The following is a 144,179-nucleotide window of genomic DNA, read 5'->3' as shown; positions in this document are numbered from 1 at the left end:
ACTGGGCTGGCTCGTACCATAAGTGTCGGACAGTGTGATCAGCTTGTGAGCAGCATTTGGCTTTAGATGCTTCTAAACACTTGTTTTTTCCAAAGTTACAGAGAAACGGAGCATAAACGTCCTGTTGTTTCGCGTGTCTCACTGTGCATGGGCTCCTGCGAAGACGGGGTGTGAGACTGTGGAATGACCAGAGGAGACTGCAAAGGAAAGTGGCGAGCTATCAGTAGCTATCATACATCTCACTCTTCATCCCACCATTCTTATTTGACTCCAGCTGTCCTTCCCTCCCTCCTTCGCTCTCCTCCCGCCTGGCTCCACTATAAATAAATCTGGCTTAGATGTTTGATCAGAAATGAATTTATCTTCTTGATGTGCGCCCCCTGTGACAATTTCAGGGCAATATGTAAGTGTTTGAAGTTGGAGGCGGCGAGAGGTGGGGGATAACCCAATCTTATCAAACCAGAGGGGGCTGGCTGCAGTGCCCCCTCCCCACCCCGCCTGCCTGCTGGATATGACTCACTCTTCATCACCGTGCCAGAAACACTGAGGAGAGCATGTTTCTGTAACTGTCTCTGCCGCTCCTCACGTGCATTTTTGCACTCTCGGCTCGCTCAGCAGCCCCCGCCCCTCTCCACTTCCCCCCACCGTCCGCTGCGTTTGATCCTTGACAGAATTGGACCGAACATATAGAATCACAGGAACACAGAGTGCCCGTCAACCTCCTCCAGCCACACGCTCCGACACACAGGCTGGACTGGTCCCAGCGCCTGCCATCTGCGTGTGTTTGTGTGTTGGCCTATTGTACCAGGGAATGTGTGATAGTAATGTGTGAAAGTGAATGAATGGGTGTTGAAGTGACTGCTTTGATCTTTGGAAAGTACAGAAGGTCAGGCTGTTACAAGCCATGGAGGCTGACGCCGAGCCTCTGCAGAAAGTTGGGACTGAAGTTGGAAAGGAGAGAGCAACCCTGATGACATTACTTCGGAAGCCGAGTTGTGTTTGTGTGAGCCGCGCTGAATTGGATTTCAAGCCAGGACTTTGACTGCTGTAATTCTATTTTGTTGTTGTTACTCACAACAGTGGCTGTCGGACACTCTGACGAAAGGATGGAGTTACAAGTAAACTAACTAAACTAACTTCCAACACACGTACAGTACATTCAGTGTTCAGGACCGAGGTCATCTGTCAGAGACTCGCAGTAGAGCCTCCAAGCTGCTGCCTGTTGTTTGAGGTCATTCCCTTGCTGCAAGCTGCCACTAGAATTTTGAGGTGGACTCTCTTGTTAAACTAACCCATGAGTCATGAATCTTCTCCTTGTTACATTGTATGTTTGCAGAACCACTGTCAGATGACCTCCAGGCTACGATCACCACAACAGGAAGTGAAGACATGGTCGAATGAAAGACAAAGGTTCCAGTTGGTGTGAGCTCATGAGTGGACACATTGATTGAAATAACATTTGAAATAGCACAAAAAGATCCACAAAATCCAGTGTCTCTTGTGTCCAGAGACACATTTTGAAGACCTGCATTTTCATGGCTATTTTTTCCTCAGGTACATATCAGTCTTTCATATGGGGCTGGAGGCTCCTTCTGCGCCCCCTAGTTGGGACTACAGGCTGTGATCACGTCTTGCAAAATGTTCAAGGCCCAGGAACCCAGGCCAGTCTCAAGAAAAAACATGGCGAACCTGAGGCCCCAACGAGAATTGAACTCGTGACCCCTGGTTTACAAGACCAGTGCTCTAACCACTGAGCTATGAGGCCATGTGCTATGTGGCCACTGCTGAAACAAGTAACTCAGCGTGTGGTGAACCAGCTTGACACTGGCTAGCCACACATGGCTGAAGCTCCGAAGCACACTGGTCAGACCTGTTTGACCTGCATGCAACGCCCGGTTGTTGCAGTGGACTATGGAGCCTTGTCATAACCAGGACATGGAGTCACACATGAAACACACCCAGGTAAGAGTACACTGCAACGCAGCAGGCTCCATAGCTCAGTGGTTAGAGCACTGGTCTTGTAAACCAGGGGTCACGAGTTCAATTCTCGTTGGGGCCTACTCATCCTTTTTAACCTGCTTCTAAAGGATGATGATGCAAACTGCTGGCTTGGCTCTTTCAAAGGCGTCGACGGTTGCAGTGCATTTTGAGAGTTGGAGTTAATTGTAAGTGCAACCTTGCCCTTATTCAGATGCTACAGGAAGCAATAAAGGCTCTGTGACTCTGTGAAAGAAATCACAAAGTCACAGAGAAATGGAGTCATTGTGGAACTTGTTTTCACATAAGCACAAGCGTGTCCCACACTGGTCACAGCCTGTCCCAGCTCCCTGGGGTGAGGGGCTGGAGACTACCTGGACAGCTTACCAGCCTCCTTCACCTCTGTATATTTTTGGACTGAGGGAGGAAACTGGAGTTCCCTGAGGAAACCCAAACAGAGTGAGAAAAATGAGAGGGGAAAGAAAAACAATAAAATAAGGCGACTGACCAAAATCCCAGGGAACAGCCGCTACACTTTCATTAAAACGGCTTCCAGACGTCCGCGATGACAGAGACAGTCTCTCTCTCTCTCTCTCTCTCTCACACACACACACACACACACACTCAGCTTATTTGATGTTATTATGGGATATTAGTTTGGCTGGGGGAATGACAGGGCTTTGCACGGATGCTGCCGTTGCTCGGCAACCAAGGTAATTTTCAGCTTGCTGATATAGCTTCATTTGAGGCGATGGAAGTGAGTGTGGTTTAATAACACAGCGAAGGAAAGAACATTTTTGGGAAACGGTAAAGAGCTTAGATGAACAACAAGGCAGCGTGAAATTAACTGAATGAACCCGAGCGTTTGTCCAAAGCTGCTTCCTGTCACTTTCCCTGACGACACACAAAGGTCGCCACTAAGAATGAATGATTCCACAAATTGGGCTGTGGATTTTGTCGACGCTGTTTAGTTAACATTTAGCGAGCCCTCGCACGTCGCAAATAAAAAACAGAAATAAAAAAAAAAAAACAAGAGGAATTAGCTCAGGAAATGTCATACATGATCTCCGGCATCTGCCTCTTGGACGGAGGGCGATAGAGGAGGGTGAGAGGAGGCCGCACAACACTGCTGTCGGAGCTGATAAGTGTTTTTCTGGTGGGCCAGATTAAAAGACTACAATTTCCCGATGAATATATTAACATTTTATGAGGCAAATCGGGGCCCGGCAATCTCTCCCCTTGCATAAATAATGAGGTGGTTTAATATGACTGCCTGGTTGGGAGTCTCCCTTGACGTGTGTGAAATGGAATGGGTGTGCGTGTGTGTGTGTGTGTGTGTGTGTTCTCAGGACAAGGGAGCAGGCGTTTCTAAGGAGGTATCAAGAGGGCGTCTGGGGAAATCTCCTCACATGTGAGTCCACACTAGGACGCATTTCAAAGTTCGGGAGTGAAGATGTGTGTAGCTTTGGTGCTAATGAAGCTCGCTTTTATCATCCCAAACTTAAATAGCTTAAAAAAAACAAACTGCAAAGAAGCAACTTTTGTTGACTAATCCCTCAGGGGAAACTACTTGGTAATGTTTTGTCGAAATAACGCACAGATTTGCTCCAGAAAAGCGAGTGCTTCTCAAATCTACATACAGTTTTCAATAGCTCGCTATGCTAGGCTTTGTGTGAAACTGGAACATGACCTGGTGACTGACTTTAGTCAGGACTCGCTACTAATCAACACTCCAACATTTCCCATGATGCACTGCAACAGTTGAAGTTTAGCTTCAGTTCAAGTGTTTAGTGAGTGCAGGCAGTGTCAAAAATGACGTGACGGAGTAAGAAAGTTTCCCCCGCAGCATGAGATGTCGGCACAAGAGTAGAGAAGGGTTTGGCTCGACTCTCGACCCTGGAGTCGGTGAAACAGACATATAGTGATGAGCTCTGCTCGACACCACCTTCAATTTTTAAACAGATCCGATCATGGCATCAATGTGAGTGAACATTGCCACTGTGTGCAGCTATAGATTTACACAGTCTCATCGACGAGTGTTTATTGGCATTGAATCGGTCACACAAGCTCTTTCATCTGAGCAACACAACAACACAACACATGTACAAAACGCGCCTTTCATCGGCCTCCAGAGAAGAGTGTCTGAGTTCAGGGACAGCAGCCGCCAGATGTTCCTCAGGTTACACCAGAGAATGGCAGAGTGGAGGGTAAGAATCGTGAATAGCACAGTTCACTGCAACGTGTGGAAAAGGAGCCACAGCTTCAATATAATAAACTGTTTGCTGAAGAACAAGAGGTGAAGTCATCATCAGAAGGAAAGGAACTCAATACATCCCTCCTTTGATTTGCTTTCGGAAGAAATCTGTTCACCTTTATCTGCTATAGAAGCTCTGTGGTGTTCCTCAGGGTTCTATCTTAGGCCCTCTTTCATTCAGCACTGGAGCTAGCATTGCATGAACCTGAATTAGACTGGCATTGTTGACAATAACCAAAGAACCACCCACTGAATCCCAGGCACCTTTTGCTATCGATTTTCACCTGATTTCACGTTCGCGTCTGAACTTGTTCTGTCAGCACTTTTACAGGAAAAGAAACGTGGATGTGGCCATCAGTTTGACAACAGTATGTAAGCTGTGGTTAGCAATTCCTTATTGCTGGTAACTAGAAGTAGACCTGAATATGCTGAGGCAGCACTAGGCGTTTTACTTTGCTGGAGGATGAGAGGTCAGATCATGTTTGTTCAAATAGTGTGAAAGTCTGTTTGTACAGTGAGTGTTTTACATTGTGTGCAGTGTACACAAAGAGTTGGAGCAGGAATACAAAGAGGCTCCAATCTGCCTTAATCCCACCGAATGAAAGCGAACATGTGTCGGCTTTTTGTACGGTTCTTTGAAGGTTTCTGCTTGGGTGTTTCCAGCACAGATGCTGCACTTCACTGCAGCTAAACTAGTCCTTGAACACATATACAGTCTGGAGACCAAAGATGACCTCACATCGACCTGAACCACTTCCTGAAAATGTTGGTGAAAAAAGTTGTTTTTTTCTGAATAGTCTGGGATCGAAGAGATGACCTTTAACCTGGGAGACTGAGAAGAAGTGGAGGTGGCCTCCTCATTTCAGCTGCTTCCCTCATGATCCTATCGATGCTGTGTTGAACACACGTATGAAATGCTTCAATCATTCTGCATTTTGTTCTGAGGAGCTGTGAAAAATGAGGCCATAAAAGTTGCATAGAAGAGGGACTAGGTGGCCTTGAAATCATTTTAATTGCACACCTGCGAGGATGAAAAGGGCTGATGAAAGATAGCCGAGCCCTTTCGCAGCCCGGCCATCTCTCATTCCCTTTACTCACCGTGTTGCTTTAGCCCTGAGCTCCAAGAGTCCATCACGGCTCCATGTTTTGACGCCAGCTTCCCGAGAGAGTGGCAGATTAGCGGCGGAGGGTCAAGCCCAGTGCAGCGGTAAAGGCCAGCATGGGGGGTAAAGGAGGAAATTAGGAGAGTAACATCAAGGAAACTGGAGCAGACCAGGGGAGAAAAGTTGGAAATGAGCAGAGGGGATCTTTCACCTCACTTCACCATGATGAAATATCCAGAGACATTACTCACTGATCCAGTATAAAGGTTAGGCTATTATTAGGGAGAGAGAGTGTGTGTGTGTGTGTGTGTTCAGAAGCCCACTCTGTGGTTTAACTTCTCACCTTGACAGTCACACTAAGGTGAAAGCCAGTTGAAGTCAGGAGGGCTCAGGCTCTCTGGCCCTCGGTGATGAAGCGTAGACGCCCACGGAGAAGAGCAGAAGGTCCGTAAGGATAGAGACCGAGGTCAGCTGGTGACCACGTGACCACGGGAAGGCTGTTTGTCATTCGTGCTCTCCGGTGTCATCGTAACAAGTACTCACAGCCTCTTATTTAACATCACATTATTTGCCTTGTTAAGCTCATTCACTTCTAAAATGGTCACACTGGATGGGGAGCGATTGATATTTAAGTGTTGTCTATTTAGCTACCTCCTCAGCTACGCTAACCAAGTTAAGCTAAACAAAACAGGAGTTGTCGAGAATTGAGAATGGCTTCGGGCAGTGAAATGAAGGGGCTTTGTTTGCTCACACCCTTTGGTCTGAACAACTTTACAGCGACACACATATGTACAAGCAATTTAGCATTAGCATACTAGCTTCAGCTTCGTCTCCAGGTACTGCTTCCATCCCGACTGGCTCGCCAGGCTGGGACGGGTTGTTCAAGAAGAAGGCGACTGGAATGATGGGGTTGGAGCAGGAAGCGTTCGGGAAACAAGTTGTTGAAGCTATTGCTGTGTTGGTTCTTTCGCGAAAATGTTTTGGCCATTGTTAGGCTCCAGAGGCGGGAAGGTGCTGCGAACTCAAGTCCGGAAATTTCCAACCAGACTTTGAGGAACAGGTATTCCTCCTTGTTTTTAATGGCAAGTGGTCTTTGCAAACATGTAGACAGGCTTTTAGAGCCGAAGTGTGTGTGTGTGTGTGTGCGTCTCCACCCTCTGCCTGTCGGCCGTCTGTGTGCGCGCGCGTCTCCACCCTCTGCCTGTCGGCCGTGTGTGTGTGTGTGTGTGTGTGTGTGTGTGTGCGCGTCTCCACCCTCTGCCTGTCGGCCGTGTGTGTGTGTGTGTGTGTGTGTGCGCGTCTCCACCCTCTGCCTGTCGGCCGTGTGTGTGTGTGTGTGTGTGTGTGTGCGCGTCTCCACCCTCTGCCTGTCGGCCGTGTGTGTGTGTGTGTGTGCGTGTGTGTGTGTGTGTGTGTGTGTGTGTGTGTGCGCGTCTCCACCCTCTGCATGTCGGCCGTGTGTGTGCCTGTGTGTTAACGCTCCCATGAGCACGCTGTCCAGTGTCAAAAGGAATTCCCAGGGTGCCGTTTGGTCTGCTGACTGAGAGAGAAGTCTGGGGAATAAAGGTGGGTGGTGCCATTGTGAGTGTGCGTTGGAATAAATTGGACCTCCCTGGAAACAGATGGTCTTGTTTCCCCGCTGAGCTGCTGAGGTAAAACTCTCAAGCCTGCTAGGATTCGAACAAATACAATGATGTGCTGAATATTGAGTGTCAACCTGCAGCTATCCACCGGACTGCACCAAGCTGGAGTTGTTGTTAGCATAAAGGGACAAGTACACAGTCACAGACACGAGGCTCCTCCACACGATCCTTGTATCAACAAGCAAACAATCTGCTGCGGCTGCTGCGCCCATTGATTCCTCCATCCATCATCCAGCAGCGCTCTGGTCTTGTTTATTACCATACTTGACGAGGCATATCTGTGTGGCTGCGCTCGCCCTCGCTGCTGGATCCTGAGCTCCTCAGGTGAATATAGCTGCAGAGCTATATTCACCTGAGGAGCAGCAGGGGAGCAGTGAGAGGGTAGCAGGTGCGATTCCTGCTCGAGGCAAGACTGGCCCTTTTAAGTCTGTCTAGGCTCCCTGCTTTCCTCCCAAAATCTAAAAGCTCAGAGCCTCAAAAAAAAGAAGTTTGAGCGGCTGTCTTCGTCTGGTCTCCATGACACCCTCCGCAGGCCTGTCTGCTTCGTGTCCTGCGAGGTCGTGTGCGTGCGGACGATGGCCGGCACCTGGGCGTGTGTGAGCGTATTCCCCACACAGCTCCTGTCCGTCGTCAGTGTCAAAGCCAGTCCGCTGGGCCTTCCAGTGCACAGGTGGCGATAGACCGGCCCCTAATGAGTCCATATGGGACTGTCTGGAGGAGGTGTGTAGTTGTGTGTGCTTTTGTCAGAGTGTGTTTGGCCCTGAGACTCTATGTATTGATTTGCGAGCCAGTGTAGTTTAGGAGGTAAACTCACCTTGGAGTTGATGCTGGAACTCTGAGGATGAACTCTGTGAACCTGCCTCGCTGCTGCGCATGAGCTGTTTGTTACTTTGTATTACTGTGTTATTACAGTGTGCACCTGTTCGGATCGCTTCTCACCCTGCCTCCGTGAGTCATGATTTCACTGCAGCCCTGTGCAATTTGCCCACTTAGCTGCACGTGCTGTTTTTGCCTCACGAATCTACTGTTGTCCAGAGGGCGGAAAATAAGTCCCAGGGCCAACACGTCCCCTAATGGGCCCTCGGACCTCCAGTTAGAAGGGTTGTCGTACAGCTTTACAGCTACCACAGTAGGAGAACACCTGATCACTTGCGCTGTGCAATCTTTTCCCTCCATCTCTTCCTTTAACGGCGTGTCAGCAAAAACCATGCACACACGTAAACATGCGCAGCGGTTGGTTCAGTTCAACTGAAATTCACTTATTTGTTCAACACTGTTTAAAAGTGTGTACACACCAGAGTGAACTTGTGTGGCGTCTCCTTTTTCCAGTTGAGTTGGGTCGGGTTATCTCTGCCACTGTTGACACAACACAGCTCCTCAGTTGAGTCAGTGTGTTGAGAGCAGGTTTGTCCCGTCATGTCATGTCATGTGAAGACGCTCTGCAGAGGAGAGAACATCCAGCAGGGAAACAAGACGCTGGAGCGCACCAGCCACTTCAACCTTCAGCTGTCCTTTTTAAATGTTGTTTCTCTGAAGCTCATTTCCAGTCAACATGTGGCGCTGCATGCTAGCGCTAAGAAGCAAAAGTACAGTGTTTGTACAAGAGAGTACAGTGAACTGGTAAACTGAATCTTTACAATTATTATTATTATAAAATACTGACAAAAGTTCTGCTCCGGAATGGTCACCAAAAATTCACTTGGAACAATACAGTAACTACACAGTAACTACAAACTCATTTCACAACTCTTGCGTCATTACGTGAATAAAACTGACTGAAACCAACGTGGCATTTCCTTCCGTCACTACGGTGGTAAAACTCCAGTCACCAGGTTGTGATTAGGAGAAATCATGACACGTTTTTAATGCGCCGTCAGCAGTGGCATCAGAGCCAGAGTGACATTTGTCCCCCAGTGGAACGACACGGTGGGACTTTAAATGTGGCGAATCGGTATATACATGAGCAGGACGTGCCACTGACCAAGGAAATGTGATGCATTAGAAGCAGATTAAACAAGGCGCAGGACAACAGCAGAAGAGTTCAAACATCTGTGTTGCAAGGATGACAGGGGCTGGAACACAGGAAGAGATGGAATGGAGTGATCCAGTGGCGCACGCTAGCAAGCGGATTTCATCGTCCTGTGGCTGGAGTGAGTCGCTCATGAGTTGCTCAAAAGCCAAAAAAATACCAACCTTAATTGAAATAGTTACACACCAAGAGAACAGCTGTTGGCTACATTACAGCATTATTAGCCAAGCTGCATGAAAGATGTAGCCAGATAGCAAGTGGTTTAGCTACAGCCATGCTAGCTGTGTAGCAGTTGGCTAAAGGTAGGATTATTTCATATGACATGGCTGTTGATTAAACTTCATGCACCTGTTTTATTTGCAGAAAACAAACAAATAAGATAAAGAAAACATATAAACTCAACATAAACTAAAAAGATAATAGAAAACAAAATACACACAGACAAAAAGAATACACAATAGTTATTGAATAAATATGGAAATATATTTGACAATAGAATTACATCCAAATAAATACGTGTTTAAATGCATGAATTAAAAAGAAAACCATCACAAAAAAATATATCATTTAAAAGAGGATAATACATGCGTTTATACAGAGCAACATCAATAAATCAATAAATAATTATGATGATCTTAATCATTAAATAAATATGAACGGTAAAATGAGGGAATTAGAAATTAGAATTAGAGGAATAAATGAAGATGTAATTCAAAATGATTTAGTCCAAACACACACTCCACGACTCTGGAGGACAGTCGACTGCTGCAGACAGTGATATCGACCAGCTGAGATCTTTGTTCATCCATACACAAACATGCGTTACACGACTGCTGATGTCCGTTTGACTGCAGTCAGGCAAGATTGTGTTCACTGGGTTGCGAGGAATGTAGATGCCTATAGATCCATTGTGAACTGACAGATGTGAGACAGTGAACGCATCATCTTTGTGATTCACTGTAAGTGGCTTAAAGCCAGAGATGTTTCCGTGTAGTTGCCATTTACACATAATGGACCTGTCATGTGATGTGAGCGGGAGACAGTGTGGGGTGGGCGGAAGGTGGGGGGCTGCGCTTCATCGGATGCATGTTTATGTAAAGGTCAAGCTTATTATGTTGATATTGAAAGAGCACAGTGCCTAAACAAGCTTGTCGGCGGAGCGGCAGATGGGTGGAACGAGGCAGAGCCGCGGGAGACCACAGCCGCATCAAACAAACTTCATTTATTAGAAATGTTTTGAAGCTGACACCCAGCAAGTTCGTGTGTCGCTCCATCAGACGGTAAAGTATTCACATTGAAATACAGCATATAGATGAATTATTGAACTTCCTTCTGTTGCAAATGACATCCAAATTTCCCTGAAATCACAGTGAAATGTGTAAAATAGGTCGTGTTTGAAGGGTGAACACTCAAGGACGCAGATAGCTTTGTCTGAAAAACCTTGACTAGGAACAGAAATGAAAGTCTGAACAATATGTGACTGTTGCCTCCCACATTCAGGATGTGGGAGGAAGCCCCGGGGCAAACCCAGACATGCTGCTGAAATCACGCCTCCCGTTGCAGGCGCAGGGTTCGGGGCAGAGGCAAGGAGCTGCCGCCCTGGTGGCCGTTTCCCATGATGCTCCGACTCCCACCAGAGTCAGAGTGGTAAAAGAACCACAGCTAGAGTTGGATGGATTCCATCTGGAAGCTTTTCACTTTCCAGTTTTACTGCCTCTGCAGTTTCAAATGTGGCCCTAACCTTCCCACAATCTATAGCTGAACTCTTTCTTCCTTGTAAAAAGGTGGTCAACAATGTTTGCATGAAGAGTCCATTAATGGCCGCTCTTGTGTTGATAACCTCTTCCCTTAAGTTGCATTTGGAACAGATGCCAAATGTGGCAGTAATTTGCCACTCATAACTCCAGAGATTCAAATGTTATTGACAGCCAGTATTTTGTTTGACTTACTCTCCGCGTTATGGCGTGTTCAACACTGACAGCTCTGTCTTCATATTCGACTGTTTATTACAGGAGAACTAGCGTCGCAGCAAAGACTTTTCAGGACCATCAGCAGCTCAAAGCTACAAAATAGGTGAATAATAATCACAGCGCTGGTGACGGCAGACGCGGAGTGACGTGCACAAGAAAGAGAGAAAATGGAGTTTAAGAGAAATTCTGATTAAGCTCATTCAATGTGGTGAAAGCGGAATAATGTCTTTCCATCGATGAATAATTCATTTCCGTCCCCTCGGCTCTCCTGATTCTCCCTGACAGGTGCCGGTGTGTCCTCTTCCATTAGCCATGTCATTTCCTCTTCTTCAACTGCAATCCCCTCTCATGTCCTTAACACGGATCCCAGAGGACCCACATGCAAGTGGGAGCAAAGGATGAAGTGTGGCATGGAGAAGCCGGGTGGAATCGGGTAAAAGGTTTGTCCAGCGCTATGAAAACAGGAGTTAGTGGATGTCGGCGAGTGGATGGAGCTCAGAAATGCTATTGACAGAGCAGCGTTTCCCGGAGAGTGGCGCACGAGACAGAGGACACCAACGCGTGGATCAACACATCAAAGGGAATAGATTTCAAGATTAGCACAGGAGGAACATCACATTTCTTCGTCTCATATAAGCAGCTCCAAAATCAAAGAGTCACAGTTAATCCACTTTCACGTCGCGCATTCCGCTCATGCTATTTGGGATCTGATAGAGACGTGGTCACGCTGCGCCCGCGCCTCCAAACATCTTCCTAAAGTGGCGGGGTTTCATCTGAAGGGTTTTAGTGAACGCCGTTTATTGAGCGAAAAATGATGCTCCATTATGACCGCCCCTCAAGTGAGCAGTGAATTCTTCATTCACCGTTTCAATGGTTAGCAAAAGTAGACAACAGTGCTGAGACTCGATCAACGTCTTCAGTTCTTCATTTCAATTTAGTTGTTTCCATCCGAGTGGTTAAGTTACGATCTCTCCTGAGTAGCTGGGCAAGATTTTCCAAAAACAGTAGTGTTGTCACAACTCATTTTGTATTCAACTTTTTTTTTTTACAAATATTTCTGATCATTGTTTTTTTTGTCAGGATTAGTGTTGTGTCTCTGGAGACACAAATATTATTAAATCTCTTGCTGAGAAGAAACGGCGGGTTTGCATTTATGTAAAAGCATAATTGGTAAGAGAAAGATTCTGACTTTGGTTGATATTTATCGGGATCTTACGCTGATCAACAAAAAGGCAACAAATCACAGATCAATAAGACGCTCTGGTCAGACTGGTGCTGATTGGTTGTTTCATTGGAAGAAACACCTGCAGCTCATTTGTGGATCAGATCGAGACGCCTCACCGATACTGTCCAGGCTGGATGTCTTGGTCTCGGTGGGTTTGCTGTTGATCGCCATGTTAAATCGCTAAAACAATGTTGGCATTTGCGTTCAGAATTTCATGTCCCCTGCCTCTCGCCCTGTGTAGCTAGGATGGAGGAGTAAAAATGAAGCAACGAACGAGATTGCAGATACTGTATGATCTATGTCCAAACTATCTTGGACTGGTCCAACATGGCGCCAATGTAAAATCAATAAATGAGCACAGCTGCTGCATACCAAAGTTGTAGTTCATGATTCCAACAGTTATTTCAACGTTTTCAGAATAGCAAAGCTTTGAATATAATGTCACTACCGTCAATGCAGCTAACAAAAATGAATTACGTCTGTGTCAGATGGTGAGGTCCCCTTGGAAGGCCAGAGGTTTGGACACGTGGAGAGGAGAGAAGGTGTTGGAGATGAAGAAGAGGAGGAGAACTCATGAGGTCCAGGTGTGACAAGAGGATGATGCAATGAAAAACACTTTCAGTTTCATCATCCAAGCACAGCTCATTCTTCACAGTCCACCCCTGACCGGGCTCCAAATGCAAGAATATTTTTGTCACGTCACTGAAAATGCATCTAACCGGGACAAGGACGCTGAACCCGCAGCACATCGATGCAGTCGGGGAGAAGAGGAGAGAAAGAGATAAACGTTCACCCAGCTGCGTGTTTAAACTCCAGCTTCTCAATCCCAAAAAAGAAATGTGATAGAGGATGAGCTCCATCCAGACAGAGCCAGTGCTGCTGCCGCTTTCCCTCCAGTGACGCGAGATAACGGCGAGACAAAGTAATCCTCCATAAAAATACTGTTACAGCTTCCCCAAGATAGATGACAAGAGATGGAGGGAGGAATGAAGGGGGAGACAAATGTTGGGGGCGAGGAGATAAGACGCTGTTGGACGTAGAGGGATGGATAGAATGGAATGCAGGGAAGGGGAGAGAGATGATGGAGATAAAAGGGTCTGAAGATGATGAAAAGAGGATGGTTTGTTCAGCACAGGCTGGTGTGGGGAATTCCTCTCGATGGATTCTCCGTGCACCTTTGTTTCTGAGTCGGACTGCTTTCTTTCCCTCTCTCCCTCCCTCCCTCTGTCTGTGACTCCACGCAGTGTTAAATGTAGGTCAGTCTGTCTGGAAGCTCCTCTCTGCCTTCACGATCCTCCACCGCTCTGGCTCCTTCCAGCCGGGAGCCGCTTGCAGGACACACCGCTGATCACAATTCCAGTTAGCGGATGTATTTGCCAGCAAACTAGAGGGGACGATTGGGAAGGAGGCCCCGCCGCAGCGACATCCCGGGGTGAGATCAGGACATCCTGCGGCTTGGACGCCAGCAGTGCACGGGCGAGGGCTGACCGTCGCCAGGAGGTCAGGTGCCGCGAGCAGGTCCCAACATGGACTCCAAATTCCCAAATCCACCGTGTAGATCCAAATCTCTTCCTTTTGCTGTCTGACTTTTTTGTGTCTGGCTGGTCGACTGGCTTGAGTATATTCCATTTGCACCTGTGATACTCCAACTTTCAGTAGCAGGAAGGAAAGCCCAGAAAAAAAGTCCGCTGCGGTTAAAAATTGGGAAGAACATTCCGCGCATCTTGCTTTCGCTCCTTCCTCATCTCTTCCTTTTCCAAAAAATCTGGGAGTGGAGCAGAGAAGAGTGTGTTTGTATGTGTGTGTGTGTGAGTGTGTGTGAGTGTGTGTGTGAGTGTGTGAGTCTGCTTCCCCAGCCTGCCGCAGTGCAGAGCGACTGGCTTGGAGAAGTGAGGGAGGCGAAACGCAGACTGTTGCTAACTCTGAGCTGGCAGACTGGCATCAAGTGTGTGTGTGTGGGGGTGAGCGACTGCAGAGTTGTTGCTTCACCATCGGCTGTCAATCCGCTGTCAGTCACTGTCAGGATGTCTGGGATGCAGAGCGAGCTTTGAACATTCAGTCAAACGCCGTTCACACATATCCACCACCACTCAAAATCACCACCCGTCGCATGAACAGTGGTGATGGTCTGAGCTTTTGGCTTCCCTAGTTTGACCTCTGTGAGCCTACATTCCACAAGACTTTGGTCTTTCACACAGGAGGAGCAAGGAGAGGAAGGTCGAGAAGATCTCACGAGGACAGGATTGTGCAGTGGGTGTGTGTCTTAAAATAACCTGCAGTAGAAAGGAAAGTAAGATTTACCTCAGCAGGAACATCCCGTACCCTGGTGGTCTTCACATCCATCTTCTCAATTTCTCAGACCTGCAGACCTGAGTTCAATGAGGTCCACATTTCCCGCCAAACCTTTGACCCATCCCAGCAGCCGTTCACAGCACTGGTCTTATCTCATGAACGTTTCCATCTGTGCTCCAATCAGAGCAGGAGAGGCTCTCCTCACTTGAAGACCCATCTCTTGTAGCTCGCCTCTGCGAGCACTTCTCGCCGTCTCTCACCTCGAGTGCGCTCCACACTGAAAGTGACTCAACCGACGATTCTCTGTGAAGGTTGATTGCAGATGTGTAGACCTCGGAGGAGGGGGACGCCCCTGAAGCCCCGAATCTGAACGAACCTTGAATCAAGTGGAACTCTCACTCCAGTACATCTGGACACTTGAAGACACATTTCTTCAAGAGAAAACAACTCTGTGCAATTCAGTGTAAATTACCGGGGAAGTGCCCTTGTCTGTCGGTGAACGTCGTCTATAGAGAGGTGCTGTATATGGCGAGCCACGTGGTGAGGAACTAGTACTCTACTCATCCTGAAACCTGAAGGAGCTTCACTCCGCCACAGGAAACACTCCAGCCTGGTGACGGCAGACCTTAAGAGGAGTTCTGCAAGCATTTGTCAGAGAAAAGCGACAGAAAGCAAGAGCTAATGCTACATTTACATCGCATCACACGGGGAGAATACCTATCTCAGCAGGGTCGCGAAGCCTGGTCCTTTAAAGGAAGAGCTTGCAGAGCTGGTAAGCACAGGCCTAATGTAGTAGAGGAAGCAAATCTTTGTACCTCCGTCAATCAGCTGTCCTTGGTGCAAGACCATGACAAAGTCTAAAGCCCTCACTTCACACCACAAAGGTCGGAGTCCCTGTCTGGCTACTTCAGCTATTTAAATGTCCTGTGGTCCACAGAAGATCATATGGCGGCCCTGATTCGGTCCTTGGGCCAAGAGTTTGACATGATGTTTAAGAGATCATTTGATGAAAAATCACTCAAGGTGCGTACTAGTTCCTTCCCTCCTCATGGTTCACCATCATGCTGATGGCCAAAGGTCCTTCACTCCAACATACAGAGACATTTTCCCTCTCTGCTCTTCAAGCCAATCGACTTGGCCTCCATCAGCTGAAGACCACTTTCCTTTACTCTTCAGAAAAGGCATTTTCCTGGTGCCTCTCTTCAACAGTGACTCACCTCTAAGAAGCTCTCAGCCGGATTCGCTGGAGTAAAAGACTTGCCTATTCCTCGACTGAAGAGGCGTCCATTCGTCAGCAGGAAGCAGTTCTTTTAGCCACTGTTCTATGATCAAAAAGGATTCCTCTCATACACTGGTGCGGATGGTGGGTTACTTGTTTGTGCTGGATGTTTTCACTGATATACATTTGGTTCCACACGACCAAAGCTCTTTCTGCCAACGGCTGACCCAGCGATGCCGCAAAGCCTTTCATCCAAAGTATTTACTTGATTTCCTCGCCTCAAAAGCTTTTATCGTCAGACTGTTAACTTCACTGAAAAGATTTGGATTCATTTTACCGAGGCTACGACTTCACTCACTCATTCATATTCCACCACTGGTTCAGGCGGGTCACAGGGGCAGCAGCTGAAGTAAAGAGGGCCAAGCCTCCAGCAGCTTACCGGCGGATGATAAACACTTCAATGTAACCAGAACAGAAGATTTCAGAAGAGACCCAGAGTGCAGGTCATGTAGAACAAGAAAAGTATATTCAAGTATGTGGACATTCAAAGAGAGCAGCAGTGAAGCTCAGCAACGTCAACGTTCCTTCTGCATCTCCATGTTTATCTCGCCTTCTTCAGAATCAGCTTCATTGCTAAGGTCAGTGGGGATCCCACCAACTAGGAATTAAAATAAAAGAAAACAAAACAAAAGGCCCCTGGGCCCTGAGTTCGACCCTGGTTTTGTCTGAGCGTTCTGGGAGAGGTTGATGTCTGTCTGACATGCATCAGTGATGCTTCAGCTGAGCTGAGAGCATGAAAGAAACTCTGCTCCACTACATGCCACAATATCTCAGCAAACACTCCTCATTTCAATACTTGGAGATGTTGTTTTTTTTGGGGAAAAAAAAAGTAACGTTGTTCAAGGAGAGTAAAAATCAGCAGCACTTGTGTGTCATTCATGAGATGGAAACAGAAGATTTGTAAACACATGTGACAGCCTCTTTAAAACTTCTCCCTCCCATTAAATCACACACACACACACACAGACGTGCGCGCTGCCAGCCCTGTCCTGTGCCTGCCAGGTGTGAAGAGGGAGATGGCAGTCGGTAATTGGTGAGAAAGCACTTTGTCACTTCGCTGGATGGAGGATAGATTACGCTCAATATGTTCTTCAGACAGAGAATAACAATCATATCAATCCTTGTTAGGGTCCCCACAGAGGAAATAAGAAGGAGCACGTGCCCAGACCTGTCATTTTCACACACTGTTGAAGCCTGCTGCGTCAGAAAACGGCAGAGCTCGTCTTTAACCTCCAACAAATGCACCCTGATGACTGAAGAAAAGCCACCTCCACGTGAGTCCAGCCCTTCCTCTCTTCCTCAGCGCCCGCCCTCTGACCCTGACCCTCATATCGACCATCAACGCTCTGTGAGGAACAGGACCGGACTTTTGTCATGTGTCGGCGGCGGTGACCCCGGAGAGACGTGACACACACGCCACCTCGGCACCTGAGGATCACCCCTCCCCATGTCAGCCATGTTGTCTTGCTGATGTCAAGAGGGGTATGAGTGACACACACTCACACACCTGGACGCCTGAGGGATAAAGGCTGGAGGTGACAAGGTGACACTGTGTCTGTCTGAGTCCGGCTTTCTCCCATGATATCTGACAAGTGGTCACCTCTGAGCACACACACCGTAGTATGCATATTTAGCAGGCTTGTGACACACATGCACAAGGCACACATGCACACACACACACACACACACACGCGCACACACATACACGCGCGCACACACACACTCACACACGCGCACACACATACACGCGCGCACACACACACACACACACACACACGTGCACACACACACGCGCACACACACACACACACCCTTTTTTCCTGACTGGTTATAACCCGACCACTTTTCATTCTTCATCGGTGGAGCGTCTGATTTGTCCTAAAATAGGAGTGAAGGACACAATTGACAGTGGAGATAAAGATCTGTGTCGAGGAGAAGAGCTTTTAAGCCTTTTATAAGGGCATCAGATAAGGACGGTCCTGTCTTCACCACCCAAGGCACGTCAGTACTTTCAGCATCACTCTGTCTCCTGAGGAAGTGAGTCTCATTCCATCTCTGAATGAATCTTTATGCTATAACATTTATCTCTTTATGATCGGAGTCCTGGCCATTTCTCCTTTCCTGCGCCACATCAGCCCCTCCCACTCTCCCACCCTCAGGCCGTCGCCTCTGGATTGTTCCCAGGTGAGAACAGGAGCATATGGAGAAGCCTCTTCGGCTCACTGTGGCCCACACCCCAGGAGCCCCAGGAGCCCCAGGAGCTGAGGCTGCAGAGAGAACATGCATCTTTCTTCCTTCATGTATTGGTCTGAGCTCCGCCCACAGGTGCAGTATAAATCAAGTTTTGTTCATAATGATCAGCCAATAGGTGCAGCCAACTGCAAACCTCCACCAATCAGACGACTGCATGTCCAGGCTTGAGAGGAGGAGGTTGGATGATGTGACAAGGCGCATGAAAGACCTGATTCATTTCTGCTATATGAATCGTGGAACTTGAAGTAAATACATCCATTTTTTTGTAGTTACAGTGACTAGAAGATTTCAGTCATCAGTCAGGGTCGCCACTCAATCTGGATGTGTTCAGAGGAATCCAACATGTGACCTCGGCGCCACGAACCACGAGACCACTGAGCTGCCAAACCCACGACAGAATCACACAGATGAGGAGAGAAAACACTGGGAGATTTGTCACGTTTTCCCTCCTGTGTGCGCATGTTCCAATTAGACTCTGCGTTTGCTATTTTATCGCTGCATGTATTTGCTCTCACCTCCAGGAACAACCTTGAAATGCGACAGATGTTCCAACTCACCCTGCTGAACTTCACAAATCAAAGCCCGACCACTAATAATGAGCTCTTGTCAGTTGAGAAAGAGGAGAGATTGTGGGGTTTAAACACACACACACACACACACACACAGACACGAACTCGCACACAATCATTAACAGCTCATAGTCTGCAGCTGCTCTCTCTGGATAAGATAAGACACTGCTGAGACTAAGTGTGTGTGTGTGCATGTGTGTGTGTGTTCGTGTGGAGGTGTGTGCATGTGAGTCTCTTCTCTGCTGTGAATTTATGTCAGCATTTGTATCTGAGTCTGAAAACACCTGTTCAAACAAAGCTTTAGCAACACAACTGAATAAATACATTTCACATATACAGTAACCAGCCATCTGTCAGCTGAGAGTTGTAAAAGACACTTTGATGACAGGAATCATGTGACTCTTGATCGTACATGTTTGAGTGTTGTTGCGCTAGAGAGCACCTTAATCACGCACGTCACCCGCGGCACAGGATGTCCAGCTGCTGCAGAGGTGCCAGTCATTGAGGCACCAAGTCCAAGCACTGACTTACTTTCTGTAGGACGTGAGTGGACTTGAAGTGGCCCACTAGCCTTAGGTTGGACACGGGGCCATCTGTGTGCACATCAAAGGCAGGTGTATCAAAGGTAATGCTCGTTGTGTTGCTCTGCTGTGGAACATCATGGAAGAGGACGACCAGCCCTCTACCCAGGCACACGGCCCACTACCCAGGCACACGCCTGACTGTCATGGCGGCAGTTATTAATGGAAATATGAGTCACACCTGAGCTTCACACCAGTGAATAGAGAAACATCCCACTCACTCCCTCACACTTGTTGGTTTGAAAGTAACAACTGGCACAGTGGAGCAGCTTCAGCGTCTGTCCCATGAACGCCGACGCCCTCTCTGGTGGGACCTCTCACCTGAAGCACCAAGCCTTCACATGCACACTGGCTCTCTTCTCTCTGATGAAATCCCTTCACGGCCGCCAAGGGACGCCAGTCTCCGTTATCCCAACTGTGAAGCCGGGCTGCATGTGTTCACTCAACTCCCAAATCTGCGAGGAAAAATAGAAATCTTGTGTTTTCTTAATCACGACTCAGATCTATTCCTGTTTCCCAACATCTGAAGCCACTTAAGTTTTCCTGGGTCTGTGGAGGGACGCTCCTCTCTCACGGACCAACTTGTTCTTCGAGAGCCCAAACTTCAGTGGGTGTTTGAGCAGATTAGATTAAAGTGATGGACAGAACCTGCCTCTTCTCGTGTCACCTGCTCATTTCTTATTCAAAGAGTTGATGCTTGAAAAAGAGAAAATAGCAGTTACTGAACTGGAGGTGACCTCCGTTCTGTGAGAGCTGGAAACTGTTGAGCAGGAGGAGGATGTCAATCATGTGATGATCTGCAGAGAGCTGAAATGAAATAGAATTAAAAAAAGATATTATTGACTAAATATATGAATAATTAATTGATATTTTTTCACGTGTGAGAAGAAATAAACTCGGAATTCTGAGGAAATGAAGCATAGAGTTGAGAGAAAATAAAGAGAGAAAAGATTTACAGTTTTTTTATTAAATAAAAAATATATATGTTATTTTACATTTGGGACTTGAAGATGTGGGGACATTAAATTACTTTAAATATTTTTTCACATGTGAGAAGAAGGAAATGAAGCATAAAGAGTCATCCGTTTACCGTTTTTTTATTAAATAAAAAAATGTAATTTACATTTGAGGAGGTGAGGAGAAATCAAATTATTTCATATATTTTTTCAATATTTTTTCATTTTTTATAATAAAATGCCTAAAAGGTACAATCAATTACGACAAATGCATTTATTAAAAAAAAAAAAAAAAACACAACAAAAAAGTTTCAATCATTGAAGATAAATTATGACTTATATAAACAGGCAAAATAATGAGATGATTCTTTTAGGACCCAATCCTGACTACAGCAGAGAGTATATGAAGCGGAATAACTTTCAGCTCCTCAACTTTCTCTGTGTGGAAGTGGAGCCAGAGTTGAGTCAGGAGGGTTTCAGCCCGACTCGGAGCAGAGCTCAACAGCCGGCCGATACGGATCACCATCAATGTTTCACATGGGAGGAGAAGTTTTCATGGACTGGACTCAAGTGGGTGGCTGACCATATGGTGTTGGTGTTCTGAATAACACATGACCTCAGATCAGATTGATCTAGCGCGAGAGCAGGACAGGAGTGCGCTCTGGCTAAACTTCATCCAACATTTATGCCAACAAAACCGAGTCAGCGAGTCCAAACACAGGACGAGTAGAGCAGCCAGCAGGAGTCAGGAGGTGCCGAACATGAAGGCGACACAACCTCCGCCACAATCGACACAAGAATCTGACGCTGACTCCAGGCGAGTAACGTAGAAGAGTCAGACACTTCTGTGTGAGTCAAAGCAGTGAGAGGCGGAGCCACAGTGAGAGAGAACAAACAAAAAGTGGACGAGTCTGCGGGCGGGAGGGGGGAGTGAACACCTGTTGAGATTAGAGTTGGCACGCGACCCACTTCAGCTCGCGTGGCAGCTGCCCCTCGCTGGAACAATGGCAGGGCAAGCAACACAGCAGCCAAGTTTCAATGCACTACTTATCCTTTCAGGCCATGCGTGCTCCTGTGCTCATGAACAACGGGCACAGACGTTTTGGCAGGCTGGGGATGAGGAAGACTGGAGCGGCCGGTCCGGGCCAAATGAGGTGAAAGGTCCTATTTGTCTTTGAGCTGCGGCGGAGAATAGAGTGAAGCGAAGACACCTGCTCAAGGTGTTTGCCTGGAAAGGCCGCCAGCTGTCAGTCCAGGTGCAGTGTGGAGGAGCGACAGCGTCCACCGCCTGTATCTCCGCAACACAAACCACTGCTGGATGTCAGGACAGAGGTGGTTCCCAACTCCACTGCAGTTTGGAATCTTTCCATTACTTCTTTACTGTTCGGCTGAACTTTCATTTTTCATTGGACGTATTTTAATGATTTTTCCCTAACAATAACACAGTAAAATTTCTTATTAATTTTTTTTTCTTTTTTGCGCCATTTATTAATTTTTTTTTATTGTCTTCTGCAAATTTTACACTTGTAAAGAGCTTTCTTTTAATGCTCTTTAATGTTTACCTTCACCTCTTTTCAAAGAAACAACTTTTCTTTTTCCAATTCTATTTGTTTTTTTCCTTGTCTTGATGACTGGACTTTTGATGTTAGAGGTTTGCAGTACCTGCTTCCTTGCCAGTATTTGCATCTCCCCTCAAAAGGCAGTTGTATGCAAGTCTCTTCCTCTTCGTCTGCACTGGTGTGGTGTAGCGGACGTTTCCCTCCCTCTGCCTGGTGTCATGCTGTTTACACCCCAACATGTGTAATGAGTGGCGTTCTAGCAGCAGAACCGCCTCGTGACTCGCACAGCTGCTGAAACTGCCTGTTACTCACTGGCTTCTGCTCCGTCTCGTCCAACGGTTCTGTTTCCCTGCGCTGTCTCACAGCAGTGTGGATTTGCGCCTTGCATTCTTATTTCCGTTGCAGTTCTGCTCCATGAACACACAAATTGGAGCCCAATTACCCACGGCTTTACTCGGATGCTCTGCAGATATGAGGCCATATTGAGTATAATTGTACCCAGTGAAATGCATCCAGAAGCGCTGGTGACTATACTTTCATACTAATTTCCCAGTGGTGATCGAAGTCACCTCCGACTCTCCTTTCATTGAGCTGCAGAACATGTGACCTGCTCTGCCTCCCTGTCGATCCTGATGTGCGCTCCCTCTCTTTCTTTTTCATTTGGTATTCACTCTATATTTTGATAGCGTTTTCATCTGATGAAACAGACTACAGAAGCGGCGGTGGCGGTTTGCAAACGGCTATTCTGATCATCTCTGAAGTGCTTTAATTGGCGTGCCAGCTCGACCCCCCTTCCCTCACGAAGGCGCAGGCGTGATTCTACTGTGATGAGGACCTCGGTGATGCCACAGAACCAAGCACCTGGAGGTTTGTTGGACATCGGCTGAAACACTGGCACACAACACAGCAAACACAGATGCTAAGATGTAGCCAAACATGCTACACATGAACTAGCCATAGAAACGTCTGCTTGAAAAAGAACAATTCCTGTTACCCAGCAAAAGAAAAACTGGCATAAACATCAGCACCACGTCACAATGAATGGAGGTTTTTTAAGGATTGTTCACAGAATGAGTGTAGGATTGTATGGAGAAACCGAGGAGTTTGATGCAGTTTCACACATGAAGTCAGACCTTCCCTGCACCACAAACACAAACCGTTCTGCTTTAAAATGATGCCAGTTTCACACCTCGCCCTGTAACGTGGACCTCAAAATACTCGCTTTTCCAATCGTGTTCCATCCCTACAGTGGAGCAGAGCTCCGCCGGCAGCTACATCCTCTTCTGAAGGTCAGTACTTTTTTCCAGAAGACGTTTTTCTTGTTATTGAAGTGAAAGCTTTGAGTGACAGCCCTGCACTGACGCTGCACTTGAAGGTGTGTGTCCTCTGTCGCAGTCAGGAGACTGAAAGAAGTTATGACGTCACTCATTCAGAATAACTGGGTCATTATAACTGGGTTTCAGTTTGGTTCAGAGTCCTGGTTACGGTTCGCCATGTGTTCTGGATGGTTAGGTGTAGGGGGGAGGGGGGTGGCGGGGTGGGGGGGAGGCTGGGAAAGGGGTTATGCCAGTGATAGGTCCTCATAAGGACAGAGATATAAACGCGCACGTGTGTGTGTGTGTGAGAGAGAAACTAAAGGCTTGACTGTGTTTGAGATGACGCCACTGACACCAGACTTCTGCGCTCCCGTGCATGATCATGTTGTAACCACACTCCTCTGTGTGTCTCCTCGTATACCGTCTTGTTAAAGGATGCACTTTTAGAAGTCGTGTGCGAGGTGTTTTTTCTCACACCACAGACTCGCTGCCTTTGAGGGTAAACAGCGGTGCTGACAGGAAATGCACCTCAGCTGCACCTGTGAAGTTCGCCGGTGCGCAAGTGCGCCCCGATCTTTTGACAGCACCTCCTCACGTAGGCAGAGAGCGAGCGTTCATTTGCCTCAGCATCCTAAAATGAGATTACGTAACCCACGCGGGTAACAGCTCTGCATGACTGAGCTCTTACCCTTCCCAAATTCTCTGCAGCGCCGCACAGAGGTCCTTTTTAGCCCAGCGACGCCATCTAGTGGCAGACCAACACACTGTGCCGTTGACTCCACTGCGCACTGACATTAGTAGGTTTAAATACTTGGAGTCAGATTTATTCCGCCTGCATGTGTATCTTTAGATTCAAGTGAGATTTGTGAAGGAATATGTGCGTGCGAACACGCGCCTCGTTGGTGCGCTATTACGCGCCTGGTGCGTAAAAGCGCACCAACGCGCGTCTCCAGACTTTCAGGACGTGTTTGTTGGTGTCTCTTCATTAGGAAAACTTTGACTGGTGGCAGCTCAGATTGTGAGCGCGGGTGTAAATGCGTGCAGCCGCCACACATCCTCCTTGCCTCCCTCTCTCCTCTGTCTGGTGACTTCGAGAGGGGTTGGTCCGATGCGCGTAATTTGACAAAAGACCGCCCAGCTCCGCCTCATAGAGGAGAGCGAGGGAGAGGGGAAGAGAAGCAGTCGGCGGGTTGGAGACTTTCTCACACACAAAACAGTCGTGAGGAGCGCGAGAGGTTGGTTTACAAGTCAGCATGTCACACTTGTATTGATGAACTTAAACATGCTGCGCCTTCACCCACTGATATGAATGAATTATTGGAATAAAACATTTGGTTTTGGGGGGACTGTAGAATAGACGGGTGCGCTCAGCTCTCCGGCTGTGTTAATGGCACACACACACGCACACACACACAGAGAAAGGGGGGGGTATGATACAAGCCAGTGTCTCTTTAAAAAAAATCCAACTTTCTGGTTGTATTCTGGAATGAGGTCAGGCACGAGGCTCCTCATTGCACACGCTGATTATTATTAGATTCCATATTGGGCCTATCAGGGGCGAGCTGGGCGCGGCCTTGGCGCCGGGGCAGGCTAGCGACAGCCTCCCATTGGTGGATTTTTTATCGCCGTTGTATCTCGGGAAGGGATAAATGCAAGCAAGGGGGCCGAGACTGGAGGGCTGCGTGAAACTGGGCTGCAGGTCTCCTGATGGAGGGCGGACCGTGCGACTGGCTGTAGCTTTCTGTTTCCCCTCCTCAGCATGCGCTTGTTTCTAGAGGAGAAGGCTGGTGCGGAGAGAAAAGCGCTCGGGAGCACTCGGTAAATATCAGTGTGCGCTCTGCGGCGGCGGCGGCGGCGGGGAGCGGGAAGGCGACGCTTGGAAATTAAACTTTTTCTCTGCGCGCAGTGGACTGATCAAAGTTTTGAGAAGAAAAAGCACATCACAGGAGTGAGTTATTTCTGTGCTTTTTTTTTTGTTTTGTTTTGGTGACTGGAAAGTGAACTGAGAGCGGCTGTCCCGTGGAAGTGGGGCAGCATGGTGCAGAAGATGAGCCACACTGAAAGCACCGCGGAGGCGCTGTCATTCTTCGCCGGGGACTCGAGCTCCGGCGCCGGCATGGACCTGGACCCGGCCGCCTCGCCGCTGTCCCCCGGTGCCTCCGGAGACAACCCGGCCTGGTGTAAAACCCCCAGCGGCCACATCAAGAGACCCATGAACGCCTTCATGGTGTGGTCCCAGATCGAGAGGAGGAAGATCATGGAGCAGTCTCCGGACATGCACAACGCGGAGATCTCCAAGCGTCTGGGGAAGCGGTGGAAGCTGCTGAGAGACGGCGACAAGATCCCCTTCATCCGGGAGGCGGAGCGGCTCAGACTCAAGCACATGGCGGACTATCCCGACTACAAGTACCGGCCCAGGAAGAAGGTGAAATCCAGCGCCTCCAAGCCTGGCGGGGACAAGGCAGACAAGGTCAGCAGCAGCACCAGCAGCAGCAGCAAGTCCTCCTCAAGTTCGAGGAAGAGCGGAGCCAAATCACCCAGCAGCGGCAGCAGCAGCAGCGGCGGCGGCAGCCGAGTCCACAAATCACTTTTCGGGAGCACCACCAAAGCGTCACCCTGTGCCTCCGAGCACTCGCCAGAGCACCACAACTCGCTCTACAAGTCCAAGTCCACAGCCAAGCAGATCCCGGAGGTGAAGAAGCCCAAGCGGGTCTACGTGTTCCCCAGCCCCGCGTCCTCGGTGGCGGTGCCCGCCAGCCCCACGCTCAGCAGCTCGGCGGACTCCAGCGACCCGCTCAGCCTGTACGAGGACGGCGGCGAGTCCCCGGGCAGCAGCAGCAGCAGCGGCAGCGGCGGCGGCGGCGGCGGCAGCAGCCTCGGCGGCGGCCACCTGTACGGCAGCCGGCGGGCTCCCTCCCCGTCCCCCTCCGGCTCCCACTCCTCCTTCGCCTCCTCTTCATCCTCCTCGTCCTCCTCCTCCTCCTCGTCGGAGGACGACGAGGAATTCGAGGACGACCTGCTCGACATCAACCCGAGCCCCAGCTTCGACAGCATGTCCCTGGGCAGCTTCGGCTCTGCGCCGCTGGACAGAGATTTGGATATCAGCTTCGAGTCCGGGTCCGGGGGCTCGCACTTTGACTTCCCCGACTACTGCACGCCTGAGGTCAGCGAGATGATCTCGGGGGACTGGCTGGAGTCCACCATCTCCAACCTGGTCTTCACCTACTGAGAGCCACCGCAGGTCCCGAGTCCTGCGAGCGCAGACGCAGGTTTGCCGGCTCAGATTGTGTTTGGCCGAGAGCTCGACTGACAGACAGTACGCGGCGTTTTGCCCCGCTCCTCTCTGGGTCCGCGGGCCGGGTGGGACCCGCGCCCGTCCGCCGCCAGGTGCGGAGCAGAGAAGGAGGGCTCCTGCTCCCAGTCTGGGCCTGGTTCTGATACTTAACTGTGATTGATTTGCACGTAACGCGGTCCGCCGTTCACTTAATCAATGTGGTCGCTGTTTTGAAAACAAAACAAAAAGGGACATTTCACAACTTTTTAACCAGTTGCCAAGTGAATTTCACCACTGAAGGTACAGAGACCGGACATTTTCTACAGTGGTGGATTTTTTTACATGCTGAAGCCCAGCTGTGGTGTTGTTTTCTAACGTGGGGATCTTTTCTCCAGAGCAAAAAACGGACTTGTCCAGCATGATGGCTTCCTTCGTGTCCAGTGCTGAGATCTTCTGTCAGGCTGTTTTCCAGACTAGTGTTAGGGTTATTTATAGGTGGCGTCTGCTTCGGTTCTTTTCCAAACAAAAATGAAATAATCACCAGCTGTTGTAATGTTTTCAAACTTCAGGATTCAACTTCAAGCCTGTGCTGAACTTTATATATCTTCTCTTCGATTCAGGACCAAAACTCCTTAACGTTTCTGTCAGATACTAGCGATACTAGCGAGACCCACTTTTTTCACCCTCTGAGTTTTCCTACCTGTCTCCAGATGCCATTTTATATGGAGTGTGCTGTTTCTATACTGGGCCAAGCTTCTTTTCCTTATTTTGGTTTTGGTTTCTTTCTCCACAATCTAGTCCTGTTGTTTTGTTTGTCAGTATGTCTGTCACATTTTCTTCTCAGGCGAAGGGCTAGAGTTTTAAGAACACACAAGTTGGGTTTGTTTTTTATATTTAAATGTACACACTTTTTTGAACACTTACAAGAGAGGAAACAGTTTGATTATTTTCTCAGTGTATTTTTGTACAAATCTATATAGAAAATTGGGAAATCAACAATCGGTTTGTGTAGCCTACTAATACAACTGTATTGCGTTTCCTAATTTAAAAAAAAAAAAAAAAAACCTCGGCTGGCTGGTTTTCATGCTGCCTTCAGGTGCTCACGGTGAGCTCGTATTTATTAGTTTCAACCAGCGAAAACGGACCATGTGACACTGTGGTGGTCTTCTTTTATTTTTTGTTTTAAAGAAAGAGTTGAAAAGCACCAAAACTACTGTTCAGTGAATTGAGCTAACCCGAGTCAGGTGTGTAATTGATGTGTAATTTGTCCAAATGACACGATTTCTATGAAGATTAAATTAGTCTGATTGTGTTAGACTTCCACCAGCAGAAACTGACAAAGTCTTCTTTAGTGTTCACTTCGTGAACGTTTCCAGTTGTCAGTTTAGGCGTGGGATCCTCCACCATCCAGGCTTCTGGATGCGATAGCGACTTTTCCCAGCAGCACTTGAACGCAGCACCAGTCTCTGCACCACAGCCTCTGTTTACAGTGCCACTCCGCGGGCTCCTTCAAGACACAGGACCACCTGAGGACCAGGGGTCACTCCTGTGGAGCCTGTGGGTCTCCAACAGCTTGCTCTCGAAAGCGACCACTCCTTTTAACACATTTCACGTCTGATCTTTTGCCTATGACAACAAACGATGAGATTGTAGCTTTAAAAATTGGACGTGTTTATTGATGTTTTTTTTTTTTTTTTTCCACCAACTGATGTCAAAATCCAACAGGCTTATCAATACGGAGGACGAGAACATCGAGCATATTCAAATTCCTGACTTGAGTTCCGCAAACACATACTTGTACTGCGTTTCTCATTGTATTTGAATATTATACTCTTTTCTACTTCGTCGGCTGACTATTAGATGATAATTGTTTTAGTATCTTTATGGCATGGTGAATAGCATTTGTATTTCCGATTCAGGTTATTAGCTGTTGTGTTTTTCCAGGAAAAAAAAAAAAAGAAAAATGGAGGAGTCATGATGAACTTTGTATATTTGACTGTATCATAAAGCAAAAAGATTGTGTGTTTATGTACGTTGTTGCTCTCGAGGACAGGCACTGTCTAGAACTGCTATCTTTTACACATCCTTACTTACATTTAAGGTGGTCAGTTCTGGACTCTTTTTTATAATATATATATATGAAAGCATTTTTAAATATATTAACTTTATTTTTCATCCATCCTGTGCAATATGCTGTGTAGAATTATCATTTATTTGTCTCTAATCATGCCATACACAAAGGAAAACCGCCTTTTTTGAGACTCAGCGAAAGGGGGGAGATTTCATGCCAGCTAAATTGTGTCCATTCACTGCCTGTCAGATTGTTGATATAAACTTGTGTACAGAACTTTTTCAAGGAAGGAAATAAATATCAGCTGGAACTGAAACTCTACACTTCTTGTTTCTTGATTCCCTGCGATTCTGGGTCAGCGCTAAGCGGCTAACAGCGTTACATAACAACATGCTAATAAGCGAGATAGCAACAGAAAACAGAGTAAATACGCCGCATAAATCATCAAAATTGCCTCTAAATAAGCCGTAAAGTGGGGTGGAGAAATCCATCTTAATTCGATTGCACTCCAGACTGCCCCCTCTCTGAACTCTCGGGCGTCTAAAGCCGCCGCCAAGCTTTCCGCTGCGCCTCTAAATTGATACCCCCATTAATGCAGAGTCAGAAAGTGCAAATCGATATCTATTGTCATAGGCTCCATCTATGATATTGCACTTTAAGCCCCCTGAAGGCAGAGGGCCACAACATGCATTGCAAATGCGCCGTAGCGGATTGATATGAGGCCGGAGTCTTACATTGATACACTGGTGTGGCATGACCCGGCTCAGGACGACACACTCCTCCTCCCATCAGGATCAAGTGTTTGCATCTTCGTCACTGAGCGGCTCTGTCTTCGCCGGACTGCACAGAGGAGCGTCTGTTCTGGACCAGCAGGTGAAGAAGTCACTCAGGCCGCGTGTCCAATCACGGCCAAGCCACACATCACACGCATAATGAGGTGGTGAAGGTGGGCGCTTTTTCACCCACGCCTGACGAAAAGCAATATTTCACGACTAATGCGTCCTCGGTGGCCAGTTAAGCAGCTCAGGTTGGTCTTCCTGGCTGCAGCTTCTGGCTGTGCGTCATTAAAAGGCTGGCTGATGACGATTGTGTTCGCTTCTGTCGGAGCCTCCTGCTGTCTGCTGTACAGACAGTCATGCTTCGCCCTCCCCCTCTCCCAGACTGATCTTTCATGTGGGGGGGAAGGGCTGCTTCAGCAGCAGTCAGCCAAGGGCCCTCCAGCATGCTGACAAGCATGTCTGTCTGCGAGCAGCCTGCATGTCTGTGTGCGGCTGTTTGTTTGCTCGAATCCAGCGCATCAAATGCCTCACATGACGCGGGTGTCCCCGCACCGTGCGGCCAGACAGTGTGTGTGTGTGTGTTTGTCTGGCCGCGTGTCCTTCTTTAAAAGTGACGCCAGCTTCGTGGTACTTGTACACGAGTGGGGAAGCGATGCAGCTGGGGATGCATCAAATCACAGCCATTCTGACTCCTTCATTGATGCTGCTAAAGGAGTCGCTTCCTCCAAGATTCTCTCGTCGACTCTCAACAGGAAAACAAAGGGAGAGAAACAGGTCAATAATTATCAATAGATTTTGGTTTCAGATCTCAGCCATTCCATTTATGATTCTACTGACTCAAAACTGGCCGTTTTTTTCAAGAGTCTCATCAGGTTAACTAGCACCAAAATACATTTTGAAAGGTCTTGAAGGGTGTTCCAGGAGGGTGACACCCACTGGGGGCCCCTCCTGGAACAGCTTGGTGAGCCCTGCTTCAGAGGGTTGCACATGTGAGAAGGAAAACTGCAGTACTGCCGTGTAGTGTTCTCAGAGTTCCAGTGTACTTGGCATGAGTGAGACAGGCATGAGTGGTGTGTGGTTGAGGAGCAACATCAGAGGTCAAACCTCCAGCTCTGAACGGGGACATGCATTAACCCCGTCCACAGAGAGCTCTCCATCCTTGTCCATTTCAAAACATCACTGTACATATACGCATCTCATTTCATATATTTAAAAGACAGTATAAACATGACATAAAAATGAATCTCTTACAACAACAACAACAACAACAACATCCAGCACCGTGTCAGCGACATGCTAGTGGTTAGCTTCAGGGTGTCGGGCGTCACAGGTCAAACACGGAACACTTGAATATGTATATGGTGTTGGTTGGTTGGTTATCAACTTTGCAAAGTAGGAAACGGTTTGCGATGCCCTCCCACAAATGCTACACAGCTCATTTACGAATGGAACAATTTATAGAGCTTATTCAGCTACGGGAGGTAAGAAGTGGGAGACACCCTGGAGCAGTGAAGCACAACTTCTGCTGCTGTTACTGAAGCTCATGGCCAGAAGAGGAAAAACACAGATTTACAGATGATAATGAACTTTAGATTCGGAGAAAAGCTGTTGATAAACTCATTGTAATTGCAACATTTACAGTTCAATATTTGCTGAGCTGCGGCTCTAACAGGGACAGACCTAATACAGCGAATGGTAATGACAATGTTGTTATGTGATGACACACAAGTCAGTGGAAATGCTTCAATAAAAACAAAAGGTATTCTTGAATTCAGGCCACAGATATGTGGTGATGAATCAGAGTGTTTAGAGTTAGCACTGTAGCCATTAGCTCTGTTGTCAGTTACATTACAAGGGAATCCTCAAAAAACCTTTTTTTTCCCATAAGCGATGGCAGCAGTAGAAAGCTTTGTGACCAATTAGATTTCATTGAACTTTCAGTTTGCACTTTGCGTCTACAGCCACGTCTTCTAAAAGTGACCTCACTGTTGTCAATGTGTTACTGCAGTGGGCAAGGAAACCATTAGAAGAAGTGAGCAATGATTTCATTTTATTCGAGTGAAAATTCATGATTGCTAAATAATCAATAAAAATAACATCTGAAACAAACATTCATCTGAGTATGTAAACACGTACCTTTGGAGTTTCAACCCAATAAATGTGGGATGTCAGAAATGGAGCTGAAAAACACATGATATAAAGAATAATATTTGATTTTATTAAATGATTTCAATCAAATGGAAATCAATCAGAAACTGAAGTGCCAAAATTAGCTGTGAATATGAAGCTTGTTTGGCTTCTAACTGTTTTGAATGGAGAACAAATAGACCATAATATGAATGTAAAGAAACTCAAAAGGACAGCTGACTGTTTCACCTTGGTCAACAATGAAAAAAACAACCATTGTTGGAAATACCGCTCCCGTGTACCATCATGTGACCTAAATACTTGGTGGATAAAAGAGCGAAGAGCGACCTCCCTGTGCTTCCCAGAGAGCTGCTGGAGCCAAGTCTCATGCAGAATTGTTGGAAATACCGCTCCCGTGTGCCTCCGCGCGTCTGTTTACTCGTGAGAATGCCTACCAAGAATCCAACAAGTTATAGCCAAGAAACCTATTCCCTGACAGAGAAGTCACCAGCAGAATTCTGGGTCAGCAACTACGCTTGACTTGGCCTCAGCAGTAGCCCTGTAGAGTGACAAAAAAACTGTCACTTAAGGGTCTTGACCCTTTATACTCAAAAGTTTCTCCACGTGGGCTCCGTCCTCATCTGATTGGTCCTCAGCCGTTGACGGCAGTGCCGCTCTCCTCCTCCGCCCGCACCCAGGTGGCACTTATCAGGACCAGCTCCTTCCACCTCTGGAGAAGATGGTACTTCCCAGCCTCCTCCGTCTGACCTTGGACCCTCTAATGAGTTACAGTGTCTGCTCAGGCCTCCAGTGTGCTTCACTCCCACCATTCAACATCTTGATACCGGATAATAAATGCACTATTTCCATCACCATTCACTCTCACTACTCCACCAAGCTGTCGAGCAGCTGTTTGGCAGCAGTCGAGCCCGGGTGAACACGTCAGATCAGCGCGACCCTCAGGCCGTAAAGAGAAGACGCGTCGCCCACTGCGTGCTGTCGGGACGGAGATCTGGGCCGGGGCGAGGACGAGGACATCACGCGAGGCAGAGCCTGGCATTGGCGCGACGCACTGAGGTGTGCTCCACACACGGAGTGGCTCGTGGCGCAGCGCGGCGCGCGCCAGTGCATTAATCCACGAGTGCTGGATCTGAGCTGCAGCGCTATTACAGCAGTGTGCAGATATTTTATCACAAGGTAATTGGCTGCGAGCGACTCTGGACTGCAGTGAATAAAAGCCTGCTTCCATTCATCCCCACGTGGCGCGGTTGTTAGGCGCGGTGTGTGTTACTTTATGGCTTAACACCCTGATGATAAACATGCACGCAGATGATATCTCCACTCTGCGCTATAATGCTGCGTGTGCGCTGAGCCGCTCTGAGCAGTGTGGAGCCTGTTCAGTGTGCAGGCTCCTGCCCGGCTCAGCTGACTCCACAGTGGGAGGCGAGCCCCGCTGCTGGAGTCGGTGGTCCAGTCACACCACAGCGGGGGGGATCAGAGCTCAGCCGGGGGGCGGGGAGGGGTGGGGGAGCGCTGTGACTGCGTCCTTCTCAGTGGCTCGCCTCTGGTTTCAGGAGCTGGTCTCACCTCTTCAGACAAGTGAGTGCCAACAAGTGCTCTGTCTGAGTGTCTGTCGTTACAGACGGAACCTCCCGGACTGCTCAGGCAGGAGGTAATGACTGTCTCCGAGTTTCACTTGATCCAACATCTGACCTTCACTGGGCCGAGCTCTGCTTGCACACACGCTGAATCGCACAACAGTGCTGCCTCATCGTCACTCACTCAGAGTTTATCCACTCAGAGTTCAAATAAAGGTTGAAAGACAGTGAGCAAGGTGCGGTCCGGGGGCCACGTACGGCCCTCTAACTGCTGCTTTGCAGCCAGACAATCAATCATTTGTTTTCCATCACACTTTCAGAACAAAGTTCGAAAATGCTCTCCATTTTCTGAAATGTCACTTTTTATTTTGGCACGCTACTGCCCCCGCTGTCCTGCCCCGCTGTCCCACTGATATTATCCAGACAAAATAAATGTAGGTCAATAATAGTGGATAAAAAAAAATAAAAAAATGAGGGTCTGGGTGGAAAAGAGCAGCTGGGCGGAGGTCTGCGCTCGCTGAGTGTTTACATGTACATGGCATTTTCAAGACGCGTCATTGCTTTGATGAGACAGTTTCTGCAATTCATTATTTAATTCACCAAAAACGGTTGGTTTTCTCGGATCAGAAAAGTGAGATTTATTGTTGTTTATTGTTGAAAAAGAGGTGCAAACGTCTTCAGGCACAACACTTCATTTTCAGAGTAATGTTAGGCTCTTTGTAGCAGACGTTTCTTCCTCATTTGATACAAGAATATATTCATTTCCATTTCCAAACAGGGCTTCAAGTTTATTTGAACAACATCAGTTAAAAAGCACAAATCTGAGTTCTTACTGCTCTATGGAATGCTGACATATAATCCATATAGAGGCTTCATCTCATTATCAAGCCTTTATTTTTCACCAAACAGCAGAAAATAGTTTCATTTTTTTTTTCTGTCTAAAGATTGATAGTGTTTCGCAATATATTTGGAGCCAAATAGAAAACAGTTGAAGAAATCTCCCTGAAATGGGTTTGAAAATAAAATAAAGTACTGCTTTGATCATTGGTTTTGAATGTAAATACCATAATCATCAGCAGACTGAAATGGAAATATGTCTTATGCAGCTATTCTGAATTTCTGTCAGGTGGAATTGTGTTACATTAGCTCAGTGGAAACAAGGATTTCCTGCAGATCATGAAGCCTTCGTTCCTGACTGCAGGCGCTTGAATGAGGCCAGCAACAGAAGTGTGAAAGAAAGCCATCAGGTTCGGTCAGTGAATGAACTCCGAGTCTAGCTGACTGTCAACTCAATGAGCTGCTGTGGTGACTTCATTTATATCTCCGAGCACGTTGAACATCCACATCCTGCTCTTCTTTTGTCTTCTTTTGTTCCCCTGCTGCTGCTGCTGCTGCTGCTGCTGCTGCTGCTGTCCAGACACAAAGGTAGTCTGCAGCCAGCAAAGTTCAGGTCAGCCCCACCTCTGCAGGCGGATCCTTCCATCGATATCGCCTCAGATTTACTGACCACTGAGGACCAACTGATCACTGGGACGGAAAAGTGCCATTTGACTATTAAAATGATGTTTTACTCAACTAGACTGAGAGGTTTAAGTGAATGTGGTTTGGAAAGAAGAAAACATTTCGGATGCTTCTGGAGCGAGGGACCGGCACGTTCATTGTTGTCTTGGTAGTAGTTTGACTTGGAGAGGGCGGGACTCTGTGGAGAGCAGCGAAGTGAACTAGGCGCGGCCACAAGGAGCCCCATCCATCTATCACACGTGTAGACAAAGGGGGACTCACAACACGGGGCTGGATGTGCCCTCTCAAACTTTTGACACTCGGCGGCAGGAGCAGCGACTGGTCCAGGTGAGTGCGCTCACACCACAGACGTCTGCTGCAGGCTTTCTCCGCCGCCTGTTTGCGCGCAGTTGCAAGTTGCCGCGGTAGTTTTGGTGCGCCAGGCGCGCAAAGTTCAGCACAAAGCGGAGAGGCTGAGGGACACTGAGAGGCAGGGGAGGGAGCGAGAGGAGCCCGGTTCCCTTTGTCTAGATGCTGAGGCATCCCCACCACTCAATCAGAATCGAAACTCGGCTCCAAGTGCGATGCGCTTTGTGTCTTTTCCGTCTGGATGTTGTGACGCGCGGGACAAAAGCTCGAGCGAAGTTTGCGAGAGTTCTGGAAAATTATCCGGAAAAACTGCCTCAAATACCCGACTTTTTTTTTTTTTCATCGGTCCGAGCTTTAGTCGTTGACACCAGTGCTGTTTTCGTTCTCGATGTTTGGCGGAGTTGCCAGCTCTCCACGGGGATTCCGACCATCAGGTGTAAAGTCGCTTGGACACAAAGGCCAGGAGACCAAAGCCAGTGGAAAGATGCGGTCCAACAACGAAGCCCAAAAGGACGCGGATGGCGAAAAAGTGGGATCGAAAGAGTCGCCAGTAACTTGTGAGGAGTTGATAGGAGCGAGAGCAACAGGTATTCAGCGCCGCAGCCGCTTTGTTACAGTCAGGCTCCTTTGTTCTCACTTCTGAGGAAGAAGAGCTGACGCCAGAAACCAACTTTTACAGCCTCAGTCAACTTTTACATGCGTGCAACGGAATTATCGCAGCCTTTTACTGAGACGGGATTAAGCCCTTTGTTTTAGTTTAAACCACAAAACACAGGATTTTTATCTTTGATTTAATTTAATGTCATTCTTCCCTGAACCCTCACAAGTTCCAGCTCATCAGCCGTTTCATGTAAAGACTTCAAGCAACTTGAGTTTGAACGTCTTTGTTTTTGCCTTGGTGCAAAATATAAAGGAGGTAAATGTCTACGGGCCTCAGATCGTTCATAAAGCAAGAAGAAACCAACACTATTCCTGTGAAAGGAACAACATAGTATTTTTAAATATCAAGAAACAACAAGGTTTTGCTTTTATTTGAAAATTGTGGCGCAAAGTTTTACACGTGGTTTTCCATTTCTTCCTTTTCATTCGACTTTTTTTATTTCCTTAAAAAACAACAGGAGTTTTTTTCCTGATTATTTCACATTTGATTTATTTTTGTAATGCCGGTGATAGATTTTACTTAATTCACTGTCGAAGACTTTTATCCCAATATATTTCTTAGATTCTTTAAATGAATTCAAATAGAAATAATAAATAAAAGAAGTGATACATGTAGTTTAGATTCAAATGTGTGAATCCGAAGTTAGCAGCTGACCGAAGCTCCAGAATGGTTGATCCATTGTCTGTTTCTGATTCCAGGCCCAAGCGTTGCTGGAGAGTGAGTCTTTTGGAGGAGAGACAGCGCCGCAGTGGATTTGAGGATTAAAAGACACTTTTCATTTGGAGTCGGCGGAGACTTGTTCCAGAAGGATTTCAACTTCTGCCGCAGCGGTGCCAGGAGGGATGCGTTTTTCGGCTGACTTGGAAACGGTACAGTCGCGGAGAGATTTTTGAGGATTATCAACCGGAGGAGTCGTGGTGAGGCGCCTCAGCAGAAGCAGGCATGCTGGTGTTGAAGCGACTGGGATGACAGCAAGGCGTGTTTTGGATCGCCTAAAATGGGTATGAGTCCACTTGTACTGTGTGCACTTGTTGCTCCTCAGGAATCTGCAGCCTCCATGGCGGCGCTAGTTTCACTCCTGATGTTGCCGAGCTCGGCGCTATTGTCTGACCGCCACACCCAACATTTGATTCCTTTCCAGCGACTTGAGCCACACTGCACTGACTCACTGCAATGTCTTTGATTCCGTGAATCCTGAGAGCCGGTTTGATTCCTTATTGGCAGTGAGTCAAACCGAGTCATGTGGCTGCAAACGATTCAGAACGATTCCTTGCCAGCGACTTGGGTCATTACAACTCGCTGATTCCTCAGGTCAGATATGACAAAGGCGAGCAACAAGCACTTACTTAGATGTCAGTGACTCCAGGGGTCGGATTTGATTCATTGTTTGCAACTTGAGTCACACACATTCAAATGGATGTTTGTCATTCAGTTTTTAGATTTGACTCGAGTCATAAGAGCCATTTCAGATGCCTATGATTCAGTGACTCGCTAGGACCGCGTCGTTTCCTGTTGCTCACTGACCCAGGATGCAGAACTTCCCTGAATCCGACTCACTTCCTGTGCAGTTTGGTGCGTCTGAAACAAAGTGCCGTTTCCTGTTGTTGTTTCCATTGAAGTGATGGAGTTTGTTTTGAGCTCGTGTCAGCTCAGCATTAAGCTGTCCTTTCATCAGCTTTTTTGGATCGAGTTCTGTTTACTAGTCAAAATTCTGCGTCCTATTTAAATCGGAATCCTGCACTCACTATGACCTCTTGCACTACTACTAATGCTGCTGCTGCTGCTATACGTCTGCCTCATTCCTCATGTCAAATGTTTCATCATAGTTTAATCACATGATTCTCTTTTAAAATATTGACAATGAGTGCAGCTTGAATGCTACACATTAGCGCAGTAACAATAATTAGCAGCAGAGTGGTGAAAAAAAACAAAACAAAACACTGCAATATATCGGGATATCAGTCCGATATTTCACCTGTTAATATCAATTAAAAATGTTTGTCATTTCAGGCAAAATAGTTTAATTTGTTTTCATTTATGTCTGAATTAATGGCGTGAATATGCATATTACCAAGTGTCAATATGTCGTCATCTTTGGGACGTAGCTACTGGCAGGGCAATGCTAACATGCTAATTATAGTATTAGCGCAATAGATGTTTTCATTCGCAGAACGGCTATCCGTTCCACTGACATATTTTGGAAGAAATGAATCTTGCTTGAATGTAGCCATTAGCTCGACCATGACTTGCGTTGGATTTGTTATGAGCTGTGCTACAGTGTTAATGTAGCCACTAGTGTGACCACCGTGTGACCACTAGTGCACCGTGAGCCTAGCGTCTGGGTGGAGGAAAGCGTCGCAGCTCTCTAAAGCTCAGGTCTCACTGTCTCACTTCATCAGCTAAACAGCGCTGGAGGAAAGCAGAGCTTAGCTTTCAGGTGGCGTGAGTTGATAAAGTGGCGGCATGCGGCAGGAGTAAATGCTTTTGTTTTGGTCAGCTGCAGAGCCCAGGAGCGCCCCAGCCTTTCAACCAAAGGAGGGAATTCAAATGAATCCCTTTTGCATGAACCGCGTCCAAGCAGTTAATATAGAAGGGCCTGTTAAATCTTGGAAAAGGTCACGAGTGCAGGCGGCGTTCGTGTGAAGGACAGAAAGTGTCTGACTCCTTTCATTCCCACAACGCTCCACTATCAGTGATGTCATTGGAAGCCAATGGGAATTTGCAGTCGGGGCCCAAGCACCGCCCACTGGAGTGCTTTCCATGGGCGACCACGTGGTCCTGCAGCATCACATCTGAACCATGCCTGCCGCGCGGAGAGGCGGGGTTACAGATGCTTTTGGCTGCAAATGAGATCCAGCGTGTTGATTCAGAAAACTGCTGCTTCCAATGAGCACAGATGGTGTTTCGTTGTAAACAGCGATTGTGTTCCTCCGTGCCAGCGCACTGCAGGCTGAGGAGCGCTGAAGACGAGCGGCACCTTCTCACGTCGACTGTAAGAAGCAAATCTGTGACAGAGCGTGGAGGAGGCGCTGATGTCATGGGCCTCAGCGATTGATTTAAGAGAGGCTTTACGCTGCGGCGATGAGCGCCTCCTGCTGAGAGAGTGGATCTGGCTGCAGGTCAGCGCCGGGATGAGTGGATCAGCAGAATGTGGGTCACGCTGCCGCTGTGACACACAGGTGGGACAGATATAGGTCAGCGCTGGTGCATGAGTGCTGGTGAGTCATGTCAGCCAGGTGAGTCAGGACAGGCCTCAGGAGTGTGTGTGAGAGTCGCTGATATAACAGTCTGCTTGTGTCCTTGGCCTTGAAAAGCCACAGAGGTTACGAGGCCTGTTCTCACGCATGCAAACGTTTGCTTTTCTGTCTCTCTGTTTCATGTCACTAGTGTCCCGCACTTGATTCACACGGGATGTTTAACATCAAGTCGCTGGCACAACTAACTCTTTCTGGGTGAATCATCCAGTCATTCAGTTCACTGGGCCCAACCCCGAGTCGCTGAAAAGGCTACTGCCAGAAACGGAATGAAGATGCTGGTAAAATTCTCTCACTTGCCACCCACTCTATGTCAGATCATAGTTCCTCCCATTCCTACGTACGTCAGAGTATACATCGAGTACTTCATTGTTACCGAATCACTAGAATACTGTTGACTTTCTGCCATTATTAGTGCTGCTCTGTCAATAGCAAATGGTAGAAGGCTGAGAGAGTCTTCTCTGGAATTCATTACTATCCTGGGGACTCACTTGGGTGCGTGGGACTCCAGAATTCAGGATGGACAGAGACTAGTTTCCTGCTCACCAGCTACAATCCCTGGGTGTGATGAGAAGCACTCACCATACACTTGGGTTGTTGTGTCACTGCTATGTGGAGCAGGAGCCCCCTGGTGGATGGAACCACCACTGTTTGTAAAACTTAATAACAGACATTGAATCATCCTGGCTCCAAAAACAATATTTTTATTTGGCCATTTGAAAAACACATGTGGTTGACAATAAATGAGTACATAGAGAAAGAAAACCCCTTTAAACCACTAGGACTGATGGTCATGATCAAACCATTCATGTCACGTAACCTAAGTGTGGCCTTTTACTGGAGGAGAAAGAGACTGACAGCCCGAACATGAATTCATGAGTGAGAAGTGTTCATTTCTATCAAGTAAGATGGACGTTTCAAGCTGACCTCAGAAAAATGTCTGTGATATTTTCTCTTTCCCAGACATTTCAAGGCTCTGCACATTTATACACCACACGTTTAGCATGAAAGCTATTCAAGCTACATCATTTGACCTTTCACAGGGGCTGCCAGTTCCCATTCATCCCTGCCTGAATGTAAAACAGAGATAACAGCAGACTGGGAGAGATCCAAATGAAACCCCTTGAATTTTTACTTTGAGAGGAAGAATGTTTTCGTCGGAGCTCTTGAGGAAAATGGAGGCGCGGCTGTGTGATACCGACCAAAAGGTGTTGAGAGGGAATCCTCAATGTTAATGTCTTGTTTTGTGTTCGGCTTTTATGCCTCCTGCATGGAACAGAACGCTGCGGCGAATCAGAAAAAGCACATAAAGGTAAGCAACCGAATCAAAATTCACCGGATGAGAGCTCACAGGGAGCGTCGCGCAGCAGGGCCAACAGCCTCTGAAGATATTGCTTTCTACTCCTCATTGGTCCCAGTGCAGGTACAGAGGGAGTGAGACAATTTTCAATAACAACTTGAGCCAGCTGTCTGTCTGTCTATTACAGGTCAACTTATTACCTCCATAAATGCACAGCATGTTGCTGTCTGGGGACGGACTGATAATCCCTCTAAAGACTGGGATTTTATCAAAGCTAAATCTGCCACACACACACCCACACACACGTATCAGGAGTGAACGCTCACATGGGAGCGGACGATCACGGTGATTCTTGCATATGTGGATGGACTTCTCGGTCGACTTGTAAATACTGGGATTTTATCACAGACAAATCTGTTATTGTCTGGTAGTTAGGAGATTACAAACTGATTTATCAACACAAACACAAGCCAGCACCATTAACGGATACACACAGCAGCTCAGTGACATCATCTGTGAGGGCTGCAGCGTGTACAGCCTTGGAATGGAACCCTTCACTCTCCTGGCTCTCAAACAAGCACATGCTTCTAGTGGCTGACAACAGCGAGCATTTTTTCAACGACGCCGACCCACATTCGGCTGTGTTTCAGCAGCGTCACGCCACATTGTGTGCACGGTAACCTGAGGCTAAGGTTGGTGCGCTGAAACCTGAAATGTGGCTTCGTCACCTGATTGGTCAAATGTGTCACATGACACTCTTCAGAAAGGCCTCAACTTTCCAAACTGCTTCTCAGAAACTCATTGAAGTGAAACTTTAACTGAAACAAGTTCATGTGGGGGTCCTTTTGGACGGAGGCTCTCCTCTTCTGGGTCCTCACACTGGAGTCACATCTTACTGACCCTGGGTCCTTCACATCAGGGGTCTCAAACAGGTCCTCAAAGGGGCTGCAGGCGGTTTTTGTAGTGCTTGTTTCAGCGGACACCTGACTGGTGAAACAGTGTGTCCTTGTTGGGTTAGAACAGAAAGCTGCACCCCCTGTGTGGATCCGTTTCAGACCCCTGCTCAACGTTTAGTGTCTCCTGAAGTTCACCTGTCGGGTATTTGATTTTCATGTTTCACAACATGAGCAGGAGCACGTGTTTACCTCATGTTTATGTTGATCTCTGTGCTGACTCAGGTTTGCTGTGACGGCGGAGCTGTTGGAGCTTAGCTGGGTATGATGAAGAGGATTAGCTCCTCCATGGCTGAACAAAGGCATTAGTCCTGATAATGATGCTCAACACTATTTGTGTTGGACAAAGATCGTCCAGTGTGGCGTAAATGTCATAAGAAGCTAACTGGTGGGTCAGTGACGCTGTGTCAGTGCTAAAGTCCCCGGGTTAATGAGTGTGTTGTTCTCCGCGGACGTGGATGTGGACAGCATGGGCCCGTCAGGCGGGTCTGCCTCCTGACTCGAGCACATGTGCCGTGGTCTGGCCGCTGTGATGTGACTCATTTGCTGAAAGCCTCTAATTGAAACTTGGCCCCGTTTGACCTTTGGTAATGGCCTACCCTTGCAGTGCGTTCTGTTTGGAACAACCGTGGTTTCAAAACCACCCAAGAAAACATGGCTGCTGTTGTCGTTGACACTGGAGTCTGAGGCCGGGCTGCCACAGGGTCTCGCCAGCCATTGTTGTCACTAGTGAGATGTGGAGCCAGACGAAGCTCACCACCACCACCACGATGGGGATGCATGTTCTGCAAAATAAAAATGAATTCTGGAAGCAGAAATCTGTTGAAATCTTGTTTTTTAAGATGATTCAAATTAAATTAGAAAAGCTATTGAACATACCTTCATCAAGAATTGTGTATCATGGAAACAGCAGAGCTGCAGCTCCAGTAAACACTCACTCATAAACAGAGCTTCCTCTTCTGACTTCTGCTTGCTAACCCACTTCTTCACGCAGCCAGAGGAGTTTGAACAAGACTCATGTTGTGCGCCACTTGTGACCTTGGAACTAAGTTGAATGTGTGTTCTCACCCCCCTCACCTTCAAATAGATCAGCTCGATCACACAGATTCTGTCGGATGATTTCCTGCCACCGCTGTAACCTCATCTCCCCAGCAGCGTTTAATCTGATCTCATTTTTAATGCTCTCAGCCTGATCTAATGATCTCCTCTGTTATTGCCTTGTGATGAATTATTAAAGGTCTTTCACATCGTGGCTGGGAAGTTACGCGCTCTGTATGTTACAGCATCCTGGAAGCCAGTTCAGCAGGTGACTGCCGATGACGCCCCTGGAAACACACTCATGGAGCCAAACGTGGCAGAACATGAGCTGTGCAGCGTGGATTTCTCTTTGGAGATGAATCAAGTATTTGCCTATCACTATGTTCTATCCATCCATCCAGAGCAAAACATCAATGTCCACAGTCACTGCTTCACCTGTTGCAGTGCATCATGGGACTTTTATCAGCTGCTCCTTAGCAAATGCCAGAGAATTGACTAGTATGTATTATAATTCTGTTTGCTAAAAAAGTAGCTGTTTTTTTTCGCTCTGGAGTATGATCAAATTAGACACCATGTGTTGGTCTTATCTTCATGCATTTAGAAACCCTCCTGATAGCAACCCTGCGGTCACACGTGAGTTTGAAGTGAACAGCTTGATGCCACTCCGCAGAGCCGATCAGGGGCCGGGGCATTGAACCCTTGGAAATCCAACTGGAAAGCCAGAGAATCAAGCCATATTGGGAATATTCCATTCCCTATATGGCTCAGTGTCATCATTTTACTTGTGCTGGCAAGAGAGGATGACTTCTAGCTGACTTTATCAGCTGCCACTTCCTGAACAGCATTGTTCTTGTTTACTATTGTGCGCTGGGAGAATATTTGAGCAGTTAATGGGAAGATTATGGGACACTTATTTATTTGGTTTGTTCTTCCCAACAATCCTCTCTTTTTAAATCCCGACCGCATCATCTGTCACATCCCGGAAAAGATGCCCACCGTGGTATTTTTAGCCCTGTGCTGCTGGTTGATGTAAAAGAAAAAAAAATTCCCGGAGGCAGATTATGCTCAGACTATGAAAGCCTTCCCGCAAGTGAATCTGCATTGACACGATTTTCCAGTCTAGTGCGGCGCATAATCTGAGTGCCTGGAAATGGTGTGTACGAGCTGGAGTGGATGTCCGGCTCTCGCGCCACACCTTGTTCAGATCGTGCAGTAATTGTTTTCATTGACATGGTTTGAAAATCGGTGGAGGCACCTCCTGTCATGAGGTCATCTCCCTGCCACGTATCTGCTTCAGCTGCCCACCGCAGTGGCCAGTGTTGGCCCACCGGGTCACACGCTGAATCAGCTCTCGCTGCCAGCGTGAGCTGCTTTCTGAGTGGCGCTCAGATTGGCGCACAACCTGTGGCAGCGTTGACAACACCTGAGCATTGATGACATCGCCCTGGGTGCTGAAACACAAATGCCTCGGCTGACAAGGTCGAGGCTTCATCATCAGCCAGGAAATGAGCTGAGTCAGCCTGAGTCATGCTTTCAATTATGCATGAGCCTCCGCGCGCTGACAGACAAGCTGTGTCAGATTGCTGTCAGAGGATTGAGTTATGAACGACCCGGTAATCCTCCTTTCCCTGGGACCCCCAAACAAGTGGGGGCCAACCGTCTGGATGCCCGGGTGCAGGGCCGAACACACGCTGTGTCAGGGACACCTGCAGGTCACATCAGTCTCAGCCAAAATTCCAGTTGACATCCACAGTATGGTTTTGGAAAGCAGTGCTTTTAAAGCTTCTCCCCCTCCATGTGGGCACTCTGGTTTCCTCCCATGAGAGCAAGATGGACTGATGACCTGTAACGGGCGTCCCCCTCTCATTCCAGCCATAAACTGGGCGGGATTACTGGAGAGTGAGGTGTCATCTGCTGCTGCTGCTGCTCATGAAGCCGTGTCACCGTGAGAGGAAGCTTTACTCCAAGACTCAAGTGCATGACTCAGCTTCTCTTGTCATCTCTGGAGAAAATACCAGCTCAGCCAACACAACCTACTTCACTGACTCGGAGCAGCCTTTATGAAAGCAGCTGAAGTCAAACAGGTCCCCAGCGAACAAGACAACTTTGTCACTCACTCATTTCTGAACCGCTTCTCCTAAAATCCCTTCAGATGGTCTCATGCAATTCAGCTGCGCACGTGCGTGCCGTTTCTATGCAAGCTTTCTTCACGCCTTTTTATCGTCCACGACTCTGACGGCTGTTTATGTGTGTGCGTCTTGGCTGTCGCCGGTGTGAATGAACCATTCAACAGCTGCTCCGGCATCCAGATGTTCTCAGCCACTTCATCGAGTTCATTGTTTGTTCCTTCCTGTTTACGCATCACTTTTGAAATGTATATCAGCGTTAAAGGAGGAAATGATCACTCTGAATTCAGACGCACACTGCTGCTGGCAGCTCATCCCTCTGTGTCAAACTCATGGCAGAGGGGCCAAATCCAGTCCGTCCCATCATTGTATGTGGCCCGTAAAAGTTTTAGTTGCAACTGGTGCAAAACTTAAGTATCGGTAGACAAGAGATGGGAATGCAGAAGTATCATGTTAAAGGTTAAAATTTCGCTCAAAAGTGAAAACACTGTGTCTCGACAAGGGAATCTGAAGTGTTCCCGTGCCAGTGTGAAAAACTATCTTTACATTTTGTCTTTAAAATGGAGGTTGTAGACCTGAAACGGACCATGAGAAATGCTTTTGTCTGGGTGAAGCACGCCGCCTGGGGCAGGAGGCAGTGGTCGCCCTGGACAGGTCCGTCACAGGGCACACATAAACCGACAAGACTCACCAACGCTCTGGCATCAAGTCAACCGCACCAACCCCAGAGTTCCCTGGAGCTGGAACTGAACCCAGAGCTCTGCTACCTTGCTCCCTGAAGTCTCGGCAGACGCGCGCAATGCAGCCGCTCCGGTTCACCGGCAGTTCATTTGTCATCTTCTCTGGCACAAATGACTCTTGACATGCAAATGAGACAAAATGACAGCACGGTAACCCACCCCAAATATTAAGCCGCCTCTCCAGGACCTCTGCTGCTGATTTACATGCACTTGACAAGGGCCTGTGTTACATTGGCGTGGCAGAAAGATCCGTGTTGATAATAGGCTGTCTCTGCTTTGTGCTGACTCAGCAGTCCCGGGAGCTCAGGAATCCAAAACAGTCTGACAGTTCTGTGGCGTATAAATATCTCATTTGATTAAAGCTTGCTATTTCTGGCCTTCTTTCCTGCTCCACTTTACTTGCGGACAGTCTGGAAGAGTGGCCCTCATCTTCAGGCTATATTTATCCGCACGTCTCTTTGTGATCTTGTCGCGTGGCAGGCTCCTCGTCCAGACTCAAGTTAGCGTGGAGGAAAGACAATTTGTACTTGTCACGCAAAGAATGCAAAAATCCATGCTGAGTGTTGGACTGTAATTTTTCCCTCCATCTCACTCGCACTTCCAGACAATCGCTGTCACTTTTTTGTCCCTCCTCTTGACTTCCTTCCCTGGTGGCGCTCTGTGTTCCGCTCTGCTCCCCGCTGCTCTGCACTGCTGTCGTTCCGGGTTTCTACTTTTGGTTTCTTTGCACCGATGCTGTCTGTCTGTCGCAGTCAGGATGCCTGTCTGTCTTTTTCTCTCCTCTCCACCGCTTCTCTTGATCCCTGGCTGCTTGCCTGTCTCGTCCCATTTCTCTGTCACTCTCTTCCTCGTCCTCCCACTCACCAGCAATGTCTTCAGTTTCTCCCTCACTCACCATTGTCTGTAATGGAGCTTATGAAGAACGGGCTGCCCTGCAGTCACACGGCCTCACCTGATCCGTGTGAGAGTTTAGGATTTCAGGAGTTTCCAATCTGCCATTTCCTCCCACTGTCAGTGAGATGATGATGAGTCAGAGCCCTCTCTGTCACGTTTGGATGTCGCTCCTCATTTCTCAGGCTCCTATGCTCCAAAATACACGTGTAAGCTGTAATTCAAGATGACTGCGAGTCACTTTTAGCAACATTTCATGAGGTAACAGAATCCACTTCCCTGTTTCCTGTTGACTGGAGGTGAACCAGATGATGGCACTGAAGAGCCCAGGGTTCATTGCACCTCGCAGCCTCCAAGCTCTGAGGCACGAATGTTGGGGTTCAACCCTGGAATGAAAGGTTTGTGTTGAAACTGGACTTGAATTTGTTCAATCAATCGCAGGATTGTGAGACCACTGTCGCCAGAAAGAAAAGGAACGGCGAGAATTTTTCAAGCACCAGTGTTTACAAACGCTGTGGTCAGTAATGGGGTCTTTTTGGGCACTGATCTGAAGCGTTGCCCCACATTTTTTATATTTACTTGAAGTCAGTGTCACTGAGAAAGCGCTCTTAAATCGACTATGACGCTTATACGTCTGCTGTCACAACATGCTGATGTGGCGAAATCTGTCCTTCAGCTGGTGTTGCTCTTTTGTGATAAAGTGTGCATTAGATTAGATGCTAGCCATGATGCTGTTGAAGCTGAATACAGCTGATGCTAACAGTTAGCATGAGTGAATGACTGTAGGTACAGTCAGACAGACGTAGTAAAAGCTGTTTTATTATTACCTACATAGTTAATAAAATGAAATCATTCTGAGAAAAGAATCATATATGGCGCAAAAAGAATTTGATTGAAAAATGAATCTTTGGAATCAAGCACGTATTAATAATCATCCAAAAACACTTTGACATAGACTCATGGATACAGCGTGATGTTTAATAGACCTGAAAGCAAGCAGAGCTAATGAAACCAGCTCCGTGCCTGTGACAGGCCGTGTTTGCCTCAGATTGGGGTAAATTGGGGAAGGACCGTTCTTTTCTCTCCGATTATCTCCTCATCGTGCTATGGAAAGTGACATGTCTATCCGAGCTTGTCTTTGGCCCGTGGTCTGTGCGCCAGCGACTGGCTTGTTTGTCTCACGTGTGGATCCATTAAGTGTCGGCAGAGTCTCAGTCGACCGTCGGCAGCCTTCATTTCCTCCCGACAGTCCCAGCCAGACTCTGTTTCTCATGGAGGGCTGGGTTGGGGGGATTTCGAAGTCCGAGCGCTCTTATCTCATGCACTATTAAGCGAGGCAGTGGGGTGTGTGGGTAACGTGGTTTGGAGTCCGTCTGTCATCGCCCCGGGGTGTGTTGCTTTAAGTGCGCACACAGAAACACACACACACACACTTTTCTGAGGAGCATGCATATGCATAAACATACACAACCACACACACACATCTCCAACAAACATGTTTAAACACCTCTTTCTGTCACTAACGCACAAACATTGGCGCAGCCTCGGGGCGCTGGAGCTTTCGTCTCTTAGCGTTTGGGTGCAGGTCATGGAGGCCAGCGGAAGCTCTCCAGCAGCTGCACACATGTGCCGCAGCACTTCAGGCCAAATGATGGTCTGGCTTGAAATCATTTAACGCTCGACACTAAAGCTGGGGAAAACAAGAGGCTTGGTTTGATTGACGTGGTTTTTAAAGAATATTTAAGCACCATGTGGAGAAACGGGGACCTTCTGCTCCAAGCTAACATGCTAACTAGCTGTGTGAGCGGCTGAGAAATTGCAGACCAATCACGAACGCCTGGAATAATCTCATGTCAGGTACGTAGAGAAGAGACAAATAAAAAATACTGGTGCTACTTTTATTTTAGCTGCTGATTTATACATTTTTTCAGTACTTGAAACGTTGATGATATCGTTCATTTATTTGGACAGCAGGTGGCAGCAGGACTTGCTTGCACAGCGCGCGCACTGTAAACTAACTGGAGGAGTCTTCAACATAACCGGGATCAACATTGTCTCGAGAGACGGACAGCAGACAACTAAATAGATTAAACAGGATTGAAGACACGATAAAGCAGGGATTGAGTGTTATTCCAGGTCCATCGACACGAACCCAATAAAACAAAACAGGAGTCGGAAAATGAGCGACACATTTCATTCAATATTCCAGTCCTGAGCCCAGATGAAGGCGCTGGATGTTTGAAAGCATCCAGAAGGCTTGTTCCACAGCTGGGCAGCATAAAAGCCCAAAGCCTCTCCAACCTGCTTGTTTTTTCTCCGTCCTGGGAACCGGTAAATCAGTCCCAGCTGACCAGAGGGGTCGCAGGCGATTTTGTTAGCATGGCTGTAAATCATCGAAGTTTCATCCCCAACACCATTCAAGCTTTTATGGACGAGTAAAGGATGTTAAGTTCTATTCACCCGCAGTGATTTAAGGTTCCGAGTAATCTGTTTCACGTGTCCTTGGAAAGAAGTTTGTTTCATAAAGAGCAACGGCCTGTTTCATGTTTTAAAACACTACTTTCATTTTGTATTTATATCCCTCTTTAAACATTGGAAGGAAACCAGGTTGCATGTCTAAAAAGCAAATGTTGATGGTACATTGCAATTATACATTAAAAATAATTAAAACTACTTCCACAAACCAACTGAAATGAGCTCCGATAACTAGTGTTTGAAAGGCTGACTCGGGAGTCTGGTGTTGCTTCTGTTAATGAGTCGCAGAGTCAGTAGTCATGACTCACCAGTGACTTCATCTCCTTCCACTTGGCTCTCTGGAGTCCCAGTCTGGTCTATTTAATCACAACCGTTGGCCTTCATTTGTAGCCACTGGCTACTTAACGTCCACCTCAGAAGGAGAAGCAGATAGAGCTCGACTTGGAGTTTGTCAAGTCAAAGAAGCAATAGTTGTTGAAGCAACGGTGGATCGGTGGTTTGTGCTCTTTCAGAATGCTCTTGTGTTTTGCTGTGGCTGAGGCTGTGAAAAACAAATTCATTGTTGATGGTTGGGATGTTTTCACACAAGCAGAATGACTTGGTTTTGGACAAGTGGGGATTAAGCTGCACACAAGGACTTGTCAGAATGAAGTTCACATGAGGAGTTGCTCGGCTGCCAAAGCCACAAGAAATGAACTGACCCCAAACATGAGGATGGGATCAGATTCTTGTCGTGGCTTTCTCGGGAGCGTTTCCTGAAGTTTTGTCCCCAAAGTTATTTGTTGGTTCACATCAGCGCTCTGGAATGTAATGGACCTGAGGACCCGTCATAGCTCTGGATATTTCTCAAGTCAAAAGCATTCCATTTGGTAACGCCTGATTCTCTGGGTGTTACCCCAAAAACTGTGTTCACACGGGAAGCTTGATGTCGACCAGATGCCCGGCACGGGGCGCCATTTTGGAGTCCAGCAGGAGATCACAGAAAAAGAAAGAAAATTCAGAGGTTTTTCTTTGGGTGTGGGCAACTATGCTGCCCCCTCTGTCTCCACCAAGTCGGATAGGAAGTGTCTTCAGTGTTCCTGAATGGACCGGCAAAGTCAATATAGTGATGGCTGTTTATATGATTATGAATCTGGAATAATCCCACAATTGAGTTTCTTGAGCCTGTTTGCTGAAGTTTTGCACAGGATATAGAGCATGTTCATGGAGTCGCGGCCGGATTCCATCACACCACCTGGGCTGAAATCGTCTTGCGTTATCTTAAATTATTATTATTAAAGCTATGTGTGTTAAACTGAAGAAACTGAAGAAGAGACAGAAAACAAAACAGCTTGCAGAGGGTCAAAGCCACCATGAACTGAGAAGGTCCCTCAGAGTGGTGGCAGGATGCATGGAGACGCGAGATATTCTCCTTGCTTCTCCTGAAAAAGGCAGACTCTTTCAAGAGGCTCTGACTCCTGGACTGAACACTAATCCGAAGTCTAATGCAGCGACGAGAAGCCGGATCATAGCGAGGGCCGTCCTCCAGGAGGAGGGTGGCAGCGATTGGCAGGAGGCGGCTGGAACGCTGTAATTCCTACCTTGGGTGATAATGGTGATTATGGTGAGTGACAAATGCAAGGGCGAGGGCCAGTCCTGATTGGTGAAGTGTGGAGCGCTCTCCTGTGGCTCCGGCTTCAATCCTCGCGGAACACTTTCTTTAACTTCACATTCTCTTGCTGCGCATGAACAACATGTTGGAGCAAAACGCTGCTTATTCTGGAGCCATGTTTTGACCTAGTTTAGTCATGTGATGGCTTGTGCTGAATACAGCAATAAAAAGCCAAATCTCAGATTTGTGAAGCATCACCGCTCAGACGGGTATCATATAAAACATTTACACGCACCGCTCCGAGAGAGATGTAATCCAGACTGAATTTCATTCAAGGGATGTGTTTGGACCAAAGGAGCATTAACTTTTCATGCTCTTTACTGAAAACGGAGGCGGTTGGCTGCTAATGCTTCACCCCGCCAGCCAGATAGGACGGTTCATCACTCAGTCTTTGCCATGTTTGGAGCAAATCAGGGCTCAGTGTAGTGGATATGGAAACACTGCTCACCACATCCCACATGGACTTGAGTGTGGTTGAGGCTAATAGAACTCACTTTTTCTGAATCACTTTCAAAATCCCATCAGCTGAAAGGAACCTATGGCACACAGGCTCAATGTTACCTTGACCTCATTGACCAGTCGTTTTTCTGCTTCGAGTTGCAGGCCAAAATTTGAGCACGTGGAAGAGTCTCTGCTGCTCGTGGTGTTCACATCGACAGAGCGGTTGCCTTGTTTCTTTTGTCCAGCAAAGACAGCAGTGAGAAGAAGTGGCTACTGAAGTGAAGCCTGATCTCAGTTGGAGAACAGAGGTGGGCAAAGTGCGGCCCTGGGGCCACATGCAGCCCTCATGATGTCAGAGCAAAAGTAAGATTTGAATTCTAAATAAAACTCACTATGTGTTCTTCTGCTTCTTCTTCTTATTGTTATGATGATTCACTTTTATGTTCTTTTCCCTTTTATTTCTTTCCAAATTAGATTAGACAGTTTCATTGGTTTATTCATATTCAGTTAAACCTGGTGAAGAGTCTGAGCGAGTCGTGGCTGCATTCTAACTGTAGGATTTGGGATGTCATGTGAGCGACCTGAACTTCCTGTTCAGAGTGAGTCACTTCCTCTCACCCCTAACCCAACTATCAAAAACACATGGCTGACATCAGCCAGGACCAAAGAGGACATTTCTTGATGACAACCCAGTTATTCTGAAGTTTCAAATCCTCAAATTCAGCCTTAACGTTGTGGGGTCCGGGAAAAGGTTGCAACAAATAGCTAAAATAGGTCCCTACGAGTACAGTTCTGGGGCCGTCCTGGGCTGGGGCCCTGCGGGGACATCAGACTGACATTAGCCAGTCTAATCATATGTAATGATATGCAGGAACATTAAAGCACGTGCGCCATAAAAGTCGGCGTGCGTTCGACGGCAACACATAAAGCAAGGCGACACGCGGAATGGCAGCAGCTGTCACTGCTGGTGTCATTAAAAGTGACGGATATCACGCTGCCAAGTGGGCTGACGCAAACACTGAAGATCAGAGGCGGCGTTCGCCACCACACGCTTTCCCTCTGTGTGTGTTTGGACGGCTTCGTCCCGACAGAACAAATGTGGTCACTGGAACTGACGGAAATATTCTGAATTATGACTTATAATGACTTTAATGCTCAAAGCATGCGAGACGCGACAGCTGCCTCTGTTCCGGGCCTCTCTCCTCCGACCGCTGCCTCCGTGACCTGAGCTGGAATCCTCCTTCATGAGCGTTGAGATGAGGAACGTTCACTTTTCTAAGTACTGAATTACAAATCTCATATGAATGATCCGTCAGATGAGTGACAGATGGTGGCGGTCGGTCATTAGACGGGCTCTGCAGGCTCACCACTCACACATGGAAGTGCTGAATGACACATCTGTTTGAGCCACAGGGACGAGAACAGATGTTAGTTAGTGGAGGAGAAATCCTGCTGACTCATGGAGTGGATCCTCCACTGCGTGTCGGTGATGTCACTCTGAAGCCATGAGCTTGATCTGATGTCTGCTGACACCGTGGTTGGAGGAAGCTACTGAAAAACCAGATGTGTTGTTCACATGGAACCCTGAAAACAATTTCTGCAGAAACAGGAAGTGTTTTTCATATTTCTGGTTCAACCAGTGCACTTGAGATTTTCTCCAGTGTCTCGGCTCCAGTTTCAGATGCTTGTGAGCGTGGGCGTGGGTGAGGGTGAGGGTGAGGGGAGTGTGAGGAACAGCTGAGAGGCTGACTGAGCGGCCACCTTGTGGTTAACACGGCACAGTGCACCCGATCGCTCAGCAGCCTGGAAGCTGCACCTGCACTGAGGCGGTGCTTTCTCCACCAGAGTCTGATTCTGATGATGATGAGGGCAGACCAACGGCAGCGCCACCTAGAGGAGTGGTTTTCTGATGACGACACCTGTCAAAAGTGGAATACTTTGAATGTTTTTGTTTTCAAACTGTCACCAAAACTCTTGATGCTTTTGCTGAGTGAGAAGCCCAAATGACAACAGACTGCTTGTGAAGTGCGAAGTGAGCAGAAGACTCGCCGGCCGCCTCTCACAGCGCGCGCCAACAGCATGTTGCCTTGGCAGGCGAACTGTCCTTTCAGCACAGCGAGCGGTTCCACTGATCAAGTGTGTGTAGAGTGTGAGCGTGTGAGAGAGAGAGAGAGGTCGCTGCCATTCCTACTGCGCACTTCTCAGTTAGTGCTGGACACTCAGTGGCTGGCAGTTTGGAAATGACAGAATAAGTGAGGAGCGCAAACTAACTTTAGCAATCGCGGTCATCCAACGGCCAGTTTTACTCACAGATTTGTAAACAGACTCCTACTCGTCTAGTTCGGGCTGAGTCAGCTGGCGGCCGAACACAGCCCGCTGCTGTTCAGGCACTTCATTCAGTTGGAGTAGAGAAACCGCGCCCATTACCCCCACGATGCCACAGATTTTTAATCCAGTCTGCAGCCGTCCTCGCCCGGTCCGTGTCTTCACATGTCCAGCCCAATGTGTGACTTTAGTTACGTGATCTTAGCAACAGACTTGTTATTCTGATGTTTCTTTTAAGATTTTTCCATTAAAAACACTCCAAAATCCAAAGTCCATCACCATGATGCCATTTGCGTTTTGTTTCTATGTTTCCACTTTGTTTGTATACGTCTGATCACTCAAGATTTCATCTTCAAAGTATGACTCTGAGACCGTTTAATGGACTGGCCAGGTGTCCAGGGTGTCTGTTTCCCTATGTAGCTTGAATAGGCCTCCCACCACTGTTCTTGCCTAGTGGTGGAGTCAGGACTGCAGACTGTTTTCTTCGGTTTGGCTCAGCATCTGGTGCTTTTTAACGCTGCTCTCCTCACTTGTGTGTTTTAAGTTTGCAAATATGCTTGTGAGGTTGCGAGCAAAGTTGGGGAGACGGTTAGGAGGCGAGGGGGGAGGAGGGAGGATCCCAGGGAAAAAGGAGGTAGGTTGAGGTGGAGGAGGATGACTTGTTGTGGCAACACCTGATGCTGAAGAACTGGCGGTTTGCTCTTTGTCTTCTGTCAAACACTTTATTCTCATGGTGCGACTGCAGTGAGCGGAGCAGGGGAAGTTCCTCTCTGCTCATTGTTGAGGCACTCCAGGTTGGTCCTCCCAGGATTTTTGTTTCTGCTATTAACTCCCTCGCTATTCCCCCCCCCCAAAAAATGGTTGGCAGTAAAGTTCAGCAGAGGTGCTGAAGTTACAGGCACCAGTCGGGGTCTTTTGTAGTCTGGAGCTGACTGGCGCTGGAGCTCCGCATCAAGGCACAGCTGGTTTACTCTCAGTTGACTAACATCCAGGGGAGGAAGAGGGAAGGAACGCACCAGTCTGTCAACAAGTCAGAGGGAAAAAGTCAGACATTAAACACTGTTCTAACTTCTTCAATAATTTATCCGTGAACTCGCCATCACAGCCAACATTTTCCAGTTAAGGGAAGTCCCCCGGCTGATCAGGATCGTGGAAATATTCTGTTCCAGCCTTCTAAATTTGGGATGAGGAGGCCTAATTAGAGGGTAAATTCGGTTGCAAAATGTGGCGGCGGCAGAGGGTCGTCTTGGTGTTCAGAGCGGACGCAGGCTGGTTTCATCACGCGCCTCCCAGCTGTCACTCCTCCTTCCATCTCCCGCTACATCATGCTGTTCACCGCCATGTTTCACTACATGGACTGCTGATTGTTTTGAAAGCAACAACGCCACTCCTCAGGCGTGCGGAGGCCACTTCTTGCACTGTGTCCATGAGCTGGGCGCCCGCAGCGCAGCTCATTACCGGCATCAAAGTTTGCCCCGGGCTTGGCTCCAGTCCGGCAGGGCTTCACCAGGGTGCATTTCACTGACTCACTGGCACAGCTGAGCAGGGAAATCCTCCTCTTCACGGTCTAGTTAGGATGACTGATGCAAATCTGCTTCTGCTGAGTCCAGAAACGGACACTATCATCACACTGACCCACTTTGAAAGAGGAACGGTCTGAGCCTTGTTTGACATTTCTTTATGCTGCGTGACCAGCCCGGCTCACAGGGGCTTACAGTCTGTTTGTCAGGGACCAGAGTGATCCGTCTGAAGGGCTCCGCCAGGTACAGCATCATTGACCTGGCTGAGATCGATAGCTGAGTTTGATTTAAGCTCAGTCACAGCTTTTTATCCCCACAAATATGGCAGATATTCATGAAACAAAAGAAGATAAAACTATTCAATTCAAGTAATATAGGAATACAGACTTGATTATTTATTTACTGATTCGTTTTCCAAGCCTATTTTAGTCTTCTGTCTTGGGCTTATTCATTGACCAAATTGCTTTCAGGCTTCCAACGACTCTGCCTCGCTTACAAACAGATGCCAAGTCTATTCTTGGCTTCCTAGTTCACCAAGTGTGTGTGACTTCACCTAGTCACTCGCTCCAGTCTTAGTTTACCAGGTGCACGCATTTACCGTGTCCAGTTTGGACGTCCAGCTTTGACCACATCTAGCCGGGTCTATTTCAGCCTTAACTTAAAGACTATTTCTGGGTTGCCTGTTTAAGCACAGCAGTTTATCAGAGCTATTTCAGGCTTCCTGGTCCACCAAGTCTATATTGCATCATCTGGTCCATCACTGAGCTGCTAGTTCACTAAAATATATTTTTGGCCCATGTTCACCAAGTGTGTTTTGGACTCACCAAGGTGAAAAAGATTAGCGTGACTTCCTCACTGTTCACCTGCTGTGTGCGTGTGCATGTGTGCGTGTGTGTGTGTGCGTGTGTGTGTGTGCGTGTGTGTGTGCGAGGCACCAACACACTCCAGCTTGACCGCGCTGCAAGCTTTTCTTGGCAGTGAGCCGTCGTCTAATTCAATTGTGCCTCAGCAAAGTTTAACCTGCCCTGAACCTGAGAGGGACGAGATCATTTATTCGTGCTTCCTGTGAAACCAGTCGGCTCTCCTCTCGACAGATACTGTTGCTGTTACACAAGCAGTGAGTCAGCGTCCGCCGCTCCACTGCTGCGCTCTGAGGCCAGTCAACAGTTCACCCAGGTGAAGGGCTCTGCTGTGTCAGTTCGAGCAGTGCCATTCCTCCGGAGCGTGTTGTTGTTGAGGGCGAGACGTCCACGCCTCCTGTTTGCTCAGTGTTTCAGACCTTCCTGCTCGTTAACCTTTCCTAATGCGACCTGCATGTGTTAATGACGCTCCGTGGGAAAGGTCAATCGATACATCTGAACACGTCTGTTTGTTTTCTTTTTCCTCAGGTCATGCTTATTAAACTAACCAGGGGAGTCAGAGTCGTCCTGCCACTGAGCCAGAGGCTCAATTCAACTGGGCCCGTATTCATTAACCAGAACTGATGGTTTAATGTTGTGTTTCCGAGTCGGCGGAAGGAATGAGGGGTTGTCCGGCTTGGTAGCTGAGACTGGCAGGTGTCAGTGTCGTGAGATGTGAGACTTGATTTGGACTCGAACTCTGTGTTGCTGAGACAAAAGCCAAACCTCCAGATTCAGCCACAAGAGAGTCAGACAAAGGCTACAGGGTCTGAGTTTTGGGCTCTTCTTCTGCTGAGCTGGGGGATCTGGAAGAGGCTTGGAGTAGAAGCGTTGCCTGGTGTGCTGGGGCTGGATCCTCCCACATGAGCTGTTCAGGGCAGGCGGAGGCTGATCCAGCGGGCTGACCTGGGGACGCCCCTGTATTGCCCAGCAGAGCAGGTGGAGCTTTCAGTCCCGCCTCTTTGCCTGGACTGCTGACCCCGTGACCCGACCACAACCAAATGCATGGAGTAGCCAATGCTAAACGTGACTCCTGAGGCTTGTACTTCCAGTTTGCTCTGACACTGTGCTGAAGCAGCATTCTTCATCACCTTGCCATTAGAGTTGTGTATATTTTGCCATTGAATTCAGCTTGACCTGAAGGATTACTTCAGAGAATCCAGATGTATATTTGTGGCCCTGCGACCGTGTTAAGTGCTTTGAATCGATTGCCTTGCAGAGGTGCGGCGTGTCGGGGTCCAGGATGACCTTTGCAACGTGAGACTGTTTGAAACCAGATCAAACATCAGCTGAAGTGTCTTCTCTCTGCCGTCATCCACCACAGCAGCGACTCGCGATGAGGAAGATGGGAAGCGGCCACTTCATTATTGCATGATTGAGGTGAAGGGGCCTTTTATTAAGGCATGACACAGCCGTCTCAGCAGCTTTATAACCTGCTCTCCCTGTCAACACACACACCTGTAGCTCGTTCTTGTGAAGCAGTGGCTCATAAAGTCAGTGGAGCGTGCTCAGATCAAAGCTAGTCGCCACATGCTAACAAACACTCTGTTGCCGTTGTGGCTAATCGGTGTGTCACCTGCATGTCAGTCCAAGACATTCTGTTTATACCTGGAGCAGGAGCCAAACCGGTCGGAAGACGTCATGAACTTTACCTCGCATCACCAGCACCATTGAAATACGGTGATGCTACTTTAGCGGTATTTCCGTCTGCCACCTGTCATGGTCAGGGAAAGCAAGCCCAACCTCCGCTTCCTTTATCTCATGTGTTGACGTGAAAATTCCTTGGAAGTGGCGGCGTTCATTTTTAAGATGGAACCTGGTGGGTGAGGATCGTGCCATTCAACAGGATGTGATCTGGACCAGATTTTCCATCAGAAAGCTGACTTTCTGCTTGGCGGCTGGGAGGCCCAGAGTCGCAGTAACCCAGCAAGTGAGCCATTACTTTTTTTGTGCTGGAATTCCATGGTTTGTTAGGGCCAACCTGGAATGGTTGAGCAGATAGAGCTGTTTCGCAGACCAACGGAACGTGACCCACAACCTTCTGTCCTCGGTTTGAATTGAATTGAATTTTCATACAATGAAGCTCCACTTTATTTTACACCCTGCAAACTTAATCCCCGCCGTGGAGGGCAGTTCCATCCCATTCTTTTGGCTTCTAGCGCTTATAAACCTATACCCATTAGCTTGTGTGGAGCCCAGAACAGTAGCCTTGGTGTGACAGAGGCACGTTAAGTTTAGCTTTAATTGCAGCCCACTCAAGACAGCATGAATCCCAAGCCATGTTTTTTAGGAAAACAGCCGACAGGAGCGGCTGCAGATGAGGGCTTCATGTTTTCTCGGTGTGTGATTTCCAATCTGACTGAGGCCTGATAACGGCGCCACTGCTGTTACTCATTCCCTCAGATCCCCTGCCTGCGTCTGCCCTAATCAGATTTCTCTGCTCGGGTTATTTATCATCGCCGGCTCTGACTGTGAGTGATGCTTGGCTAATGGCTTTAGCATTCAAATCTGCTGGCTTGATGCGACAGAATCCCAACAAGGGTTGTCACTCCTGTGGCGGCGGCAGCTTCAAACTGCCGTGAATAAGAGGGAAATGACATGGCTGAAATATGCATTCAAGGCCTGCTTGTTTTTTTGTGTTCGATTTGTATTGATTTTTATAGTGTTGAAGGAATAAAAAGGAGTCGCGCGTCACAGCGTGACAAAGAAGGTAGGGGGGGAAAAATACTGTCTGACTTTACGGCGCTGTGGCAGGACATTCCCGTCAACAAGCTTTTGCAGAAGGAAACTGGCAAAATGTGAGTGGTGGAAATAGAAAATGCTTTTAATCGTATCATAGTGGAGGATATCCACAGGAGACTAAGCTCATAACCAGTGGGTTCTGTGGTGTCTCACCAAACATCTGTTTTGAATTCCAAATATCTTTTAAAATTTGAAGATATTGATAATAGACTTACATAACATGCACAACAAAGGCTTGTTTTGCAGAGGACAGAAAAGAATGGACCATACAAAATGAACAAAAGTTCAAAAGAAATAGTATAATAACAATAATAATAATAAAATCGCATTAATGAAGATAATAAATAGTCACCTTTGCCCAAGGAACATGTTTTCCAAGACACTATTATTGAAATAGAGGAAGCATTCTATGAATTATCAGTTGCACGCCAAAATAAATGTGGAAGTCAAGCGTGGTTGGATTCAGAGGGTCAAGGTATAGCTTATCGTGACTCGGGTTTGTCCAAGTGAGACAGGCCCCCAGGTCATGACAGATTTATCTGGAGAGTTGCTTACAGAGTGTCACTGTGTCTTTTCAAGGCTTGGACATGACATCACTTCCCTCCACCACTGAGAGTGTGTGGGCGGGGCAGTGTCCCTCCACCTCAAACTAGTTTTCAGTTGCACTTTAAATGGGTTAGATCCTCGAACACCTCACAGCATCACAACCATTTTCTAATGTTTCACTGAGCTGAGGTCGTGGGGGCAGCAGCCATAGTAAAGAGGCCCCAGACTCCTCTCTCCATACAGCCCTCAGGTCAACAGAGAGTCCTTCCAATTCAACTGGCTTCTCTTGGTGCGTCAGCTAACCCAAGACTTGACTCGAGCGCAGTGAGCAAATGCGACAGCGAGTCAGCGCTGCGTTGATGGACAGTTACGGTTATGACGATCATTATAAATCATAAACCTTCAGCCGTGAGAATGTCTCCTCTGCTTTCGTCACCTCAGTGCTCCTGCCTTGCCAGCTGGTGACACCAGTGTGAATTTGTCCAGTCGCATCTGCTTCCTCCGGGTCTGCACTCATTTTCAATGTTTGATCTGTGACCATAAATGAAGAGAGAGCTGAGATAAGGAGCGTGTGTGTGTGTGTCTGATGCTTCAGCCTGACCAGCTGCTCCATATGTGTGGCTCAATGACTTGATGAGGCTCGTGAGAAACGTTCAGTTTTTCATTCTAAACTGTGCTATTAATAAATGGCAGTGAGTCTTGTCACTCATCGAGGATTCCATTTAAAGTAGAATAATGAGCACTTTGCTGCTGTTTTGGGGCATGTTGAGGCATGTTAGAGCGTCAGGCGGTTGGTTTTCTTGTTGCACTTGTCCCTCAGCTATGCCCCGACACACACACACACACACACACTCAGGCACATGTTCACATTAACAAGTGCTGCCAGTTGTCTGGAATCTTGTTCCTGGGACCGACTGGTTGAGCAAACAATTCCGGTACACCTGGATGACCTGCAGTGACAGTGATGAAGTGGATATTAACTGTGAATTTCAACTCTCAAAATCACATGACATGCATCAGTACTGTCAGAACTGTCAGTGGTCTGAGTGTGACCCTGGTCGTCCAGGAATGGCGGCAGCATTTTTCTCTCGCGTCAGTCCGAGGTCAGCTTTTGAGGGCAAAGTGAAGCCTGGACTTCCCTCATCCCAGAAGTGAGACACGACCTCTCTAGTCTATCCTGGGTCTGCCCCAGGGGCTCCACCTCCCTCCCCAGATCTCAGTCGGAGGAGCACTGGCTCCCCCTCCAGAGACAGTCCGCACCTCCTGCAGTCTTCACGCTTCTGACCGCAGTTGAGATTCAGAATGTTGATAAACTAGTTGTCAACTCTTTCCTCATCACAAAATGAAGACTCACTCAAAACAGACGGCACTTATATTCGGCATATTTATTAGAGTTTGAGAACGACCTCTACAGGTGACAGTGCCCTCTGCTGCTGGAGTGGAACTCAGACAGATGATGTTTATGATCGGTGCAGACAGACGCATGTCTAGTTAGTTGCTGTTCGTCTTCTGGTCGGCTCAACGTGTTAGCAGTCTGTCTGTGTGTGTGTGTTGCTGGGTGGTCTGGGCATGCCTCAACCCATGTTATGGCCATCAGTAATGAGAAACCAACACATGATTCCGCTCTTCCACTCACGGTGTCATTTCAGAGATTATCTCTCCGTGTTTTACAATCCGTTAAACGCGCGGCTCACATAAAGCCGTCACTCGTATTTCCATATTGTAATGGTTTTTGCATGTGGCTAACAGGCCTTTTGCTGTTCTACAGTGCTTCATTTGCATACTCAACATCTACGTCACCGCTTCTTTCCTGTGGCACGGCCTCCTTTTATGATCCTATATTCACGAGTATGATGCATTTTCAGCAGAAGCGCCATCTTTGTTTGTGTTGCTCAGATGGATGGATCATCTCAGGTGAAAGGTGCCGGTTCCTCCTTCCATTTGTCATGTCAGCAATGTCTTTATTAAAGTTGGCCTCCAACGACGCTGCTGCAGGAGGAATCCCTTTGCATCGTGTTAATTTCAGACGTTATTTGCACAGCGTCTGCCAGTCATCCCATCAACTTTATGTGTCAGCCTGAGTCAGTGTTCTCAGCCACAGTAGGTCTAAGTTATGTCTCAGCATGACTTCAAGTCTCCCACTTGCCTCTGTAATTACCTTTTTCCAGCAATCACTTTTAATTGGAGCGCTGAAAATCACCGCCGCACGCACTCACAAACACGGGCTCGCACTCCACGCGCTTCACAGTCAGAGGCTGGGACGCTAAAGTCTCCATCATGAAGGCAAAGCTGCGTGGTTGGATTGATTTGTAGTTTTATTTCAGAATAGAAGAGTGAGCCGTCAGCGCTGGGACACACGTGGTGACACTTTGACAGCATGTCTCTTACAGTCAGAGCAGAGGAAATCGCTAACTGTCTTCCTTTAATCAAAAAATAAAAAGTGAACTCATGTTTAACGCGACCGTCCGCTTTCTTGCGCTCATCTGAACGTTGCATTTCAGGGGCCGGAAACCTCGCTCTGCCCTGGGGTCTCCTCCCAGCTGTATCTTAAACAGAGGGTGATTTCTGGTGTTGGTCACTCCCTGAAGCGATCGGTGAAAGCAGGTAAATCCAGAGCTTTGTCTTCTGGATCAGCTCCATCTTCCCCACAGGTCCTCATGTCCGAGACCAAGCTGTCGTAAGAGGTTCTTGTACAGAAGTAAAAAGTCTTCAGCAGACGTGTGTGTGTGTGTGTGTGTGTGTGTGTGGCTGTGTGGCAGGAAAGCCACAGATTATTGCACATGAAATGTTATTCATACAAAGCAGCTGTAGCGTGACTATCCCCTCGCTGCAGCCCTCGATGGAGAGACCCAACAGAACCAATCTCAGAGAAAATAAATCTCACATGGGAGATTTTCCTCACTCTTCGCTCCCGATTTTCCCCTCTTTTACCGTGTGTCATCAGTTTTGTAATTAACAGCGACGGCCTACTGTGTGTGTGCAGGGATGCGTCGCCGAGCAGTGTTTGTATTGTCACTAGGAGGCTGGACTTGGATGGACAAGCAAAAATAATAACTGTTTTCTGAAAGTCACTTGAAAAAGCCTTTAACATGAGCATATTTATGCTCTGGGAGGATCTTTGAATGGAGGTGAGGAGCTTTCTTCTTCCATGAATGAGGTCACAGGGTGGATCTTACAGATGGGGTGAAGCGCAGACAGTAGCGTTCGTATTTCTGGACACTTCTGGACAATCAGTAGAACACTCATTGTTCAGCCAAAAAAGCATGATTCAAAGGAAGTCAGCTTGCAGTGATCTTCCAAAAGAAAGCCAGAGTTCACCCGCCTGCCTTGAAAAGCATCCATGACATATATGATCAAAAAACCCAAAGTGTTCCCTTCCATCAATGAATTCAATTCAGCTCCCCTCTCAGTAGAGTCCTTGAGCAGCACCAAAACATAGGACGGTTGCTCGGCAACGTGCGATTGAAAGTCACAGCAAAAGTGCTTTTTCCTGCGCGGCTTTTAACCTGCGCCTTAGCATGGGCTGCGCCACATTTCATCAGCGGTTCCAGCATTTCTACTTGAGTCTGGGCCGCGGCGACGGAACGTTGGAACAATTGTGAGGATTATTATTAAAGGGATTTTTCAACTGGTGTTTGAAGTGCGCCTCCGCTGCTTCATACATCTTTCCTGAATCACAATGGAGCGTATTTCATTCCAGCCTGGTGTTTGAAATGAGAAGTTGGAGCAGACAGCTGAGAGAATGGTCTCTGTAGTCTGCCTTTGACGCTTATGATGCCTTCGACTTTTTAACCCCAGCCTCCATTGGATGAAGGCGCCCCTTCACTGTCGGTGTGAGGCTCCTATTTGCTCTGCTTTGTGCCTGTCACACTCGGGATCCCCCCCCACTCCTCTCTCTCTCTGTCTCATTACCTCCCTCTAACCCGCGCACAGATCCACACAATGCTGTTCTCTTCTGTGTCTGCGCCTGCGGTCATTTTCAGGCAGTGATGGAAGGGACTGGGTGTGTGTGTGTTAGAGAGAGCCAGACACGCAGCAGAGAGTGATCTGGCTGGAACATGGAGGATGAAACTTGAAGATGCTGTTATGGAGGCAGAAATGACTTCATGAGCGTTTTCACAGGAGCTCACTGTCTTAGCAGACGCGGCTAATCATTCACTTATTTAACACGTATAAATATCGGTCACTGAGTACAAGTGGTAGGAAATGAGACAGAGGAGGTGAAGTATTTTGGGGAAAGTTGGAGTGTGAGGTGAGCTGTACTCTCACCTGTGACCACAAAAGAGCAGCATCTGATACCGGTCAGGTGGGAGAGTCTCCACCCTCTGAAACTGAATGAATGGATGAATGATTCGTCACGGAAGTGAATGAACAGGCACTTGAATTAGACCTCCCGTGCACCGGAGAGAGGCTTGTATGACACACATGAGGTAAATGTTTCACTCAGTTTCAGCAGTTCAAAGCAGAGGATCTGGGCCGCTGTTCTCTGCAGAAGGTTAAGAGTTCACTGCCCATGTGTTTATCATTAAAAGAGATAAATGACTCATGGGTTAATCGCTTGAATCCTTCCGTATGTGGTCGTCGAAATCACGTCAACAGCAGGCTGTTTTGATTGAATTCCATACAGAATGCTGACGCTAGCGTTGTACACATCTCAGCTTCAGGGTCCGCTGTGTTTAAAGTGACAAAATGAATCATTGTAACCGTCTCACAAGCCTGGGACAACACAAAGCCTCCCTTCTCCACCCTTATCTCCAGCGTGGCTGCTCTTATCTCATAAATGGGCCCCGTGCAGTCGCATACTCATCGTATACATCGGTGGCAGCGAGGTGGACAAACACACAGCGCGCACATATCAAATGGCATTAATGGTGCTGGACTTGATCTTTTTTACTGCTGTCCATTCGCGGTGAAAGACACGACGCATTAAAAAAAGGCGGGAGCGAGGGCTTTTTCTTCCAGACGATGAAATGAGAGGCTCATGTTGCTGCAATCTGTCAAGCAAGGGAAGGTTCAATGGGGGGTCAGACGGCGGGGGGATTTCCTCGCCGTGTTCCCTCTCAAATTACTGGGGAATATCAGAAGCGGGCGATACTCGACATGAAGAGAAGGATTGATACGCTCGGAAAGAGATGAGGAGACAGATGAAAGGCCTTCAAAACTTTCATATTTAGGAGTGCTGCGCTTATTGCAGCCGAGCGATGACTCTTGAAGAAAGTTGTCGCCAGAAGAGAGGCGGCTTGTGTGCGGGTCACTCACAGGTCAGCAACACATGCTGCGACACACATGAAGCGGGTCTTCAGGATAATCGACTTGCAATGGACTGCTGTTTATTGGGAAAAACTTCCCAAAGTTGGCTTACTTGAGTTGAGAGAGGTGTGAAATGAAGACAGGTATGATTACTCATGTGGTGCCCACCACCTAAAACAACGGCCGGTGAAAGCAGAGAACAGCAATTGACGTCTATTCTGGCAGTTGGGGGTCAAGACTGTGCACTCGGTAATGAGATAAGAGTATCATTGAAGCAAATCAGGGGGTGCTATTCCATCCCCGTTGGGTGAGTGGTAGGCAATGGAGAGATGGGTATGTCCTCTGTCTGTGAGACCGTGGTCAGAAATGAGATGGCAGCGGTGACAGTGGCTTCAGCCTTGGCATGGCGGCAGACAGGGAGATGATCTGGGTGGAGCCTAGAGTCCATGGTCGTCTGGGAAAAGTGAGAGAAGTTTAAGTACGTGACGAGGGCTCATTGTGGCGCAGACATTTGCCACATGAATCACTTCCATAAAAGCTCCTGGCTACTGCCTTTCGTTCCTGTGCTGCTTTCATTTGAACAAGGGAGGCGAATAATGATTTCTAAGTGGGCCGACTCACGGCCAGAACTTCAACCGGCTCATCGGACTCCAAGTATTGCCTCTAATATTGCTGGGAATGTTCGCCAACGGTTCTTTCTAAGGTGTTTCCACACGCAGAGTGCAACGCTCTCAGGGTCGTGGCCGTTTATAAATCCTTGTCAGGCGAGTAGGGACATGAGAGTCCCTTTGTTGTGGACACAATGAGAGGTTCTGGCCATCAAGAGTGAAATTAAAGGTTATACATGAAATGGAGTAGTTCCTGCAGCAGGCCGTTAAAGAGATTGAGATTGTGATCCTGCCTGTTGTGACATAGAATGGAATGGATTTGGGTCTGTTGTGTATCTTAAATGGGAAAGTTGACATTGGGGAGACGTGAGATAGAAGGGGTCGGGGGAGGTGGAGGGGGGGTGATGGATGAATGGATGAGTTGAGGGAGAGATGGGCGAGCGAGAGGGTCAGTGAGGGGAGCAGACCTGGGCTCTCAAGGAGGTCAGTGGAGCCAGACCACTTCATGCTCTCCTTCACCTGCTCTGCTCCACCGAGCATCTGACTCCCCCCTCCAGGGTTTCCCTCTTGCTCTGAAGCTACAGTAGCTCTTCATTCATCCTTTCATAACTGAGCCAGATGTTTCCCTTTTCAGTCAAAGCTTCTTCAACTCCTGACAGCTGCTGTGCTTTTGCTTTTGGCAATATTAATAGTAACAGTGGATTACTTTCTTTCAGGGTACGAGCGATGGGCTTGGACCGGACGGACGTCCGGGGCGAAGGTGCCACAAGGTATTTGGACTTTAATAACTGCTGAAAATCCAGTGATTGATTGAAAGCCTGTTTGAATGTGTATTTGATGCCACTGACATGATTTTATTGGTAAAATATTACTTCCCACTCCACCCTAAATTCCGTGAAGAAGAGCGCCGTCCACTGCTTCTATACATTCTTTCATTCCAGTTTTGCGGACTCGAAACAGAGTGGGGAACTGAAACATATTTTTCATCATGTATATTTTGTAATAAAGTAGTTTTTTGGTACTGAATGAAGAGTCTGGGAGGTTCAATATTCCGCTTTATGGAAGCTCTGAATCCACTTGCATATTCACAAATCCAAAATGTTTAATGAATGAGAGCGAAGGTTCTGCCTCAGGAATTTTAACAAGTTTTGTTTTGAAAATCAAATGGATCTTCAAGAAGGGCCTGTGTGGAAAAGATCATTTGGCTGAGATCCACCAAAAAAAGCCGGCGGTCCTCCATGATGAAGTGTGTGGGTACCTGGAGCGGGAATACAGACCAGAAACTGGTTTGAAGTGTGAGTGTTGCAGTGAACTGCTCGTCTGTCACGTAGTGAACCCTCAACCCTGGCAGTGCAACTCCACGGTCCGGGACCGACGTGGATGTTGGCAGGACACTCAGGGAACAGCCGTGATGCATGTGTGTGCATGTGCTGTGTAATTGCTAGGTGTGTGAAACTCACATTTCTCTAACTCGGTGCTCAGAACCCAAAACCAGAGCCAGCCATTTTTCTAATCCCAGTCTAACACACGCCGCTGGACAGATTCACTGGGGACCATTAGGTCTTTCCACAGCGGACATGTCCGAGGTCTGTCGCTCCAAGGCTGCACAGGATTTCCCTCATTTTCAAGCCTTTGCAACTGGACGTTTACTGGCTACACAGTGTGGATGGCGCCCTCTACCTCTCACTTTGGATCTCTTTCACACACACCAAGCTGAGGCAGTGCTCAGATGGCACAGCATGGCCCTCAGTCCGACCCGAACTTCACGGGAACGCTACATAGAGTCTTTCTCCTGATGTATCATTTGCATTGTGGCTCATGTATAGCAAGTGACATGAAAAGCCCTCAGCCCAACCCTTGTCTTTTCACTGTGTTGGACAGTCCGGAGAAGCGCTGCCTCGTCGTCAGAAAAGCCTGGGACGGCAAAATCCACTTGTTGAATCTGTAAGAACCTGAACCATAGAAAGTCATGCTACCCACTCCCTCGGTCTTTGACTCTGTCACATGACCAGACAAAAGTATGACTCTTCTTGACTGCGAGACTCGACCAAACAAATGGCTGGCTTGCAACAGAGGCAGGTGAGCTGGACTCAGCGTTGGTCCTTCATCTCTCAGCATCTCAGCGAGTCACAGCTCCAATAAGACAAAGACTTGGCAGCTGGTCGGCAGCCTTCACACCAAATGGATTGCAGCTGACTTTCCGGCGCGCTGGCTCTCAAAACTTGAAAAAAATGATCCCTGTTGCAGCCAAAATTGATTTTTGTGGGGAACAGATTAGCAGCCTGCGTCTGGCAGCGTGTCCATCACTGCTGTTTCAGTGTCCGTGACTTCAGAGCTGGGGGAGGCTTTACAGCCATTACATTGTCGCTGTGGAAGGAATTTAATGCAGCCATTTTAGCCCTTAAGTCAACTTTAAAAATGGAGCTTCAGTTAATGCAGCGCTCGCAGAGGCATTTTCCTCCCAGGCTGCCCACACAATGTGCTCCAGTTACGGCGTTGCAGCCAGTTATGTGGTCACCACTGGCATGACGAGGAACTGTCACTAGCATGAAGCTACTCAAAGCATTCACAGTGCTTCTTAAAATTCCAGTCATCGAGTGTGAGATTTGACTGCAGTTTTCTTCCCGGTTTTGAAGCCGTTTCTATTGCGAGTGCTGTTAAACCTTATTAGCAAGCAGAGCCAGTGCAGAGCTGACTTCCTGTCCGGGTGAAGGGAAGTGTGAGAACTTTTCCGACTGCACTCCAAAGTGGACGGACTGAAGAAGACTTTACTTTCATTCCATAACTTCCCTCTGATTGCTTTCACACCTGATATAATCTGTCATTAATATTATTTATCCACGCAGCTCGGATCCCAAACACATTAGCTACTTTCATTTCCATCATTTCTTTATCCGGATATTGCGTGAAGCCAGCGTTCACATTTCACTGGCAGGTGAGAATTGGATGGTGTGCCAGTTAGACGCCCACATCGTGGCGTTTCTGTCAGCCAATACACGTCAGGACGCGGCGATGGAGCTGATGTGAGTGCGTCTTGCTGTGTTTGTGGGAGGCAGAAAGTGAGAGAGCGATTTAATTATTTACAGCTGAGCAAGCGAAACTCCCTCTCCGTCTCTCCACGGCTCTCTGGCTCTACCCTATAATCCAGAGCTGGGTTATAAACACAGCTAAAGTTTCCATGGCTGTCATCCTGGGTGGCCAGCGAGTGTGTGTGTCGGCCTCCGTGTGCGTCTGCCTGGATATTGATGTTTGATGTCTCTTTCTTAGGTCTGTCAGGGTGTTTCATGGCTTCCTTCTGACCTTCCACCACCTGCATTGGCCTTCATTTGCCTGCTGGGTTTTTGTGCTCCACCAAGTTGCACTTTCAAACAATGACTTTCATGTTGGCAAAAGATGGCTGTGAAGGCTCTGAAGGGTTTGTGGTTCAGTGGCCTCAGGCTCCCTTTTTCTTGTCCTTGCCCATGTGGTCTAATGATTTCATTAAGTCTGGCCTGCCAGCGCACTGAGTGTAGGAGTTAAAGTATGTCAAGGTCTTCTCAGGGAAGCTTGGAGTGAAAGCTCGACAGAAGGATTAGTGCAGTGCAGAGGAGGCTGTATCAGGCTCTGCTGGTTAAGCTGGGAGCCAGGGGAACAAGGTTGTGGCTCAAGTGGCTGAAGTGATTTACCATCGTGGGATCTCTCTGGAGAGCAGCTCCAGGAGTGGCCAGCCGTGTCGTGATCAAGAACATGCTCTACATTAGAAGGTTTCTAAGATCACAGCTCTTTCTGTCCGTTTATCCATCCATCTGTCCGTCCATCTTTTAACATCTGACTTCAGTTGGTCTCTGCCTTGGTCCTGACTCTTATAATGTTGCAAGTGACGGTTTGAGGAATTTTCCTCTTGAATTAAAATCCAGATCCATCTGAATATCCATCCCAGAGTCCACCGCCGTCCCTGCTTACTGAAGCTTTTAGAAACCACCAACGCCTTGGAAAACTCTGTCAAACGTGTTGAGTTGAATAAACGCTCTTGAGTCCATAAAACGGATGCATTGTGTGCCCTCCTTGTGTCTTTGAAGGGAAGCCTGAGTGCTTTGGTCCGTGTCCTTGCTGTTGACGGCGATCCCTCGCGTGCCTTGAGGAAACGACTTCAGATTTGTGTGGAACATACACTCAAGGCTGCCGGATGAACTGATTATATTTTGTCGGATGACATGGAGGGTCACTGTAGCTGCACGCCTGTGCTGTTATGAATGTATATGGAAATTGCTTTCACCTTGTGTAAACACACTCGTACTCAAGGAAGCGCGGGGAGATGGTGCTTGAAGCTGGAGGTCGTTTACATTTCGGGAACCCAGAATGTGATGGGGTTTGTTTCAGGCAATTCAGACAACAGCTTTTGACTCAACAACTTATTGTGCATATTCTTCTATAGCTGAAACAGCGTCGGGTAAAGCGTGGCCCTCTGCAGCCCAACAGTGACAAATACACTTGTATTTTACTCAAACCAATGAATATTGAAGTAGATTTTCATGTATTTTGTCTCAGACATGAACATGACATTTTTTATGATGAGATTATAGAGCAGGTCCTATCCATGACATCTGGCAGAGACTGGAAGCACAGCCCTGGCTCTATGGCTAAGGTGTGGCAGCCGAGTGGGAGGAGAGCCTGGGTCAGACCCAGGAGAGGCTGAAGCGACCTGGGAACTCAGTCTGGGCCTCTGCTGCCCAACACTGCTTGAGTTCACAAAAAGGTGCAACGAAAAGTAAAATGTCATGAAGCGTGTCAAGTCCTGTCTAAAACAGCGATTCGCCACTTCTGTCTTGAATCAACGCTCTTCACCACTTTTCATCCCATTAACTTAAATGATCAGTACCATGATGGCTCTTCTGACCAAACTGAAGAGTCTGTACAGAAAAGTTCCAAGTGGCGACAGCATTGACAACTTTTCCTCCAAAACTCCAGCATCAATGTGAGTGGAAAATATAATTTGCAATTCAAAACCAAATATTTTTGTCAAGGAAAAGTGTCCTTCGTCTGTGGTGAACAGCTTGTGGCCGTTCAAACGTCCGGCTCTGGGATGAAGGCAGTGTCACGCGGCACCATGTAAAACAAGAATTTCTTTCAGAGCCAGTCGAATAATTTAGTAAATTCTGAAATGAAAATGTCTCTCAGCAGACCTCCGCACACCTCCTCACAGGTGGGATTATTACAGGCTATTAAATTTGGATTCAAGCCGTAAATGTTCTCAAGGTTATTGCCAGCAAACTGGAGGGTGAGGATCTGTGTGGGCCGGAACATGGCACTGAAAAATTCAAACCAATTCAGCGGAGAATTCGAACCATCTTCACCGTTGTGCTGTGGAGCACGCAGGCTCTCTGTGGAATTATCCCCCTCAGAAATTGAGATTCAGTGAGACGCAACTCTGCAGCAGAAGTCAAACAGGGCAGAGAAAACACCCGCGGAGATTTCAATCTTTACCTCGTCTTTAACATGTGGTGATATCATGTGAAAGATTGACGATTTATTGAAATAGACCGTGCTTCACACAAGAGCTGCAGATGATGCAGCTAAGTTGAGTTAGTCGAGGGAGGAAAGTCAGTCCTGTGTCCGGCTGAAGTATGTATTATGATGCTTTGCGAAGAAAAAAAAACAAAAACGGATGATTCTGACTGACATGAAAACATGACTCGCTTGTCCGTCACAGGGGCAACATCCAGCAGCTCCCACTGGGAGATCCAGAGGCCAGGCCAGTGAAGAGATCTCATCCCTCCCCCTGGTCCTGGCTCGACCCATTGGTCTCCTCCCAGCGGGCCGTTTCTCTAACCCCTGCACAGGGAGGCGTCCATGGGGCATCCCCATGAGATCCACCCACCCGAAGTAGCGGCTCTACTCCGAGTCTCTCCAAGGTGGCAGAGCTCCTCACCTTGTCTCTTAGAGAGAGACTGTCAAAGGAAACTCATTCCACAGTTCTTTCATGACCCGGAGCTCATGACCATAGGTGAGAGTGGGGACAAAATGACAAGACGTTTTCTCTCTTTGTCATTTCACCTCTCGGCGTGGGTCTGAAAAACACCTTTTCTAATCTCACACGTCAACACTGTCACCTTACGTCAGCAGGTCGGAGCTGTGAGCCGTCGCTCTTTTGTCGCTCCCCTTCATGAAAATCAGCAGATGAAAAATCCCCGGGATGAAAGTGAGCCGGTGTAATATGACGGTCGGACTGTTCTGAAGGTCTAATGAAAGGCTTCTTTGAGAGGCCATGTCAGAAGGTGAATGAGGGTGAAATACGGAGGCCCTCTCATATCCCTCATCGTGGTCTTTGGCTTGAAGAGAGAGCGCGCCTCTGCTTTGAGAGAGTTCTGATCAGTTGCAGCGGCAGTTTCGGGCATGTCTGTCTGAGCGCGTGTGTGCACTCACTGAGGGAGTTGTTCACCCTGCCGCGACCTGTGATGGTGCAGTTTGATTTATAGCAACATTAAGGGTCTGTTGCCGGCGTTTGCATTTTCACTTTATGTTTCCTCTCCCTTGCATTGAGAGATGCGGTGACTTATTAGTGCGACGGTTTCTGCATCACGAGCATATGAGTGAGCAAAACTGATGTGTGATTAAAGCTTGGAACTCCATTTATATGTGGCGCCTTCTCACGCAGATGGGCGTTTTGACAATCAGATTCACAGGAATGACACGTGCTTCTATTCTCCTCGCAGTCCGAGGACAAAATGCTTGGGCCACTTGATTGACTTCGGCAGTTCCGTCACATGGGTCATGATTAAAATCCTTGATACATGTGCATGTCTGAATCATATCAGGCGGAGACGGATGGTGACGCATGCCTGTGTCGGCCCCTCAGCTGCTGTGAGACAACATGCTCGTTCAGTGTTTGCAACTCCAGCGCATGAGACCGTCCCAGCGTTAAAAGTTGGAGTTAGTGAGGAGGCAGATGGAAGCAGTCTGTTTGTGTAAATCAGCTCCCTCAACGTTTTGCTTCCCTCCGCCTCCCACAACCAAAGGATATATTTGCTTTAGGATTGGACAAAGTGAATTGACTTTTTTGTTATGATAAGGCGTTCAGACTGATGAAAGGCTTGTGTTTGGTTTTCCAGCTTGTGTGTTATTACATTTGGTGACAGCCAATTGGCTCACGGCCGAAAGGCCAGCTGCCCTCATTGACCTCAGCGACGTCACTCTTCCTCCCACTAAAACATGGCTGTATTACACAAAAAACCAGGACACCGTCTGGAGCCAGTTTCAAAAGCAGCATTGCTTGTGATTCAAGAGTGTGATGAAGTATGAGCTCCATACTGCCCCCTACTGTTGCTATAACCCCAGGTACACCGGCCCTCAGGCCTCCTTTTCCTTTACAGAATTAATCCTTTGCCATTTCATACATTGGATCATCAACTGGAACCAGAGATCAGGAGAAACTTCTGGACTTTAATTCTGTCCTAATGCCGAGCTCCGAATGGATTTTTATTGAAATGACTGAATACTTATTGAATATAGAAAGACTGTTATGTTTTAGTGACGGTCGTAATTCCAATGTCGATCCACGAACCTTGTCACGACTCCTTGCTGCGACTGCGTGTGTTGTGCGAGCGAGGTCTGCAACACTACTTCCACCTGCCGTCCAATGGAGCCCCTTGCTGTCAGTCATATTTCAAATGAAAGCATAGATGGTAGTGACTTGATGGAGGTCTGTGTTTGATCGAGCTTTGGTTTTAGGCCTGTTTTGCCTCTGAAAGCCACCTGGTGGAAACCTTTTGATGCTTTTCCTGAGAGCGTATTTGGCTTCCTTTGGCAGCCATGACTCTGGAACACACCTGAACTCTGAATACATCCAAGACAAAAGCAGCAAGCTGGAGACGCTGATTCACTCAGAAGAAAGTTCTCCTCCTCCGGAGTCTGTGGGCATGAGCTGGCTCCCCAACTGAATCATCGAGGGAAACTGAAAAGATCTATTTTTGGGATGAGTCCAGCTCCCCCCCCTCCAGTCACTTTTCTTGGCATCTCCTTTTTCCCTAATCCATGTCATGGCCATTCCCTGGGCAATAAGAGGTCACCCCAGAACAGTTTATAGAAAGTGCACTGCAGCACCATGTTATTTTGGAAACTTGCTCTGGTCCCTTGTGTGAGTGAAAAGCTTTGGAACAACAAAACTGGAAGGCGGCAACATCGAGCACTTATCTTTCGGAGTTCCTTCTTTTTATTTAGCAGGAAATCTTGTCCATTCAAACCCCGCTGGAGTCGGGAACATGGAATCTGTCGCCACATCTGCTTCGATGTATTCTGATCTTTCCATTGCTTATTATCCCGGTCCTCCCATGGCGTGCCGACCGGCTTTGATGTACATATGTCGTGCATTATCTCATCGGATTTCTCATTTCGGTCTCCCCAATTAAAACCCGTCCTGTTTGACATAGAGAGAGCGAGGAAGAGAGTGACGTGCACCCGTTCACCCTGCTGCTTTAGCTCAATAAACACAGCCCATCCTCCGCCCCGCCTCTCTCGCTCCCTCTTTCCAGCATGAGGTCACCGTCCAGTGTGATGTTGTTTCCTTCACAAACAGGCTGCACTTCCTGTCCGCTTCAGCTGACTTTTCCTGCACTAGCCCCTGCGGGACACGTTTTCTTGTCAGCCAAACCCCCAGTATTTATTTTAATTCTTTATTCTAAGCTCCATAAAAATCATTTCCATCGCTGCCTCAGTCAGAGGCGGAATATTTGAAGGCTTTGCTCGAGTGTTACTCACCCGAGTGAGTATACTGACGGGACCAAATGTTGACGTTGCTTCCATCTGGATCCGAATTTCATTAATATGAACTTGAGGCAGATGTGTTCAGACCTTGAACAAACTTAATCAGAGTTCATCATTGCCAGATGACGAGTTGGAGACCGAACGTCCGAACGATGTGTCCTTCTGGAGCTGCGGTGGTTTATGGAATCTGATCGCAGGTTTGCCCATCAGTGGAGAGATTCCGCTGCCTTCTTCTCAGAGACTGCTGAATGCAATGGCCACCAGCCTGACCTTCATTCCTACTTGGAATGTTGTCTACGGTTCAGAAGAGGAATGGCATCAGGCTCCGGACATGTCGCGCCCCTCTGCAGCATCAGCTCCTCTAGTCTTATTTGGAAAAAGGTGGCATGGCTTGTTGGGGTTAGGTGAGATCGGCAGAGCATCTTTTTTCATGAGGACTTGGTCTCGGTCCTCGTTCCTACGCTCAGCATGGAGTGTGGACTTTGGTCGACTCGGATTTTGAGTCGCAGAAAAAGTTTTGAATTGAACAATGACAGTTGCAGATAAAGGGGATCAAACAATCCATCCATCGTCCACTGCAGGTCCATGGAATGGAACATGCAATTGTGCTGCGTCGAAAACCCCTTTTAATTTCTGAAAAAATGTCTGCACTATTTTTAGCAATGACAGATTCAATTTTATCACAATCTCACATTTTTTTTAGACTAACCCGGTTAGTCTGGAGTCTAACTGGTCAGTATTAGTCCGAACCTAAAAAGACAAATCTGACAGTTTATGCCAAAGAACTTTGTTCTAGTTTGGGGAATTTCCAGACAAATCTTTGACATTCTTTGCCTCAGCTTCATAACTTGAATGATTCTTTTTCTCTCCAGAATTTGGTGCCTTTGATAGACTGTCCATAAAGTTTTGAAGTGAGACGTCATGTTAGCCGTTAGCTGGGTTAGTCTGCGGTACAAACCGACGAGGATCACTCCATCATGCTGTCATGAAAGTGTGTGGTCAAGTTCGCATCACGTCAGGTTGAAAAACAACTCAGTTGACTGGCTTCTACACTGTGAGAAGAGGAGCGACAAGCACAACACTGCTCCAGAAGTGGAGACCTGTTGAGTCCTGCTTCCAGCCGCTCCCTGTTGACTGAGCTTCTCCCTGTGTCCAGGAGAGCAGATAGAAACAGGTGCTACTGTCATTTCTTATGCATCTATTCATCCATTCGTTTCATTGTAAATGAAGAAGTGAAGGCTGGCAGTGGGGAGTCTGGCCTGTTTCGGGAGAGGAGCTGTTTCCAATGGTGGAGGCAGTTGAGTTCACAATCCAAAGCAACAAGTGTGTCATCGTTTCTTGTGGTTTTATGGAGTGAGGCACAGCTGCAGCCTCACAGCAACAACACGGGCTGGGTTGTGCACGCAGCCAAGCCAACAGGAATCTCGCCGGCTTTGAATAGGTCCTGCTTACTTTCAGGAAAGAGGCTGATCTGGGTGAGGAGTTGAGCGCGGCTACACGCCCCTGTGTTTTCCCAATCCTCCGCCGTTATCAGCTGAGGCATGGATGTGGGAAAGCCCCGCAGGCGGGATGACATCATGGCCAGCGCAGCGCTCCATATCGCTCGCACACAAGGGTGGAACCGCAGAATGGAGGGACATGAGAGAGAAGCCCCTGAAAACAACCGATGGAAAGGAAAACAAGCCGCTTGCGTCGAAAACTTTCAGAGATGCTGACTCATCATCCGAAGCATGATGGAAGACGACCCTAACATGCATCCGTTACAATAACACGGTAATGTTGACATTATAGCCGCTATCGACGGCCTTCCAGATAGCGTCGTGCAGCAAATTGATTTGAACATTTACATTGATTTTTTTCTGTATGCAAGCCTCTTGGAATTTCTGCACGCTCAGCAGTTTCGGGCGGCTTTGACGGTTCCTCTCCGTCTGCTCATCTGCACTCATCAACCCGAAATAAAGAGGAGAAGGAGAAATTGAAACCGATGGGAAAGTTAAGGTCGAGACGTAGTCGCGGTTTGTGGACGCATGATGGATTACAGAGTGTGTCCAGCCGAGTACCCCCTGAACTGCTGAGTCATCGTTATTATGGTCATTGAAATATCATCCATTGTCATTTAAGGATGTTTGGAGGCCAAGCCGAGCTTCTCTGTTGTCCCTAAGTGTGTTCTGCAAATGGAAGTAAAATAAGATGGAATACAAAAATACAGCAAATGAAATAACCGAGTAGGCTTGGGACAAGGTCGTAAAATGTCAGTGGCCTCCAATACATCAAGAGATAAGTACATCAAAATGAGACAGCAAGTAGGCAATTAAAATAGAAATCATATCAATGAATAATGATGAGCTCGAAGACATGCTTGGGAAATATTGACCAAAAACAATCATAGATTGGTGACTTTACTAATCTTAATACTTTTAATAAATGATTCAAATGGATTTTAAAGAGTACTTGAAGCAAATGAGACAGATTATGAAGAAGCGAGATTCAGACATGTTAAATCAATGTACTGTACACGTGGCCCCTAAGCCACGCTTTGCCCCTAATTGCTTCTAGAAGCCATGTCTTCTGTTTCAAGAGCACCATCGGAACAATGATTTGGATGAGGAAAAGACAGCCCTATTCTCCGTTTCCGTCGACTCTAAACCATCTTGGAGTGATTTCAAACGCCACTAGCTTTGGTTCAAAGCTCAAAAAAGGCCATAACAGGATGTTTTCACCTTCATATTATCCCATTCCCTGAACCAGGCGATGAAAGCAAGAAGAAAGAGCTCCAACCCTGAGGGACGGTGACATCATCATCATCATCACTGGCATCACCACCGTGACCACTGCAGTGACTGCATCACCCTGGTCAGCAGCAGCATCGCCGCTCAGAACGCGGTGTAATAACTCTGAATTGAAAGGCCTGTTGGAAAGATGACATCACTCGCTCCCATCTTTACAGCTCTCCAGCGTTGAACCACCTCTGAAAGGGGAAAACGTTTGCAAATGCTTTGACGTGTTGACGAAAGGTTGTCAGCTGCCATCTGTGTCCTCCAGGCTTTTAAGGAAACCTAACGTAATTCCCACGCAGCAAACAAAAACCGACACTCCTCATTCGCGGCAAATGAACTGATGTGTTTGCAAGAGAGTGAAATATCTGACAGCAGTGGAAAAGTCAGCTGTTTGGGGAGGAGCTGGAGGAGACTGAAGCGTTTGAGCAGAGCGGCAGCCTTGCCAGAGACACGCTTCATCAAGTGTGACTGTGCGGGTTCCTAACCCTCCTGTGGAGGAGCGTTCCCTGTGAATCTGAGGTCTGAACGAGGCTCAGCGGGCTCCGGGGTCTGACTTGGCCGGCAATATCATCCCAGCTGTGGCGTGAGATCGCACAGAAAGATGGACGTCTTCCTCTCATGACACCAAGTTGAAGCTTGACGTCATCTAATTGCTTGACCAGGAAACTATCATTTCAGAGCAGAGACTTGTTTCACCTGAGCTGCTGGTCATTTTCAGGGCCTGTGTGCTTACAATGGTATAGCTGGCCTGCTCGTGCGACGGCGGACACAACTGTGGCAAGTGTCCAACTAGCTTACCAAGCTGTGGTGTGGGGTCAAAGAGCAATGTGAAAGCCTATTATTATTCTTTGGTCGGAGGATAGGTCGCAGGGGCAGCAGCCAGAGCAAAGAGGCCCAAGCATCCCTCTCTCAACGTAGCTCACACAGCGCGTCTGGCCGAAGACATAGCTGCTCCACGGTTCCTTGAGTGAGGGAGTCTCTGCCCTGGGGCCTCCAGCGAGTGAGACATGTCCAGAACACAGCTCCTCTCAGCGTGGAGGAGCCACCAGAGTCCCTGGAGAGATTTTGGTTCTTTGAGCCCAAACTCATTCATCAATCAGATGGTTTCTCTTGTTTTTGAAGTCAGCTGATGAAGTGATTACCATTTTACCACTGTTGTTGAAAAATATTGAGTCCGGAAGTTGAGTCCACGTCACTTTGACGGCAGTCTAATGGCTCCTCTTCCTGCTGTTATCGTTTGAATCTTTTGAGACATTTCAGACTGCATCATTGACCTTCCATGGACGTCACAGTTGAACATGGCGGGCCGGTTCGGTCCGGTCATCCTGGGTTCTCACATGACCGGAGAACAGCGGCTCCTTTCACAAAATCTGCCCCCACTGCAAATGTGAATGACTGATTTCCAGCTCAACACTGGAGCCAGTCCAACTGCGTCTGCAGCCCGGGCCACCTCATCGCGAGAATGATCGAGGTTCTCCCTGCACTTGGTCTCGTGAGCTCACTTTACAGGCTTCGCTTTGTGACTCACAAGACTCACGCTGGTGTTTCCTGACAATGTGTGTCCAGCAACAGAGTCTGAATCATCATGACACAAAGCATATGATTAGCTTTGAGATAGAAGTGAACCAGAGCGAAGCACACGACTGAGTCACACTTGGCAGCGAGAATAAGGACTTGGACTTTAATGCTAACGTCCACGATGGAATCATCATCTCAACTCCCACGCGCTGTTCTTCTAAATGAAACAGTTTAAAGCAAAGATTGTTCTGCGAAAGACAGCAGCGTATGATGCAAACATCGGGGCCTGGCCAAGGGGCCATTTATGGTCCCTATTCAGGGTTCATTCACCCTGTGCCTCGGTTCGTGAAATGGTCGTGGAAAGTTGGTCAGACACTTGTCACGTGTAACTACAATGCATCAGAGGAGATTGGAATAAACTGAGAAAAATAAACAAAGTTGAGCTGCTAAGGGCCAATGCTGAATGCTTGAATGCAGAAGTGTTCTGTACCTGTTGGTGAAAACACAAACTTTGGAAACTAATGCACAAACCTTTGGAACTAATAAACAAATAGCAATACACAAACAAATTCACAAACTTCTTTAGCAACCTTTTTCTTTTTTCCTGAGATTGTAAGGGTAAGTTTGTAAAGATGTTTTCTGGGTTTATCAATGAATTCTTACAGTTTTCTAAATGTGTTTTCCAGGTTTATAAATGAGTTTTTACAGCTTGTAAATGAGTTTTTAGATTTTGTAAAATGGACAGAAGATCTAGCCAACTCCTAGTCTTGATCCCGTGGACTTGGTAGAAGCGGAGCATTCCAGCCACCACATCCGGATCACGTATTCAATTTGGTGCCCTCCCTTTCCGTATGATTTTTTGGAAAATTTGCATACACTGGAATCACATTTACGAACTTGGAAATACACTTACAAACTCAGGAAAAAACAAACCAAAACAAAACATAAGAGTTTGTAAATTTGTTTGATATGTTATGAATGTGTTTCGCACCTCTCAGCCACCGTGAAAACATGATGCGCCTGTCGTACGAGAGCAGTTTGACTCCTGTAGCAGTTTGACTCCTGGAACAGTCTGACTCCTGCAGCAGTTTGACTCCTGCAGCAGTTTGACTCCTGGATCAGTCTCACTCCTGGAGCAGTTTGACTCCGGGGCAGTTTGACTCCTGCAGCAGTCTGACTCCTGGAGCAGCCTGACTCCTGCAGCAGTTTGACTCCTGTAGCAGTTTGACTCCTGCAGCAGTTTGACATGCACCAGTTTGGACAGCACAGGTAAAAGGTCTGCGACACAAAGGTCCCGAGCGTCGTGAGCTTCCTGGCTCATCCATGGAGAAACACACTCAGCCACGAGTCACAACACTGAGCGACTCCAAACAAGGCAGATTATTGCTCTAATTAAGCCTCAATAAGGCCTCATTAAATGGCCGCAGGCCTCGTTAGGCGCTTCATTAAGTCATTTCATCCTTTTATTCTTTCATTAAGTCTCTTTTCATCTGCTCTCTCTGGGAATGTGGGAGTGGCGCCGAGGTCTGGGAGAGCACGACCTTCATTTTCTCCCAGACAGAGGCTTTAATTAAGAGCGGAGGAATCCTGCGCGACTCCGGACCTCTCACAGAGGGAGCGCTGGTGAGGTGGGGCTTTACTATGCCACTTAGCGCTCAAATTACCGCTGCTGCTGCTTATCCTGTCCTGGCGCAACCAACATCTGAATGTACATGGCGGGTGTGTCGCGCTGGTGAATGAGGAACTTTGGTTCACTCCAAGCTCGGGACATGTTTTGTCTTCTTCTGTGAATCTATAAAGCAGCGTTGGTGGAAATGAAGCTATTTTCAGAGAGAACTGCCCGAGGAGACCCGCTGATGATATCTCACCTTTTTAGCAGGTTTCTCAGTCAACACTGACCGTTTTTCTCAAAGCACTTGGGGATATGACTGCACTGGAGAGGAAATACTGACATGTTAGACGCTGCCGTTCAAGTATTTTCAAACTACAGCGAGAGTTGCTTGGATCCCATCTTGAGGTTGAGAGTCAACTTCTGTGAGGGTTTGTAGATGCTCTGTGCTTGTGTGGGACTCCTGTTTCCTCCCTCAAGTACCTTATGTTTTCTGGTGACTCTAAACTGTCAGTACGTGAGTGAGCATCTATGTGTGACCCATAACTCCGACACAAACTAATTAAGACCCGCTCGCAATGTACCAGATAAGGCAGTTTGCAGACGATGTGGTGCTGTGTTGTTCAAAGTAGCAGCAGTCTCTGTGCCACTGACCACAGTTCTCAGTCAGTCGTAAGTTGACTGTTCTGTACCAGGTGGATGAGTGGCCCTGTTCTTATGGAGTCCTGTACAAGTGAGGCTCTCAACAGTATGAAGGTATCTCTGTATGATCATTCCTCCTTCAACGCTGGATCACAAGAAACTCTCCATTCCGCAGATAGAACACTAGGCTTTTGGAGCCACATAAAAAGACTTGGCCTCGAGTTTGGCACCTGCTGTCACCTGCCTGCTGATCGATGCTCCTATTCTCACCTGTGGTCATCAGCTGTTGGTTAGTGACCAAAGGAACCACACCAGATCTGGACTCACCGACAGGTTTGGCCATCAGAGAGAGACTCAGAGTAGAACCACTGCTCCTCCACGTTGAGAGAAGCTACTAGAGACATCTACTTTGGGAAGGTAAGTGTTTGGGACACACCTAACTGGGAGCAGGGTTAGGGCTACGCTGCCTTCCACTGCAGGACACAACATTGTGTGGGTCATGAGAAGTTTCCTGCGTGACAAATTGTATTTTACTGAAATAGTTTCGCATTCCATTTGAATAAATACGATTTGGGTCACAGCTTGCGGTTAAGAGGTGGCCCGTTTACAACCAGTGTGGTCTCAAAATGACCACCCAGACTGAGTCCAAATGACCTCCCGCCACCTGAGAGACGTGGATGCCTTGTGATTGAGATTCCTGGCGCATCTCTGGTCAGATAAAAGATGTGTGATATTGACATGGAGAACATATTACGGCTGCCGGTAAACGGCCCCTGAGAGACTGCAGGTAGCGATGAGGAGAGGGGTTTTACTGCGAACAGGTGTCTGGGTTTCTATAACATCATGTGCTTTATTATTGCATAAAGCATAAAACCGATGCGTGGAGATGGATGATCCTGCGTCTTGAAGGCAGTAAAAAGCTAATAATAAATGAGGGCGAGATCAGCTGGGAGGATTTGACGCAGGTGTATGTGGAGACGGTGCGTGATAAAAGAGCAGAAACACAGCAAAATTACCCTCCATTTGGGCAGTGTGAGGGGATTTTGAGTGTTGAATTGACAGCATGTGCTTCAGCCTTTATTGGCTGCTGAAGCTCCTGCTGAGGCGGCAGATGTGCGTGGCAGAGGTAGCAAGACGATCTTTCCAAATTGATCGGAGCTGGTGAGCATCTGTCCTGCGCCGGCCTGCGTCCTCCTCGCTCAGAGCTTCAGCAGGCGTCCACACACTGCCATTCACCCGCGAGAAGGGGCCGGCGTTGGGCTGCAGGACCGTTGGCTTCTATGCTGAGGACCGCCAACTTTAGCACGTGGAAGGATTGTGAACATCGGTGTGACGTGGTGGAGGCTAATAAGGAACACACACAGATGACTGAAAACATGTGCCGTCGGCAGGAAACACAAGGTGCGGCTTCGGGAGGCACATGAGCAGCTTCCACACACCCCCTTGTGCAAACACACGTTGCACTATGAAAGCAGAAGTTCAGAAGAACCGTGCTTTTTGTTGAAGGAAGTGAAACTCAACAATAAAAAAAGGCCAACGTCACGTATGCTCCACTGTACGATAGTGTGTGAATGTTACTTGGGTTGTTATCAGTGTCTTTTACGAGGTGGTTCGGCATGAGGGCTGATGCTGGTGTGACAGAGGGATCACATGGGGGCTTGGCTCTCTGCCCCTTCTTGCTGTGGTGATGGATGATGTGACAGATGAAGTTTGCTGATGATATAGCGATCTGTAGAGAGATCAGAGGGGAGAAATGGAAGCTTGTGAGGAATAGTGGAACAGATCATCAAGCGTGATAGACCAAAATCAAGGGAGGTGAAGAGGTGAGTGCGGGCAGGGTGGAACAGGTGGACATGACTGACAGCAGCCACAGAACCCGAATAGCACAGTAGTATTGACTGCCATGATGAATGAGTCAGAGGTGGTGATCCTGATGTCGTCGGGGATGAAGAAGAGGACGTTGAGGTCCATGATGAAGGAACACAGACATGATGGTCAAGATTAGGAGGATGCTGACTTGATGTGGAACCCTGAAGCTGTCACGAAGCAAGGGAACGAGGAGCGAATGCCACGTGTTGAAGACGTGGAGTTGGACCCAAGTGCGAGTGGTGAAGGTTACGGTTAGGCAGGAGCGAGTTAGAAATGATATTTAATAATTAAACAACAGAATCACAACTTAAAGAGTCACTGAACCGGGAGAAAACAGAGCAAAATCTAAATGTCCAAAGGGAGAAACCAAACTAGCAGAAGTCCAAACATGAGTTAAAAAGTCCAAACAGAAAACGTCACTGAACCGGGAGAAAACTAACATAAATCACAGGGAACTAGAGGAGACGAAAACACAATGAACCAAGATAGTCAAGAAACACACCAGGAAACACGAAGAGACAAAGCACTAAACTCAGGCACCAGGGTTTAACACAGAGGAATCAAAATGCACGGAGCGAGAGAAACAAACAAGGAGAGCCACGAGAACCAGGAGTTACCACAGGGAACGAGAGGACTCCAAATCTCAGGAACTAGAGGAGCAATGACCGGGAAAGGGACACAATGGGAGAAACGCAGGAACTGGAAGAACAACGATCTGGCACACGCTGCTGGAGTCCAGGTGTTCTTGTAATGAGGGTGATCAGAGGTAGATTGGCTCCAGCCGTGTGCCGAGGAAATAGGAAGAACGGAGGGAGGAAAACAAAAGCAGGACTCAAATGACAAAGTAAAAGCAGGATCATGACAGAAGCTTGTCTAGTCAAACACTCAAAGCTGGAAAGCACTTTCCACTGCTCGAATCAGAACCAGAAAACGTTATTAATCCAAAAGGAAATTATTTTCGTAACATGCTCTGTACCCAACATATCACAATAAAATAGAAATAATATTCTAAAGTGCAAAAAGCAATACAAAAGAGCTTAGAAACAATGTGCAAGAAAAGGACAGAGTAAAAACATGCCAAAGAATCCTTCACTGTACTGTACTGTGTACAGTCTTATTGCCACAGGAAGAAAGGTGCTTTTGTGGCGCTCAGTCTTTGAGATGGGTGGTTTCAGTCTGTTGGTCCATGTGCTAGTGTATTGGACCAGGAGCGGATGGAGGGGGTGGGTGATGTTGTCCAGGATGCTCCTGAGCTTCAGGAGCATCCTTCTCTCCGTGAGCGTCTCAGAGGAGTCCAGTGTCACCCCCACCACATCAGCAGCTTTGCCAGGCGGGGAACTTGAGCGTAGACCATTCAAAAGAAGAGCTTCAATGGGTCGCACACCTCCTCGCTGACAGAAGAGCTGCGTGGTTCCCTCTTGCAACTGTTGTTCTGACTGAGCCAAGTCTCTTCTGGCTTTAAGTGGCTGTAATTGCTGCGACAGTCGACTGAATGAAAGCAATCGAAGTCAAGCAATTACAGCAGAATGGTCAGCGGGCCCCCGGGCAGTCGTGCTCACACACACATATATACATACCACACACAAACAGGCCGAGTGAGGCGCACACACGCGCTGTCACCCACACATTTCCTGCATGTTTGAAGCAAGATAGTCCTTTCTTCTCTCTCTAGTTGGAGAGGAAGTGCGGGCCTAATGACTTTTCCGATGCGTCACGTACACTGCGTGTGGGAGGCAGACCGCCGCGCCACACGTGTGCATGTGAGAACCTTGATGCATACATGTATGAGCTCGCGAGCCGCTTGATTCCTGCATTTTTATGTCTCAGACACATATTGTTTTCCCTCCGTTGAATGCCAATAAAAATAAAGTTTTCCGTGTCAAGGATTTTGTGTGAAAACAAGCTCCCCTCACAGGAGGTTGTGACGAGACAACCTGACCACACACTTGTGTTGTTGCTCACAGAGTTTGTTTAGCCCTCGCCTCTCATCCGCCGCTTGAAAACATTTCTACCTCTGAGACTTCACCTCGCACCTTTTTCCCCCCCCTTGCTCCATCTCTCATTCTGCAGACGGCTCTCATCGATCCGGATCAAAATTTCATACCCTGTGTGAAGCCGAGTGTGCCAAGCTGGGAGAGGGATCTGAATTAATGCAGCACAGGCTTCCTGTAGATGTTGACTCAGACTGGGGAAATAAACACATTTTATGCATTAAATTGTGTGTTTGGAGGCCAAAACTTTTAATGCCTAGTGAACCAAAATAAAGTACAGAACAGTTTTCCATCGAATTACTGGATACATGAGAGAATACTGCATGCACTTTCATCTTTGACCTCATATCATGGCTGTGTTCCAGAACCAAGGCCTTGAGATGGGCGCTCCAACTCCCATCCATCCATCCATCCATCCTTCCATCCATCCATCCATCCATCCATCCATCCATCCATCCATTTCTTTCACAAGCTCACCTCCACAACTCAAAATTCTTGACTCAAAGCAACACTAGGACTCAGCTCTTTGTTTGTACTAAGGCGATCTGCGATCCCCAGACCTCAACCCCCATGGACCCCGACCCCTAACTCTAGTTAAATCAAAGATAAATGCAGTACGACATCATATATTTTCTTTTCCGCTCCATTTTACACTGTCTTTTTTGTCCAATCCGGAGCTAATCCACAGAAATCCCATTCTGGCACTTGAGGTTCTACACATTTTAAAGTGACTCATTTAAAAAAGAAGACATTTTCATGAAGCATGGCTGAAGGACGTGCTGCTTATATCATAGGTGGAGATGAGGAATGTAACCTCCATACTGAATGGATGTGGACAAGCGGCGATTTGTCTGTAAAAAAAACTGTAAAAAACCTGAACACTACCCGAACACTGCGCGAACACAAACACCCGCCGAGCTTCCTGTAATTCCCAAGTCAACCACGACAATAGCGACAGGTAGTAACACGGCACGATAATAAACAATCCCACTGGCGTGACGAGAATCACCCCTGGAGCAGAAGCCATCCCAGTCTTGGGCTGTGTCTCCGAGCGGCTGGCGGTATTCCAGGCCGAGGTGAGCTCCTGCCACGGGTTCACGCCAGGCCACCGAGGCGGCGTTTTCCTCCAAACGAGCTTCTATTCAAAGAGCGAGGCTGGTGCTTAGCCATGAGCGAGTGCTTAGAGAAACATTATTTCAGGTGAAATGAAAAGCGCTCCTCTGATTGGATCCAAGGCCTTTTGTGAACTCTTCAACCAAACTCATGGCTGAGCGTCTCTACCTTTGCTCCCCGGTGCCAACTCCATCATTCCCCTCACCGTGTCAGAAAACACCCACGCGCCTTCGCCTTGGTCCTTTCATGCCTTCCCCTCCCTTCTTTAAAACGATGAGCTCGGGGGAATCCAATGCACATTCTTATGTTTCCATCGTAGATTTTTGTGTGATTTCCTTCCTGCTCTCCCTTCTCTGGGGCTCATTAAAATATCCATTGGGCGTTGTTTTGCCATCACAAGCGCTTCACTGGTGTTAAGGAAAAACGCCTTGCCAAGTTCTGGCGGTCGGAAGTTTGGTCATTCCTTCACTTGCAAGAAAAGTAATGCACTTTGGATTCCTTTGGAAGTGCAGTAATATCAATGAGCGGTGGGATGGGATTTGCCTTTCTGACAGCCGAATTCCTCCGCGGTGCAGTTTGCTCAGGCACTAACTGCACAACCCCCGCTCCCTCTTCCAGCTCAACAAGGAGCCCACTGATGGAAACGCACTGGAGCTGAGTTCACGCCAGGTCAGACAGACTGAGCGTGCAGCCACAGGGAGGTACTGACTGGCTCCCAACCAGAGAAGCCAGAAGATGAACTGCTATTCTCTCGCTCTCATTCCAGTGGAAGTGTGAGCTGGTTGCTCCCGCTGAGTATCGGAGGTTGAAAGCAGCTCCAGGAAAACACTTGACCATTAGTGCAAATGAGAAGAACAACACAAATAAATGATACGGCTCTGAATTCCCCATCCGGCTCGCCCGGCCTTCTCATCTCGCTCGCTCGCACACACGCACACACACACGCACAGATCTGAATGATTTATTCATGTCAGCATAAATCCCGCTCATCTCTGTGTTTAGCCGGGCTCCGGCGCGAGCTACATTTGATTGGTGTGTGCTTGAGTGCGCATGTGCTTGTGGAAACCCACTTGGCCTTCCTTGACAAGTTTGATCTGAGTAAACAAGGAGTCAGCCAAATAACGGGCGGGGAAGGAGCGAGCGGGAGAGAGAAACAGGGTCAAAAAGTGAGCGCCGCAGCGGCGTGTTCAAGGCAAGACCCTCAAGCCGTAGACAGGAAGCTGATATTTTCCCAGACTTGAGGTTTTTTTTTCTTTTTTTGGAGCCTGATCCAACAATTGTCGTTTCCTCTCAGGAGGCTAATAATACAACACAACCATTGTGCGCTGTTTCCCCCTGCCCAATTGAGCGAGAGCAGAGGCGCTTGCCTGCGATCCCTCCACTCCCTCTGTGGCTGGGTGGAGTTAGGAAAGCAATTAGACTGGATTGTCGCATCACGCCGCGATAACGCAGCATTGTAGTCTGACTCAGATGAACATCAATGTGGAGATAACTTGGCTGCCAGCCCCTCAAGCCAGCAAGAGTTTCTGCTCTGTCTCACTCTTGGTGCCGTTCCAAATAACTTCCTCCAGGCTGAGCAGCCGCGCATCAGAGTGAGAAGGGGAAACCCAGAGTCTTTCTTGCTGACATTACACTTCTGCACAAGAAGGTCTTTGTGGGTGACGGACTACTTAAACAAACACTGGATGTTTATGGAGACCTTCTGAAGCGGTGAAATATAATGACAGCTGCAGGCTTTCTGCTTGTTCTACGTGACACTGTTCTGCTGCATAGTGCTGCGCAGTGCGAAGGGAGGATCACTAGCTCTGAGTCAGAGGCCGTGGTTCTCTGCCAGACAAAGATGGTCTGATAAAAATCCACCCAGTTCACATGCACACAGCAGTTGGAGTACTTGAGATTGGTCTTGGTCCCAAGAACACTTTTTTAGTGTCTCAGTCTTGAATCACTTTTTACTCTGTCTTGTCTCGGACTCTGGATTTCTACTCAAAACTGGTCGAGACCGATAGAGAAAACTGTCATTACTGGTAAGCATAGTTGGCCAAAGAAGGATTCTGGCTTTTTGCTCAGACTTTTTTTTTCAGGGTCTCAAACTAAGAGGGCCATGTTTTTTCAACACTCTTCAGAAACCAACAAGGTTTCTGTTGTTTGTCACACCAATGTGTTCCTGCACCCACTGCGCCTCATTCGAGGATCAGGTTGAGGCTCTTTATATAGACTGTCTTGGTCTTGATCTCCAAATGCCTCGGTCTTGTCTCAATCTCCATGCTCTCCAGTCTCGATAATGTCTTGGTCACTACTTGTGGTTCTACTGGAAGCCGTGTGGTGGCACAGAAGCACCAAGGCTTCGCTGAGCTTCCTGCCTGGTGCGAGCACTAGGAGTGAGCGTTCAGTGCACCTAGAGCCTACGGTGACGTGGCGGTCACACAGAGTCCCACTCTTTGTTTGATCATTTTACCTCATTGTTCGGGATGACCCTTCCATTGGAATAGGGGGCGCTGTCAGATCACTTCGAAAGACAAGCTCACATCTGAGTCATCCTGGGTCAAAAACCACCCCAACCAACAAACTCCAGTAAGCTTCACCCTCCCGTCAGAGACTCCCCCAATGCTGGGAAAAACTCCCGGGGAGGAGCCTGCAGATGTTAGTAGAGCGAAGGCACTTGGTGTGGTCTGTAGTCGACTATATAGCAGACATATTTACAGTGTGATGGTGACAAGCGAAGAGCTTAGAACCACTGAATGAAACAAAGTAAATCAGAGCAGAAGAAGCTGGTTGGACGGTCTGCACTGTGGAATGCCATGAAGTGAGAAAAGGCGCTTGCTGATGATCACCTCACGAAGAAGAAGCTGAAGATAAGAAGTGACGATGTTCGTTCCCTGAGTGGTCCCTCTCTTGCATCCCTGGTCTTTCTTTGCCTCGTAAACCTTAAATGCTCACAGGTTTAGTCAATAAAAGAAGCCGGGCAGGTAATCTCTTTTGTTTCTGATTTATTTACCTTCATATAAATCCAATATGTCCTCCCATGGCTGCTTATTGAAAAGCTGTAACTGTATTTGCATTTGTTTGCATTAACAGAATCCATGAAGGCAATATGTCCCGCTGGTTCCTGAGGGATGGCACCGGGGTTTATTAGAAACCACGTCAGGCGGAGGGAGGGGGCAGGTGCGACTCCGAAGAAGCCTCACTTGAAGGCCGAACGCGAGATGTAATTGCCTGTTAAGATGGATGGTTTTAGGAGTCTTCCTGACGGAGCCTTATAAAAAATATAAATGATCTTGCAAATGAAATATTAACCCGGGCGGTGCTGGTGTCCACTTCACACACCATCAGAACTTTAATATAGTCTTTGTTGAATTTTTAAACACACAAAGCCTCACATATTGTTCCCGGACACCGATTTGATCAATTGGTTCTCGGGAGATAATAACGTTAGACGGGGGGGAAAACATTACTTTTACATGAGTTGTGGTGGCTTTTATGAGTGGGACAGCGGCGGCGGCATTAATGAGACAAATTACAGCGTATTCCTCGGTGGTCCCCGCGGGCGTCCTGAAGTCGTCTGACCTGGCAGCCCTGTGATCTTCAGCCACACGGCTGTTCATGGCTTCTTGTCGCTCCAACCATGCGAATTCTGTTTTACCCATGGCTCCCTCAATTGTTGTGTGTATGTGTGTGTCCATGGGTGAAATGGCCGCTGAGCGTCCCGCTGTGCCGACCACATGCTCCACCCCGCTCCTCTTCCCTGCAGCCATGTCCCACCTGGCCGCTCTACCTTGACCACCCATGTTGTTCTGTCTGGCTTCTTTTTGTTTGGGACTGAATGAACATATTATTCTAGGCTCTCCGTCCTCGGGGCGAGGGGCCCCTGCAGCTGAGAGTGGTACTCCATGAAATCAAATCCTGCTGGGAAAACAAAATGATTGCAGCAGGAGTAACAAATAAACGTCAGTCTTCTGGGGAGCGGTGGTGCGCACAGGCAGATCACTTAATGGCCACATTAACAAGTTCACCGAGCGGCTCAGATGCTTGAAACACCAATATGAAATTCACGTGTGTTGAGCTGCAAATACAAGCGTCAGTGGATGAAATATGGTTATTGGTCACAAATGAAATCTAGAGTAATGAATCAGTTCTATAACTTGGATGGGCCCCGGGTCCGTTCTGCAAAGGTGGGCCCTGAGATCAAATAGGTTAAGAACCCCAGGTCTAGACTGGAGTCTCGAAAGAGCTGCTTGGGGCGAGACGTCCTGGAGAGGTCGCTGGTGATTCACCATGACTGAGGCGCTGGTGTTCTCGAAGAACAGGAAAGCACCTGTAGGAAGTCACAGTGGGCTTGACCTTCAAAGATCTTCTGAGTCACAGCTGCTGGCGGAACATCACAGTACACAACCTTTTCTGCTGCTAATATATCGGCCATAGGTTCTTCCTGCTCACCAGTACACTCACCAGTACATGTGCTCAACAGTTAAACCCTGTTCATTTACACCAGAATCTGATTCTCCCGCCAGCCGTTTGGATGGAAGGGTGACATACGTCATCGCGCATCATGGAGAAGAAGCAGGCGTTGGACAAAGCTAGCCCTGTCTGTGCATGGTATGATCCATCTGTTCTGAAGCAGAAGGCCGAGTGTCTTTAGAGATATGATGCTGGCTTGGTTGCTCCCATGTTGTGGTGTGTGAACCCAAATCCCAACAGATAGCGGCTGTTCAACAAATGTCGCGTCTAGACGAGCTAATGTGAAGAGCCTGCTTCCTTCCTGGGCTTCCTTCGCCTCAGTGAGGAACCTTCAGCATCGTGTTATGTCCCCGCCTTTAAGGAACGGCTTCAAACTTTCTCCAGACCCAAGTTAAAGTTGAGACGCCAGTAAATCTGCCCAGCTGCCTCCGAGCTCCTCCTGTGTGTAAACCTCACAGCTGTCTGCCCTCCATCTTTGACCTTGTTTTGATGAACATCGCTGGATGTGTGTGGGGGAATACGTGCATGTGTGAGAGCGGGCTTGGCTGTCTGACCCTTGACCCCGTGTGAGTGACAGCCTAAATATAGCCGCCCCTCTCCGTGGCTTTCCTCTCCCTCTGCTTCCTGACTGATAGCCTGTCAGTGGGACAAGCTCCCGGGGAAGGACATTATGCATGTGTGTGTGACGGGGTGAGAGGGGGATTGAGGACCATGGAGGGAAGAGAAACATGGTCAAGTGTCAGTGTGTGTATAGGCGGGGTGTGAGGGGTCAAAGAGGAAGACAGTGTCCAGACATCTACACAAAAAGAGCAACCCAAACAGTGGTGTGTGTGTGTGTGTCGGTGGAAACATTATCTTGTAAATATGTAGTCAGGCGTTGACCTTTCACCCCCTCTTTTGACCTGCGACAATCCCTTTAGCCCGAGAGGAGATGGACACCTTCATACATATGCAGAGACACTCGCCTGGTCGCTTTAGAGGACTTTTTATTGGCGATGGTGCAGCTGTCCGATAGAAGCCCTCAATCCTCAAAACTGACATCAACAACAGGCTTTGCTCATGACACAACAGTGCAGCACAAGTATCTGTGTTTGAAGCAGTAGCATGAGTTTCAGAGTTCTCCTTCACCACGTTGCCTCCCTCCTGTGACGTTGGTGGCCACATGACTTGTAGTTCAAGTGAACCCACAGGACGTGGTTTTAAGTTCTCAACCAGAACAACATCAAGCAACCTCCATTTAAGTTCATGGAGATGGACACTTGATGGACACCTCATCCCCTCATGATGGTGATAATGACTGCCTAAAACTCACCAACTGTTGTTACTACTCAAACTGTTTTGTTGAAGGTCTTCTTCTGCTTTACTGTGAAGCACAAGCCTCGTTGGCGCCCTCTGCAGTAAGAGAGGAAGTACTGCACAAACAAGTGCTTGAGAAGTGAGACTGATGTCTTCAGGGCCAAATGTGACACTGGTGACAGCGTTTACCCAACAGGACAACACACAGTGGTCGGACCAAATAACTGATCTGCCTGCTTCTGCAAAGGGAACATGAAATAGAACAATAAAACAGGAAGTACTAGACTGCTACAGGAGAGCAGCTGCGCTCTGACAGTACTGTGCTAACTCCTACTCCTGACAGCAACCGTAGTTCAGTCCCACTGGAGTCCCAGCTCTGTGTGCATTTGTAATGACACAGCTCAGCACTGGTGCGTCAGCCTGAGAACAGATCCAGGAATTTGGTTCTGGGTCAGGAAAACATGGCTGGGTTTTTAGATGACCGCTTCCGTGCTGAGAAGCAGCGATGGAAATGAGAAGTTTACGACTGGAAACCGTCATAAAACAGCCAAAACAACCTTTCCGTGGCTGGTCGCAAGTCTAAAACTGTCCCACATGTGCTTGAAAAAAACTCAGCTCTCCTCAGGTCCCTCATTGACCCGACAGCACAGCGTCCTCTTATCACGACAAAACCCGCCACTGTGCCTGACATGTAAGAAATACATCAGCTGGTTGTTATCTTCTTGTCTGCGTCTATTTGTATCGCAGCACCGTTGATGGGTAAAAGTACAGCAAGTATCCCTTTAGTGTATATTTCATCAGTCCTCATTACGTCGGTCTAGACTGGGCTGCGTGTGATCAGTGGCGCACACGCCCGGACAGCCGCGCTCATGTGAGAGATATTCATGCGTGCGGGAAGGAGACAGCCAGACGTGTCAGTGTCTGTTTTATTGCACCTCCTCTGCCAATTATGCCGCCATATCATTTTCACTTGCCACTCCGGCGACAAAGCGCTGACTGGAACAACAATCGTGTCAGAAGTAAAGCGCCGATGTCTTTGCATCTCATGGTAGTATTTATTATTACTTACTGGCTGACAAGCTGTTTTTTTGTTTGAGTGGGAAAGATTTAAGAATTTCTGGTGCAGCGAGAGAGGAGACGCCCTGGCACAGAGAGGCGTCGCGGAATATCCATCCATGGCCACCCTCCTGTCTGAGGGTCGCAGGGGCAGCAGCTGGAGCAAAGAGGCCCAGGCGCCTGTCTCCTGAGAAGCCTTGATCAGGAGTTCCTGGAGGCAAACTCAGGTGTCCATGCTCACCGAGACACCACAGTCTCTCGATCAGAGGCTCTGTCCATGTGCTCAGTTGAAAAGTCTAAATTATTTTTAATACTGTAACATGTGATATCATCACATCATTGTTTCATCTATTTACAAGTCTACAAGTCTGAGTTGATCTAAAATAAATCACTCAGTAAATAACTCAAAATATGAAGAAGCTGATGCAGCAGAATTTTGGCATTTAAATGAACCAAAAAATAGAATGATATTTACTGCTACTACTTGTATCATACTCTTTTCCTCTTTGTAATACAACAATGAAAAAGCCGCAAAATTCCAAGTGAAGAATCAATTAAGGTCGCGCTGAGGGGACGATGTTGGTCAGGCAACATATTTGTTTTGGGTGTTCTGTGTGCGCGTGTGTTGGTGTGAGGGTGGAGGCTTGTTTTGTGTGCGTGCGCGCGTGCGTGCGTGTGTGTGTGTGTGTGTGTGTGTGTGTGTGTGTGTGTGTGTGCAGACCAAACAGCCCGGATCCTTAACCAGGGGCAACTTGCCCCAACGTTCAAGTTGTCTGTCAGCACAAGCTGACTTCAGGTGTTTTCACCTGACTCACCGTTTTGACTTGTTTTATTTGTACTAGTTCGCACTGATGCAACCGCCATCTGGAAACCTGACTAAATGATTGTTACAGCCAGGTGGCGCTGTCCTGCCCCAAAATGTTTTTTTTTTTTTTTAATCAACCAATATAAATAGCTTATTAATCTTACAAATTTTTGTCTTTATAGGATGAACTTATTTGGCGTTCGAAAGAATACAATAGATTTAAATATTTCTCTAGAAATATCAGCAAGTTTTGGAATCCATGACTGACAGAGAGTAAAGGAACATAGTGATGAAATCGCAAAGGAATTCTGTGAGTCACCTGAACTGACTCCATCCTCAGAGCGACTGCACCTCCTGCTGTCTCCATGACTCTTAAATCATCGACACCAAACAATGTTGGATTTCCAGACGGCATGAGCTGGGAAGTGTGCAGCTGCACGCTTGTCCAATGTCACTTCACACCCAACGTAACCCCAGTCACTTTTCACCTTTGCGAGCCTGACCTTTGACCCCTGCAGGGGCGGCCTCTGACCCTAACAGGTCCTAATGGTGCAGAGAGGACTGCTGGTGACGGGAGCCAGATGGAAACACACATGTGCTGCTGTGCAGCCACCGAGACGCTCTAATAGAGTGGGAAGCTTTGCTCCGCAGAGCCGTGGAGTGACGGGAGAACCGTGGGGACAAACACACACACCGGCTCAGCTTACACAGGAAACTGCTGAGACACGCAGGTCACGACTGTTTCCATGTTTATGGACCGAGCAGACACACAAAGGCGGGCCAGGAAGTGTAATCAATTCTGCGAGTTGGTGGGACAAAGTTTGGCCTCAAAAGTGTCAGCTTGATAAAGCAGCGTCACAAAAGCGCAGGTCAGCGCGACTTTCTTTCGCCTCTTTGCTCTTTGGAACGTCGACTTAAGTCGCCACTAATTTCTAAAGAGCATGTTGTGGATACTGCACATGCAAACACTTTACCTGCAGTAATTGAGCTGCTGAAGGTTAAACTGGACACAGAGTCATTTGTGTGGCGCTTCTCCTCTCCTAAAATAATGAGCCCTTTCCTAACCTGCCCCAGTGGACCACGCGTGGCCTTTCAATTACCAAGCTACAACATGCAGCGCGGGACGCCACGGAAGCAGCGCAGGTCTGGGCCTCCCTCAGACGCACGCCGCTGACTCGGATGGTTCGCTTGGCAAGCACTCCCACCTGGCTCACCGTATCTGGGACGCGCTCACCTGGCCAAGAGCAATGAACAGTAACTCGCATGCCAGTTAAGCTTTGACATTTTGGATTTCTTTTCTGTTGCTGCAGTGGCACTCATTAATATCACATTATTTCCAGAGATGTTCTTGCAGATTTTAAGTCCAGACGAGAGCAAAGCTTTGGACAACACAGCCTTCTTTCATGATCGTCTTGGCGTTTTCACTTCAGACGTCCCAGTTTACCAAGTCACTTGTGTGTCTGAGTTTTCTCATTGACGTGTCTACTTCTCCAAGTCAGGAACATTACTTCACCAGGTCTATTTACGACTTAGACTCAGTGTGACAACTCAGAAATGGACTATCGGGAGTCTTCTACTTGCCTGGCAGACCTGTTTTGAATGTCCGAGTTGGACAGATCTGTTTCAGATTCAATGGTTTACCAGGGCTGAGTTCGTCCTTCCCAGCTGACCAAGTCTATTTCAGACAGATTGGTTATGAAATCTGTTGCAGACTTCCTAGTTCACTGCATTTATTTGGAGTTCTGTGTTTCCCACTTCTTTTTAGGGTTTGCCAGTTATGTTTAACTAGAAGCCTCCTGCCTCGCCCCCTAAGTCGCTTTCGGAAGTCCTTCTTTGCAATAGTCTGTTGTGCTTTATCTTCTCTATATGGGACTTGCTGACCTTATTTGCCAAGTCTATTTGTCAAGTCTTTTTTTGACTAGTTGACCGGGTTAATTTGTGGTTCTTTGTTTCCTCAAGTGTTTTTTAGATTATCTTGTTGATTTTCAGTCTAACTATTTCAGTCTCATTATTTTACCAACCTGTCTTTTTTGGTTCAAATTTAGCAGGTCATTTGGACCTCCTGGTCACCAAGTCTTTTTCAGGCTTCACAGACAGAGGTTCTTGTTTACCAAGTCAATTCTGGTTCACCAATTACATATACAACTTTCTGTTTCACAAGTCCTTATATACTTTTCAAGTTTTCAAGTTTGGGGAAAATCTGCACAGTGTTCCTTTGAGGGTTGGAGGTCAAATGTCTAAGTACAGGCACAGAAATGAGTCAGGATCAAGTTGAGATCGAGTCAAGACCAGCGATGCTCAGAAGCTGAATCTACTGAAAGGAAAATGAGGTGAAGTGTAATAACAATGTGATTTTTACTTCAGTGAGGCCCGGTTCTTTGATCAACCTGAAAGCAACACAGTCGGAACACGAGACGGAGACTTGCAACATGGATTTAATAACCGCGTCGTGCGTCCAGTTCACAGCTATTTAAAGAACTAAATGAAGACTCTGAAAAGCAAATCATCATCTATCAGTTAAGTGACACGACTCCGGTAATAAGATCTATCATGATCTTTTCTTAATTCCATTAATATGGCAGATGATGGATGAAGGAGCTGATGCTCCACAGAAACGCACCAGTCTCACTCGATCGCACAAACATTGGCCCTGAAAGTGAGACGCCAAGATCTAAAAGTTAGCGTTGTGTGGAAAAGAGCATCTCTTTTATCTGTCAAACACTGGAACTAAGACAGAGAGAAGGGGAATTTCCAGAAGCCTTTGTGAACAACAATGTGTGGCCACCAAACAAAGCAAGAGTTGAAGTCAAATGTGGATGACTCGCCGCTCAGAAGAGAGACATCGGAACCACACAGACGGATCAAACTGGAGTCAACCAGAGGACTTTTTTTCTTGACAGAAAATATTTACAGAAGGAACATCATTAGTCAAAGCCTGGACACAAATAAGTGAAACCAGTGGGAATCAGGAGAACAAGCTTGGACCGCGGCTCTGATCTCACCAAGCTTTTGACTTTTCCCAACACTGCGAGAACCGAACAAAGATGCAGGAAGTCAAGACTGCTCTGCCACGATCAGCTGCCACTTGAGTGACGCTCAACACCAATCGGAAGCGTTTTCTCAGGCACAAGTCTGGTCCCACCTCTGTTCCGTCGCTTGCTTTTAGTCGACATCAAGACACGTTTGGATCTGCGCCTTCTCTGTGCGACTATTTCAGTGTTTCAGTGGCTATATTCCGCAGAGATAGGAACCAGGCTGAGGCAGAGAGCACGACACATTACTGACTGAAATGCAGATTCTGTTTTTGAACACAGGTGTTCAAACTTTTTCAGATTACCAATCCGTGTTGACACATCAACGCTAACCCGCGGGTCAGATGTGATGCAGGGTGGTAACACTGTCGTCACATGACTGAATCCAATGCTCTGGAGGTTTTGGCGTGTGGCCCACTGGCGTCCTTCTCTCAGCCGCACGCGTTTCCTTTGAAGGGAATCGTCCTTTGTTGTGATTGGTTCGCCAAATATTGAAGAATTGAAGACCACAGAGCCCAAATTGGGATTAGACTATTCTGTGAGCGGTTTTCTCATGATCATTTGGAAAACAACATTCCTTATGAAATATTTATGGAATACTGTATATGCTAATACCAGGAGCAGCAAATCATGGTCATTGCTTCGGCGTGACAGCACCGTGTTTCTCGCCGATGCTCGCTGTGTTTGTCTAAATTCCTCGGCAGTGGTTTTCGCTCACACTGTGACATGATGAGATGAGGCCGCCGCAGAAAGCCGCACGTATGCAAGTCCCACTGTTTAGGAATATATAATTCTCTATTGATATGCTAAAAAGACATTTGGGATTGGGGTTTTAAAGGCAGATATCCACCAGGGAGTTGTGGGCTAGCGGAGGGTAGCTGCATAATCAGCTCCACCATCAGCTAACTGATGTTCTGCATAATAGAGATGGGATTTCTGGGTCAGTGTGTGAGCGCGTGTGTGGATGCTGCTCGGGTGTGTGGTCGGCAGGGATGGGCGGCTGCGTCCTTTCATCATGCGGACGTGTGCATGTCTGCATATGTATGTGCTGTCTGTGCCTGGATGTTGATCTGGAGGTGTGTGTCTGTGTCAGGGGCGCTGACCTCGGTCCCCACAGGGAGGACCGTCCCCCTCTCATTAGGGAGCAGGAATTGAAAGAGAGGCAGGAAGTCAGAGGAAGAGTCAGGGAAAAACTGAAGATGAGACAGAAAGGCGTGCAGGCAGAGAATGTATTAGAGGGTCAGAGGTCGCCCTTCCATGACTACAGTGAGTGGGAGGAGCCAAGGCGGACAGGGTCTTTGAGCACTTCTGGGCACATCAGTCCAGACTAATTGAATCAAGAGGTACGGTGTGGGTGAACAAGGGACGGGGGCGTCTCGGGTGGGGCGCAGAGAAGCATCTGTGTGTAGGTGTTTAGAAGGGCAGGAAATGTGATGGTCTGTGTGGGTCACCTCATGTGACAGGAGCCTGGATTTAACCCTGTTCATGTGAGATCACCCAGCAAAGGCAGCCGACTCTCTTTCAACAGCCGCTCACGATGTAAAGTGAAGTAGAGACGCGGCGTCTTTGAGTGACACTGGTGTGGACCTCACGTATGCAGTGGGTCTTTGACCTTCTGGATGGACCTGGTTGTTGCCAGTTAGCAGCCTATTTATCCATCCAGCATCATCTCACTTCAGCTTCTCTGAATCCCAAACTGTTCTGCAGCGACAAACTGACCCGAGAGCTTATGCACCTTGGCACAGCACGTTAGGCTGTTTTGTTTTCTAGCGCCAATGTTGCTACATAGCGTTGACGCGCGAGTTTCTACTGCATATTCGACAATTCCATACCTACCTAAGCAGAGATAATCAAATACCACTATTTAGACAGAGTCATACAGTGATGAAGAAGATGAACGTTGACATATTTGCCTTTGAATTGGTAGCCATGATAACCACAACAGGGCTTGTTGACCACAGCATGACGTGAACTTGGCCATTCAGAGTTACTTTGAAATAAACTTTGAGAAACAGCATGTCCTCACAAATTAGTTCTGGACCGTGGGGGTTCAAATTATAAACCTGGGTTTCATTTTCATTGAATATTTATTGACTTGTAGACTTGTTCAGCCTGAAAAGCAGCAACAAATACAAGTGTATTTCTTACGTATCTTATATCCATGTATTGGTCTCTACGATCACATGACACTTTGGTAAATATTTACCGCCCAGAGTTAAACTTTGCTGGAGTGGAAGCACGATGTGGAGATGAATGAGACAGATGGGGTGACACACACTTACACACACACACACACACACACACGCACAGTGGTGAGTGATGCAGAAACACTTGGAAATCATCCAGTAGGGGGAAAAACTGAAGAATTGCATGGATCTACAAAGGGACCACAACAAAAGGTCCAATCCTCAACAAAGCCCACCACCTTATGATCACAGAGTGCTGCGGTTCCTCTGGCAGCAGGCTCCTCCACTTATTGTGGTTTCAGTGCTGCAGCACATGATGGAGAGATCAGGTGGCCGGTCTCAGTCTGCCCGCAGACCTGCTCTTGCTGCTGCTGCTAACTGATGGAGCCTGAAGTTGTGCTCCTGTTTGGCTCCGATTTCCTCCCAAACTTCCAACACTCAGCTCTAAACTGTCTGTTTGTGTGAGTGGTTGTCTGCCCTTGTGTCCCCCATGGACGGGTGAACTGTCCAGAGTGTCCTCCTCCTCTCTGTGGGGAATGGAACCCCAGGTTCAGGGTAAAAGTGACCTGACAAGAATGACGAATGACTAGAGATCGGAGGGATTGCTGCATGATGGCTTGTATCCTTACACATGTTTAGCCTAGAGAACTTCAAGCACCAAACAAAGCCTGTGTTTGCTCTTTTTCCGCTTCACTTCGTCTCAAAATGTGCATATTTCCATCCAGAATTGGCTTTTTAGCCGTCAGAGAGTCAGCTATGAAATTGCTGCCTACACCAGCGATGAATTGCTGTGTGGTAGAATAAAGAGAAGAATGACTTAAGGATGAGGGAGAGATTGATGGATAGAGAGAGGAGAACACGCAGCAAAGAGAAACAGAGCATTGGACCGAGAAACTGAAAGACAGCAATGGCAGAGATGAAGTGCGTCGAGGGGAGGGGGGCAGAATTAAAGAAACCACAACAGACGCCTGAAGACCACACAGCCCCCCTCCACCCCCCATTTTTTTCCTCCTGATGATGGGGTGTGGTGTCGGGGTTCTGGCACCACTTCCTTCACTCCTTCATAAAGATCTGCGGCACACACACACCATCCAGCACCAGATAACCACATCACAGGGAGAGCGTGTGTGTGGAGAGCACATCTATCTTTCTCCTTCAGCTTCAAATGTAACCATAAGCTCATTCCATTCATCCAGAATTCTGCCTACTCATACATGGGGGCGAGGAATTGGCCTCGCCTATTCAACCTGTCAGTGCGCTCACTTGCTGGAGATGAGCTGCAGAGACTTGCCAGCTCACCATATGGGTCATTCATGCTCCGTCCCGAAGGCTTGCGTGGAAGACCTCATGAATGTTTCATCCTGGTTTACATAACAGTGGCTTTGGTGGGACACAGTGAATGCATGATTACAAAACGCTGCGAGCCGCCTCGGCACTTGTCTGTCTGTCACGCTCTCTCACCGTCTCGGTGACTCTTTCACCAGCGTGACATCAGCAGCCAGGTGGGCTCAATCCACACAGCTGCACTTGTCTGATCATCCTTGCTTTGAACAGGTTTGTTTGGTGGCCAAACATGGATGGGAAAGTGTGTGGATTAAAAAGGACAAAAAAATGAAGTGAGTTAAAATTGGGATCATGACTAAGAACTCACATGAGATTTGTAGATGCTGGGAGCATCTGAGAACAATGAGAGGTTGGAGAAGGACGTGTGTGAGGACAGTGAGACCTGGGTTGTGTCTTCATCTCATTTGTGATGCTGCGAGAGATGAGGTTAGGGAGGGGCTTCTATGGACCATGATGTTTGCTGATGATGCTGTGATAGAGAGGAGGTAGAGAGAAGAGGAATGGAGGTCAGCTAAAGACAGGAGGAAGAGTGAAGATGAGGAGACAGGGAAGTGAAAACTCTTTAGGGGTCCAAGAGTTGAAGGAGGCGAAGAAGAGAGTGCATGTAGGGTGGAGAAAAAGGAAGGAAAAGGGGGGGGGGATGAAGTTTGGATGATCGGTGGAGGACCCCAGATGGTAAACATCCAGAGAATTAGGAAAAAACCTGATGAGTTTTTGACTTTCAATATCTTAAAAATCTTGCGGTTCAAGTACGACTGAAACAGAGTGAAGTTGTGATAAGGCTGCCTGACGTTCGGCTGTGAGAGTTTCACCTTTAACTTCGCTGACAGGAACAGTTTGTACGGCAAAGTTTCTCACCATTTCCTGATAACAGCTGGGATGCGAGCCAGTAGCTGGGTGAGGCTGTTCCCAGCGCTAACCTTCCAGTTGAATGCACAGCTCTTGTGTTACTGCGACTCCAGTCTCGCACTTGTGCAGCCATTATCGAACACGCGCAAGTGCCGAGGTTTGCAGTGGGAGGCTGAGTTTAAGTCAGGTGTCTCTGAGACTTTCACCGTTGGTGGCCTGAACCTCTGAAACTCCATGAGGAGAGCAGAAAAGGGAACAGTGGCTCTGTGATGAGCACCACCATGAGGCACTGAGGGGTAGTGCTGCAGGTGAGTCCTCTCCGTCTCACATTGTCTTCCTTGTGCTTCATTCCCGTTTCCTTCTATTCATTTATCAGCTTCAAAAGCTTCAAAACAACAGGAAGTGCAGGTGATGAGTCTGCTTCGCCTTGAGGCAGCGGAGGTGTGCGAGTGTGTCTGCGGAACTCAGGAAACCAGATCAAGAACGGAAGCGTGTCACTCTCTGACAAGGTCACCCAGACGGAAATAACTCGTTTTCATCATCGGCACCGCCGTTGTTTTTGTCCAGCCGCTTTTTACAATCATTATTTTCACATCAGTCTGTGACAACTGAGATAAACAAGTAGAGGCAGCTTCATTAAATACACTTTTTCATTAGCATCTAATTACTGAGGCTCTGGATTATGACACTATCAGTGACCTGGCATGACCACACGGAGCGTCGAGCTCATGCATGCACTTGCTCTACACATCTACAGGACTTGGTTCAGGATGCAAATAGACTTGCTGAACTTGGGTGAATGAAATAGGTTTGATACACTCGTAAGTCCGACATGAACTACTTTAAAAGGTCAGATCTTGACTTGATATACCAGGAAGCAGGGTGTGACTTGGAAGTCTCAGGTAGTCTTGGTGACATGAACTTGCTGGATGGACTTGGACGGATAAGAAGCCCTGTCTAACAGACTGTTGGGATGGGTGTAGCAGGACGAACGGAAGCTTAGATAAGATAAGATCAGAGGGGAGCTAGGAAGACTTGGATATAGCTATAGATAGGAAATAGATTAAACTGAATCATCTGAAATAGACTGAAAAAAGTGAAAATGACTTGACAAACCTGGTCATGTGCTTAGTACATCCACCTGTTAGAAACAGAGCACCTGGAAGCCCTCAGTCAACTTGGCAGACTAGGAAGTCCAATAAAGGTAAGTGTACTTGACTTGGTTCACTAGAATGTGTAAAGTGGAGTCAGATTACAGGAGGTATGAAGTGGACTTGGATCTCCACAAGACACTTGATAAACTGAAACAAACTTCATACGCCGCTAAATTATATTTGGTAGTTTGAAGACTTGGATCTATTGAACATCAGCGCATGTCGCCATCTGTTGGCAGCTGGGATTCAAACCTCTGACTCAAGTTAATCTCAGGTCATTGAGAATAATAGCAGTCACCTTACATGCCATTCTGTCTGAGTGTTTACGTCTGTGCCGGCGCCTCTCTCTCCCTCTCTCTCTCTGTCAGGTGTTCTGGTGATAGCAGCCTGAAACAGCCTGACTTATATGTTTATTTCCATTTTCCCTCTTGCTCACTGGCTGTCTGTCAAACTGTCAGACTGTGCCCATGAATGATGGATGATAACTGGAAGTCCTGTCTGGATCCAGCAGAATCTGTACGATAAAAGGAAAAAAGCCCGGCATCATCGCTGCACGGCGTGATATCGACGGAACATTTGATGATGACGTTACGCTGAACAATGAAAGATGAAAATGTATTCTTTGATGACAATGTTTTCCTGCTGAGCATGCAATTCTTGTTTAAATGAAAGAGCCTCTGAGACAGTAGGGGGCGGAGGGGAGCGTTAATACACACAGATGAGTCATACATTGAAAAGAGGACGGAGCGCTGGACTGATGGTTTGCTAGCTACGGCGGGTGATAATGCCAACTTCTGACTTCAAACCTTGGGAGAGGAGCTTCCCATCCACGTGGTGCGCATACATTCACATGGAATCGGAGAGAATCAGGAGCAGAAAGTGAGAGTTACCCTTGTTTAACAGGCTCATCTTGGCTAAAAAATAAAATAAAATAAACAGCCATGTATAATTCAACATCTGGCGCTTACATTAGCAGCAGCAGGACTATTGGTTCAAATCTCTATGACTGGGAAAGTGATCGCAATGTACAGTGTAATGCCATCTGGTGGCAGGCCACTCAACAATCACCTGGTTTATTTACTCCAAAATGAGTTTCATCTCATTCCAAGTGTAGGCCATCCAAGCTCTCCCGGCCACAGAAAAGGACGTAGCAGGGCTGAATGTGGCCCCTCAGCCATGGGTTTGACGCCGTCATCTGTAGTTTGATGTGAGTCAGTGCACACTACTGCGGTGAGTCTGCAGATCTGGTCAGGATTCATCATGAAAGTCATAAACATGGAAGCGTGAAGATGTGAGAGGCAACACTCCTGTGTGAGCTAACAGAGGAGGAGCCTCCGGAACCATCTTCTCAGGTTGGTGATGTCATTCCCCCAGTAATACGTGGCTCAAGTCCAAAACCTTGTGACCCGACAGTCTGGAAGTCACAGGAGCAATGGCAGGTGCCGCCAGGCTGTCGAACCCCTTCAGGGATATGAACTGCAGAGCCAATGAAACTTGGGAGCGAAGTCTAAAGCGTCCGTCTATCAACGCTCACAATTAAACACAAGTTTTGAGAAACATTCATGAGTGATTTGTTGTGAACTTTATGAGAAACTTCCCCATGGAGGCTAAAGTCCATCTGTTTCTGTGGGAGTGGGTGGACAGACATGCATGCAGGGCTATTGACTTGTTTACAGACCCTGCGTGGGCTCACTCTGGATGCATACGCCGGTGTCTACATCGCCATTTACTGCAGCAGATGCCTGCCAGCACTTTACAGTGAGGAGTGCGTTTGACTGCTGTGTGCGTGAGCCTGTTGCAAATGTAGGTCACCAATAATATTCCTGATGAGGTCTGGTCCTCAGGAGGGCTCTGCAGATATGAGGACCTAAATTAGGAACTATTATCTTGCTGAAAATGTGTGCGCGGCGCAATGGGAAGGAGGCTGTTATCGGAGAAGAGCCTCTAGAGCGTGCATGTTCGACCCTCTGGCCCGGAGAAAGTAGTGTGGCCGCGCGAGCCTGGAGCTCCAAAACGGCTCGCTATGTAGAGAATGTGTGTGAGAGACAGAGTGCAGCGTTACCTGACAGGCCAGCTGACCTGCGACTAGAAACATCAACCTTTCATTTGAATGAGTCCCGGCTCAGGAAGACGACCGTATTGCTCTTAGCATGGACATTAACAAGCCTGCAGCACCACTCAACAAAAACTATGCCGGCTATTTCGGCAGGGCTCCGGGGTGTTGCTGCCGCTGCTTTAACCTGAGGAGTCACACTGTTGAGTTTAAACACTGGAACATGAATATTCCCTGCTGAGATTAGTCACCTGTCATGTGTTCCGGTGGCTAGCCGCCGGTGCTGCAGGGCTTGGAGGTGCGGCAGCTAGAGCAGGCATGTCCGCAGACCAGGCCTTGAGCAGATGTTACTCCGACAGCCTATGCAGTCCAGTGACAATCCTGCAGAGATGTGTGACTGTAATATGCAGACCCTTGACCTTAGTGGCGACACAGCTCAGAAGTTTGAGTTCAGCGCTGCCTTCAGCGACTAGACACTCAACCCATTGGTTATGTCCACGGGGCGGGTCACTGTCTTTCAAGCTCTCCACATAACTGACTGGCTGGGTTGAATTTGGCCCCTGGGTTCTAGCTTTGAAAAGTGAGTCCCATGTGTTTTGGTCCTATGATATTTGATATGTTGATATCTGGGCTGGGACACTTTGTTGACGAGGAATGGACAGAAGCGGCGGTGACGTTCCAGCAGATAAGCGAGGTGTGGAAAGAATGATGGTTTCCGAAGGCTCCCGTGCAGCGGCTGGCCTCATCACAAGCGACTCTCTTCACGCGTCCCCAGCCGGCCGAGGACGTCGTCGCTACAATACCTCATGCAGTCAATCTGTCAAAGCTACTCGGAATTTTGCTAAAGCTCAGCCCCGAAAGTTATATTCAAGCGGAGATGAATGGGAGTGAGAATGTCTACCTTTGAAAGGCTTCATGCTTTGACCAAATCATATGCTGTCACTCCTAAGCTTCAGAAGGCCTGCACTTTTCATCAAAGCCCTTGATGGCTACCTTTCACAGTACTGTGGAATACACCCTCAAATGCTTCCCTCCCTCTTCTCCTCCCAAATCTCTTTCTTCTTCCCTCCAATGTTGCCTAGCCTCGCCTCTCCACTCCTCACACCCCCTTCCTCAATCCCTCCATACCCCCTTGTCCTTAATCCCGGCAGCCCTGCCCCCCCCCGCCTCGCCTCCCTCCTCAATCACACCCACAAATCCCTCCTGATTTTTTCTCCCTCTGTGAATCTGCGACTTCAGTCCTGTCAAGGTAGATGAAACAGGAGAGATTCAGCTGCATCACAGTGGTAACCTGCCACGATAACAACTCACTCGCCTCCTTCCCATGTGGCCAAACAACTGGCCCTTTTTGGAGCTTTATTTGCACATTTGCTTCCCCTTTGTTTGATGAATCATTGACAGCAAAGTGGGATGACAGTGGAGATCAGTGATGGCTGCTGTCGTGGGTGGATGGCCGCTTTTCCTCTCTTTGTCATTATTCTCTTTTTCCTCCCTTTTCAATGAAGTTTGGTGACGAGGGCTGGGAAGATAAGCGTCGCGATCGGAAGTGACGGGAACATGGCCGCCTTTGTTGCGGCGAGCGAACAGGAGGGGAAACAAGGAGTTAAAATGAAATATCTTTCTCATCCAGCCTGTCGAGAGACTTCATTATAAGATTTACTGAAATTAAACAGAGCGGTTTGTCATCTGTTTGAGCTGAAACCCAGAAGGTTTGGACGGAGCTGCTGTTTGCACGCACAACAATGTCTTAAGACCTGTAATTACAGCCAGCTCTGTCCACATAAGTGCCGCGATTGTAAGCCTGAGAAATTACAGCCGCGGTGAGGATCCACACGCACACACACACACACACACACACACACACACACACACGCACACACACACACACACACACACACACATGCTGTCCCTGTGTTGCCCTATCCAGGAATAACAATGCATAATTCATGTCCTGAAGTCTGCAGACAAAAGTCAGCGATTGCATTTATTATTTATTGAAAACAGCTCACATGACCAATCCTTGAGCAAACAGAGCCTCCGAGTGAGCGCCGCACCTATTTCCTGGCTTGCTGTTTGTGTTACGGCGTCCGTGTAAGTGGGCTCATTAGCAGAGACGGAGGACGTCAGAGAGGAGACCAGCCAGACCGGAGGAGGAAGAGGGAAACCAGGCTCAAGCACTTGGCTCTTTTTGGGGAAGGTAGGATTTAACAAGGAGCATCACAAGCCAATTAGCTTCACTGATGAATTATTTGTGAAGCTAAACTTGAGATTTGACACCGTCAAAAAGTTTTCATCCAAGTTGAGGAATTACCGTCGCTGATCCCTGCGTCACTTGAAGCAGCAGGTACTATCATTCCTTCACCGCCTCCACTCCACGCGCAAGCGCGCGCCGCTTAGTTAAATAAAATAAAAATAAAAAAAAATCAAATCTGGTCTCGCAAAGGTTGAATAATTGATGTGTTATGTTAAAAAAGGAATGAAATAATCATAGCCTGGTGGATGTTGGAGGAACATCAAAACCCAGAGCTGGAGCTTGGCAGGCAGCAGGCTGAGGCGGGCGGTGGAGGGCCGCGCGTAACCGGGATAGCTGGCCTGAATTGCAATAAAGAGTTATGGGATTAAGAGGTTTTGCCAGGCCCACCTGACACTGTCCGTGCCCACCCATGTTTTTTTCACAGCGCGGTAGAGCTACCCCACATTAATACTGAGACATATTCTGGAAATAATTTGGTGCGAGGGGCCGTACAAGCGCTGCAGTGGGGTGCAGAATAAATGGATGAGAGAGAAACGCCACAAAAGTTCACTTCTCATTTAACAGAACCGGCGGAATCACCTTGAACCTCAGACCCATTCCAGTGGGGCACGGCTTCTCTTTCTAATGTTATGATCCTATATAGTTATTGTTGTAGAGGCAAAAAACTGTGTGCCTCCAACAGAAGGATGTATGGCAGAGACTCATGGACTCAACCAGATGAGCGCTTGCTGCATCTTTCCTTCACAGTCTTTGAGAGTTGACACCATATATGACACCTAAAAACAAAGTGGTCATAAATCTAGACGTGCCTCCACACACACTGGTCGCCCTTTTGTGGTTGTATTGTCGCACCACACAAAGCCCAGCTCTATTGGGCGGACACCCTGGAAAGGCTTTTGGATAGGTGACGTGACAGACAGCTGATGTGTCCAGGGTGTTCTCATCCTCGGACCTGAGTAGCTAGGATAGACTCCATTCCCCCACTCAGCAGCGAGCGGGTGAAGTAACCACTTATGAACCGGTGTGCTGCTTTTCTACGCTTGTTTTCTATTGAAACTTTAACATGAAAATTTTATTTTTAGTCACATTTTGAATGCAGATATTGAAGACTGTTCCTTTTTTCCTTTTACGTGTCCTTTTTTCATTACAACACTCCCCAAAAAAGTAACTTATTTTTTCACAACTATGTGTTGCAAATGAAAAACATAATGAAAAAACGGTTTTATTCATTCATCTTTATAAATGATGAATTCATTTTGACTTTTTGACACGTTTATTTTTCAAGAAAGCTTTTTTTCAATAGTATTTATCAAGACTACTTAATTCTAGCTTGGAAACTTCAAACCAACTGTTGTCCAGATACACCAACTGATGTGTGGAGCTTTGTTTTATAAGTCCAGGAGTTCTGACACGGTTTGTTTGAGGTGAACTGACTGACTCTCAACAGAATGGAACGCACCACGTGTGTTCCTGTTGCAGACCTGGCTCGACGTTTGCCCCTTCACAGTTGACACAGCACCCGAGGCGAACCTCACGACTCCAACTAGATCCCGACTCGGCAGTGTATTACAGACAATCCTCATTCAGCTTCACTGTTCCTGCAAGCGCAACAGAATAATCTGATGGCAGTCTTTGTTTTCCCGGCTGTAAAAGTCATCGGTGAATATCTGCATACGGCACTTTTCTGAATCGATGCCAGCCCGCCCGTACAGACGGGCAGCTTCAAATGATGATAAACTGGTTGTATGCTTACGACCACCTTTTAAGATTGTTGCGATGCATCAAGGCGGCTCGATAAGCACATTCACTCCCCGCGTCAGGGCCAGTGTGCAGCCGTGCATCTCTGTCCAATATCTTTTCATAATTGTGTGAAGGCTGTACGCTATAGATTTTCCCACTCGAGGGGATATAAATGTTTATTATTGCAATTGTCTCAGTTTCCCATTCGCTACTTAGTTTTCGCCCACCATTTCCAATTTGCCTTTAACAGATGATCTGGGGGAATGAGATGCAGCAGGGTCAAGAGGTGCAGTTCTCTGGGCTTTCACTGTTGTGCGTTCAAATGAAGGCTTGTGACTCGCTGAAGAGTAGATGTTGTGAGTCAATTCATGAGACCGACTTGCTAGTAAGGAACTGAAGGGTGTCTGTGAAGACTTCGCCCAAGTGGATGGTGACGTCTGGAAGGACCCAGAAGCCGGGTACCTCGCAAAGCCCAGAAGAGAGGGACCTCTGCGGTAGATGAAGAGATGGTGGTGCTGTAAGGTGGACTGATGGTTCAACACAGCACGCCTTGCTCACGACAGTTCGGTATTCTGAGGCTTTTATGGAGAAGAGGGAAGGTGTGTGTGTGTGAGATCGACCCCTGACACCAGGTTGAGCAACCATGTTGGTGAGTCACAGCTCTATAAGGAGGCCAGGGAGGAGGACCAACTCAGGACAGTTATTGTCCACTGTTGTTAAAAATGGGAAGATCTTAAACCAGGGGGCCGAGTGACTGAGTTCTCAGGGCCACGTGGTCATGGTCTGCCACATGGGTGAGACTGAGGGGCTCTGAAGACCAAGGTTCGGGGACAGGACTGGCATTTTTCACCGTCCATGGCACATGGCGTCAGAAGTAGGTTGAAGAAGCACAGGAGTCAAGATTGTAAAGTACTCCAAGAGAGAGATACGGGACAAGAATCCTGAGAAACACTGATGTGGAACATGAGGGTTTGCACGTTGGTTGGAGAAGAGTGAGGGGCCACTGTCATGTTTTGGATGATGAGCGTCTCTTCCTGGGTCCAGGTCCCAGGCCTGGTCAGTAGCTCAGTCAACACTCAGAAACCTCCTCCGTCTCACCAGCAGGGGGAGACCTAGAGCGGACGGTACGTTAAAGGTCGACACCTGGAATGAATGGCAAACCGGGGCTCTCAATGAAGAGGGGACGAATCATAAGTGGACGAACCAAAAGATGAACGAGCTCCAGCTTGGTTATTAAAAAAAACATTCCTGTCCTCGCTCTCTCTTTTATTCACTCCAGTGCCAGTTTGTGTAATGAATTCACTGTTTCCTCTCACAGGCCTCGGACTCTTTGGTCAGCATGGCGAGAGAAGACCACCTCACAGGGATTTTCCCCTTCAGCAGGTAACAACAAAGGAAGAAAAGAAGCACATTAGCCACATGTACAACACGCCCCCCGCCACACACACACACTCGCTGGGCGACGCGATGCTGACCACCATCACAGCAGAAACACACACGCACACACATTATCTTTATGAGGTGTTATACGCCAGTGACCACCAACACTGGCTCTCAGTGTTCTCTAATCCACACTCGGACTGAATAGGCAGCGTCGTGCAATGGAGGGATTACACCGATGGATTAATGGGAAATTTTAATTTGACTCATTGTAAGTGCCCTTGATTATAAGAGCGGTGGGCGAAGTGGCTCCGCTGCTGCTGCATGATAGTGCAGGATCTATCACTCATGTACAACCCAGACCCGTCACTCTCAAGTCGTACGTGCAGCACTCCGGGTGAAGGCGTCGGCGTCTTGTGCCGCTGCTGTCAAGAACAACAGCCCCTCAGGTTCAGCAGAAAACCACTGCTTCGCTGCTGACGTGTGTATTTTAAAGACCCAAACACATCTGTTCAAACTGCAGCTCTGTCTGTCTAAACTTGATCATTCTGTCAGACATAACTTGGTGGCCATTGATGGTCTTCTGGGGACAGTATATTGACCTTGTGGTGGGTGCTTCAGGGTCACAGGTTCAGCTCTGACATGAGGCAACTGAGTTTGTAGGGAAGATGGAGTTGGCATGTTGCTCGAGTACAGTCTCCCTCGTGTCCTCTGTGCACTCTGCTTTCCTCCCACAGTCCAAACGCACTGAACAGGCTATGTTAACTTGTTGCTGTGAGTGGTCGTCTGTGATCTGTCCAGGGTGTCCTCTGTCTCTCACCCTATGGAGATGGGATACCCGATTCAGGGGAGGGAGCGGAACAATTCCGTCACGACAGGCCAACTAGTCGAGTTGTGCCCAGTGAATAATAAACCATCAACAGCAGCTGGTTTGTCAGGTGTGCAAAGCATCTTGGTGGAGCAAAGTCAACCCGCCTACAAGGTTCACACTGACAGAAACCAGGAAATAAGAAGCTCTGATTCCCTGCCACGTTAAGAGCAAAACAAAACTTCGACAACACGACGACGCCGTCTTCAAACTTTCTTTGTTTTATTGTGCAAATCATCTCAGACTTTAAAAGCCAATTCTAAAAATAGAGATGACGCATCCCAGACAAAGAGGAAGACAACACCAGACAGGAGGGAATTCACTTGACTAATTGTCTGCTGAAAATTTCCCCATTTCATGTGGTGTGTCGACGTTCCCTCTCGTGAATTCTAATCGGACCGGACATCACAATCACATCAATGTGTCTCTGCTCTGAGGAGAGTCGTGTCTCGCTATTTCAATATTCGACACCGACATGCAAGAAGACGCCACGGCAGCGTTTTATTCTGCTCGGAGTGAAGATTTGAATATAGCAGCTGAAATTGTTTTCAACACTAAATTGGGACGTGCGTCAAAACGCGCAAATCGGGACAGATCCCGGTTGATATGGAAATGCTTTCTGCAAATAAAATGACACGCCTCGTATATTATGCTAAAAAAATACACATTGGGAAGCAGCGGCTGGCATTGTGAGCCGGAAATTGGGAGTAAATTGGCCCGTCCTGGCAGCTTTACATTAATGGTGCTGGTGAATTGCCGGGGCAGAGCGGGGTGACGGACAGATGGGTGAGGGCTGGCGCGTGTCGTGGGGGGAGAGTTTCAAATTCAAATGCTGCGCGTGTGTAAACGCCGACACCTGAGGTAATCAGGGGCTGCCGGTGAGTGGCACGCCGGTCGGTGTTTACCCATAAGCCTCTCTGTCTCGTGGCAGGGACATGGTCATGTTTGCGGACTGACTGCGAATAATCTTGGCAGAGAGAAACGTGTTTCACTCCCGCTTTTATTGCTCCTGCTACAGCTGATCTCAATGCTATTAAAAATGCTTTCAGTCGTAATACTTTCTTCCCCTTTCTGCTCCTGAACCATTTCCCTCAATCGGATCTCTGTTCCTTTGTGTCAGTTCACTTCATTTTATTGGCAAGGGGTGTGATTCACTGTCTCCGTCTCGCTTTGTTCAGTTTGTCTCGGCTTTCGTTCTCTGTCTCCATCTCTCTTTTCTCTTCAAAAATCTGGCAGAGAATCGAGACGGGAGAGTGCCTGCTGTTTTCTGACACACTCTTCCTTTCTTAAATCAAAACCAACTGAGGCGGAATCAGGTTATTACCTTAGCTGGGATTCTTTTCTCCAGCCTCTGTCCTGCACACTAGTTTTTTCTTTTTTTCTCTCAAGGTCTATGAAACTCGACACTTTGAAGAGGAACAGCATGCAGCCGGTCAGTCAAGCGGCTGGGTGCAACTTGGAATAGAAAGCAGCTTGTAGCATTATTTGTGCAGAAAAGACAACATTGTAATGTGTGAGACAGACTTTCTGCCAATATCAGGGAGCGTTTTCAATTGCAACTCTCTGGAGCTGTTCACAAGCGAAATATCCGCCTCAGAAAAGTGCTGTAAAGACAGACTTGTCTTTTCCTTTTTTTCCACAAATGAACAACAACATGGGAAGTTCATGTTGTGTACGTAAAGCTAGTGGAAGTAAAAGTGACCCTCAACTGGACATACGCCTGGCAGAGTGACCTCAGCCAGCTAAAGAATCCTACATGCTATTGTTCACGAGTTGAAAAGCGAATGTTGTTCAGAGCCCGGAACAGAAAGCTAATACTGCGTAGCCTGAACCTGTGTCAGAGGAGGAAGCCCACAGAAGGAGAGGGAACTTCTCTTTTATTCTGGAGATGGAAACTGACTCCACAGAACACTAAACACAGTATGGTCCGTTCTGGGTAGAGGGCCTGGGGCAGACCCGGGAATGCTGCGGACACAACAAAAAGGATGCACGGCTGAATTGAAAACAACTAAAAAATTGGTCTCACAATAAAAACAATAACAGCAATAAAGACGTCTACTTACTGTCTGTAGTTTAGATCACGTTTTGATGTTGCTGACTCGACCGTCTCAATTGTATCATATTCATTTCAAAACAGAAGCTTGTCTAAAACTGTAACTTTTCATTCAGTGCAGTAAAACATGTCAGCATTTTAAATGAAAATCTTCCTTGCCATAATAACAAAGTAGTGCAATTTGAAAAAGGATACCAACAGAACACTGTTGTTATCATTCTTTAATTTGGCTAGCATGGAATGACAACACCAATCCGCCGATTCTGGACGGCGGACAAGCGTGTGTGGGCCTGTTGCTGTGTGCATTATCTCCTCTCATATGTTGGGGCTCATGCCACTCACACGCGCACACCCAAACACAATCCTGGCGATGGCAGTTGACTGTCTGGCCCGGCTTGTTGTGGTCAGCTGCTAGTGATTTTCCGCTCCCTTTCATCTGACAGCAGAAATAAGCAACACTTGTTTGGGATCGGAGACGGAGCCAGCTGGGACCGTCAGTGACGGGACGGTGAGAACTGAGGGAGGACCTCACTGAGACCCTGGGGACGGACAGCGTCCTCCACTTTAACTGCAGCTAAAGTTATGTGAAGACACGGGATTAGGCTTTCCTCCGGACGTGAGGCCACTCAGGAGACGGGACGGAGGACGAGACGCAGATTTCAATCACCAGGTGGTGACAGTGGTTCAACCTCCGTCCGGGAAAACGTCTCCGTCTCAGAAATCGAACCATCATTCGACAACGATCAGAGATCAGAAGCAGCGTGGAAAACATCCATGCCACAGTCGGCCGTTAGTTTAGACAGTGATTCAAATGCTTCCCTCAGCTGCGAAGCCGGACCTCCGCCCGCCTCTCCGCTGCACTCACGTCTGTGTTTTCCCATCACTCCTCTCACACTCTCTTTAACTCAGGCGATGTCGCAGGTCTCATTTCGGCACATGACACCACCGACGATACGGCGACCTCAGACGTGATTCAAATTTCTCATTTCGTCGCACCAGGTTACTCTGTATCTTGATGGAATCACACTTCACTTGAGCTGAGAATGTTTACTAAGTTTATGAAAACTTCCTAGGAGTCAGAGTGTTGAATATCAGAGAGTCTGTTTAGCTGTGGAACTCTGGACCCAAGCCTACACGCCGACGATCCTTCCAGCTGAAGGTCACATCTCTGCCGTTTACATGTTCCCGCCGCTATACGCGCTGCACTTGGCAGTGGAGATAAACATTTAGAGCGCAGCTTGTTTTATTGCAACTGCTGACTATCAGACGTGACGAGAGCTCGCCTGCTCCAAACTCACTCCTGAATCTCACTTGTATATAATTGTGCGTTCACCATGATCACGTTTGTGGACCCCCGATGAACAACTTTATGAAGTGTTTGAAAGAAACGTCTCTCCTAGTTGTGAGTGGGAAAGAGAAAAGTTGAGAGCAAATGATGGGGTAAAAACTGGAGCTGGTTTCGAAGGACCTAGTTCCAGTCACGTGAACACGTTTCGCCCCAGTAACTCTGGAGCAATGGTATCTAATGACGTGTCAAGGCGGGCACTTGAACCTCCACTCATGCCTGGCCAGACTACTGTTGTATCTGGCTCTAGAGTTTTTGTCAAAACAACAGTTTTGGTTCGGCCTGGCATCATGAAAGTGGAAAATAAACTCTCCTGTTGCAGCGCCTGTCAAGTTAGTGGTCATGGTTTGCTCGAAGGAGAGACTGAACTCAGGTTTTAAAGGCTGGCTTTGTATTTTGCACGTCACCACAACCACTCTCTCTTGTTTACTGGACGTTGATGGATCGAGTCCTCCGTCATTGCTCTTTAGATTGTATTTTGAAATTGTTTTCCTCTTCCACGTGTGGAAAAATGTTGCCTCCATGGAAACTTCTGACTTTCCCTTCTACTAAATGTAACAACAGTTTTTACACTCATTTTTCTTTTTATGCCAGAAAATTCAAATTTTAATGCCAATAATAATAATAATAATCGTAATATGACTTGGCCTTAAAATGATTTTAAAAAAGAAACATTTTGTACATTTTTTTTTCATGACACAATCAATAACAGGGCAAAGAAAGGGTCTTTTGATAAATCAATAGAGAAACACAAATCAATACATACTCAATAAATGAGATAAATGTAATGAATAAAAAATACAAGTTAAATATGATTGTTATTCTTGTATGAAAGACATGAATAGTCAAATAATGTAAATAAATAAATTTCAGATTGTAATAATAATAATAATAACTATTATTATTATTTTTTAAATTCCCAGTCGTGATATGAGCTATGTCAGACGGTGTTTTAATTAGAAATAAATATACAAAATAGAACATCTACATCAGTTTCTGAGTTGTTTTTGCAAAGCTAAGCTGCTTTTTTTGGAACATCTGGCCTCAAAATATGATCCCAAATCTTTGAAGTTCTGCAAATATGTACGTGAATGAAAACCAACCTGAAACGCCGTCGTCTGAAAGAGACATTGTTGCAAAGGGCGGGAGCCAATAACGCTCCTGACAGGTGAAGCACTCCAGAGAGTTACACAAACATGCCGAGAGCATACAACTTTGGACGCACAACATTGCCATTCAGACGGGCCTCTAATAAAGTTCTAATCATTTGTTTGTTAGCTGAACTCATGGATTCATATTTCAAGAGCAGGCCGTGAAGCGAGCCATCATCAAATGAGACTGAGATGAGTGAATGACTGATGAATTCATGCTCTCTGAGAGAACAAGGCGTCGCTGTGCCGGTCCCCGCAGGGCGTCCTCCGTCACCTGTGCAAATCACTGGAGGTAAACATGCTAGCTTCATGTGGTTAGCCACTTCCCTGCTTAAGGCGGGCTCTTCTCGGGAGAATGAAACCATTTCCTGTGCCCTGAGGTTGGACATGCCCCACTGTTCGATAGTTTAATGTGCTCCAGGTGCTGGGTGGGTTTTATCATGGCGGGGAAATTTACAGTGGCTCTCCAGCGGGGATTTAACCGACATGTTTTCACTGGTCTTTTCAACCCCAACACTGTCTCCCTTCTTCCCGAGTGGCCCGGTTGAGACTCCAAGGAAAACATGTCTCCCCTGAATGTATGGAACATCAAACTCTAGGATGAACTTGGGCTTTAGGTCACCAGCGTTGTGTCTGGAGGGTTTAGGGACAAACAAAGAGCTTACTGAACTAACTACCTCTGTGCTGCTAAACACTCAGGCTGGCAGAGGACTCTGAAGCAGACCACTGAGGTCACATGTCAAATTCACGCCCAGATGAATGTGGCCAGCAAAAACGTATCATCCGTAGTCCATTAAAACTGGACAAGTGATGTATTGCATCCATGATGTTCAGGTGAGCCTCCACAGGACTGATGTCACCTCCCACTTCATGCCCTGCTAAAGGAGTCAAAAGCCAAGCACCGTAATTTCTGGACTATAGAGCGCATTGGAATATTAGCTGTGAGGAAATAGTGGAAACAAGCTGCGTCATACGCAGTGTCTTGATGCTGCTCCCACAATAGACAAGGTGCAGCTCCCCGGCTGGGACCAGACTCGCTTGTGTTCACGTCGGACTTTTGAGCCGAACGCACATCTTTTATTCACATTAAAGGTTTTCCAGCACCCGTTCAGAACAAATGATGCTGGTTAAACACCATACCAACCACCTTCTGGCCCGTTCAGGGATCGTGCTCACGCTACCGTATCAAGGTCTCATTCAGTTTTCTTGGCAAATGTTGTTGATACAGTGATGCTGTGATGACAACTTGGTGAAGAAGAGAACCCTCATCCAGCCCGCCTCTCCGGTCCTCACCACCTGAGAACACCAAGTTCCTCGCCATCCCCCAGAGCATGTATCAAGGCTGATGCCGTCCAAAACCTTCAGAACCCTGGTCCTGATTCACCCCCCCACCCTCAGCGTGTTTTGTCTGATAACAAGTGTTATTGCCCAACACACGCTGAAAACGGTCTTTTCCAACATGCAGTTGTCTCATTGTTTCGCGCTCCTGATGAAGCCTTGACACAATCCTCTTTAATCAGCTGGAGCGGGAGCGTTTACTTGACGATTGCTCTGCTCACACACTCCTGCGCTCCGTCTTTCTCAGAGCAACTTTTCTCTCTCTCTCATCGATGAATGTTTCATGGCGACGTGGCGCTGATGCTATCACATTTCAACGACATCTCATTTTGGAGGCCGACTGATCTCCTGCAGTGATACGCATGTCGACGTGCATAAATGTTCTATTAGCTACAAATACAGCAAACTCTGAAAGTATACAACAATGAAGCGCATAAATAATAGACAAACAATCAAATATTCAGCTGGCGCTGAAATATTCAAACCAGGATCAACACTTGAAGTGAGTTAGTAGGCCATAAATACTCCATGAGCTCAAGCCAGGAATACACAAGCAGAATTTCAGAGGGATCATTTATATAACCTATAAAGGCTTTAATCGCTAAACAAGGTCAAACCCAGCGCTGCTCTAATTTCTCTTCCTGACTGTGTGTGAGAAAGAGAGGGAGAGATAAAGAGACATTCCTGAAGCGGACGCATGTCCCGGCTGATCCAGCGGCCAAAATACAGACGGCTAAGTTTCCATGACCTCAGCTTCATGCTGTTACACAACGCTCTCATGAAGGGAGTCCAGAGGAACAGCGTCAGCTCCGTCTCCAGTGGCGCGGTGACATGCTTCTGCTCTCTTCACGCAGATGAAAAGGCAGCTCCAGAAGCTGTGGAGGCTTGTTTGGTGGCTGGGAACCAACGTCGACCCGGGATAATGTTTGGCATTCTGACAAACATTGAGCGTGTTGCTGCGCTGCCGACCTTGACTCAGAGAATCACCGGACCCCGATTCTAGCTCATCCCAGGTGGTTCTGGCTCAGAGTTGTGAATCACTCATGGATAAGTGAGTGAATCATGTGACTCGTTTCAGGAAAACATGTAGCTTTTTGAGAGGTTTGTCCTCAAACCCACTGAGTGTGGCTGCATCAAACTGCTGAATCACACACATGAAAGTGGGTGAATTTCTCCGACTCATGTTGCTTAGATAGCAAACCACATTTTGGGGAAAATGTAGTGACGTCAAGTTAACCCATGAGTCATAATTCCGATTCCCAACTCTTCAAGACAAATCGAAGGTGTTCCATTCTGGCTCCAAGAATTGCTGAATCACACACATATGAGTGAGTGAATCTCCGTGACTCGAGTGAATCTTTCTGGTGAGTTGCCCTCATTAAATCAACGTGCAGTGACTCATGAGTCTTTCATGACAAGCAGACCACCCCCAAGTTCACTTATACATGGCTTCCTTTGTTAGTCATGACCTTCTGCTGGCTCCTCCCTTCTCCGAGTCAGTCCGCTCACTCCACACCTGTCAATCAAACCACTGCTCTCCAGCCCTCCCAGAGTCACGTGTCGACACGGCAGTCAGCGCTTCTGACCAGGAGAGTGTTGTTGGCCAAAAGGAGACCTGAACGCAGGTATTTGTTTGACACCTTTTCTTCAACACGTCCATCCAGCAGCTGCCTGCCATGGTGCCAACGGTGATCCGTTCGGCGACGCACCTCACATGACGTTTCTGAACGAATCGTGTAAAGCATGTAAAGTGAGACTCCAGTCACCAGGCAGACCTCAGCACTTTAAAGCTGTTCACATGTGCAATCACACGTTCAGTGCAAACACTGTCGTGGGGGCAGCTTCCACAGTCAAGAAGCCCACATGTCCCTCATGGAACCAGTGAGACGTGATGACCACAGCTGAGACGCCTGGAGTCAAGGTTCTACTTTGAGTCTTTCCTGGACGATTGTGCTAGCAAGACCGTCTGCATGTGAAGGTCTGAGAGCATACCATCAAAAACTCCGACTCATGGCTCAGCTCATTCTTCTCTGGGACTGACCATCACGATGTCATTCTTCACTTCACTCACTCTCCCTCACTCGTGAACAAAAAGCCAAGATGCTGATGGTCCTCCATGCTGAGGGATCGGGCCCCAATGCTTCCAGAACAGATGCTGTGAGTGTAAAACCTCACTTCCACCGTGTCTGTTGACAAACAGACACAGTTGCAACACATTGTCTTGTAGCAAGAACAAGAGACAAGCTGACGTCCAAACACTCATTCCCCTTCGGTCTGTAATGATAGTTTTTGGTTTACATTTCGTTTGATCATGGTGGCTCCAGTCATTTGTCACGCTGATGTTTCCTCATGTACATTACCTGTCTTCCTCATATTTCCAGTGAATTTCAAAGGTCTGTTCCGGCAATATAACATACATGTTATCTCCTTCACTGATGTCATTCCAATATCAGGCACAGTTGGGATTAATTTTCTGCTTGATATTAAAATGCCAGCACTGAGAGATGCTAATCATCAAGGTATGGCGGCGCGGCTTATATTACCCGCAGGTATGACACACACTCTTAGCCATTACTCATCAAACACCGAGCGTGGAATGAGCGACGCCCTCACACCCCGCCATGGGGACCTTTGGAAACACAGCATTCCCTCATTGTTCCTGGACTGATCCGCACATTCTCCATCTCAGGCCCACCACAAATTGGGAGAGGGATTCGGCTGCGGAGTGGCGGATGGGAACACACCCAGCCATTAAAGAAACCCGGGGACACATCATGTGGCCACTTAAACTGTGGGGGACAGCGAGAGGAAAGAGGGGGCGTCGGCCGGTGTCCATACGATGTCCTTTGGTTTTCATTCTTTTTTCCTCTTCTGCGAGGCCGTCTCCGTCTCAGCCCTTCCACCCTTTCTGTCCTCTTTACACGCCCCCCCTCCCCCAGCCTGCGTTGCCCACGGACCTAATGTCAACTTTTGACAGGAGCGCGGGATCTTTGTTTTATTGCCAGCGTAGCTGCGAACGCCCTCATAAATCTACTTCTGCAATGCCTTTGAAATGCCTTCCCCGCCTCACAATCGAACACTACAAGTTTCCTCTCTGGCTCACCAAACACACACAGATGTGAGAGTGAGGGCTCTGGGGTTGATTGGGCTGGCCTCAGACACAGCAGCTCCGCTGTTTGTTTGCAGTTGGTCCTGGCTCCGGGCCACCCCACCAAACCCATGGGAATTTGTGGATCAGCATCTTCTGGAAGAGCTGCCGGCCTTCAGAGGCTCGCTGGGCTCAGATCTGGTGCACAGAGTTCAGTGACGTATCCGGGTGTGTTGTGGTTTCTGCAGCTGAGTTCTTTGTATCATAGTTTGTACATGAGGGCATGAAAAGTGGAGCGGTAACTTTGGAGACGGGCAGAGTTGAGAAACCAGATCGTAAAGAGGAGAACTCATTTTCAAAATGTAATGGTGGTGTGAGGAAGAGGCTTGTGGACTTGTTTACATGCAGAACCAGCCGGAGGAGCGTCTTGCAGGTTATAAAACTGAGTGTCAAGATCCACATCTGCATTTTACAGAACAAAAACACAATATTGGTTCCTTTCTCATGATACAGGTGGCTGAATTTGTATTTTAATTGTTTGTCAAACCACACTCGCCGTTGAAGGGTTTAAGTATCCATCAGATTTCTAGTTTCAGATCTGGAATCTGTGATGGATTCCAAAGGGCCTACGACAGGAAACACAGTCGAGATGCTCACATTTCAGTGTACTACTGTGGAGCTGGAGGTGAAGCTTCGATTACAAGAAAAAATGAGGCCGCGTCCATAGCTCTTATAATAATTAATCAGTTATGAGCAAAACTACAAGTACAAATACAAGTTACAACGAATCTGTGGCAAGTCAGATATGACTCACGAGTCAGGACGTCTTTGAAACATCATATCACTCCTCAAATCAATGATGACCCCCATCACAACTTCATACTGTAAAACTAGTGATGAACAACAACAAAGACTCTTGTCTCACGAGTTATGTTTGACATTACATGAGGACAAACATGGGTTAGAAATGGCCGATCAATTCCCTCAGTACGGGTGTGTCCAAAGTCTGACCCGCAAGAGCAGATATCACATGGCTCACCGTCTCTGTCAGCTAAGTATTGTCTTGGAAAATTGTTTGCTTTTTAAACATCACAAAATGCCTGTAGTTAAATGGGAAAAGCTGGGCTACTAACTGGAAATGCTAAGAGCTAACTAATGCAAAGCCCTTTCTGTGAAGAGCAATACTGTTGTTTTGAACCTGTTTAAGATATCAGCACCTTGGAACTTCAGAGCAAGATCATGTTCCTGCCCTGTTTATGGTACTTGAATATCAGTGTTTGAAATGAAAGCGGTAAATATATAGTCATCTTCCAGGGAGGTAGCTTTTGTTGTAAAAGACTGAGTGGCTGTTGATCAAAACGTACTCCATCATGTTCCCACGGCTGAGCCCATCTTTGTTGTGTTGCAGGAGCAGGAGGGAGCTGCTGCTCTGCTTGTGAGGGAGCTCACTAACCTGGGCCACAGTCAGGAGTCTTGAGTCACTGTCGGCGCCGGTCCAAACAACATGTGGCCTCAGTCTTTTGGCAACGTGCAGGCAGCCCGGACCACATGAAAGCACCAGCTACCCATCTGACCTCCCTGTGTAAGCAAAAGGATGCACTCAGTGACGCTCCGATGAAATCATATTATTATGATTATTACACCATGTCTGCGCCTTCCGGAAAACCCATAAAGATATATTATAATTGCGTCAATGGTCTTGGGTGAATTGGTTTGCCTGGAACATATGAAGGAAAAGACCCGCTTCGGTATGAATTTATCCTGGCTGCCGGTGGAAGGGAGATGCCACCAGCTGCTTCCCGACAACTCATTCCATCTCCAGAACGGAACATGAAGCCTGTTTTGATTTGAACGGAGCGAGGGCATGCTGGACGCACGTGGAGCGGTAAATAAAATACCTCCCAACTGACCATGACGCACTTTAGCGCCGGGTCAGAAGAGGAAGGGACGTGAAGTGGACAGTGTTTGTTGGGGAATCAGGAAGTGACTGATGTGTTCCACTTGCGGGATGTTTGACTTGAAAGCAGCGTCATTGTGCCAGAACAGATGACAACAGGTGGAGTGCACTGAGGTCAAGGCTGGGCTCCGGCCGCGTGCCGTCCAACAGCAACCCCCTGCTCCACTGATATTCCTGTGAGCTCATGTGCTGAGGAGTCATGCTTGAAGCTGCACTTGTTCTTGCACAATTGTAGATATTGTTTTGGATCTTAAACATTCATGTCCTGTCTGATTGTCTAAGACAAAGATTCACAAGAGGTCCAAGGTCACAACCAAACCGGGTGAGATAGCTTCGTATCCAGATGAGCCCTGAGTGAGGTGTCCCTGGCATTCAGAGGAGGCCCTGCACTGACCGAGGAAGGTCTCTGTTTTCTGAAGAAAATGAGGATGTTTGTGGTGGAACGAAACTCTGGGCCTGTTTACCTGGGAATAATCAAGTGTACATGTTTCTGTATTAATCTGACAAACATGTAATGAATAAAAAGATAAGAGAAAAGATAAATAGGAAACATGATGGAAGAAGTTCAGTCTGTGCTTTTTGTTTTACAACACCATCAACTTGTTTTTTTGGGTTTTTTTTACCTCTGCTTTTCATTGTCAGACAACTAAAACCACATAAAACTCTCAGTACTGTTTCACAGGTTGGCCCAAAATGAAGGAGCCATACTTGTTGTGCTGTAGGAGCGGGGCGCAAATTCTATGATTCCATTCATTTAATATTTGTAAAGTTTTGTTTAGACACATGGAAGTCAAATGTACTCTTTGTACATTCACCGAAAGTCAGCATTAATATAAAATAAGGAGAAAGAAGATGGAAATATTGAACAATTTTATTTCATGTTTGTGTCATTTAATTTAATCCAGCTTTCTGTTCAGTAAGTCCATGCAGTCAAACAAACATGACTGTGAATTGTAATGTTCCAAGACGTGTCATTAAACCCCTCACAAACTGACTGATCCCTCCACTGAAACTCAAAAAAGACTCCCTCATAACTCATGTGGGTGAGTCAGCCGTCAGAAGCCTGAGGCGGTGATGTGGACGGCGTTTCTGAAAGGCGTGTCAAAGACAGAGTGGTAAAGATCACCTGGTCCAGACAGGACGGTCCGGTGTGTGTTACCCTGGCCTCGCCATCTCTGACAGAGCCATCTCCTCTCTCTGCTCCTGGTGACATGAATTATTGACTGCATGTAAATCTGCAGCTGCTTTCTTTCCAGGTTCTTCCAGGTGAATCTCAGACTTTCTTCTTCCGACGTGTGGCCTCTCACCTCCCTCCGCTGCCGTCATGTTTCTGCACCCGAGGTGGAGGCACCTCTCGCGCTCTCTCTAATGACTGAGGTCTCACTTCCACCCCTGCTCTGTCTCAGGTGGGAGCTTCTTATGTAAGGGCTGACTCAACGACAAAACCTCTCCTTATAATTCAGCGTGTCACAGTAGTTTGTTGTGTGGCTTTGGTTACACTTGGGAGATGCAGTGCTGAACTGGCAAATGGCTTTCCAGATCCCAGACGCCGCTGTCATATGAGTGTTTTCCCCCCTCTTCTTTTCTTCTTTCAATCAAGTCCCGAGGTTTGTAATTCTCCTCAGTGTTCGCGTAAAAGTAATTTCAGGTTGAAAGAGGCGAAAAAAAAAAAGTTCCAGACAAGAAAATCTATCAAGAATAACACAAGGCTTATTCAAGGGAAAATGAGAAAGACAACGAAAGTGAAGCATTACCTTTGGCTCTGTTCAATAATTTCCTTTTCCCCATTTCGTTTCAATTGTTAGAAGCCCAGGCCGATTGCTCCAATATTGCCGCTAATCTAACTTCAAAGGGCAGCAGTCATGTTAAAGCACTTTTTAATTGTGATAAGGAATATGCTTTCATGCTTAAACCCTGCTCCCCGTCCGTCTCAGCGCCATCCATCCATACATACATATTGAAAGGCCTTTTTTTCATTGGCAATTACAATGGGAATTTTCCCCCGTCAGCCGAAACACGTGGGCCACACACAAGCATGAAGACTGACAGTCGACGATGGGGAGCAGCGAGCGTGCAGCGGTGTATTCCAGCCACTTAGCTGCAAATATCTTCTTTGATTTTTTTGCCTTTTTAATCCTAATTTCCCGGAGCAGGTCAGCGCTGCCGGGCTGCGGCTTGTCGTGGAGCTCCGATTGATTTGTATTGGGCCTGTCATTCCAGGCAGGGAAATGTCCAGCACCGCAGTGACGAGGAGGCTCAGTGACATCACGTACAGTCAAGAGGGAAATGCCATTTCAATATGAATGCTCTGCAATCCCTCACTCACATTTCTTTGATCAGAATTCTGATGATGGAACATGGCCACTTCTGGCTTAGATTTTGTGGCTGTAAATATTTGATGGAGTATCAACATGCCATCTCGGTGTCACACAGCAGGTCACGCTCTTCCACCCTCCTCTACCTAAGTAATCTCCCTTCTCCTCGTCTGCTCCGTCGGACACTCTTCTGGATTGTGGCCCCTGTGGATGGAGTTTTGGATGGACCCCAGTGACTCGTTGCTGACTTTACATTTATTACATAGTTCCTGCATCAGTGCATTCACTGTGGAGTCACCCAGAGTGCCTCGGTCTACCTGTGCCTATTTAGTTTGGCCTTGCACTTTTGTGGGCTCACTGCTATTTCATCTGACAAATGATTTGCATACGTGTCCATGTGCATTTGCAGCTCCTGCTTGTGCTTCTGTGTTGTTTGGATCCACGGATGTAAATGCGCTCGTCTGTTTGCTCCTCTGTGCCGGCGTGACCCAGTGAACTGGGTGTGAGACTCTGTTTATACTGCACGCTGTTGTGTGGGGTGTTTTCTGCTGCAGTGGAGCCTCATTACCCAGGTGTTTACCCTCAACCACAGGAAGCACTTGTCAGTGACGGCTGTCTGGCAAAGATCGCCGCAGGGAAAGAAAAGACAGGGAGGAAGGAACGGAGAGAGCAAGACAGAAGGGAACCTGTCCGTACAGTTTATGAGAGACAATTATTTCGGCTTTTACTACTGAATAGATTTGAATTTGAACGCTGGGATCCAGTTGCGTTGCTTTTTTAAAGGCACCTGACCAACTATTTTTAAATGAAAATGATATTAACGTCATGGGTGCGCTGATGCAGCTCGATGTGTGCCGTGTACATTTCACATGTGCTAATGTGTTTACTCACCACCTTCCTCTCAGAGGCCACAATACAATGTTGGGTGAATTAGGCAGGTGGTCATAATGTTACAGATCTGGAAGATACTGCACAGAAGAGCTTTTTGTTGTGTGGCAATTTAAATCACCACCACATTTAATAACAACAATAAAACTTACATTTTGTCATTCAGCCAGCCCGTTTCCCTTTTATTGGCATCAACAATGAGCTAACGTTTATTGCTAGATTCGAATTTATTTTTTTCACCATCAATCAATCAAAATAAACATTTCTTTATTGTTAACTGATCCAATGCAGCCAGGCTCAAGGGCTCCTCTTCCTCTAGACATGAACTGTTTTCTTTAGCTGTGTTAGCGACAGCCGGCCTGAAGATGATGAAAATGGGTTGTTATTATCATGTTGTAGCACTCATTAAACTGACATTGACTTCCAATTTGTGCATCACTGCATCCAGAGCATTCTTGTCTATAGCATGAGCCCTCACCCTGTAACCAGCAGCCAAACTTGGATGGGAGATTGAAGACTGGCCCACAGGGATATGTATGACGGTACGTGAGATGAGATGCTTTTCCTCTGCTGCTCGGCCACTCGGACGTGGCCTCAGATGTGGGACAGTCACCATGACAACACACAGATGTGGAAGGTGGGACAGCAAGAGGCACACTAGTGTGGGGACCAAATCTCACTGCAGGTGTTTCTTGGAACAGACTGATATTCTGGCATTCACAGCCACTGAAGACTTCATCAGAACCTTTGCAATCCAAGCCATTTTAGAGCATGAATTATTTGTCACTTTGTGTAGCAGTGTTCCATTACTGGATGATTCTGCGATGTCCTGCTGTCTGACCACATTCATGTCAAAGCGCTTGTGCCAGGAAAGTCACGCTGGCGGGTCATTGGGTTCCTTCACTTCTTACCCAGCGGAGGGAGGGAGGGAGGGAGCGAGGAGCGGAGACGTACAAGCTGTTGACAGGGATTTATGAGCTGATAGTGTTAGACTGCGAGCACAACAACGTCTCCTGTCTCAGCCTGTCTGCTCAGAGCCAGAGAGACAGAGACTGACAGAAAGAATGGAAGCGCTGGGAGGGAACGCAGACGGAGAGAGAGGCAGCGAATAAGTTGCGAGGGGAGGAGCAGAGAATGGAGGAGCGCGGCAGAGAGTGCTGTGGAAGACTTGAGGCTTTGCTGTCACAGTGGCTTACTTCATCTTTGTTTTCACACCTCCTCTCCATCACTTTGACACACACTTTATATGAGTCTGATGCTTGCTGAATGGTGGCTGTCTTGGCTTCAGAAGCAGGTGTTTGATGGTCACAAGCGTGCGGATTCATCACGACGCTTGCTTCTCAGTTAGCATGAGTTGCTTCTGGTGAGCTGCTCAGATTAGTCACAGTGATTCACGCGGGGAGAATTCACAGGGAGATGACACACTCTGATATCGCCAGCCTGTCTGGCCGTCTGACACATGAGACCTACAGTCTGGTGGGTAATTAGTGTTCCAAGCTCCATCCACACCGTTTGCCCCATTTCATGGGAGCAACGTGTTCTACATGCGTTCACTGAGCATTCCTGACAGAGGTGACACCAGGATGAGACCGCGGCATGAAGGCGGGGGAGATCATGCTGGAGCACCGATAACATTTAGGGCCTGAGTGCTTGAAGCAAGGGGCCGACTCCCAGGACCGGCACCGTGGTTCCTCTGGTTTTATAACCTGACTCTGCGCTTAAAAGGCTCCCAGAATAAAGGCAAGAGAACAAGGCAGGAACCATCCTTCCACAATTGTTGAAGGTGAGCGCAGTGCTCAAATTGTTATTTTTAAAACACAATAAATGAGTGGTTTGGAAGTAAAGAGGACAGTTTTACCGAGAAGAAGAACAAGAAAGAAGTCGTCCAAGTTGTAAGGTGGATCGTCTGTGATGCAAGAAACTTGCGCGTAGATCGTTGCCGAGTCGAGGGCTGGGATATATGCTAAATTGTGTTGGGTGGGTGGAGACAAAGAGAGGTTTGAAGCAAACAGTCCAAAATGGGCTCACAACAAAGCCTATGTTCTGAGGCCTCAACTGAACACCAGTATGTATCACAATAGATGTTTGGACTGGAGACAAAAGAAGAACGAAAGTTTAAGCCCAGAAGACTTTCCTTCCATTTCTGCCTAGTTCTCCACATAACTCAAGTGTTGTGGGGCCTGAGGCCAGTGTTCACGCCTGAGGATCGCTACCATGAACCGCCAACAACCAACACACTGGAGACGAGACTTCATGGTTTACATGACATAACAGGTAGGACGTCATCATTTCATCGTAGCTTCACTGACTGACACAAGTGAGGCAACGGCAGCCTGGGTGAAGTTAAAGTACTCACAAATGAGTTCTTATCAAGCAAGCCATTTGGAAGACTTCGACCGTCCTCCTCGCCGACAAGCCAGCGGCTTCCCATTCAGCATGTAGAAGAACGGAGCTGAGAATATTGGCCCAGTTAAACGCTGTGATTGTCATAATAACAGTGATCCAGATGTGAAGTCTGCCAGACTGGCATGTGAGGAGACAGACAGCGCCCCGCGAGGGATAACACAGCCATTTGTACCACAGTTGGGTTTAATGACACAACAGAAACCTGTGATGATTTATGAGAAACTCTGAGGCGTCGGATAAATTGTGCTGAACACTGAAAAAAAGAAAGACGTAGAAACCCCTGAAAAATAATGGAAACAAAATCTGGTTTGTTATTTCAATGCTTCATCCAACTGACTGTCCTGTGAAGCTTCTCATCACTTGTAGTCTGACATCAAACTTCCACTCATTCCACCATGGCTGCACTCTTTCCTTCACCTCTCCTTCCTTACGTTAAAGTCTAACGTGATGTTTTTTTTTTTGCTGTGTGTTTGTGCAGATCAAACTGAGAAGATGAAGAAGAGAGATACATCAACTGGAGTTAACTGCACCATGTTCTTCCCACACTTGTATGTGCTTCCTCCAGGCACTCGAGTTTCCTCCCACTGTCAAAAGACTTTGAGAGCTTCACTGATGACACTGGATTGTTCTTGTCTGTGTGAGTGGTTGTCTGCCTGTGACCTGTCCAGGGTGTCCCCTGCAGCCATTACTACAATGAAATGAAAACAAGGGTTTCCAGCTGTGTGGACAATGACGGAGTTGAAGAAAACATTTGAGTATCCATTCATCTGATGCTGCTGCTGCTGCATTCGCACCTGAAACTCTTGAGAACAGAGAGCAGTGTTTGTTTATGAATATTTGATGCTATACCCCAAAACTCCCATCAAAGGCCACGGAGAACGCGCTGAGCTTGTGTTGAGCTGTTGAGGCTTTCAGCTATACGTCTTGCACCAAATAAATAACAAATTGAAAGCAGTGGTGCAGCTGGCTGTCTGTGTTGCGCTTTCAAGCTCTGGAACCAGATCAGATGCGTTTTGCCACAAATGGGTTTAGACGATATAAAGAAGAGCATGAAGAGTAATCAAACAAATAAAAGCAGATGGTGAAAAAAGGCATTGTTCTCAGAGACATTTCCCGACATACAGACACAACAAACGGTTAATAAATGCATTTTGCAAAAGCTCCAACGCATGCACACACAGGAACTAATGAGGAGCGAACTTCTTTACATGTCCTGTCTCACACACCTGCTGAGAGATTTCAGAGCGCCATCTTTTGATTCATGGCTCATCTCAACTTCTTTCCCAACGCTGGATCTTGGTGAGGTTTTAATGTTTGCCAGAACACGGCTGAATAAATGCCTGCTGGGGTTTTATGTGACTAAAAATTTGCTTTCATTTCAGTCCTCGTTGTGATCGGTTGGCGTTTGGAAAATTGGGTATCCGCTCTTGCTGTGTTGCTGGATGAAACGTATTCGACACGTAAACAGCCGGAGCTGCGTCCGGTGTTTTCCGTCTTATGTGTGTTTAAATCCTCACAAAAGTCCTGGAAGATAGACAACAGTGCTCCCCTTCATGTCACACCTGACTGCTGCCACTTTCAGATGGACTCTCTGCTCTGAACGCAGCGACAGCTGATCATGCTGATGCCAGGAGGACCTATAAGATTGCTGCTTAAAGCGGGTCTCATGGTTCAGTGCACTCCCCTGTAGCCACATGCTAGGCTGCCTGGGCGCCACCATGGGACAGTAGAGCCAGTGCTGTTTTGTTGGTTCCTGACCCTCGAATGAACATTGTTATTTATTTATTTATTTTGTCTGTATTTCTGCACATTTGCACAATGCTTACAGGTCCAAACAGAGCAGTACCACCAGCATCCGTGGGGGGCAGCGTTTCTGATCCGATACCTACCTCTAATGAGACACAAAGAAGACAAAGCAATGGCGGAAATTCTCTGTTCTCCAGTCCCGATATATTTCACGGCTTCACCGACCACCGCCTCCTACAACACAGCCAGCATTTCCCTCTTTTGTGCAACATCTTCCACGGTGCCATGTTGGTTTTGGAGTTTGTTGTTGTCATTATCTTTTGACTCTGAGGCCTTTACACACAGACTCACAGCCAGATACGGAGATGAGGCTAAGGACGAGGAATATCTCAGAGTCATGTCTAGGCGGCACAGTGATTCGGTGACGCTTGCAATAAAGGAATCCCGACGGAGGAATTATAATAAACAATCCCTCACGCTTTATTATCACCACGTAGATTATGAACCATATATTTTACCTCACTGTTCAGAAGTGAGGCAATATAAGGTGGTCTCTCTCCAGACTCATGAAAACGTGGTGTCAAATGAGAATCTGCCAGCAGCTCATGAAGGGTGTGCGGCGCTGCTCCAGACCGGAGCGCTGCTGCAGGGTGCGGGATTAATGATGGTGTGTGGAATCTCATTCATGCCCACCCAGGCTGACTTTGGGGAAAACATTTTTATGGATAGACTTAATATGTACCTACAATCACAGCCTGTGTTGCGTGTGTGTGTCAGCTCCCAGCGAAATCCATAGAAGTAGGTTCAACCTTGTATTCAGAAGTGTAATATTCGTCACTAGCTAGTTCCCCTCCACTTCACCTGTTGTCCTTTATACGCAAGAAAAAACGATCTATTCTGTCAGAAAAGAAAGTTTAAAGACACCTGAGTGTGAACCCTTGCTTCCTCCTGTGTTGGTACTGTGGTGCTCATGAGCAGCGTCTGAATAGGTGCGACGCCTTTGAAACATCTAGTACAGTAACTTTATGTGACAACAAATACACAAACGCATCAACGCAAGACCCACCCTCTTTGGTTGGAGTGTTTGAGCCCATCACTGGAGTCAGTCTCTACTTTATCTTCCATCTTCTTCTGCGGTCTCTGACTCAACAACGGTGGTGAAAAATGAGCCCCTTTTGTTTTCAATGGACAGTTATCACACTTCCTCTGTGTGTCCCCCCCTTCCCGGGCCCCAGATCCACAAACATGAAGAAATGAAGATTGCACTCTTTGGTTGGTTCGGTGCATTTAAGGTGAGGGCACTGGCAGTAAACTCTCGCGACTCAAATGCAATGATAACAAAACTAGTCAGTTTTTTACAAAACGGAAAGTACCATCACTGCTACTACTATTGCTTCTGACATTTATCATAATTCTTGGCTCTTTGAATGAGTTTCATTCGGCTTCTCATCTAAATGAAAGCGCCATTCTTATAACCATCACGACCTAACTGCTCAGCTGCGAGTCCCAGATGGATGCCATCACCTGTCCAGGGTGTATTCCTGCCTCTCGCCCACTGACCTCAGGGATAGACTCCGTCCCTCAATGCAACCCGGAACAGGACGAAGCGGTGGATGGATGTACGCTGCCTGAACTCAAGATGCTCCACATGGATCAAACACTCGCTGAACAAGTCCATCTACTATTCGTCTCACACTAACATTTGGAATGCCCTGATCTTACAACAGGATGTGGGACCGTCGTGGGGAGTGGAGGCTTGGTTGAAAGTGGAGAAGTAGATTCGTGTAGCTATTGCAGCACTATGAGGTTAAACACTGTGTGTGTGTGTGTGTGTGCGTGTCTTGATCCACCTGTGTTGGCTGATTCTAACTGGGCAGCCTGAGCTAGAACAAGCCCAAAGACCGGCTCTTGACAAGCTCTTGGGAAGTTTTTGGAAAAGCTCCAATACTTTTCCAATCCTTGTAAATGAAAATGTGTTTTTAATTTGCTCCACGTTGCTTTTTGTCCTCTCAAAAAAGAAAAAAAAAGCTGTTTGTGTTTCCTGATGATAAAATGTGAAGAGAGCTGGTTCAAAAAGTAGAGAAACACATTTGTGTCCTTAAAAATACCTCTCAAAGAGAGGAATTATGTTTTTTTCTTCTGAAAATTGGTGCGGGAAGAGCGTGGACTCCCTCACCCGGGCTTTTGTTGTGTTAGACAGCTCAGGCACACAAACCTTTCTGACTTCAGGTTCAGAACCATCCGTCCATCCTTACAGCCAGTGTTAAATGGTGGATGTGTGTGTGCACCCCGGCAGGATGTGTGCGCGCCTGCCGTCCGTTAACCCCACTGAGGAAGTGTGCAGGAAATGAGATCAGGTTAAAAGAAGAGTAACGCCTGAGTCTGAGCCACTGACACCAAACCAATAACTGTCACTCACTGCACCTGATAGCGGAGACACGGGCGTCGCATGCAGTGTCCCTGCCAGGGCTGCAGTACTCAGCCTCAGACTTTTCTCGAGTGATTTTCCAGTCGGAGGCGAGCTTTGTGGAAAGAACCAACTGATGCTTTTCACATTTTCTTCTGATCTTTGACTGTCCTGGCTGTTGTTCTGTGGCATCACCTGCCTTGCTCGCCGCCCGAGCTGTGTTTCCTGACCTGTGACCTCACTCGCAAGTCCTGTGATTGGCCACTGGAGTGAACATCTGCACCATGGAGCGCTGAACTGGTCCACTGTTTGAAGAATCATCCCACAGCAAACATCCACGTGAGCAGGAGGTCAATCTGCTCCTCGACCTCCTCCAATGATGGCCAAAGTTCTGCCACTATCCAGGCTGAAACAGAACCAGATCAGGCCAAGCTGAGCCCAGGCGAGTCCACCTGTCCGGGTCCGGTCTGGATCTGCGTGTCAGAAGGACTTTGATCAGATTAGGGGGCTGCTGGCAGAGGAGTGAAATGTTCACACCTTGGACTCAAAGGCTGGGGTCAAATATGAAACAGTGGAAATCTATTTGTGGATGAAATAACTTGGCAATGTAGTCAATCAAGTCGGCCTCACAGCGGCAGCCATCTAAGCTCCACTGTGACTCATTGAACGGAATCCACTTTGATATCTTGCTCTGCTTGTCAAAGTTTTGTTGACGAGAGACCATGTCTTACATGAAGGGCTGCACTCGGTCATACATATTTAATAATGCCCTCAGTTCTTTGACATCAAACATGATGTATCTTACACGAAAAACCAATCTGGGATCAAATATCAAGAGCTGAATAAGAAGGAAGTGATTTCTAACAGACGTTTCTAAGGAGTTACGATGTGGACACGTGGTCACGTCTTCTGCTCACGGAGAACGACGCAGCTTATTGATATTTGCGTTCATTTTTTCTCGTTTTCAGTTTTGGATTTTGTGTACGGTACGGTCCCCGTTCATGTATGTCCTGCTCTGATACCTTCACCCTGCGCTGGGTCTCTGTCTCTCACTGGCAGATTCTGAATGACCTTGACTGACCACTCTCAAACTGCAACTCCATGTTTGGAAACAAGACTGAAACAATGACATGCGCAAAACTGGACGGCACTTCAGTACGGCATCTTTTGCAGTCATTTCATCATGAGCATCTGCAGGAAACTCAGCTGCAATAAAAAGAAAATGTTTAAAAACTTCAAACTAAATTCCATGAACAGCCAGTGAACTGAGATCAAAAGGGAGCATTTGATGTCAGTTAGCCCATTTATATCGTCAACAATTTATCGGGCAGAAAACAATCTTTTGATGTGCAGTTAAAGCAGGAGTTTAAAGTACAAAATAGTCAGTGTGGAATTGAAGTTGAGAAAATGAATTCTGGCTGGATTTCACTTTGGGTTTGCGCTGTAAGTGCCATTTAGATTTGGGGGAGCATTTGTTTCAGGAAACAGGGGCAAACTCATTTAGCACAAGAGCCCGGCTGATGCAACCTGCTGAAATTTGAGGAGCATTCATGCACGAAGAAGAGCTTCTATCAGACCACCCGTGGAGCAGAGTGTGTTTGTGCGCCAGTGTGTGCAGCACAGTAATCGATGTCGGTGTTGTGTGTGTGTGTGTGTGTGTACCTGCCTTTGACACGGAAAAGAAATAGATGCTCTGTGTGTTGTTCACTCCGACAGCGCAGCCTGAAGGCAGGTTTCATCATTACCTCTGGGATGGTGCAGGTGTCTGTGGTCCCCAATTTCTCCCTCGATGGTGAAACTCCATCTAAAGTCATTTCAGCCTGCCCTCGTCGTCGAAGTAATGCCATCCAAAGAAAAGCTGGAACAGTAGCCACTGCTGCGTCGTGTTTTTCACAGTTTCAAAGTGAAAAGCTCCGCAGCTATTAGATGACTGCGCTGCTTTTTTGGGGGGGGGGGGAACCATCGGTGGCCCACTGTGTGACGAGAAGATTGGCACGGAAATCACCTCCCTGCTGCCAGGAGATTGCTTTGTCCATTGTACACACTAACCAGAATAATGAAGAAAATGGGAATTTTACCATCACTCTTCAAATGCCCCATCTGGGCCTTTTTTCTTCCTTCCTCCAGTATATTCATCAGCAGCTCTCCCAAATGGAAGAATGGTCCACATCAATATCTGGCAGCTGTTTACGAAAGGTCATAAGGTTTCAAGTCATTCCCCCACGAGGTATTCTGAAACTGGACAAGCATTTCTCAGGATCATGAAAACTGACGCTGATGTTTTTGTTTACAAATATTCTCAATAAACGGCTAAAATCTAATCTGAGTTTGCTCCGAGTTGTCGTCGAAGGTATTTTAGTGTCTCTGCTCAGAGTCATGTGATCATCAGTGTGTACCAGCCTGTCAACAAAAGCGTTGTGAACCAGTTTACTTGAAGGAAGCGTTGATCATGGGAGAAGATGACTGCATTTTGGGCTCGAGGAAGGCTTGTCAACAGCACCAAACAGGAATATAATCAAGTCCCGTGTGGCTGGTGAATGTGAGGGTGTTCATCTGGTTTTGGGAGGTACGTCACGTGGTTTTGAGCTCAGCTGTTTGATTCGTTTTTGCCTTGAGCCACCGCGTTTCTGAAATCATAGCAGTTGTTTCACTGATGGGGTGGTTTGCTAGTCACATCTTACCTCGCTCACGACTGTCTCTGCATGAGATCATCTCCAGGTCAGCGTATCGTCTGGTTTACTGAAAACAGACTTGTAGCCGCGCTGGAGGTCGGACGGTGGCGACCATTATAACTACGCTTCTTGGTTTCAGCCCACGGCAATCGAGCCGCAGTCCGTGAGTTTTGAAGTTGCAGGCGCGGGCAGCGCGAGCACCAGCGCTCCGACACACTCGCCCGAGTTCAGCAGCTCGACTCAGTCAGCCACCCTTGAGCTATTCTTCTTGATTCGTTCCAAGATGTTATTCTACTCTGCCAACTTTCCGCCCAACCGCCGATCAGTGACCTCAAAAACACAAGACAAATCCATTCAGAGGAGGAAATTAATACAATTATATGAGATGGAGTCTGTTGTTAGGAGCTGCAGTTACTTCATCTGGAACAGACGGTTCATCTGCTCTGTGAGGTCACTGAGCCAGGCTTCTGTGTCCTGGGGCTCCCTTGAAGCACCAACTACAGAAGACCTTTAACTACTACAACTTTTACCCAGTTGAGAATTCTCCTGTTTTCACTCCACTCACCTTTTGGTCTGCTCCTGAACACAATTACTCGTTTCTTCCTCACATAAACAGCAACGTGCTTGTGAGCATGTTGCGAGAGCATCAAGCGCTCCACTCAGGCGGCAAAACTTTGGAGTGAGATGCGGAACAGCAGGTCGGCGAGGCTCTCAGATTGGACCGAGATGAAGACAGATTTTGAGGAAGGCAGAACAAGATGAAGAACACAAGTGGCGGAGACGGGTCACTTCAGGTTGTCCACCTGAGAGCCTTGGACAAAGGTCAATATCCCACGAAAGGTCAATATAGTCTGGACCACACCCTTTGGTTAGTTCCACATGCAGAGTGGTGTCAAACCAAAACAGTTGACCCTACATTGAGCTCTTTCAGATTCCCCCCAGCCCTGTCTGCTGGACAGCTTGGCCACCGTCCTCCTGTCTCCCACCTCTGAAGCCAGGCAGAGCCCAGGACAGGCCCTCCTGACTAGTCTGCCAAGCCTCATCTTGTTTCTAGACTAAACCCACTGTGGCCGACAAAGTCTGCGATGTAGAGGGTGAAGAGGCCAGGCAGCCAGGGCCGTGCAGCGTCCCCCATGCAGCAAAGCAGCACACAATGACAAAAACTGGGAAGCCCAACATGAGAGCAGCGCACAGGCCTCCTGACAACCACAGCTGCATTTTCAGAAAGTTCCAGATCTTCACTCTCTGGGATTCGATCACATGCTGGATTCACTTTAATATTAGTAAAGAAAAATGTGCGCATGTAATGCTATGGTTTTCAATAAAACACAGAGTTTTATTGAAAACATTCCTGAAATGACAATGCTTCGTTTGCAGAACATCAAACCAAATATTCATTGCAGGATTGAAAGTAGCTCATACTTCAGTGTCATTTCAAGGGTTTAGGGAAAAGAGAGAAAAGTGCTGCGGTGATATGCATCATTCCACTAGCCTCACTAGCTCCTGTCACGTCTTTCACAATTGTAATGTATTTGTTTATTTCATCAGTGCTGTCACATACTCTCCTTTCATGAGTAAAGAGATTGAATAAGGACTTGTGTGAATATAGATCCTCCTTCCATGCAGGATGTGATATAAGACCTGACTCCACGTGGGTTGTTTATGCTTCTCCTGGCAGGCTGGAACAGACAGTTATGTGTTCACCTCGAGAAGAACATGCTTGATGTAACGTTCTTGTTCCCTCTTCAAGGTCTCTCATTGACCCGTACTTCCTCGTAGGCGCTCGATTAGCGAGTCAAGCTTCCACAGATCTGGCTGCCTGCAGCTCTCTCGCTTGGCCCCCGTCTTCGTTCTTGTGTTTCCAATCTGCTCCGGAGCGCGGTTATAAATATATCAGTGAGAAGTGAGTAATGACAGGAAAGCTCCTGGGAACAGAGGAGAAGTTGGACGCAGAACCTCTAGCACAGAACGCTGCTATGCCTGATAAGCAACTGGAATGTCAGTGTGCAACACTTTTTCCCAATTTCAGTGAAACCCAGTAGAAAACTCTGGCATGATGACCTTTGATTTGATGCTCTTTCTTGCTCATATGACACCTGCAATGTATACATTCCACCATCTTACTTACATCTTGTAGGTTTGAGCAACCTGAGCATGTAGACTGGTGAACAACACACATCTTTTCGGCTGTACCCACCGCCGGTTTTCTTTCCTCATTCCAAAAACACACTGTGAATGAGTAGATGTGAGGAGAGGATGCATAGCAGGAGGAGGGCTCCCACCTCTTGGGACCTCAGTCGGGACAGGTTTCAGACAGGTGTAGCCTTCATCAGGTTCCTTCTGGTTTCAAGAGTCGAGCTACATTGAAAGAGAAGCCAACTGATCGTTTTCTCCACTGGTCAGAGCAGGAGGTGCTGCTCAAGATCACCCTCAGATCACTGGTAGAAAGTGACACACAGCAAGACAAAGTGAGCCTGGATTTCTCTTTGAGTTTGACGGCAAACTGTTTGCTGTTTAAATGACTTTTCCTAGTGAAATGAGGGGAGTCATTGAAGTGTTCATCTTTTCATTCAACCTTTCATTACAGTGGTCTGTTACCTGATAATTATGGCACCATTGCAACTCTGGCAGAGAGCCGACAGTAGGCAGCGGAAACATCAAACAATGAGTCACATCCAAGTGGAGCTCGGTAAATTAGCTCCCACTGGCTCACACATGTGCTAACCACTGCTCCACACATGCATCTATAGAGGCCTTCCATCTACCACATGGAAGGTAGCCTCAGCAGCCAGAGGCCGTCTCGCCCGCTCCGTCGGGGAGGTGGAGCGTGAGCGCCTGCGCTAGGACCCCAAAGATGGTGAACTATGCCTGGGCAGGGCGAAGCCAGAGGAAACTCTGGTGGAGGCCCGCAGCGGTCCTGACGTGCAAATCGGTCGTCCGACCTGGGTATAGGGGCGAAAGACTAATCGAATCATCTAGTAGCTGGTTCCTTCCGAAGTATCCCCCAGGACGGCTGGCGCTCAGAGTCCTCTCAACCTATCGATCTCAACCTATTCTCAAAGTTAAATGGGTAAGAGGCCCGGCTCGCTGGCTTGGAGCCGGGCGTGGAATGCGAGCCGCCTAGTGGGCCACTTTTGGTAAGCAGAACTGGCGCTGCGGGATGAACCGAACGCCGGGTTAAGGCGCCCGATGCCGACGCTCATCAGACCCCAGAAAAGGTGTTGGTCGATATAGACAGCAGGACGGTGGCCATGGAAGTCGGAACCAAAAGTGAAGTGAAGAAGTCTTCAGCTTCTCAGTTCAGGTCCAGGGCGTCCAGCCAGGAGAGCATTCCAGATGCTTCCTGACCCACAGCTCAAGACGTCAACAGGCTTCTCCTGTCTCTACATTTTTATCTTGTAGCATGTGGCTGACTAAAGTGACCTCTAAATGATTGTGTTTCACCAGCTGCAGGTATTTCTTGTTTGCAAGTGAACCTGGGCTGAAGCAGTCCCCAAAAACGTCTCAATAAAACAGCGAGCCAGACGAGTAGTGGTGGAGGACCTGGCTTTGAGTCCAGCCTCAGGTGTGTTCCCATTGGAAGGGCAAGTGATGACTGAAGGTGTGAGGATCAACCCAGCCGATTCCCAACAAACAGGGTTGGAAATGAAACACACGAAGATACCATCAGATGAGTATCATGGACCCAGAAAAGACAGGTTTCCCTCTTCGTCTGCGCCATTCAAGGCTAATATGTGGCGAAACACAAGGCAGGCTCCACTGCACATCTTTGTACAGATAAATGCACTCCGTCCTGCCAGGAAATAACCAAACCCAAAATAATACTGTAATTGTTCTGGCTGTCTCAGAAGCTCTTTTCTTCTCTGTCTCTCATAATAAAAGCCTGCTTGACAGGCCGGTGCGCTGTACACGCTGCACAGGAGGGAGTCCGCTGTGGCGGCGGCGGCGGCACACAAAATTGTGTTATTGAAGGCTGCACCCATCACAGCCCCCTCCACCCGCGTCTGTCCTTATATTAGAAATGTTTTCAGTCACCAATAAAAGCATAATGTCGCCTTACACATGCAGCATTTGCAAGTGAATTGCATGGCCCATATTGCCTGTGATGGTAATCAGCAAAACACTGTGCAATGAGAGAGAGAATGGCCAGTCCAATATCATATGAATGTTATCTGATGGAGATGTTGGAAATTGACGCAGCGTGGACGTAAAGCGAATGCCGCCCGGCCATATGGCTGGCAATAAGACAGAGGCATATGAAACAGCAGGAAGAAATCATGCTCAAATTACGGCCGACGCACCACTTGCATGTGGAAACATCAGTGCATAGGAGGAGCATATGGCGTGGAATAAGTCAAGAGAGTGTTGTATGGGAAATATATTCAGACTGTTTATGGTGTGCTTTGAGAGCGGCGTATCAATTCTCTCCCTCTCTGTCGTCTCATTTTCATCCCAATCAAGCCTCCACGTCGCTCTTATCTCCACGGCCACCGCCGCCTGCTAATTCCTCTGCCTGCGTTCCTCACCGTCTGCTTCACAAACACACGTCTGTTCCTCCACAAACACACGTGGACCGAAACATGAGCCACACCTCAACAGATGTGCTGACATTTCGGCTTCCCCCTCCAGGTCACACATCCGGACGGGGGCGACAGGTGCCTTTACTGCAGCTACCGTCGGCTGTGGAGGCAGGAGACATCTCTCAGTTCATTTGACCAATCATTTCAAAGTGTCTAAAAAAACAACAACAAACACTGATGTTAATCGATGATGTTAATAATAATAACAATAACAACAACAACAATACTAATAATAATGAAACAGAATGCAAATGATTTGAGATAGATGTATTAATATACTTTATGTTGTTGTTGTTGCCCTTGGAACACGCAATGAATATGTGTGTTTTGATCAGTAAAGCTACGTTGGTTAATAATAGCCCGTGTTGAGAACATCATCAAAACAGACATAACCAGAAGAGCTGGCCCTAGTGACCCAGTGAGCGGGTGCCTGAACGCTGACTGACTTCCGTACGTGGCAGGCTCGCTGGCTCGGCTGAAGATGCGTGGCTCCAGGTCAGTACTCCAGCCATGACTGGCCGCTGACATCAGAGCACCACTGCACTCCAGACTTCCTAAAGCGGCTCGCTGTCTCCCTCTTTCGTCTCCACTCGCTCACACTGCTTCAACCTTTTCCTGGCAGCTCCACTTTATGGACCTGACAATGACTCATTTTTGTTACACGTCATCGAGTTTATGGCAAATCAGGTCAGTGGGCCGCTCCTGTTGTGTTGAAGCACCTGCGACAGCAGTCCGAGGTCTGCAGTTTGACTGTTTCAAGCTACGTGCTGCTTGTCTGAGAGGTCTGTCTGGAGGTCTGCCCTGGGGCCTCCTCCCAGGTGGACCCGGGGCTGGATCGTACCAGGCTGAGTGGACAGTTTTAGACCACATTAAAGGTCACAAATGAGACCGACCTATTCAACCAGCTGACATAGGAAATCATCAACGATTTGACAGAAGCTTCTCAGCTGCTCTTTCAAAACTCCAGAAATTCCAAATTCAAACCAAATATCAGGAAATGTTTGTCATTCTTAATAACTCTAAACAGTGCATCTTGACATCTTTATTGTTCATCTGCGCTTCACATCATCGTTCCATGTTTCTGCAACGTTCCATGGAGAGACAAAGGCAGCTTGTTTCACCCGCAGCCGCCTCTAACCAGAGCGCCAGCGTCACCTGACCAGGAACACTCCCCTGCACCTCGTGACCCCGCCACAGCGCTGGATTCTCAGAAGCATTGGCTCCGGCGCAGAGTCCGTCTCCACATGCTGCTTCGCAGGACATTTCCAAGGGTTTGTTGTGAGTTCAGATGCTATCGTCCTTTATTTTCCTCTACTTTCCTGCCGTTAAACTGTGGCCCAACATAACTGATCCAAATCTGCCAAATGAGGCTTGCAGCTCCAGCTGCTGGTGAGACGAGACACATGCAGGAAGACAAGTGCTGGACCTGGATCTGCTGCTTCCATGTGCTTCATATTAAAGCAGATACATCTCAGGCCAACTTGTTCGGCTATGATGCCGTTTCCCAATTAGCTGGGACGATGACATCATGCGCCTGCTGCTCGCAGAGTGAGAATGTGACCTCTGAGGATCACAGACGTGTTTATACATCTGGCTTTTACATTCAAATCCATTTCCTTCACTTTTTCCGTCTTGATTTCAAATGTTTAGTTTCATTCAAACTGCCCTTTCCCTGGCCGTGACAGTGAAGACTCCGACAGGTCTCCTGCAGCTGGACGTCCTCAGAGAACCTCCAACCAGGCGGTGACTGCTACATCTGGAGCGAGCCACAGAAGAGTCATGCTGTACCAGGACGGACCTCCAAAACTCCATACTCTCCTGTCTTGGTCGGATTCCAGGGGATCTGTATCCATCTAGAGACCGGATATTGACATTTTTTTTCTTTGTTTGTGTTTTGTTTTCACCTATGACAGTGTTGGATAAATTCAATGAAAAACATGAAATAATGCAAAAGTAATCTATGTTTAAAGAAAGCGCTAGTAAAGACTCATTTTATCCATACATTAACCCATGAGTCATTCGTGTCACTCATTTTACCGTTGACGTTGTGACGACGGTGGCCACCAGAGGGCGTCCAACAAGAAGCCACAGCGGTCACTGGACTCTTCTGAAGCTAAACCACTCTCCTGGAAGGTTGAGAATATGATAATATCCCCACACTGTCAGGTCCAAGTGACTCGCTAACTCGGAAAGAATCAGGTAAATGGTGCTCCAGTACTGGACTGCTAGACAACCGTGCTTTTTTGTTGTTGCTATAATCCCCTTCAAGTTTCCGCTGCCTTCTACAAGTTGAAATGTAACACCCATCTCCAGGCGAATCTGAAGGAATCTCTTCATATTTGAAGAAGAATTTGATCCGTGAGCAGTTTGAGTCGGACCTCCGTCTGCGCCGCTCTGATGTAATCAGGAGGCCCGCCGCGCTCGCCTCCAGACGATGAATGATAACATTCAGCGGCCGAACATCTGACGTTAGCACTTTCCCCTCCATCACAAACAAGCCCTGAAACACGACCCTGTCCCTCCCGGAGCTGACAGCTCCATAGCGCCGCCTCCATCAATAGTGTTGAGGCTGTGATCCGGGCTGTAAAACAGGCCGCCCTGTGTTCAGCCTCAGACACTGGACATCTGAAGGACGGGGATGAATCACAGACGCTGCGAGAGCCGAAGCTTTCCTTTCCCTTCCGGAACATAATACAAGTAAATAGTCAATTAAAAGCGGTGGCACGTCGACTCCACTGCCGCCTCGGTGTGATCCTCGGAATGTCATGAAGGATAACTGGTGTTAATTGCATTTTAACACGGCAGATCCCGTCGTGCTGTTCATCAGGCAGATGCTGAGGCACTTTCACGCACCTGACAGCCCAGAACCACGGTCTTGAAGTTGACAACAAGGTCACCTGACCGCGGCGTGATAAAGTTACGAGACATGACAGAAGATTTCCAAACTCAGAAGCGTTCTTCCCGGCGTCTCCCATCTGCTGTACACCTTGGTGACCGTGAGACATTCACTCATTCGTTCATTCATTCAGCTGTTGGGATCAAACAGCCATTGCTGAGTGAAATGAGTGGAGATAAGAGCAAAACAACGCTAACCACCAGTTGGCGATTTCAATGAATTTTTACATCATATATTCATGCAGTGATGATGTAAGCTCGCGGCAAGATGCTGCTGTCAGAGACTGGAGAAGATGAGAAGGAAGGTAAAAGGGCTGTGATGAGCGGGGGAATCTGGAGAAGAATCCAAACTGATGTTTCAAGACAGTGGTGGTGATGTCACGCCGGGCGCCTCTCCTCATCACGGGATGCCAGTGCTTTAGACAGGAATTCTGGAGCGGGAATGTTGTCTCGCACATGCGCACGTCTTGGAGCAGCGAGCGAGAGGTGGGGGACGCCCTGGACGGGTCACCTGTCAAACCCCACACGCAGATGGACTGTGGGAGTCAATCTGAGAGTGAGGGCGAAACCACCTGAAGCTCAGTCACAACATAGACCAGGAAGAGCCAGGTTTGCTGCGCAGATGCCTCAAGCTGGATTTGAACCGGCGACCTTCTTGCTGTGGGGCTGCAACATTGATGTGGCCGTATTTAGCCAGGCAATATCTTTTGTGGATTCTACAGGGGTTGGTCAAAATAACACCTTAAAGCTAAAAAACCTTTAAGGTGTTTCCATTATTTTGACCAACCCCGGAACGTTTTTATACTCGACTGCATGCATTTGTCTTTAACTTCACATTAATGCCGTTGACATTCTTTAGTGCTGTTGAAGTAAGTAGATAATCAAAGCTAAGGTCATATATTCAGGGGAAACGCACAGGAACCAAGACACTAAAAGACATTTTGACTGTCTCTCAATGAGCATTGTAATAACTCCTCTTCAGCCTCAATGTTCACGTCTTCGATATGATCAGGATATTAGCTTGGGAGAGTTCATTTCTACGACTGCTATTGTTGGTGACCTTTTATTTTGCAGTACAACAACTACAGTACTGGGTATTTACCTAGTAACTAAACAGAATAGTGTTACATAGTAATTACTACTGGTAATAAGGAGGTAAATACAATGAAACTGTGGGCAAATTACTGGGTAGTTACCTGGTGATTGTTTGGAATTGTTTTTTGGTTTTGAACTAGCAGGCAGGTAGCTTCAATTCGTCTCATGAACACAAGCTTTCCACACACTGGCTCCTCATGTAACCTATTCCTGTGACATGGGACTCTTTACTGAGTGGAGGGGTGACGTGTGGAGCTCTAATCACACTCTGGAGCTGTCCCAAAACACAACCGAAGTTGGTGTGAGACCAGTTTACACTCGTCACTCTGGGCTTTGTGTATGAAGAGAAAACACCACCTTCAGTTCACACCTCATAGCACATTATTCAAAGACACTCCTTCAAGAAGAAGGGGGGGTCACTCCAGCGGCTGGAACTGTGCTGGGAGTCGGCTGGGACTGAGCTGGAACTGTGCTGGGAGGGGAACAAATCAATTGCTCCGACCGTACTACCGGTTAATATATGGTAACGCAGATATATAAGTAAGTACTAACCACTCTAATAAGCTGGTAGGTACAGTGTAATGAATCTGCAGGCCCAGTAAGCTAGAAAGATCTGTTGGTAATTACTGCTGGTAAAATGTGGGTTACAGCATTATTTATCACTGTAATATCATTGAACTGAACTTCTACAACTGCCCAGTGAAGGAATGCATGGCTTGGGCGATTGTATCTAGCCACAGTGATCTTGTGTTGGAGTTTGATTCCTGTCTAGGTCCTGTCATGTTATTACGGGATAATCGGTGAATGAACGCTCATGTGAGGCAATGCTGTCCATAAAGAGACTGGCCAACCGGAGCTGGACCGTGACTGCTTGGACGGCAGGGGTTGTGTTCTCAGGTCTGGACTTGGTGTCAGCCTGGGATGTCTGTCCAAGTGGTGAAAGTAGCTCAACTTACAGGCCAATGTGAAGGCGTCTACAAACAGACAAAGACGGACAATCACCAAGGCAGAAGGGCAAACTCCCTGGTTCCACTAGTTCACTCCACCTCCTGGAGCACCTGAATGACTCCGATTTATCACCTTGGTTTGGGAGCGATGGCTGGAATCTTCTTCTACATCCATGCAGTTGAACATTGAAAAGAAATGCAGCTGGAAAGATGACTTCCATGCAGACTGAAGAGCTTTGTAGAGTTGGGGAGCCTGAATTACTCTTCTTTCCTGGTGGGCGGCAAAGAAAATGCCATGTGTGCATGTGTAGGTGTGTGTGTGCCGAGTACCTGCAGCTGCAAATTCAACTTCCACAGTCACATTTAAAACCTTCTCTTTTCATTTGGCTTCACCTTCACAGTCAGAAAGTATGTTTTTCTTGGCGTGTCTCACAAAACTCCATCACTTCATGTAACCTCTGACAGCCAATGGGACGCTGGCGGTGCCGCTCCCGCTTGCTGTTGTCACATCTCCTGACTCTTTTGATCCAAATCACTTTTACAATAAATAGTTCAGAGGCTGAAATCCGAGAGAAAGGCCACACACACACACGCACGCACGCAGGCGCACGCACGCACACACACACACACACAGCTCCACTGTGTCTTTCTGCTTTCCAGCAACTGGAGGGGGTTCTGGGAGCAAAAATAATGAGCTCATCAGTTCAGCCTGGAGGTGATGCTGGCATCACACACGCACATATTTCTTCTTTTCCCTTCCCTCCATCCCGTACACAGACACACAGGCAATTACCACAATCCACGCTCACGACTATATTCAATCTCTCTTTCTAGCTGACTTCACGGTGACTCACTGTAAAGACTCGGGGTTGCAGGAGCCACCCCCGAGTCCCCTCCCCCCCGCCCCGTTTTGTCTCCTGCCTTTCTTCTCCCAAACAAACACGTGTTCTTTCAGAGCACACTCGCCCTCAAAACATCTCTGTATGTGATGTATGACTGCGCACTGCCCAGATTTACATTTGTTATTTGCCTCTCAGCTGTGATGATCCTTCCATTGCCATGAACTTGTGGAGTTTTGTTCTGTGAAGCCAAAGTGGGTTTTGTTAATCCATGAAAACTGGAAATAAATTGTTTGTTTGCGGTGGATGTTGTTGAGCTCTGGAGGCATCTTTGTGTTTTTGTGATTTCCTTCCCAAAACTACATGTTACAGTGCAGATCAGACTTTATGATGCCTGTCAAGATCCCTTCTTTATTTAGAATAGAATAGAACAATAGCCTTTATTGTCCTTGCACAGTGTACAACCAGATTTGAGCGCTGCTCCCTTGGTGCACACAATGTAAAAAGGATATATCAAAACAGCAGAAAACAACAAGCAGGAGCTAATGACTAATAGATACACAAGTAGCTTAGTAGTTATTTTTATGATTTATTTTTAGTTTTTTAGTTATTTATGGTGATAATAAGTAAGTAGGTCGTAGTAAGTAGTCATAATAAGCAATTGTGTTGTCATTTTGACATGCTTCACCTTCAACTCTCACTGGACCAAATGTGACCATTGAAGACGTTCAGGCACCAAGGCAAGATGGGTCTGAGACACCCTGAAATGGGCGGAGTCTCGGAGTCCATTGGAGAGATCATGACTCTCGCTTTTCCTCAGAAGAGCTGGGGTTTGTTTATGGACCTGGTCCGTTACTTTGGCTTCCTCCACCGTGACCGAGGCTGATGTGCAAGCCTGGGGTTAGCCACTAGAGGGAGTGCATCAGCATGATCTCTATCATTGTCACTAAAAATAACAGGAAAAGACCAAATGCTCAAGAAAAGACTCAGGCTCACAAGTGACTGAGTCCGACTGAGCGTTCTGTTTGTGTCCTTCCTCAGCAGAGCGACAGTCAGCTGTAGATGACATCACAGAAGGGAATCAGACGGATGCATTCAGCAGGAAAACAAAAACAAAACTCAACTGGTGCTTAATGACCAGACCCTTGAGCAAGGCACTGCCTTGTACCTGGTCAGGTTTCACTGTTACAGGTGTCTAACAGATGAATGACCCACAAATCAAGGTTAATTTCCACCTGTAATGAGGAACGTCCTGTACACAAACTCATCAAGTGATCACGGGGCCGCTCTTTATTAAAAACAGCTCATTTTCATTGAACAATGTGACTGCGGGCCGATTCATTAAAAAGTCTGCGCTCCAGCCCGCCGATGCGATCGCACATGAAGACAGGCAGCGTTCTCACGCCGTACTGAGGGAGCACGCCTCTGTGTGGGGCGCAACATTCCCGAGCCCAGCCAAGTGGAACCATGTCAGCATGGTCTTATCTGAGCGCTGCAATATTCAGGGGGATTCACGGCTGATGATGATGATGGTGATGATGCAAACCAAGAGTTTCCGATGTCAGAAAGAAAACCCGCATTAT

The 144,179-nt window shown here is 47.5% G+C and overlaps 1 protein-coding gene, 1 long non-coding RNA gene and 2 other non-coding genes across 5 annotated transcripts; 3 read left to right on the top strand and 1 right to left on the bottom strand.

Moving 5' to 3' along the window:
• Nucleotides 1–1,692: 1,692 nt before the first annotated feature.
• trnat-ugu (transfer RNA threonine (anticodon UGU)) lies at nucleotides 1,693–1,765 on the bottom strand. Its single transcript has one exon. It is a non-coding gene; the product is annotated as a tRNA-Thr (tRNA).
• Nucleotides 1,766–1,986: 221 nt separating this feature from the next.
• On the top strand, nucleotides 1,987–2,059 carry trnat-ugu (transfer RNA threonine (anticodon UGU)). Its single transcript has one exon. It is a non-coding gene; the product is annotated as a tRNA-Thr (tRNA).
• A 22,565-nt stretch (nucleotides 2,060–24,624) lies between these two features.
• sox4b (SRY-box transcription factor 4b) lies at nucleotides 24,625–28,667 on the top strand. The gene has a single exon (XM_053843894.1). It carries the CDS (start codon nucleotides 25,042–25,044, stop codon nucleotides 26,233–26,235), a length of 1,194 nt encoding a protein of 397 aa, XP_053699869.1. The 5' UTR covers nucleotides 24,625–25,041; the 3' UTR covers nucleotides 26,236–28,667.
• A 5,899-nt stretch (nucleotides 28,668–34,566) lies between these two features.
• LOC128771875 (uncharacterized) lies at nucleotides 34,567–122,452 on the top strand. Of its 2 annotated transcripts, none has more exons than XR_008416687.1 (5): nucleotides 34,567–34,703; nucleotides 36,084–36,386; nucleotides 64,861–64,914; nucleotides 107,945–108,009; nucleotides 119,258–122,452. It is a non-coding gene; the product is annotated as an uncharacterized LOC128771875 (long non-coding RNA). The 2 variants fall into 2 exon arrangements; XR_008416688.1 differs by lacking the exon at nucleotides 34,567–34,703 and adding an exon at nucleotides 35,002–35,311.
• Nucleotides 122,453–144,179: the final 21,727 nt, after the last annotated feature.

This window comes from Synchiropus splendidus, chromosome 15 (assembly GCF_027744825.2).
Source record: "Synchiropus splendidus isolate RoL2022-P1 chromosome 15, RoL_Sspl_1.0, whole genome shotgun sequence".
NCBI classification, from domain to species: Eukaryota; Metazoa; Chordata; class Actinopteri; order Syngnathiformes; family Callionymidae; genus Synchiropus; species Synchiropus splendidus.
The sequence above is the reverse complement of the archived record's forward strand: the minus strand, read 5'-3'. Positions and strand labels throughout refer to the sequence as shown.

Coding starts and splice junctions, on each gene's coding strand:
- sox4b (XM_053843894.1), top strand. CDS start 25,042: ATGGTGCAGAAGATGAGCCACACTGAAAGCACCGCGGAGGCGCTGTCA.